This window comes from Ornithorhynchus anatinus, chromosome 5 (genome assembly GCF_004115215.2).
Source record: "Ornithorhynchus anatinus isolate Pmale09 chromosome 5, mOrnAna1.pri.v4, whole genome shotgun sequence".
Classification (NCBI taxonomy): Eukaryota; Metazoa; Chordata; class Mammalia; order Monotremata; family Ornithorhynchidae; genus Ornithorhynchus; species Ornithorhynchus anatinus.
Window position 1 is genome coordinate 1,430,842 of NC_041732.1, and position 138,357 is coordinate 1,569,198.

At 55.7% G+C, this 138,357-nt stretch overlaps 5 protein-coding genes and 1 long non-coding RNA gene across 8 annotated transcripts in view; 3 read left to right on the forward strand and 3 right to left on the reverse strand.

The window, feature by feature from the left end:
• Positions 1 to 20,165: 20,165 nt before the first annotated feature.
• On the reverse strand, positions 20,166 to 56,173 carry SAE1 (SUMO1 activating enzyme subunit 1). Of its 2 annotated transcripts, XM_029065304.2 has the most exons (9): positions 55,951 to 56,168; positions 45,026 to 45,137; positions 41,264 to 41,437; positions 38,234 to 38,376; positions 36,877 to 36,976; positions 31,870 to 31,975; positions 25,098 to 25,242; positions 23,291 to 23,360; positions 20,166 to 21,108 (listed from the first exon to the last, which is right to left on the reverse strand). In XM_029065304.2, exons 1-9 carry the CDS (start codon positions 56,043 to 56,045, stop codon positions 21,016 to 21,018), a joined length of 1,038 nt encoding a protein of 345 aa, XP_028921137.1. In that variant the 5' UTR covers positions 56,046 to 56,168; the 3' UTR covers positions 20,166 to 21,015. The 2 variants fall into 2 exon arrangements, with proteins under 2 accessions (XP_028921137.1, XP_028921138.1); XM_029065305.2 differs by lacking the exons at positions 23,291 to 23,360; positions 25,098 to 25,242 and having other exon boundaries at positions 55,951 to 56,173.
• A 7,767-nt stretch (positions 56,174 to 63,940) lies between these two features.
• ZC3H4 (zinc finger CCCH-type containing 4) lies at positions 63,941 to 85,447 on the forward strand. Its single transcript, XM_029065192.2, has 14 exons — positions 63,941 to 64,530; positions 72,752 to 72,974; positions 73,554 to 73,664; positions 74,571 to 74,796; positions 75,132 to 75,289; positions 75,659 to 75,755; positions 75,883 to 76,016; positions 76,441 to 76,554; positions 77,603 to 77,714; positions 77,838 to 77,947; positions 78,780 to 79,126; positions 79,729 to 80,117; positions 80,947 to 81,204; positions 81,911 to 85,447. The coding sequence occupies exons 1-14, from the start codon at positions 64,397 to 64,399 to the stop codon at positions 83,350 to 83,352; spliced, it is 3,855 nt and encodes a 1,284-aa protein (XP_028921025.1). The 5' UTR covers positions 63,941 to 64,396; the 3' UTR covers positions 83,353 to 85,447.
• Positions 85,448 to 92,828: 7,381 nt separating this feature from the next.
• PPP1R14A (protein phosphatase 1 regulatory inhibitor subunit 14A) lies at positions 92,829 to 103,507 on the reverse strand. Of its 2 annotated transcripts, XM_029065338.2 has the most exons (4): positions 103,255 to 103,507; positions 98,470 to 98,550; positions 94,553 to 94,585; positions 92,829 to 93,234 (listed from the first exon to the last, which is right to left on the reverse strand). In XM_029065338.2, exons 1-4 carry the CDS (start codon positions 103,456 to 103,458, stop codon positions 93,124 to 93,126), a joined length of 429 nt encoding a protein of 142 aa, XP_028921171.1. In that variant the 5' UTR covers positions 103,459 to 103,507; the 3' UTR covers positions 92,829 to 93,123. The 2 variants fall into 2 exon arrangements, with proteins under 2 accessions (XP_028921171.1, XP_039768235.1); XM_039912301.1 differs by lacking the exon at positions 94,553 to 94,585.
• A 6,314-nt stretch (positions 103,508 to 109,821) lies between these two features.
• SPINT2 (serine peptidase inhibitor, Kunitz type 2) lies at positions 109,822 to 121,993 on the forward strand. The gene is made up of 7 exons (XM_029065314.1): positions 109,822 to 110,170; positions 116,925 to 117,095; positions 118,121 to 118,180; positions 118,754 to 118,810; positions 119,175 to 119,336; positions 120,148 to 120,198; positions 121,451 to 121,993. Exons 1-7 carry the CDS (start codon positions 110,044 to 110,046, stop codon positions 121,615 to 121,617), a joined length of 795 nt encoding a protein of 264 aa, XP_028921147.1. The 5' UTR covers positions 109,822 to 110,043; the 3' UTR covers positions 121,618 to 121,993.
• Positions 121,994 to 124,716: 2,723 nt separating this feature from the next.
• Positions 124,717 to 130,670, forward strand: LOC120638406. Its single transcript, XR_005660054.1, has 3 exons — positions 124,717 to 125,690; positions 129,891 to 129,956; positions 130,197 to 130,670. It is a non-coding gene; the product is annotated as an uncharacterized LOC120638406 (long non-coding RNA).
• A 274-nt stretch (positions 130,671 to 130,944) lies between these two features.
• YIF1B (Yip1 interacting factor homolog B, membrane trafficking protein) overlaps positions 130,945 to 138,357 on the reverse strand; it is an 8,033-nt gene continuing 620 nt past the window's right edge. Inside the window, exons 2-8 of the mRNA XM_029065312.2 lie at positions 134,405 to 134,631; positions 134,076 to 134,180; positions 133,718 to 133,796; positions 132,624 to 132,681; positions 132,101 to 132,256; positions 131,882 to 131,975; positions 130,945 to 131,432 (exon numbers count right to left, since the gene is read on the reverse strand). Coding sequence (XP_028921145.1) covers positions 131,277 to 131,432; positions 131,882 to 131,975; positions 132,101 to 132,256; positions 132,624 to 132,681; positions 133,718 to 133,796; positions 134,076 to 134,180; positions 134,405 to 134,631 — 875 coding nt within the window. The 3' untranslated portion in view covers positions 130,945 to 131,276. The remainder of the gene's footprint in view (positions 131,433 to 131,881; positions 131,976 to 132,100; positions 132,257 to 132,623; positions 132,682 to 133,717; positions 133,797 to 134,075; positions 134,181 to 134,404; positions 134,632 to 138,357) is intronic.

Sequence of the window (138,357 nt, forward strand, 5' to 3'; positions counted from 1 at the left end):
CGACGGCGCCCAGCCTCCAGCCGCCCCCCGGCGTGTTCATGCCCCCGGGGTAAGCGCCCCCGTCCCCGACGCCCTCCCCCTCCGCCGGCGCCGCACATGGTGTTTGTTGTGGTGCCGCCGCTCCCGCCCCCGGGGAGGGAACCGAGCCGGCTCCGGGCTCCCGAAACCCGCCCAGCCTTCCCTCCGCTCTCCCGCCGAGGCTTCGTCCCGGGGGTGGCGGGCAGGGCGCCCGGAGGGGGCCCCCGGTGTCCCCGGCCGCCCCTCACCCCCGCCCCTCGGGGTCGCCCTCCCGGACGGCGGGGTGTCCCTCGTCCCGGCGGCCGGGGAGTCTGCGGGGGCTCGGCCCCGCGGGGAGCGCGCACAGGTGCCGCCGCCGCCGCCGCCGTTCGCCGCCGCCGCCGCCGCCGCCGCCGCCTGGGTTTGTTTACAAACAATGGAGCGCCGCGCTCCGTGGCGCCACCTGGCGGCGGGAAAGCGGCCTGCAGCCCATTGTGCGGGGGCTCTTTTCCTCCCCCCCCCGCACCTCTCACCCCTCCACCTTCCAGTCCTGCACTGCCCTCTTGCCTCCATCCCCCTCCTCCCCATCCTCAGAGGGAGGGGGGGGTCTCCCTAAGGCGAGGGGAGATGTGCCGCACTGTCCGCTGACCGCCCCCTCCCTGTGTCTCTCTCCCCCCCCCCCCAGGTTGCCCTCGGTGCCATGGCCAGAGCCCTGCAGGACGGAAACCCCCCGGAGCCTGTAGACGGGATGCCCGTCGAGGGGCTCCGCTCCTTCCCCCTGGCCCGCCTGGTGCCCTCCGCCGTGTCCTGCGGCCTCTGCGAGCCCGGCCTGGCCCTGGCCTCCTGCCCCTCGCCCACCTCCCCCCTGGGCCCGGGACCCCCGGCCCCCCCCGGGGGCGGCCCGCCCTCCCTCCTCGCCCCCACTCTCGGCCCGACTTTCTTCTGCGGCCAGCAGCCGGACAGACGGGCCAGCGCCCGCTGGGCACTGCCGGACAACGCCAGGAGCCGGAGCGCGGCCACCTACGGTGAGTGTCCTTGGGGGGGGTCACCAGGGCCAGTGGGGTGACCGCTGTGTCTCTTTGGGGGTCTCTCAGAATCTCCCACTATCCCTGGATCTGAGAGAGGTGTGTGTGTTTGAGAGGGTGTGTGTGTGTGTTTATGTGAGAGTGCGACTATGTGTGGGAGCAAATCTTCCTCGTCTCTATGTGGGAGCAAATCTCCCCCATCTCTCAATCTGTCTCAGAGTCTCTGAGAATCTCCCAACATCTCTGGATCTGAGAGATGTGTGTGTTTATGTGAGAGTGCGAGTGTGTGTGTGAGCAAATCTTCCTCGCCTCTCTGTGGACTCCAGTCCCTCAGTCTGTCTCCGCGTCTCCGAGACTCTCCCAGTATCTCTGGATCTGAGAGATGTGTGTGTGTGTTTATGTGAGAGCGCGAGTATGTGTGTGAGCAAATCTTCCTCGCCTCACTGTGGACCCCCGTCTCTCAATCTGTCTCAGTGTCTCCGAGAATCTCCCAGTATCTCTGGATCTGAGAGATGTGTGTGTGTGAGGGTGTGTGTGTGTGTTTATGTGAGAGCGCGAGTATGTGTGTGAGCAAATCTTCCTCGCCTCTCTGTGGACCCCCGTCTCTCAATGTGTCTCTGAGAATCTCCCAATATCTCCGGATCAGAGAGATGTGCGTGCATATGGGTGTGTGTGTTTATGTGAGAGTGCGAGTATGTGTGAGAGAAAATCTTCCTCGCCTCCCTGTGGACCCAGTCTCTCAATCTGTCTCAGTGTCTCTGTGCGTCTCTCCCCCTCCTTCCCTCTCCCTCCCTCGGGCAGCCGAGGGGCTCACCGACTCCCTCCGAGCCAAGACGCCCCCCAGCCCAGTCCTGCCTCCTTTCCCAGCCTCGATGTCCCCCTCGGCGAAAGCGGTCTCCCTGACCCCGAAGTGGAGAGCGGGTAGAGGTCATCTTCTCCCCCCCTCCCCCGACCCCAGGGCCTCCAGACGGACTCCCCCTTGTCCTGCCAGAGGTCCAGAGAAGGGGCCGTCCCCTCCCCTCCCCTCCCCTGGAGCTCGCTCCGCAGCCCCCGGCGAGGTTGCGGCCGCCGTCTAGCCTCCATCCCTCCAGCTGGAGCGCCAGCCCCGCCCCCTCCTAGCGCGTCCGCAGTGTCCGTCCCTTCCCTTCCCTTCCCTTCCCTTCCCTTCCCTTCCCTTCCCTTCCCTCCCCTCCCCTCCCCCGCCCTCCGGCCCCAGCGGGCCGGCGCCAGGAGGGCCGAGGGGCCCCACCGGTCATTTGTGTGTCCGGGCCGGTCCCCTCTTCCCTCCCGGCCGAGCCCCGAGCCGGGCCTGACCTGACCCCGACCGCCCGGAGGAGGGGTTGGGGGGCGGGGGGCGGCAGGGGCCTGATGGATTCGGCCCCCCTCCTTCTCACCCCCTCGCCCCCCGGCTCCCCCCGCCGCTCATTTGCATGTGTTTTGCATCTCATTTGTGTATCCGGACCCCTCCAGCCGCCCCCGGACCCCCGGACAGCAGCGGGGGGAGTCTTGGAGCCGCGAAGTCCCCGGGGGCCGGAGGGCCGCCGGCCCGACGGCGGAGGGGTTAAAGGTCCTTTGGTCGGCGGGGCTTTTAACCCCTCCTTGCCCGCCTAAGGACCCCCATCCCCCCCCTTCCCCTCCCCCTCCCCGCTGCCGGGGGGCACTTAGCCCCGGGAGGAGTCCGAGGTGGGGCAGTCCCTGGCCAGGGGAGGGGAGGGGAGGGGGGCAGCCGCCCTCTGGGGCTTGGGGGAGCCCTGTCTGCCCCTCTCCCCGCTCCGGGGGATGGGAATTGTTCTCTGATTTCCTGTTGACGGCTCAGCCTCCCTATCACACTTGTATCCTGTCCCAGGCCTCTCGGCCGGGAGCCAGAAGCGGTGGGGTGTCGTGGGGGGGGGGAGGGGCGGGGGGGCAGGGGCAGGCGGACAGTCACACTCACACACACAAACACGTACACCCACACAGCCCAGAGCTCGGGGGAGCCGAGAGGATCCTGCTCTGGGGATGCTCGACCTGTGAAGGAGCAGCTTTTCCTGGTATTCACCCAGCTTTCGCTTGCAGCCGGAGGGATGGAGGGTAGACTAGATCCCTTCTTCACTCAAAGATATTGGAAGAAAGTGGGGAGATGGCAGCCGTCTGTTTAGGAGGGGTCCAATAGGCTTGAGGCGGGGGATGCCCTAGATGACCCCTCAGGGCCCTTTCCCGTCTTGCGATTCAGGGGTTTCCAAGGGATTATCATTATTAATAATAATAACATTTTATTAGGCACTTACTGTGTGCCGAGCACTCTACTGAGTGCTGGGATAGCTACAAGATAATCAGATCAAATACAGTCTAAGGAGGAGGGGGGGACAGGTTTTGCAATTCCCCTGTTACAGATAGGGAAACTGAGGCACAGAGGAGATAAGTGACTTGTCACCCAGTGGGCAAGTGGCAGAGCCGGGTTTAGAACCCAGGTCTTTTTACTCCCCGTCCCGTGCCCTCTCCATTAGGCCGCTTCTCAATTAGGAGCTGTTGCCTTTGAGTGCCCAGTGAGGGGCCGGCGTGAGCCACGCCCCTCTAACCCCTCCCTTTTCTCCCTTCCCCAGGGCCCCGAGTGGGAGCTAGGGAACCTGGCAACTTGAATGCCCCTGGGCTTTCAAGAAAGCGGATGGCAAGCCAAAGGGAAACCGGGCAGTGGGTTGAATGAGAAGCACACTTCTCTCTGCTTTCTCTCCTTGGGAGTGCTCGAGCAGTGGTATTTATTGAGCACCACCGTCAGTCGGTCGTATTTATGGAGTGCTTACTGTGTGCACAGCATGCTAATAAGCACTGGGGAGGATGCACTAGAAGGGAAAGACAAGTCTTCTGCCCTTGAGAAGGTGGTGGTGGAGGAGGAGTAACAGCACTTACTCTGTGCTTTTACTGCGTGCAGAGCACTGCACTGAGCGTTGAGAAAGAATTCATGGGTGGAAAGTAGACGTGGTCGCTGGCTCTGGGAGGCTCTGGATCCGCACCTAAAGAGGGGGAGGGTGACAGACACATAAGGAGCTCGCTGTCAATCAATCAAACACTCAGTGGTATTAATTGAGCCGTCTAGCTCAGCGTGGGTTTGAACCTTCTCCCCAGGAGCCGGCCGGTAGAGGAAGGGGTCCCGGGAGTAGGGGGGGCCTGTCCCCTCAGCCCTAGGTGGGCAGAGCGTCCACCCTCCGGCCACTTTGGCCCATCCCTTGACCCCCGTCCCTCTGCCCTGCAGGTTCTCGGCCCCAGCAGGACGGTGGGTCTCAGGGGGAGGACCAGGAGGATCCGGAGGACCCGGAGGACCCGGAGGGCCAGGCGGTGGCGGCGGTGGCGGCGGCGGGGCAGGCGGAGCGGCAGCTGCTGGCCTCCCCGGGGCCCGGGAGTCCCGTCGGGCCGGGCCGGGAGGCCTCGCTGGCCAACGGGCACCCCCGGGTGGGCGGACGGTGGGAGCTGGAGGAGCAGCGGGACCGCGAGATTGGGGCCCGGCTCCAGAGGATGGGGGACAACTTCAACGAGCTCTGCCGGAGACGGGTGAGTCAGCCGGGGGCAGCCGGCGGGGCCGCGGGGGGAAGGTGAGAGGGACTAGCGCTAGACTGCCCCGGAAGCCTGCCTGGATGTCAGACTGGCTCAACACCGGCTGGTGGGTTGCCCAGACGGCCCAGATGGTCTCCACATCCCGGAGGCCTCCGGCCGCGAGGTCCCGGGTAGGAGGAGACCGGGCTGGGATGCCAACCCCGAGTCCCACCCCCCTCCCAGCGATGGGGCAGGGGGCGGGACGGGTGGCGGGCTGATGGATGCAGCCGTGTGGGTGATCGCGCTTAGAAATGTTCCAGCACCCCTCCCCGGCCCCCCCACCTCCTCATCGCTTCTCTGGGGTTAATGAGGGCATAGTCTGCTCCCCCCGGCCCCGACGGCCTTGCTCTCCCTGGGCGGGGCCGAGACCCCACGGAAACCTGGGGAGGGGGCCGGCGGCCAGGGCCCGTCGAGGTCCGGTCTCCGGGGTCCGTGGCCGGGCCGGGCAGGGCGCTCACCCGGCCGGCCGGCGACCCGTCGCGTCGGCCGGGCTGCGTGCCAGATGAGCAGCGGCTGCCGTTGCCAGCAGCGGTCTGGGCCGGAGGGGCGCGGGGGTGAATCGAGGACAGAGCGGGCGGCGGCGCGGGGCCGGGAACTCCGGCCCGTTTATCCACGGGCCTCCATAGGTGGGGTGGCGACCGGGGCCGGAAGCGGGTCTCGCGCCCTCCCCCCGGCCCCCGGGCCCGGTGATTGGTGCATGTGGGCGCCCCGGAGGGTCTCGCCGGGCTAGGCGGATGGGCGGGCTGCCACCAAACCTGGGGCACCTCCTTCCCGCCACTCCCGGGGTAGATCCGGGGCCGTGCGACAAGGGCACGGGGAAGGGACCGTGGCCTCGTGGATGGAGCCCGGGCCTGGGGGTCAAAAGCACCTGTATCCTTACCCCAGCTCTACCCCTTGCCTGCCGTGTGAACTTGGGCAAAACCCGCTTCACTCCTCTGCGCCTTGGTTCCCTCGCCTATAAAATGGGGGCTAAGGCTGTGGACCCCATGAGGGACAGGGACTGCATCCAACCCAATTTGCTTGTATCCACCCCAGCGTGTAGTACAGTGCCTGGCACGGAGTAAGCGCTCAACAAATGCCACGGTGATCGTCGGTCTTACGATCGTGGGGTGCTGCCGTGGTTCTCCAAACCGCCCTCCCCGACATCCCGCCTCCCCAGCCCCGGCGGCTCCGGCCCGGGCTGTGGGCTCGGCGGGGAGGTGGCCGGGGGCGGTGGCCGGGGCCGGTTGTGGGAGGAGGGGGAGGCGGGGAGGGCCGCGCTGCGCTCTGCTCTGCTGTGCTCGGCTCGGCTCGGCGCGGGGAGTGAGGCTGGCGGCTGCTAGCTCGGCGGCTTATATATCCCGGTCTATTTATAGCCCATGAGTCAGCAGCAGAAGCAGCAGCAGAAGCAGCAGCAGCAGCTGCTCGCTCGCGTGCCCGCCTGCCCGTCCGTCCGCCCCGCAACGTCCCCCGCTGCCGCCACCGCCGCCGTGGGCGCGCTCGGCTCAGCTTCCCCAAACAGACGAGGCAGGAGGCCGGGCTTGCCGCCGGGCCCCGTCCCCTCCCACCCCCAGCCCCCCTCTCTGCGCCCCACCCCACCCCAGAGGCACTGTGAAGCGGCCCCCCTGGGGATGCCCGTCCCCCCGGAGAGCTCCCGGGGGGCAGGATCGCAGTCAGTCAGGTGGATTTAATAATGATAATTATGGTATTTGTTAAACACTTACTACGCGCCATGCACTGGTATTTATTGAGCGCTTACAGTAACTGTGAAATCCCAGTCCAGATCCCTGGGTGGTGGAGACTCCTCCCTGCCCCTTCCCCCACCCTCCACCCCCCAGTCCTCAAGTGTATCAAACGATCTATCCGTCACTGTATTTTTTTAGACCTTACTGTGAACCTGCCCCCAGGGGTGCCTGTCCCTAATAATAGTAATAATAATAATTAATATATGTGCCTGGCACTGTACTAAGCACTGGAGTGGATACAAGCAGATTGGGTTGGATGCCGTCCCGGTCCCACATGGGGCTCCCAGTCTCAATCCCCATTTTACAGATGAGGTAACTGAGGCAAAGAAGTGAAGTGACTTGCCCAAGTCCACACAGCAGGCAAGCGGTGGAGCTTCTGACTCTCGGACCCATGCTCTGTCCACTAGGCCACACTGCTTCTGCTGCTACTTCATGCTTCTGATAATAATAATGGTATTTGTTAAGCACTTACTATGTGCTGAGCGCTGTTTGGAGTCTATGGGGAGGGGGAGGGGGTGGGATCGCAGACCGTCAGTCAATCGATAGTATTTATTGAGTGCTTACTGTGTGCAGAGCACTGTACTAAGCGCTGGGGAGAGTACAATAGAACAGTAAACAGACACATTCCCTGCCCGCAACAGGCTTACAGTCTAGAGGGGGAGACAGACATGAATATGAATGAATTAATGAATTAATTACAGATATGTACGGAAGTGCTGTAGGGCTGGGAGAAGGGGATGAATAAAGGGAACCAGTTAAGGTGTTGCAGAAGGGAATGGAGAAGAGGAAAGGCGGGCTTAGTCAGGGCAGGCCTCTTGGAGGAGATGCGCTTTCAGTAAGCCTTTGAAGGGGTGGGAGAGTCATTGTTTATCTGATAGGAGAAGGGAGGGCGTTCCAGACCAGAGGCAGGACGTGGGCGAGAGGTTGGTGGTGGCGACAGTTCAGTTTACTGTGTGCTGTCCAGATCCCTGGGGCAGGAGGCTCGTCCCTGCCCCTTCCCCCCACCCCCACCCCCCAGCTCTCTAGGGCATCAAACAATCAATCCAACAGTGGTATTTATTGAGGGCCTACTCTGTGCAGAGCACTGAACTAAGCTCTTTTCCACACTGAAAAGTCGGCCACCCACCCGGCGGCCGGGGGCTGCCAGAGTGGGGAAATGCTGGAGAGGCAGGGGATGGGGATGGAACCAGGCTGAGCCCCACCCCCCCGATCTGAGCCCCACCCCCAGTCCCCTGACGTCGGAGGGACCAGTAGCCCCAGACACTTGGGGGCCAGAAAGCCGGCCCCTGGCTCTTGCCCCAGCTCTTGCCCATTTCTGGGAGTGGGGAGGAGGCTCAGCCTTAGAGGGAAGCACACAGTGTTACATTGTTCTATTATCCTCCCTCAAGTGCTCAGTACGGTGCTGTGCACACAGTAAGCGCTCAATACATACAATTGATTGATTGATTGTCCAGAAGGGCCCTTGGGCGAATCAACCGTCCATCCCACTGCCTCTGGACAGTATAGCGTGGCTCAGTGGAAAGAGCCCGGGCTTGGGAGACAGAGGTCATGGGTTCGAATCCCGGCTCTGCCACTTGTCAGCTGTGTGACTGTGGGCAAGTCACTTCACTTCTCTGGGCCTCAGTTACCTCATCTGTAAAATGGGGGTGAAGACTGCGAACCTCACATGGGACAACCTGCTTACGCTGTATCTACCCCAGCGCTTAGAACAGTGCTCTGCACATAGTAAGCGCTTAACAAATACCAACATTATTATTACTGAACCTGGCCTAGCCCAGGCAAAGAGGGTTCAAAGTCCCCCCAAAACAAAGCTTCCATCCCCGTGAGCCCCAACCCGTTGTCCGGGAAGTCCTTACAGTCCAGTCCTCATCCCTCCTGCTGCACTTCCAGCGTGTTCCCTCACACTTGTCTCTCCCAGGTGATGGAGGAGGGCAGGATCCCCCCGCCACCCTCTCCGAGACCCTGTCACCCGTTGGCTGTCCCAGCCCACCCACTCCACCCTTCCTGTCCCCCGTAGTGGAGCCCTGCAGGGTCCCAGGCCTTTCGAGGACGTTGGCCGGTGCTAACGGTGACCCACTCTAAACTAGCCCCGGGGGTCGGGGGCTCTCGTGGAGGCGACTGCCTGGAACCCGTGGCTAATGTGGGTTTTCGTTCTCCGTCCCCGCAGAGGCGAGAGGCATGGCAGCAGCGGGGGCCGCTGTGGGGCCCTTTCTACCACTTGATCTCCGAGCTCCTGGCCGTGTTCCACCCCCACCGGGGCGCCCCGCTCCCCGAGCCAGACCCCAACTAGGACCAAGCCGAGCGGCGCCCACGCCCGCCGAGGGGTCGCCGCCAAGGGGCCGCGACCGGGACCCAGGCCCTTCCGCGGGCCGGAAGGGCGCGACTCATCGGAGGCCCGGTCGCCCCCGCCCCATCGCCGCCGATCCTGAGCCCCAAGCAGGCTTCCGGCATAGAGGACCCCACGTCGCCCCGTTCCCGGGATTCTGGCCGGCCGGCGGAGGCCCGAGGACCGGCGCGTGCGTGGAAAGGGAAAGAACGAGGCCCTCGGCGTCCGGGGCCCCGAAATCTGGGGGAAGAGACCCCCGGGGGCCAGTCTGGAGGGGCTCCGTTCTCACCTCAGCCCCGGGGAACCAGAGAGCCAGTGCTCCCTCCCGGCCCTTTGCCGGTGACGTCCGCCGGCAGAGTCGGGGGCCGGAGCCGGCTCCGCGGTGACGCCTCTGGCGGAGGGCAAACAGACTCCCCGCCCGCGCCCACGTGAACTGAGCCGAGCGTAGCGTCTCCGACCCCGGTGACGGGGCGGGGGGGTGCTGAGATGGGCCGTCGGGCCCCCCGCCCTTCCTCCGGCCAGGGCTAGCGGGGCGGGGCCGCAGAAGGGAGCGCGTCCCTCGAGGAAACCAAAGACCCGCCGTCTGCCCAGAGCCACCTGGGAGCCGCGAGGGCGTCAGCGCCGGAGCCTCCCCAGGCCCTTGGCGCCCACACCGCGGCCCGCCTCTCCGCCCCGCGGCCCGCCGGGAGTCCGGAACGACGAGGAGCCTGCAAACCACTAGGAGGGGCCCGGCGGGCCTGGAGCCGGGCCGGGGAGGACACTTGTCTGTACACTGTGGACCCCGTCCCCCGCCCCCTCTCCCCCCGTCCCTCTGTCCCGTCTCGTCTCGCGGCAGGTCACTGCCGTACCATTCGTCTCCTGGGCACCGGGTGGGGGGCAGGGGGGTGTGGTCGGGGGAGGGGGGTCAAACCATTTGCATTGTCGATGTAGCTCACATTCGCACGGGGGCCACTGGGTGTGGCCCGGGGAGAGTCGGATCCCTGGGAGAACGGAAGTCGTTGGGGAGGGGGTGGGCGGGTGGGGACGTCGGGGGCACAGCGGGGACCCAGAGCCCTCTCGGGGGAGGGGCCGCCAGCCTGAGGCTGGGGGAGCCTGGGTCTCTCCGAGAGTTGGAGCCACTCATTTCTGAGTCTTCCCACAAGCTGCCGGGGCAAGAGTCAGGGAGGGACGGGGCGGGGGGAGGCGGAGGCAGCCTGTAAATATTGTACATTCTGAACTGTAGATACTGGGATGAAATTTCTGTACATGTTTGGTTAATTTTTTTGTACATGATTTTTGTATGTTTCATTTTCAATAAAACCTGAAGGCAGCAGTTGGCCGTTCTCCTTTGCCACCGCAGCGGGGCGAGTGGGCCGGGACACGTCTAGGCCCGAGCCGAGGGGCGCCCGCCGGCAGCCGACCTGGCCGGCCGACCGTGCCGGCTGCTGTTTCGTCCGCGGCCTGTACGGTCCGAGTCCTCCTGGGCCCGGGAAGCGGGGGAGGGCCCGGGGTCAGCGGGAGAATCGGCGTGGCCTAGTGGTGGAAAGAGCCCGGGCCTGGGAGTCAGAAAGACCCGGGTTCTAATCCTGACCCCGCCACTTGTCTGCTGCGTGACCTTGGGCAAGTCTTTTCACTTCTCTACGCCTCAGTGACCTCATCTGTAAAATGGGGGTTGAGACCGTGAGCCCCATGTTGGACAGGGACTATGTCCAACCCAAATTTGCTTGTACCCACCCCGGCGCTTAGTACAGTACCTGGCACAAAGTAAGCCCTTAACAAATACTACAATTATAATTATTATTATTACTGTACCAGGCACATGGTAAGCGCTTAACAAATACCTCCATTATTACTGTGATCCCGGGGCAGGACAGGGCTTGATCCCCAGGGGCACTCGGACCACTCTGGCCCAAAGAAAAAGGCACTGGCTCCAGAACCTATATAGGAGCCGGAAGCCCAGAAAGACTGCCCTGCAATGCCCCGTCTGTTTTAGGACAGCCAGGCTCGGCGCACTAGGGAGGCTGATAATATTAGTGCTTAGTACAGTGCTCTTCACAGAGTAAGCACTCAAAAAATACCATCGATTGAGTTCAGCTTCAGTCCCAGAAAGGGGAGAGACCACCAGGCCCTTTGCCCACCCCAGTCTACCCCTTCCTTAGTTCTTGGTCTGACAAAGTCCCCTCTCCCCCTTTCATTCCTTTTCCCATTAATCTTAGGTGTCCAGCGTAATAATCATTGCAGAACTTGTTAAGCGCTTACTATCATCAGTGACATTCATAGAGCGCTTACTGTGTGCCAAGCACTGCGCTAAGCACTTGGGAAAGTACAGTACAATAGAGTTGGTAGACACATTCCCTGCCCATGAGCTTACACTCTAGAGGGAGAGACAAAAATTAATATAAATAAATAATTTACAATATATAATTTATAGATATGTGCCTAAGTGCTTATGTGAGACGCAGGGTGACCTAGTGGAAGGAGCACAAGCCCCCGAGTCAGAGGATCTGGGTTCTAATCCCGGCTCTGTCTACCGTGTGACCTTTGGCAAGTCATTTAACTTCTCTGTGGACCGTGTCCAATCTGATTATCTTTTATCTACCCTAGTACTTAGTATAGGACCTGGCATGTAGTAAGTGCTTGACAGATACCACTTAAAAAAAGTGCCTGGGTACCAAGCACTGTACTAAACACTGGGGTAGAGACGAGATTAAACAGGTCGAACACAGTCCCTATCCCACATGGGGCTCACAACCTAAGGGAGAGGGAGAATAGATATTTTAACCCCATTTTACAGGTGAGGAAACTGAGCCACAGAGAAGTTAAGCGACACATCAGGCAAGTGGTAGAGTCAGGATTAGAACCTAGGTCCTTCAACTCCTAGACCCCTACTCCTTCTTCTAGGCCACACTGCTGGGGATCCGGAAAAGGGGAGGAAATCTTGATCCTGCTTCTTGGGGTCAAGGGGGTGGGGTTGGTCCCTGGGCACCCCAGATTTCCTCTCTCCACCTGCAGGTGATCCTTCTGCCAGCAGCCAACCCCCCCGAGTCCTAGCCAGGACCTTGCTTTCCCCTTCTCCAGAGCACTTGGGGCACCTCCAGCCTCCCAGCAAAGGGGAGACACCAAGATGGGAGGCAGAAAAACCCTTTTTGGCATCACATCGCCTTCCCCTGGCCCCTTGTTCCCCAAGCCATGTTCTAACTAAGCCCATGCTTCTTGGCCATTCCTCAGGCCGAAAGAGGAAGAGGCTGGGCCGGGGCTGGATGGACTCTGGGAACCACCTGCATTCTCCCAAGCACTCAGTAATAATAATAATAGTAATAATGTTGCTATTTGTTAAGTGCTTACTATGTGCAGAGCACTGTTCTAAGTGCTGGGGCAGATACAGGGTAATTAGGTTGTTCCACGTGAGGCTCACAGTTAATCCCCATTTTCCAGATGAGGTAACTGAGGCACAGAGAAGTGAAGTGACTTGCCCGCAGTCACACAGCTGACAAGTGGCAGAGCCGGGATTCGAACCCATGACCTCTGACTCCCAAGCCTCTTTCCACTGAGCCACACCACTTAGTACAGTCCTCTGCACACAGTGAGCACTCAGTAAATGCGATTGATGTGGCCTAGTGGAAGGAAGACCTTCTTGGGAGTCAGATGACCTGGTTTCTAATTCCAGCTCTGCCACTTGCCTGCTGCGTGACCACGGGGCACGTCACTTAGCTGCTCTGTGCCTCAGTTTCCTAATCTGTAAAATGGGTATTCAATTCCCTTCTAAAACTGTGGCCCCTACCTATAAGGGTCAGGATCTGGGTCCGAATTGATTGACGGGGGTCTGACTGACCGACAGGAAGGAGGAGGAGCAGGTGAGCCGGGATTCGCTCAGGATGGATCCCGGCAAGGTGGTAGGGTGGGAGGGCAGAATCGGCCCGGTGCCCCGCCTTGCCCGGGGACCTGGATTTGGTCCCGCCATGAGGGCTGCCTCTTGGAGCTCAGCGCCAGTCTTGACTCAGCTCTTGCAGGCCCTTGGCCAGGCCACGTGGAGCCAGAGGGAGGGAGAACTGTGGTGGTGCCAGTATTCATGCCCGCCTGCCGGTTCCTTGCCAGGCCTCTCCAAGCAGAGGATCTGGGCTCTGGAAGGCCCCTCCCGAGTCTCAAACGCTCATTTTCCTGGTCAGGGGAGGGGGTTGGAGGAAGACGGGGACGAGCCTTTGGCCTCAAGAAGCGTAGGGGTCAACGGCTGGGCTGGCAGAGGACAGAAAAGTCCCCACCCAATCTGCATTCTCCATTCCTGGAGAGAAACGGGAAACCAGAGCCCTCTAGGTTGCCAGGGAAGACTTTTTTTTTTTATGCTATTCGTTAAGCGCTTACTATGAGTCTGGCATTCATTCATTCATTCATTCAATCGTATTTACTGAGGGCTTACTGTGTGCAGAGCACTGTTCTAAGCGCTAGGAATGTACAATTCGGCAACAGAGACAATCCCTGCCCAACAACGGACTCACAGTCTAAAAGGGGGCAGCGCTTAACAAATTCCACAGTTATTATTACAACTGTGGACCCTGTATGGCACAGGGTCTGTGTGCAACTTATTTTGTATCTGCTTCGCAATGTTTGGAACATAGTAAGTGGTTAACAACTGCCGTAGTTATTATTTAACGGGATCGCTAAGTCTCTTCCTTTACAGCACTGCCTGCAGGCAAGTGGCGGGGGGGGGGGGGGGGGGGGTGTTTGGTATGTGTGTGAGTGTGTGTTGTGTGTAACCAACATTATTATTGTTATTATTATTATTATCGTTATCCGAGGCTTCTCACAGTCCCTCCGGCGGGGCCCGGTGCGGGCCGGGGGGTGGGGGTCCAGGGCTCAGGGCGGCCCACCCGCCCTGCAATTCCGCCGCAGCGTTGCGGAGCTAGTTGTTTCACGCCTTTGATTACTCGCCTCCCTTCCGGCGGAGATGCTAACGAGCGGTGAAGCCGCCTCGCCTGAGCCAAGAGGGGAAGAGAAGGGAGCCGAGGGGGTGGGGGAGGACCAGGGGAGGGGGCCGGGAGGGGTCAGGCACAAACCACCATCGAGGGCGGCCCCAGAACCCCCTGAATAATAATAATAGCATTTGTTAAACGCTTACTACGTGTCAAGCACTGTTCTAAGCACTGGGGTAAATACAAGGTAATCAGGTTGCCCCATGTGGGGCTCCCAGTCTTAATCTCCCTTGTACAGATGGGGGAACTGAGGCACAGAGAAGCTAAGTGACTTGCCCAACGTTACACATCTGAAAAGTGGCGGAGCCGGGATTAGAACCCACAACCTCTGACTCCTAAACCCGGGCTCTTTCCACTGAGCCACGTGGCTTCTCATGAGCAAGTTATGTGCAATCGATCAATCGATGCTATTTATTGAGTGCTGACTATGAAAGAATAATTGTGGTATTTGTTAAGCACTTACTATATACCAGGCACTGTTCTAAGCGCCGGGGTGGATACAAGCAAATCAGGTTGGACATAGTCCCTGTCCCACTTGGGGCTCACAATCTTAATTCCCATTTTCCAGATGAGGTAACTGAGGCTCAGAGAAGGAAAGTGACTTGTCCAAGGTCACACAGCAGGCGAGTGGTGGAGCTGAGGTTAGAATTCAGGGCCTTCTGACTTCCCCACTCTATCCGCTAAGGTTCGCGGCTTCTCTGCAGAGCACTGAAGTAAGCGCATAGGAGAGTACGATGTAACAGAAGGAGCAGATGCGTTCTTTGCCCGTAACAAGAAGCAGCGTGGTGTAATGCAGAGAGCACAGTCCTGGCAGTCTGATCTCTGCTTCGCCACTTGTCTGCTGTGTGACCTTGAGCTAGTCATTTGACTTTTCTGTGCCTCACTTTCCTCAACTGTAAAATAGGGAAACCTGTTCTCCCTCCTACTTAGACTGTGAGTCTCATGTGGGACAGGGTCTATGTCCAACCCGATTACTTTGCATCTGTGCCAGCGCTTAGAACAGTGTCCGGCGCTTAGTAAGCGTTTAATAGATACCTTTTTTGAAAAAACCCGAAAAACAGAACAAAAGCCAATCCTCCAGTCTAGAGGGACGTTCCCCCAGCTGGGCTGAGGTGGGGCTGCGGGACACAGCAGGTGAGGTCGGTCGGGGTTTCCCGCGACAATCCCAGCTGCGGTTTCCCCTCCGTTTTGTTTGCCGGAAAGTCCGTGAGCACTATTGAAAACTCTGAGGGCGGGCGTGGTTGGATTTCCTCCGGAGAGCCCAGCCTGGTGCTCAAAGCCACCTGAGGACCCGTAAGCTGGAGCCTGGCTTTCATTAGGCTGGGACCAGTTGCCGCCATCCGGAAGGCAAGCGGGCAAATAATAATATAATAATAAGCATTATTATGGTATTTGTTAAGCGCTTACTATGTGCCAAGCACTGTTCTAAGCACTGGAGTAGATACAAGATAATTGGGTTGGACACAGTGCCCGTTCCACACAGGGCTCACAGTCTTAATCTCCATTTTACAGATGAGGGAACTGAGGCACAGAGAAGTTAAGTGACTTGCCCTAGGTTACACGGCAGACAGGTGGCAGAGCCGGGATTAGAACCCATGACCTTCTGACTCCCAGGCCCATGCTTGATCCACTAGGCCATGCTGCTGGAACCCGGGGTGGAGGCAGAGAGCTGTGGACAGGGAATGAACTAAGATTCATTCATTCAATCATTTATTGAGCGCTTACTGTGTGCAGAGCACTGTACTAAGTGCTTGGGAGAGTACGATATAACAGTAAACAAATACATTCCCTGCCCACAAGAAGCTTACAGTCTGGAGGGATTCCCTCCCTAGCTCTGCTAGTAGCAAGGAGCAGTGAAGAGTGTTTGCTCTTAGGGAATGGAGATATCTTTCAGTCGCTGGATCATTTCCAACTGCTCTTTTTCCAAGAAGTAGAGTAGCCCAGTGGTTAGAGCACGGGCCTAGGAGTCAGAAGGACCTAGGTGCTAATCCAGGCTTTGTCACTCGTCTGCTGTGTGACCTTGGGCAAGTCACTTCACTTCTCTGGGCCTCAGGTACTTCATTTGTAAAATGGGGATGAAGGCTGTTAGCCCCAGGTGGGACAGGGACTGTGTCCAACCTGATTGGCCTGTGTCTAGCCCAGAGATTAGTAGAGTGCCTGGCACATAGTAAGCACTTTGAAAATACCATAAAACAAACAAACTAACAACAAAAAAAGACCATCCCAGGGGGACCAGGCCCACGTGGCCCTCTGGGGTCCTGTGGGTGGCTTTAGGGTACAGAGTCCCTGCCCATCAGTGACCAGAAAGGGGCCAAGTGGCTGCCCCAGTCCAGCTCCCAGCCTAGACCCTTCCCAGGCCTGAGACTAAATGCCTCTGAGAGGGTCTATTTTTACAGGGATTCAACTAATCACGTCCTAGGGTTAAAAATAGGGAACTTCCACCCCACTGTCAGGAGAGGCAGAGCAGGGAGACAGAGATAGGCAGAGAGAGGGAGAGGAGGGAGAGGAAAGAGGGAAGAGGGAAGGGAGGGAGATCCAGGGCCAGCGCTGTTGGATGAAGAGGAGGGGGCAGATCCTGGAAATGCAGCAGAAATCCCCAAAGGAATTTAGTGTGGACTGAACTGGAGAGTTGAAAGAAAAGGAGGAATCAAGGATAATGTCGAGGTTGCAGGTTTGGGAGACCGGGAGGGAGGATGCCTGTTTTGAAGTCTGCCTTGTCTGTTAGAATATAAACCCTTTAGTAGGCAGGAGGGGGAAAAAAAAAAGCTGTTCAGTCCAGTGCTCTCCAGTGCTCTCTATCCAAATATTTCAGCTTCCAGCTGGAGATTCCATTAGCAGTGCTATGCTCTGACTCCTTCACCTATGACCCCTCCTCCATGGTCTCTCTCTGGGCTGGAACGCCCTCCCTCTTTATATTCAACAGATGATCACTCCCCCCACCTTCAAAGCTGTAACAAAAGCACATCTCTTCCAAGAGGCCTTCCCTGATTAGCCCCTCATTTCCTCTTCTCCCACTCCCTTCTGAGTGGCCATTGCACTTAGATTTGCACCCTTTATTCGCTCATCCCTCAGCCCCACAGCCCTGAGGTATAGATCCATAATTAATTTATATTAATGTCTCTCCTGTAGACTGTAAGCTCACCGTGGGCAGGGAATGTGTCTGTTGATTGTTAGATTGTACTCTCCCAAGTGCTTAGTGCCAGGCTTTGCACACAGTAAACTCTCAATAAATGAGATTAAATTAATGAATCTCCCCCTCTAGACTCTAAGCCTGTTGCAAGGGGAGAACCTGTCTAACAACTGTTGTACTGTACTCTCCCAAGCGCTTAGAACAGGCCTCTACACACAGAGTAAATGCTCAATAAATACAATTGATGACTGATGGCCACAAGGCCGGCTGCCACCTCCCCCTCCGTGGTGGCATCGGAAGAGAGTAATCTGCAGCCTTCTTCCAGACAGCCAGTTTACCAGGAGCCTGGACCGGAGAGCCCCTGGTAGCTGCGTGGCACCTCTCTAAGGTGGGCAGGACCTGGCTGAGAAGATGCTCTCTGGCTCCCTTTGGGCCCGAAGCCTGGCTCTCTGGCTGAACAGCCACAGCGCCAATGGAAACCCACACCGCTAAATGAAACCAGGTGAAATTTGAGAGTCCCAGGTGGGGGGAGCCTGGGGATGGGATGGCCCCCCTTTGTTCTCTACCCTCTGCGGACCAGAAACGTTTCTGGCCACATGGCCCCAGGCGGCGATGCGGTTAATAGCTCCAGGCCTGCAGGGGACCAAGTGAGCAGCGCTGGCAGCGGTGAGCTGACACGGGTGGAGATTGTCTAATACTTGTACATTACGTTTGCCTAGCCAGCTAGAGGGGAAGTTCTTGTGGACAGTGATCAGTCCAAGCAGTAGGAGCTCAACTGTCCAAGTGGCTTGGGGTCGTGAACCCAGCAGGAAATGCCCAGGAGGGACAGCCCTTACTCGAATGCCATGCACTGAGGAGGAAACGGTGAGCACTCACTTCTCCCCGCCAGTCTGCTCTTGGGAGGAACCGGACAGTTGGACAGTTGGGAGAGAGTCGCTGTCGATTTTACAACGGGCTGGGGCTGTCGCTCCTCCTGACAACATCCCCCTCTCACCCAGTACTCTCTCCCTTCAGGCTTCAAGAGGGTGTTTGCTGGTGGCAGTTAAGAAGCACAGTCTCTGTGTTGGAAGGAATATTTGGTCTAGGCCAGGCTGAATGGTATGTTAGGGAAACATTTACATAAAAACCTCGAAAAACAGATCTAAAGTAGCGTGCCTGTGAATTTCGCCATCCGTCTGTGAGCAGTCCAGACTGCAAGGCTGGGCCACCGTGCCACGACAGTTGTCCCAAAATAGCTCCCTGGTCTTTACGGGACCCAACGGGACGAGCCCCGGCCACCAACAGGCCCGCTTTTTTTAAAATGGTATTCGTTAAGTGTTTACTATGAGTCAAGCACTGTTCTAAGTGCAGGGGTCTTCAAATGTTGTCGAGTCATTTCCGACTCATAGCGACTCCATGGACACATCCTCTTCAGAACATCCCATCTTCTGCCTTAAAGTCTTTATGGTATACGGAGCCAGAGAGTTTTCTTCGAAGGCACACGATTAGGTCAGACAGAGTCCCTGTCCCACGTGGGGCTCAATCTAAGTAAGAAGGAGAACAGGTAATTAATCCCCATTTTACAGTTGAGAAATTGAGATTCAGAGAAGTGATTTGCCCAAGGTCATACAGCAGACAAGTGGCAGAGTCAGGATTAGAACCCAGGCTCTCCGTACTCCCAGGCACGGGCTCTTTTCACTAGGCCACCCTGCTTCTCCCACACAGGGGTCAGGTCCCCACCAAGAGCCAGCTGGGGAGGGATGGGGAGTGAGGTTAGCGGTAGGTCTTGCTCTCACGGCCAACAGGAATCATTCATTCATTCGTGTTTATTGAGTACCTACTGTGTGCAGAGCACTGTAACAAGCGCTTGGGAGGGTACAATATAACAACTTCCCTGCCCACAACGAGTTTAGACTCGAGCAGGAGCTTACAATCTAGAGGGGGAATCGCTCGGCAGGGCCACCGGGCAGGCATCTGTGCCTATCAGATGATGTGATTGCAAACCCTTAGGACCTGAGCTGGCCACCTGTCAGAGGCAAAAGTCAGGCAGACTGCAAATGGGTTAATGGTTGGGGAGAGAAGTAAAAATGGGGGGCACACAATCGGGGCCTGACGTAGGAATCAGCTTGAGCTAGTGGAAAGAGCATGGGCCTGGGAGTTAGAGGACCTGAGTCCTAATCCCAACTCTCACTTACCTGCTGTGTGACCTTGGGCAACTCAGTTAACTTCTTTGTGCCTCAGTTACCACATCTGGAAAATGGAGATTGACAGTGAGCCCCAAATCGGTCATGGACTGTGTCCATCTTAACCTGTATCTAGTCCAGCACTTAGTACAGTGTCAGGCACATAGTGAGCGCTAAACAGTTACCATTAAAAGAAAATTAAGTCATTTGCTTCCTGGATGAGAGCAAAAGTAAGAGGTAGGATCAATAATAAGGGAAGCCAGGCCACTGAGTCAGACTCACTCCAATCTGTTGTGGCTTGGGCAGGATTGGCCAACCACCCCAACCTCCCCTCTAGTGACCTATAGACACCCTACTGTGACTTGCTCCAGACCCCTCTTGAAATTGTTAACTTTCAACACCATCCTTGGTAGCCAATTGAACACAATCATTACCCATACTGTGAAGACATTTGTGAGCTCCTGGAGGTCTGCCTGCAATCGCTTCTTCTAAAAATTGTGGTATTTGTTAAGCGGTTACTATGTGCCAAGCACTCTACTAAGCCCTGAGGTAGACACAAGATAATCAGATCCCATACGGGGCTCACAGTTTAAGCAGGAAGAAGAGGCACTGAATCCCCATTTTGCAGATGAGAGAACTGAGGCAGAGAAGTGGATTTGCTCAAGATCACATAGCAGAAAATTGGTGGAGATGGGACCCAGGTCCTCTGACTTTCAGGCCCATTCTAGCTCAAGTAAACTGTCTCCAGGGAATAAAGCAGCGCTCTGCACCCTGATTCCTTCATGTGCTTCCTTTTCTTCTCCACAAAACTGAGCCTCTTGTTTTTTTGATAGACACTTAACTACTTAAGAGAAGCAGCATGGCTCAGTGAAAAGAGCACAGGCTTGGGAGTCGAGGATGTGGGTTCTAATCCTGGCTCCGCCACTTGTCTCCTGCGTGCCCTTGGGCAAGCCACCTAACTTCTCTGTGCCTCAGTTACCTCATCTGTAAAATGGGGATTAAGACTGTGAGCCCCACGTGTGACAACCTTATTACCTTGTGTTCCCCAGTGTTTAGAACAGTGCTCGGCACATAGTAAGTGCTTAACAAGTACCATAATTATTATTACCTAAATAGCTACATCCGCAAGCCAGCCAGGCCCCGCAGCAATGGGGAAGACCGCCAACCAGCACAGTCATTCGGATTGCACCTGGATCCCGAAGAGGTCACGTCAGTGTCTGTAACCCCCAGTGTTTCTCAGGGCTGGCTTGATCATTTGGTGTCGGCAGGAAAGGAAATGGGCAAGGCAGAAAAAACAACTTCACTTTTATTCCTTAAGGGACCCGTGGAGAACAAACAGGAACCCGACAGCTGCTGTTCTCGGACACCAGAGGACAGAGGGCACAACGACTCCGTAGACAACCATGCCAGTGAGGGTGCCTGGGCTGCAGGACTCACAGTAGGAGTGTGTATCAACAGGGGCTGACGTTCTCCTCCACCACGCTCTTCGTGAGACTTCAGACAACTGGGTCGCAGCCTCAGTCTCCGTGAGCTTCCTGACTGGACAAGACGGCCTGGGCGCTGGCTCCCCGGGCCCAAGGCAGGAAACCCTGGGTAATCTGGAGACTCCCGACAGTGCCCTGTGCCAGGGGTCCGGATTCTAAAACTAACTGCCGCTGGAAAACTCAAATTTCCTTCCGCAGTGCTTCTTCCGGCCCCTCATCCACTGCCCGGCAGTGGCACTCCTGTCCTTCACCATAGTGGGGACGAAGTAGGCAGTAGACGATGGATGGCAGGGGAACTCGACGGGTTCTTTGCAGTGAGCTGCATTTTGGGGGGCTTGGGAAGGACTGGGGACTTGATGACAGCAAACAGTCAGAAACTGTGCCTGGGTTAGAACCCTCAAGGCTTCTGGACCCACATTCTGAAAGGCCTGCAAGGGGCAGTGGTAGTAATGGGTGAGAGAGAGAAAGAGAGGGAGAATGAGAATTTGTGTGTGTGTGTGTGTGTGTGTGTGTGGGTATGTGTTTGGGGACGACGACGGGATGAGACTGGGAAGCAGGTCTCCACTGGCACGTCTTCCTCTTCTCCCGAATCCCAGCAGAGGGAGGGGAAGCTGACACCAGAGTCTCCCGGCTGTGGCGCTCCCTGCCCTGAGGTCACTTTGGACCCAGGCATTCGACGATTCCACTGCCCCGGATGCCATCGAAAAAGAAGAAGTTGGTGTGCGGTGGGTCTCTCTGAGACAGGGCCTGTGGAGGGATTTGGAAGGACACGTTCGGTGTTGGGTTTAAAAGGACAAAATGGAGCTGAGCTGAGACCCTCCCCTAAACTCCCTATCACCCCAAAGGCAGATCAGGGCAGCCTGAGAGGACTCATTAGCTGCTCGTCACCAAGGCCCGAGTAGCTCTACACCCCAAAAGTTCCTAGGGCCAGGCCGAGGGCACTCTCTGCTCCATGGTGCCAGGGCCGGTCAGGACAGCAGCCGAAGCCGGCCGCAGACGGCATTTTGATGATGGTCCAGAAGAATGTGCTGGCCTCGGGAGGATCAGAGTGGGCTGGAGGGAGGAGGGGGACCAAACCCCAACACTCAAATTACCCCCCTTCCCCTCCCCTCAGCTAAGCCCCCTTTCCCTCTGCTCCTCCCCCTCCCCCCTCAGCACTGTGCTCATTTGTATCTATTTTTATTACCCTATTTATTTTGTTAATGAGGTGTCCATCCCCTTGATTCTATTAATCGTGATTATGTTGTCTTGTTTTTGTCCGTCTGTTTCCCCCCCATTAGACTGTAAGCCCGTCATTGGGCAGGGATGGTCTCTGTTGCCAAATTGTACATTCCAAGCACTTAGTACAGTGCTCTGCACATAGTAAGTGCTCAATAAATACTATTGAATGAATGAATGAACGAAATTCAGCAGGCAGCGGTCACATAAGGGATCCGGTAATCGCCTCTAGGAAGTACTGGGTTCCAGAGAGCTGCAGGCGCTCTGCCCCCAGCCAGCAACCCCTCCTGCACACATCCCGGAGGCGATTCCCAGCCTGTCTGTGCCATGTCCTGGGCCCAAACTGGGATCCCTCTGGCCCCTAGAGGTTCCCTGATAATGGCGCACTACCCCAGCACCCCGCCTGCAGCCTGTCCTTGGTCTTTCTCCGGTGGGCTGGAACCCAACAGGTGGCCTGGATCCCCACAGGTGGCCCCTGGGCCCGTTAGCAGCAGCCTGAGAAACTGACTGGGTCATTGGCTTCCCGGTGACCTCAAATCGGCTTCTCAAGGGACTGTCTCTACCGCTGTTGGCAGAGGCAGGGCTGGGGGTCTTTTTGCTAGCAGGCGAGATTTACTGGAATAATTGTTTGTAGGGGCAGTCTGCTTCGCTACCCCTCCACCATCCCCAACATCCACCACCCGCCCATCCTCCTCTCAACAGCCTACCGGGAGCTCCCCATACACCCAGACCAAGAATGTGGACTGCTCCGGCTCTCCAGGGTAAACAGACACAAGAGTCTGCCGGCAGCTGTCCCGATCCGGGAGGAGGGGGACGGGTGTGCAGGGGTAGAAAGTTGAGCAGGAGGGGAGGGGAGGAGGGAAGGGTGGCAGCTGGTTCAGAAGGACTGAGGTCTGGCCAGTCCTTAATCACCCTGGCCATTGTAAACCTAAGGCCTCCAAGCTAACCAAGGTGGAGGCCAGGGTGAAACAGCCATCGGGGCGGGGCAGGGGTTGGGGGGAGTAGATATATGATGAGGGCAGGGACAGGACTGAGCACGCGCCCTGGGAGTGGTATTGGTGCCAAAAGGGGAGCCCCGAGATCTGGTGGAGAATGAGAAGAAGCCTTGGCACCCACTCCCTTCCTGGGAAGCAGAGGGTATTGGGTCCAGTGGAGAACACAGTTTGCTGCCAATCTCAGACGGGGCAGCAGGGAGGCTCCCACCTTGTCTTGCCCTCTGGCAGATCACACCACGGGGACTTCAGGGATCATCGTGCCCGCTGGGGAAACAAGGGTCAAGGGGTAAAAGAAAGCGGTCGCACAGCCCGACTCCTCTGGTGTGGGAAAGGGCCGAAAGGAGGTGAGTTCCCTTGCTCTCAGGGGCACTGGGAGCTGTGCCAAACAGGGGAACCACAAAGCACCCTTCAGGGCTCAAGCCAGATGATTAGAGAGTGCACGGAAGGAAGGGGTAGGTCAAAAAGGGGGAGCCCGAAAATTAAGTGGGTCCTGGCAGGATGGCTCAGTCGGATGAATCCAAATCGCCCAATTTGTGGTTCAAGTTAAATTCATATTCTCTTTCTCTCCCTCTTCCCCTCTCTCCATTTGTAGGGGAGGCAGTAACAACCAGCTATCAGGTCTCTTTGCCCACTGTGGCCAGATTGATTTCTCCACAGACTGACTCTCCCGGGAGGCGGTAGGGACAAGTACAGAGATCCGGACGACAAGAAATTACCTTGACGACTTCCTGACCCAACACTCCGCCAACAACGGCACACACTGGAGCCATCTCAGAGAGGCAGCAGCTGAAATGTGAGGGTGGGGGGGGGTAGGGGGAAGGGAGAGAAGAAGGGAGCAGCGTCAGGAACGGAAATGTTGGTGAGCCCTGGCGAGGGCGGCGGCACGAGACTCACCTGTACTCCCTGAGAATTCTCCCTGAGGATTCCTCTGCCCACGGGCCAATCCGTGGGGTCTGGGGGAGGAAACCCTATATATGGCCTCCCTAAAAATATGGCCCCCTAAGTATCAGCTGGTCCGGGGGCTCCCTGCGGGGAAAAGGCCCCGGTCACATTCTCGTGATTCTCCCCTGCGCAGATGAGCGGCGGATTCTGAATGCGCCGCCCGAACAAATGCGGGGTGCAGGCCTGTGTCAACATGCAGGCGGGCCGGGGGTGCGTGGGGGTAGCATTTCTCCACTGAAACCAATACCCGGAGGTGAGAAATTGTGCTTTCTGCCCACACGAGACCCGCTCCATGGGTTGGCTCGAGTGACCCGATGGTCAAAGAAGCGATGGCCAAACTAACTCTCTTCCCCCTTCAAAGCCCTACTGAGAGCTCACCTCCTCCAAGAGACCTTCCCAGACTTAGCTACCACTTTTCCCTCTGCTCCTCCTCTGCCCTCTGCTCCCTTCACCTCCCCTCAGCTAAGCCCCCTTTCCCACTGCTCCTCCCCCTCCCCCCTCAGCACTGTGCTCATTTGTATATATTTTTATTACCCTATTTATTTTGTTAATGAGGTATCCATCCCCTTGATTCTATTTACCAAGACTATGTTGTCTTGTTTCTGTCCGTCTGTCTCCCCTGGTTAGACTGTGAGCCCGTCACTGGGCAGGGATTGTCTCTATCTGTTGCCGAATTGTACATTCCAAGCGCTTAGTACACTGCTCTGCACATAGTAAGTGCTCAATAAATACTATTGAATGAATGATCTCCCACCCCTCCGTGCGGGGGTGGTCCTCAGGCCGAAAAGGATCTCCCCAAAGAGAGCAGCCCACCAGCCTGCTACCCATAAAGCTCTCGTAACCAGAGCAGGGGCCGGGGGCCACCCAATCCCTGGCTCCAAGGAGCTGTGAACACGGCAGTCCCCAGGCAACCAGGCCTAGCCCGGCCTCGTTGCCCGACACCACTAATGGGGAGGGGGAGGAAGGGCAACTGGCAAAGGGGAGTGGTCCCGGGGCCTTGGCCCGTCAGCACCACTAACCCACTGAGGTAGGGGAAGAGCCATCGGGAAGCGGCTGAGCCATCGGGAAGCGGCTGAATGCCTTGCAGGGGGAAAAAGAGTGAATGAGTGGCACTGGTGACAGCCTAGAAAGATGATAATCGCTTTAGTGAGGAGGTGGGAGTTAGGAGGGAAGGGAGGGAAAATAGTTCGGAGAAAGTGCCCAGTGACCAAGCCCCTCAAGTCACCCCGGGAAGAGTCAGGGCCACCCACCACATATAATAGGTTCAGTTGCCACGTGACCCAAAGCCTCAGGTGGGCAGTCAGTTCACCCGGCCCCTGGCAACAAAGGCACTTCCTGGACCTCTGAACATGAAAACTTCCTCAGGCAAATGAACCACTGAGGCAAACCCCTGCAGGGAACGCGCCTTGCCCCTCCCCCCCGGCCCTCAACCCAGCTCCGAAGGCCCTCTGGAGGCAAAGACCGCCTCGCCAGGACTCCCGTTGCTCTGCAGACAGTGCCTCCCCACCCCGGCCCCACACACATTCCTCTCCCCCGCGATCTCCACCCCCTCTTCCCCGCACCGGTCACCCTGACACTGACCTGGGAAAGTCATCAGGGAGCACATCCGGGCTGACTCCGAGGGACTCGAGCAAATCATTCCGGATCTGGAGCAACAGCTCCGAATCTTCCCCGGAGGTGTCCGACTGGGGGTCTCTCCCCTTATCCGTACGGAATTTCAGGAGCACTGGCAATGGAAGAGAAAAGACCGTGAGGTACTTCTATTACTAATTATTATTATTACTAGAAGGAAGAGATTTCTGGAAAAAGCAAAGAAACGCACGACAAATCAAGAGTGTACGAAACCACTCCAGCACAAAAGGGGTCTTTCACAGCCCACCCTCCCCCCTGCCCCAACAGGACTCCGCGGCACCCCACACCCTCCCCTCCGCAGGTCCCAGCTCAAGGGACAATCAGCCAGCAGCACCCCTCGATACCCATGACGGGGTTGGAATCAAGCACCCCTTTACTTCCTGGCCACCCAAGAATCCAGAAAGAGGGAGAGAGGCTATCGGTATTTAAGGGGCACCCATCGTGTGTTAGACACTGTGCTAAGCACTTGGGAAAGTGGCTCAGAACTTTGAAACACGTTCCCTGACCACGTGAGGGCAAGGCACAAAAAGGGGGATAGAAGGAAGAGACGCACAGACACAAGGAGACAGGGAGAAGTGAAGAAGAGAAGGCCAAGACGGGGAGAAGGGAAGATAAAATTAGAAGAGGAATAGGAGAAGCGAGTTATTCTGATTAGGCTAGGGAGGAGGACGAAAGGATAGAAACAGAACCACGAAGGCAGAGGAGCAGAGACTGGATCGGGAGGAAACGGGGGAGCAGAGAGAGGGAAATCAATCAACAGTATTCCCTAAGCACTTTCTGTGTGCTAAGCATGGTCCTTAGCACTTGGGAGAATACAGTAGCATTGGTAGTCATGGTCTCGAGGAACCATTCTGGGTCTAGGAAGGTCTTTCAGGTAGCGGTGCCAGGTGAAAATCTTATTCTTTAATAGTTCTTGGTGAAATCAGAGGAGCCGGAAAGCCAAAGGGGAGGCCCCGGTGGTGGGGGTGTAAATCTGTTGTGATTGGCAGTGCGCTACTCCTGGACCACCACCTGACATGGTGACTTCACCCCCGGCCTCCCTGGCTTCTCGAACAGAACGACACAGATGTTGCTGCAGCTCCTTCTCCCCTCCCCTCACCTACGGTAGCCCCGGGGCACAAAACAAGCCCCCTCCCCTGCAGATGTGCAGAGGCAAAGCAAGGAACGCTGGTCGAGGCATGCTGCTCTCTTCGTCGGAGTGCCCTGTTCTCGAGCGGAACCGACTCGCCAGAGCAGCGGTCCCCCGAGAACCCCCACCTCATATTTTGGAGCTCCCGTCAGAGCCCCGTGACCCCTCCCGCGGCCCACCGGCTCGGCTTTCCCACTCAGGGGACAGGCTGGTCACATGCTCTGGCTAAATACGCCGCACGCCGCGGGAGATGGGGCTGGACAGGTCGGCCAGCTGCCGATCTTCACAGACAGCCCACCGGAGATGGGAGGAAGATAGGACCCGGTCGCAGCGGCTGGGGGCGATGTTTATCTGGGCCTCCTGCCCACCGCTGGTGCCGTCTGCCCAGCCGATAATAGCCGGGCAGGCGAGCTGGCACCGTCCAGATACCTCGGTGACCACATCTGAAGGAGTCTTGGGGCCTCTGGGAAAGGAGCCAGCTGGGCCCCCTTTCACTCAGGAAGGCAAACAGGAGCTGCATTTTTCACCCTTCACAAAGTCAGCCCTTCACAGTGAGCGCAAGGTCTGCGGAGGGGAAAACACATCCATTTCACAGACCGTCAGCACCCCCTACCCCAGTCAGGGATGCTGGTGTGTTCTTGTTTATTAACTTTTGTTCCATTTCCTTCCCCCTCACGCGAATGCACACACATGCACGCATGCACATACACACACACACGGCCACCACTGAGTCGGGTGCTTCTGGCAAGAGCTCCTCCCCGACCGTTTACAGATAAAGCGGCTCAGTTAAACCAGACCGTTTTCAATTGTAAAAAGCTGCTCTGCCAGCCGCCAACTGACCAAGGCTCGTCGGAGAACATGCGCACCTTTCCAAGAAAGAATCGGTGCCCGGTGCGCTCCAAGGCAAGAGGGGTGGGGCGGGAGAAGGTGGCACAGAGCTCTTGAGGTTTCCCCACAGTCCTCTCCTCAGGGGGCAGTCCCTCCCTACAAATGGTGGCCGACAAAGCCACTGAGATATCAGGCCTGCGGGCAGTAGGCCAACTACCCGGGAGCCCTCTATTCCCAAGAGTGGCCACCTCCTACAGAGCCCACTGATCAGGAACAGTTAGCCCCACGCCCAACGTTGACTCATTTCTACCTAGAGCCACTACTGTCCGTCAGTTAAGGCAGACTAGAATGTGACCGATTTAAGCCAGGTTGCCTGCTGCTTCCGGAAGGTAGAGGCAACCACCTCGGCCCTGCCGTGGGTGGGAATGGGAACGCCAGCTGATGTCTTCAGAAGCGTTTCCTGTTAGGCCTGCGGCTCGGACACAGGCCAAAGCCGTGGGCCGGGCAAGCAGGGGAAGGTACTGGGAGGCGGAACCGGAGAGGTGCAAGACCAGGCTCTCGGACTCGAGCAACTCTTGGGAGGGGACCCTGGGGTGGGAGAATTTCCTTCTGCTGCAGCGGAGGTGACCAGAGCCAGTGAAAGGGCCGGGACTGATTTGGCTGGTGTGGCGGACAGCCCTGAGGCAGCATGACGAGGGTCCGTCTTGGGGTGAGCGGGGCCCATGTCAACTTTCCCACAACTTGAAAAACAGTGACTGTACCAGTGCCCAGGGAAGGGGATAGATGGCCAGCTGGAGGAGTGACTGTGATGGCAACTTTAAGGCAAACCTTCTCTAGAATGGCCGTCGGTGCCATCCACTCCTGGGTCAGGGACGGTTCTCCCATTTGCATCTAATCCTGCCTGTCCCAAGAAAACCCCTGGGGGGGCCTCAGTGTCCAGTGAGGGTGGATGGCGTGCAGCCTGGCCCTCGGGTTGCCCCTGTTTCTACCACCGCAGACCTGCGCCCGACGGTCAGCAGCCCGCCTCCGGCCGACTGGACCGCCATGGCGCTCCAGACTGGGTGCCCCCCCTCGGCTGGCAGGTGTCACACACCCACAACGATCTTGTTGACACAAGGAGCACCCGTCCCTGCTCATTATCGTGGTCTGCCATCTTTGCTCTTTTCCCCTCTCTATTTGGCTGTGACTTCTTCCTTTCTGAATGACTGCGGTCTCTGGGGGCAGCCTGGCTTCTCCACCAGCCAATCCCACACTGCCACAGCTTTCTGATAAGGCAGCGGCACAGAAGCCGCTACTTTGAACAAGGTATTTTTAAACATTCGTGGTCACGATGGCTTCAGATCAACAACTGCTCAGCGACCCCATTATCTGAAGCTGTTTCCCCGATTGGATGGCCGTCACCACCAGGCACCGGACAGCAAAACATTCTCACTTTTACGTCACTACATCCTCGCCAGGTTGTGCGGAAAAAAAAAAAAGAAGAAGAAGAAGAAAAAAAAGGAAGTTCAGTGGCTCGATTCTCCACAGTGGCTCGACTCTCCCGGGCGTCGGCTTCTCTGGCCACTGCGCCGGAAAGTTGGAGGTGACGGTTCCCGATTCCTGCTGCCCGGCCGGGCCGAGGGGGCCAGGTGCTGAGGTTGGCTTCGTGGGGGATGGGCCGGCCCCGTGCATCCCCTTCTCTTCTCTCCCACTCCCCGATCTGAGCCGAGGGGCCCTCAAATGCGGATAAGGAGTCCGGATACTCATCTGGCCCCCTGGGAATTACTGGGATTCCAAATCCCAGTGGGCCGCAGAGAAAGGGTGGAGTTAGGTTCTGCCCCCCCTCAACATTGGCCCTGTTTTCTCTAAGTCTATGTCTCCCTATACTCTGAGCGCCTCTCCAGACTGTAAGCTTTTTGTGGGCAGGAACGTGTCTGCTCATAGTTATACTGTACTTTCCCGAGTGCTTAGTCCAGTGCCTTGCACCCGATAGTTACCCAATAAATACGACTGATTGGACCAGACCCTGGCCAGGCTGAACCGGCGAGGCCACATGCCCGTCTGGCTTCCGATGTGCTTGGCCATCAGTCTCGTCCCCGAGATCACACCGGCCTGGGCAGCGAAAGTGTTGGGTGAGAGGTCTGAAAGGGGACGTGCTCCTCTGTCCGGCCTGCAAGGCTGTCATGAGAAGCCAGAAGGGACCTACTGGAGAAACTACCAAGGGTGGCCGAGAACGAGGGGGCTGAGTCTGAGCATTGGTCTTCCAGGAAGTTCCCACACATCTAGTCGCTGCCCCCACCCCTCATCCAAGCCAACGGGACACTGGTCCTTCCCGGGAAAAGGCCGAAGGCTCCCTGTGCCGGGAGTAGGCCTGGTGTTATTGTTCACTCCGGTAAGAGAACGCGGGTTCCATACTAGACCTGGTATTTTTAGCACTCCTGTTATGATAAACTTACGGTAACCTCAAAAAGAACAAATCAAAGTCAGCTTTCTGCCACAGGAAACCAGCACACGCTCGCTGTTTTGCAACGTGCCACGGGAGAAGAGAAGAAGAGAAGGCTCGAGAGCCTTTGGACACAGATGGCCGGGCACAATCTAGAGATAATGGAAAAATGCAGCCGGAAGCGTTCAGCTTCTCCCTGTCTAGCCAGAGGCCTGAAGTGTAAACTGGAAAATTTCACAACCCCAAGCAGGCAGGTCAACACGCACCCCTGCTACTCTTGGGGCGGCGTGGCACGAGATGCTGAACTCCCGATGGGTGGTAAGAAGAGCCCACCTCTTGAGATCTGTTTCGCCATTCCTTCCCCACTGGAAACGCTGGTTCTTGGAACGGTCCAGGAGCCTTTCAAGCACCCCTAATCCGCTCCGGGGTGACCTCTGCAGAGCTCTCCTCCCATCACCTCTGAAGTCCCCAGAGCTCAGGCTGACCCAATCACGTGAATGTCATTGTCAATCGCCTCCCTAAACCTCCATCACTCCCTCAAAACCACTCCAGCTTCCTCCAGCTGCCCCGCTGCCTCTGAAGGGGAGATCCCCCCTCCCCCTAACACCTCTTCTATAGCTCCAACCCCTCTCCCTCTGTTTCTGCCCTTATTCCCTATCAACCTTCTAAAAATCACTTGTTCCTACTCCCCTCCCCAATAGTCGTCTTCCATCTCTCACTCTGCAACAATTCTTTCCCTTCTGCCTTCACACATGCACCCCAGCATGAAAAAAGCACCCCCCTTTTAGTGGTATTTGCTAAGCGCTTATTATGTGCCAGATACTGTATTAAACGCTGAGGTAGGTACACAATAACCAGTTTTGACTCAGTCCCTGTTCCACACTGGGCTCGCAGTCTTAATCCCCATTTTACAGATGAGCCAACTAAAGCACAGAGAAATTAAGTGACTTGTCCAATCAAGTGGCAGAGCCCATAATCTAACTCCTCCAGCTATGGCCTTATTTTCCAGTTCCCATTCCTAGAAAGGGCCATATACCTCCTCTGCCTTCATCGCCCCTCCACCAATTCTCTTCTCAAGTTTAGCTGCAGTCTGGCTTTGGACCTTTCACGCCACTGAGATTGTTCTCTCCAAGGTCACTAAATGACCTCCTTATAGCCAAGTCAAAAACTGCTTCCAATCAATCAATCAATGGTATTTGATGGCAGAGCACTGTATTAAGCACTTGAGAGAGTACAATACGAAAGAGATGCACTCCCTGCCCCCAAAGAGCCATTTTCAGCATCCTCTTTGATCTCTCTCTTGCTTTCGGAGGGTTGGAATACTCCCTCCTCCCCCAAACAGCAACAGGACTCGGTTTTGCCGGCCCACCAGACAGCCCCTGGTTCTGTGGGGGCTTGCTAGAGTGGCCACCACATTTTCCCCCATTTCAGGAACAGCTTGCCCTGCTCAAAGTCAATCTGCATCCCGTTCAACTAACGGAGGCCACGGGAATGCCTAGAGCTATGCCAGTCCAAAGGCCAGAAAAATCGCAGCTGTTCTGGAGCACCAGCCCCAGGACACCGAGTGATCCTTGGGAGACCCTGGGGCTGGTGCTTCGACAAAGCCTCGTCTCCCCTCAGATGGACACCGGCCAAACGGGGAGTGCAAGACACATTTACGGCCCAGTGACGAGAAGGAAAAATACCACCGAGCAAAATAAAACGCCCCTTCCAGCAAAGAAATGGTACAGTCGCCGTGGGCACAGTAGGGCTCAAGGTCACGGTTTGGGGTTGGAGCAGAGTGGTGAAACAAAGGCAAAGTAGCAATGGCTCACGAAGACAGGTCTCAGGGGAGGCCAGGGCGCAATCCTGGTTTCGTTTTCTGCGGGCCCTTACTTCTTTGATGCTAATTCCTCCTGCCAGGGCTCTCCCTGGGTCCCGACCTGACAACCCCCGCCCTCCAGATCCAGTGGCTATAAGGCAGTGCATCCCATTGTTCAAGGGACACCCCTCCCTCCCTCCTCCCCACCCATCCCCACCCAGGGCAACGCTCAGCCGCCCTTCTAACATTTGGGCCCTGACTCCTTTCTTCAGCAAACAAGTCAACATCCAGATAAACTGGGCTCAACCCTCACCCTAACCGCAGGCCCTGGGGCAGGGTTCTCTCAGCCTTGCCCCTTGCCTGCTGCAGGAGGCCACTGTCGTAGATGGGCACTGGCAGCCAGCCCTAGGCCAGCCAGACTGGGCACCACGAGAGCCGGTGGGAATTCTGACTCCGGTGGGGAGTGAGCGCCAGCAGCACCAGTGGCACGGCACGCTCCCCAAGCTCACTTCCGTGACAGGAGCTCGATCCTTGGCCCTACCTTGAAGCAGAAAATAATCGGAAGTGGTCCGCTTCAGCAGGCTCTTTGCTTTGTCACTGCTCCAATCCACCTCCAGAGCCTCCTTTAACGGGCAGAAGACCACTTTCTGTGGAACAAGAGTTTAAAGAGTAATATAGAATGCATCAAATCTCTGAGCTGGCTTCACATCCAACAAAGCCACAGTCCTTTAAAATTCATCCCAGTAATAATCATCCCCTCCTCTGGCTCCTTCTCCTCCCCGGCCCCCAACGTAAACACTAGGCATCGGTGCTCAGTTGGTCAGTCAGTCAGTCGGTCAATCGTATTTATTGAGCACTTACTGTGTGCACAGCACTGTACTAAGCGCTTGGGAGAGTACAACAATAAAGTCTAGAGACCCAGAACACAGTACTAGGCACCAAGCATGGGATAAAGAAGTCAAAGACACAGTCCCTGTCCTCAAGGAGCCACCGCTCCTGGGATTCATTTCAGGCTGGGAGGTTGGCTTGGCCTCACATCTTGGAGAAGTATCATGGGCTAGTAGATAAATCCCACATCTGGTAGTCAGAAGGACGCAGGTTCTATTCTTGGCTCTACCACTTGTCTGCTGTGTGACCCTGGGCATGTCACTTCATTTCTCTGTGTCTCAGTTACTTCATCCGTAAAATGGGAAGTAAAACTGGTAGCCCCACGTGGAACAGGGACTGTGTTCAACCATATTAACTTGATTCTATCCCGGTGCTTGATAGAGTGCCCTGCATACGTAAACACTTAATACAATTAATATATTACTATTATCGCTATTATTATTATCTGGTTGGGCCACCAGGACTTGAATGTCTGTGGATAAATTTCTTTTTTGGGTCTCGGTCTTTTCACCCTGGAAACAGCGATAATGCCAATCCCATACTTTGCAGGAATGCTTGAAGGCTGTGCATAAAATGGACTTCAGCTTTTTAACTGACCAACTGATTCAATCAATGGTATTTACTGGGCAGCTACGCTACTGGTAAACCAGTGAGAAGCAGCGTGGCTTGATGAAAATAGCCCAGGCCTGGGAATCAGAAGACCTGGGTTCTAATCCCAGCTGCAACACTGCCTGCTGGGTGACCTTAGGCAAGTCTTCCTGTGATCGGGTGCAGTCAATCATCAAGGTTCAGCTGTGCTGGACAGTTCAAAGGACCCCAACCTAACCCCTCGGCAGTTCTGAGGGCCGGTACACGTGTGGAGAAGCACCTGCAGGTCTGCTCGGGCAGCAGCAAGATGGATTAAGTAAATGAAATTCTCAAACTGCCCTGAACGACATTAAACAGAGATGGTTTCCGCCTCCTCCTCCCTGCAATCTTCACTGGTTTCAGCACTTGGCAAACACAGCAATGGGTGGGACGTGTCCCAAAGCTGGGCCCAGGCTGTTTGACCTCACGGGACCACCTGCCCAGGGCAGGAAGGCCGTCTCGTTCTCCGTCTGATGGATCGTAAAGTGGAAGCCAGAGAACAGGCCGGGCTGCCAGCGGGCTGCTCGGGGCACACGGCCAGCCCGGAGAGAGGATGGACCTCTGCCAGACTTCCTGGGCAGCCATTTGCCAAAGGCACTGGGGGGCTAGGGGTGGGAGAACCACCCAAAACCACACAGGAGAGAAAGCGGCTACTTGAGAGAATCTCCCTGGTGGCTACTCGTCCCCCACCCAATGGTTTCACAAGTAATTCTTAGAATAAAAGGTATCCGCAGTTGTCTGAAATTTGATTTGGATGATCCCACTCCAGAGCTCAAAATTGTTATTTTTCCTAACACATGGCCCTCAGTTCTGATCTTCCTCATCCGGGGCTGGTGACAGGGACTAAGGAATGAAAATCACTCTGAAATGGACCATGAGATAGAGATTGGCGATTCAAGAGGATACTCAAACAGTGAGACGAGACAAGGAGGGCAGTGCTGGGGTGGATGGGGGACTCTGGGAAAACCAGGAAGAGGGGGCCCCCCGAGGGAGTTGCAGCCAGCATGTCTTACTGGCACCGGAGCGAGTGAAGGCTTCCCGGAGGCTGCTAGCCAAGGGTCAGGCCCTCCTGACTAGGGAAGATTAATGACTGAGGGCAGGGGCTGAACCTGGGCCTGACTGGCAGTTGCGGCTGCCAACTGGGACAAAGCAGGTTGGGAGCAGGAAAGCTGCCCAAGTTAAGAAACCCCTTCGGCTTCTAGGTTTCTGCTTGGTCAAGATGTATGCGATGTCTGTGGGGCGAGGGGGGAGCGCGGAGAGGGGAGAAGAGAAGGTGGAGGGACATGGCCTAGTGGACAGAGCAGACCTGGGAGTTAGAAGAACCTGGGTTCTAATCGTGGCTCTGCCACTTGCCTGCTGTGTGACCTCGGGCGAATCACTTCACGCAGTGATCTGTAAAATAGGGATTAAGACTGTGAGCTCCATGTGGGACAGGGACTGTGCAGAACCTGATGAACTTGTATCTACCTGAGTGCTTAGTACAGGGCCTGGCCTAGAGTAAGCACTTAACGCATACCTTTAAAAAAAAAAAGGAGGGAAAGTCCCAGGAAATTGGCTCTGGGGAAGCCAGGTAAAGGGCGATGGGCACTCAAGGAATTCAGCCGATCCAATGAAAGTTGAACACTGCACGTCAGGTTGTATCAGGGAATAGAGATATTTCTGCAGGCCCTTAGGGATAAAGGCGGGCTAGACTCAGAGGCAAGGCATCTTTCGCTGCTCTACCGAGCTCAAAGAGTTCACCCTCTTCTACCCACACCAAATCCTCATCTGTACGAAGTCAAGTAGAAAGTACCAATTTCCTGGAAAGGAGCAGCCTGGGGGGTGTCTGTCTGAGGGCCCGGGATGGAAAGTTGCAATTCTTCCCCCTTGTTGGGAGCTCAGAAGCAGAGATCAGACAGTCTTCCGGTTCGCTACAGCCCCGAGTCGGAGGGAGATGACCACGGGCTTGAATGAGAGCAGCCAGAGGCGCAGGTAAGGCCCCCTTTTACCATGTCTGAGCGGAAAGGCTTGTTTTGATGGAACGGGCCGCTGGCCCCGGCAGCCAAATCAGAAGGCTCAAAGCCCTGGAAAAGCACTCCCTGCCCCGCTTTCCCGCTGGGCTTACAGCCACAGTCTGTATTTCTCATTTCTGTGCCCTAAGCAACATCAAGGACACATCAAGGAAGGCAGGAAGTGGCTGGTCTCCATTAAAGGGCCGCTGATCAAACGGCTCTGACGGCAGTTCCATAAGGCGGCGCCTCCGATGCCGATCTGGTAGAGGGGCAGGCTCGTAAAAGAAGCGGCAGCCAGCGGCGGCAGGGCAGTCCTCCTCCTCGTCGGGGGCGGGAGTGGAGATGTGGGGAGACAAGGCTTTGGAATGCTGGTCATTAGGAACAGGAACGCGTTGAATGCATCCTAACCCTAGCCAACGAGGATCGGACTTCCCGGGGGGTGGGGGGAACCGTCCAAGCCAAGCAGCTGACTAACAACGTCAGCTGCAGAATATTTTGATACCTTCAAGTCCTGCCCCATGGAGGAAGAAGCTTCCTGAAACAGTCCACAGAGGGCAGGCTGGAAGGATGGGTCAGAGAGGGCGCAGAGGCCGCTCACTGACGGGTCTGCCCGGGTGGGGGTGGGGGAGGTGCCGTCTGCGTTCCGCTCATAGTGAGATACAGTAGAGCAGACCCCAGAAGGGGATTTCCAGATCGGTTCTCTGCAGCCAGCCAGCCAGCCCACCAGGCAACCCACCTTCCCCCGCAGCACTAGCACAAACTACTCCAACTTTCAACTTCCAACTGGGAGCTGCTCATACAAAGCTGGGAACTCCAAGTATTTCAATGTGAAAGACCCGACAATCCCAGAATGCCCCCAAGGCATAAAACCCTTCACACCAAGGCCAAGTGTCATGCTTACAAGAGGGGGTGATTTATAAACTGACAGCACCAACAATACAGCTTTTCTACTCTCCTGTTGGTTACTAATTCCCCTCCAAAAAAACTCTCCCAGCCATTCAAATAGGGCCTGGCTGCTGAGGGGGGTGGGGGAGAAGGGAAGGAGGAAGAGGAGGAGAAGGTGGGAGAGAGACCAAGCTCTGGCCCCACTGCAAACAAGTTAGCTTGATAATTAAGACAATTTGAATAGAGGGTAAAATACAACTTGGCAGGGCAATTTCCTTGAAGGCTGATTTCCTACCACAACTTCTGACTATCCCAACCCACACCCAATAAGATGCGGTGAGCAAATTTGGCCCTTTGGCTTTGGCAGAAATGCTCGTGGTCCTTCTCCAGAAACTTCCTGCGACTTTGGATGTGGTCACCTGTCATTCTTCCTGCTCCACATCACTTCTCAGGCACCTTTCCCCGACCCCAGGATGCTATTCCCCCCTCCACCCTGGGCCCAGCCCCACCTCTCAGAACCTTTGTTATCTTGCTCCTGCCTGCTCCCCCTCAGTCTGTCCCCTCTGACATCGACAGCCTCCTTGGATGTTTATAAGGTCCACCCCTCCTTTAGATCTGAGCCCCAGAGAGGGAGCAGCTTGGTTTTCTGCACGCTCCCTAGCCCGCCAAGAACAGTGGGGGATTTCCCCTCATGTCCCCTCAAAGGCGACCCAAGTACCCCTAAACAGCTTCTTGGAGGAGACGGTATATGCCATTCAAGCTTTTCTTCATCAAACTTCCTTTGGGGTTTTTCCCCCGAAGGTGATTACACATAAAAAGAGAAATAAAAAAAAGTAAGAACAAAAAAGAACAGAGTAGAGCCTCCTCCCCCGGGCCCCAGGCTCTCCCCCTTTAAGTTACAATGGGCTAAGCTGGTGGGGTCCAGCGCAAAGACCCGAGCCCTTCCTCCTATTTGGTAAATTCCCTTCGACTCTCAGCACTCAAGACACTGATAAACATGATAGCAGCAGCAGCAGCAGCAGCCACCACCGCCGCCTAGCACCTCTGCTCAGAAAGACAGAACGTTTTAGATGTGGCATACTACACGCCCAGCCAGCTATTTTTAGGTGTCGACTGTGGAAAGACATGGTTTGCACCTTCCAGGCTAGAACACGTACCCTTTTTACCATTGTTGTCTCAGTCGAATCCATCTTGGCTTTTTTGGTGTCCGGTCCGTCTTCCACACCTTGGCCAGCTTTGGTGACTTTGGTTTTCTCCCTGAAAAGAGCCACGAACAGAGGCATCACTGCCACCTGACTACCCACAGCCCCGTTGGAATCAGGCTTCTCAGATATTTCCCAGCTAGGTGGGCTTTCCATGGGGAGGAAAAAATGCGAGGAGAGCCACGGCTTTTCAAACAATATGCACTCCCCAGGCTTACCCGGCAGTCCTCGGGATCACCATAAAACCCAAATAATCGAACAGCCTTCCCGGAGGGGTGGATGTCGCCCTGATAGGCACCAACAGTAAGCCTAATTGATAAAATGAACTTTGCCCCCAGGAAGCTTCTATTCTCAGATACAAATTTGCTTTCCCCCCCCATTCCAGGTTTCCAACCCATGAGCCCTGCCTCTCTCCTTTATAATCATAATAAAAAATTATGGTACTTGTTAAGCCCTTACTACATGCCAGCCGCTGGGGCAGATACATGTTAATCAGATTGGAAAGTCTCTGTCCCACATGGACACTCTTATCCTCATTGTACAGATGAGGTGACTGAGGCCCAGAGAAGTGACGTGACTTGCCTAAGGCCACACAGCAGACAAGTGGCGGAGCTGGAATTAGAACCCAGGTCCTTCTGACTCCCAGGCTCGTGCTCTGTCCACTACGCCTCATTGCTTCTCCAGAACCAAAAGAGCTGCTGCCCACAACACGTCTGCATACTGTAGGCTCCAGACTGTAAATTCACTGTGGGCAGGGAATGTCACTGTTTATTGTTGTACTGTACTTTCTCCAAGTGCTTAGTACAGTGCTCTGCATATAGTAAGCACTCAATAAATACGATTGAACGGACTGAATGAATGGTCAGAACAGGGCTCTCGAACCCACGCTGCATAGACTGTCTCGGGGCGCTCAGGCCCCGGTGGATCCCACTGCGGTTTACCTGGAGGCATTACCAAAAGTAGGGGTGGGACAGAGACTGGGACCCCTTTAATCCAAAGGAGAAAGGGGCGGCCTTGAATCCCAAACGGCGTATGTTCAAATGCATGTTGTGCTATCTTATTCAGCTGTACCGACCGTCACCTATCTAGCCAGCCACCGTTTGGTGCAAATGCTCCCGAAATCTTGGGAGGGCAGGCCTGGAACCCTGCTTCATGGCAGCCTGGGTTGGGTGCTGAACGTCCCCCGAGCCGAGCCGGCAGGTGCGCTTTACTGAACCCTCTACGGCCGCAGCCGGGGGTTTCCGAAGGAACACGCAGCCACTCCCGCCGTCCAGGCTGTTGGTTCTGGGGACAACTCCCAAAGCACACTTACTCCACAAATTCGTGCTCTCCAAGATTGGCGAACATGTATCCGTGGTAGCCAAACACGTCTCCGGCAAAGAACTTGATGCTATTTTTGTGGCAGATTTGGTCAATCTTAATCAGGACATCCCTGGAGCAGCACGTCAGACAGACCTGTGAAAACCAGAGAGGCAGAGAAAGAGAGAGGGAGAGAGACAAATAATCATAATAATAGTTGTAATATTTGTTAAGTGTCAGGCACTGTACCAAACACTGGGGTAGACAGAGGATAATCGGGCCGCGCACAGTCTCTGCCCCACGTGGAGCTCACAGTCTTCATCCCCGTTTTACAGATGATATAACTGAGACAAAGAGAAGTTAAGTGGAAAGAGCATGGGCTTGGGAGTCTGAGGTCATGGGTTCGAATCCCGGCTCTGCCACTTGTCAGCTGTGTGACTCTGGGCAAGTCACTTAATTTCTCTGTGCCTCAGTTACCTCATCTGTAAAATGGGGATTAAGACTGTGAGCCTCATGTGGGACAACCTGATTAGCCTGTATCTACCCCAGCGCTTAGAACAGGGCTCTGCACATAGTAAGCGCTTAACAAATACCAACATTAAGTAACTTGCTAAAGATCATTTCATTCATTCATTCATTCAATCATATTTATTGAGCGCTTCCTGTGTGCGGAGCCCTGTACTAAGCACTTGGGAGGTACAATTCAGCAACAAATAGAGACAATCCCTGCCCACAACGGGTTCACAGTCTAGAAGGGGGGAAAGAGACATCAAAACAAATAAAGAGGCATCAGTAGCATTATAAATAAGCAGAATTATAGATATATACACATCATTAATAAAAATAAATATAACTACAATCATAAATATGTACATAGATACACAAGTGCTGAAGGGCAGGGGGTAGAGCAAAGGAAGTGGGTCGGGGCAATGGGGAGGGGAGGTGGAGGAGAGGAAAAGGGGGGCTTAGTTTAGGAAGGCCTCCTGGAGGAAGTGAGCTTTCACTAGGGCTTTGAAAGGGGGAAGTGTGCTAGTTTGGCGGATTTGAGGAGTGAGGGCAATCCAGGCCAGAAGTAGGATGTGGACCAGGGGTCGACGGCGGGCGAGGCGAGAATGAGGCACATTGAGGTCAGTGCTAGAGAAGCGGAGTGTGCGAGTTGGGATGTAGAAGGAGAGAAGGTCACGCAGCAGACAAGTGATGGAACTGGGATTAGAACCCAGGTCCTTCTGACTCCCAGGCCCAAGCTCTTTCCACTAGGCCATGCGGGTGTGAGCCCTATGGCAGCCAGCAAACCCAGGGATGGTGCTCCCATTTCTCTTCAGGGACTGTGGCCCCAGGTGGGTAGGAAGCTCATTCCAAACTGGTACCATGAGTTCCCAAGGTATCCGAAGGGACCAGGACTAAGGGAAGAAAAGCTGTAGGTTTTCACACGGAGGAAGTGGGCAACAAATTAGCTCAACGCTCCTGGCCCATTCCAATAAAATCCCGTCGATTCCCAAGAGTGAAAGCGTACGGAAATTGCTAGGTGGCCCGCGGACCAACCAACGGGGCGAGTGAAGCCCGCTGTGGAGACCTTTTGCTTGGAGCCAAGGAAAATGTCTGTCGACAGTTTAGCCATTATTTCCAAGTCTTGTGTCCCCCCAGTTGCTACCTCCCTTTCCCAGAAACCTGGACAACTCTCAGACACAAACCACGCCAGTGCCGAACGTTATTTTCCTGACCAAAAGGGTCAGGAGTTGAACATTCCAAAACCTGCATTTTCACCTTCTGATGGTGAAAATTTCAGTCAAGGTAAACAAGTCTTGATGTGATTATTTTCCATACATTCTGGTGTGAAACTTTATCTGCCTTAAAAGACAATAGAAAAGGTTACAGACCAAGTGACCTCCCATTCAGACTCAGACAATGCGGGGCAGCGATTCCATACTCTTCCCCTGGGGCTCCTGGGCTGGATTACTCAAAATTGAGGTGTCAGGCACGTCTTAGTTTTAAATTCTTAGACACCTTTTTAATTCCCCGACACTGTTACTCAGGGCAACATTAAGAGGTAGTGGAAAAAAAGGTTGAACTTCCTTCCTCCACATGCTTCCATGAGATCTGGGAGGGGAAGGCAGGCTTATTCCTATTTATTTCCTCCTCTTGACTTTCTCCCCTGACCTGAGCCCGCTCTCGAGAGTTCTGCAGTGAAAATGGAAGATTCCCAGTTTGGCACAGCAGAAGACGGCCAACACTGAGGAGGGCCAATTCAAAAGTCACGAAGCCAAAAGAGAAAGACTAGCAATTATGGAAAACAAAGACCGGATGGATAGATGAGGTGAAGAGAAGATAGGAGTTATCTGGGCTACTGCCTGGTGGGAGAGGGATGCCACAAGCCCAAGGCCAGAAACCAGGCCCGCTGCTGCGCACAACACATCTGCATACTGTACACAATACAGCGGTAGCAACGGGACTCCTGGACACAACTCAAGAGAGAATCCCCCACGGATTTCTGCCTGTGACAGACATGCAGTTTGGGAATGAGGAGGCGGGCTCAGGAGTGCAGGGGAAAAGGTCGCGTCAGGCTGCCAGCGGAGGGAACGGAGAGAGGAGAGGGAACCGATCCAAAAAGGTCTCTGGGATTCCTTCTGAGGAGCAGTGTGGTTTCAGGATGGGTTGATCCTGGGAGTGCACAGGACCCGGATTCGCTCCGCTGGCCAAAGCTGAGCAAAGCCCGCAAGGGTAGCAGGAGAAATCGCTCAAGTCCGACACCTACTCCCCTCCGAAAAGTCAGTCCACATTTGTTGACGACGAAAGATTCAAAGACGGCACAGACTTCCCGGGCCGTATTCACAGAGAGGTCGGGGGGTGGTTCAGCCTAGTTGGAAAAATTCAAACTCCATGCGATCTGGAGCAGCTTGTCAATGAGTCAGACCTGAGGGCTTCTACAAGGCCCTCAATAGCCCGGACCCTGCAGTGGGCAGGGCACGCACCCACTCAGTGCCCCCACCCTGCACCACTTCTGCTGGCAACGGAAAATGGACGTTCAATTCGCTGGGCTACGTACCGCGTCGAACTGGGTGAAGAAGGTTTCGGGCTTATTTTCTAGGAGATCGGTGTCCACCTTCACATCCACCATTGGGTTGAGGTTCTGGGCTCGTTCCAGAGAGGCTTCCGCCCGATTGCGACCAGAGGATCCGGTGGGAATCAAGAATTGTGCTCCAGTGTCTTCCGGTGTCACCTACGAGGGAAATCAGAGGAGATAAATAAATCATGACCAGAAGCTGGTTTTTTGCGGTATAGCTGCAAACAACTGAAGTCCAGCTCCAGGAGGCAACCCATCAACCGTATTTGCTGAGTGCTTATAATCTGCAGAGCCCTGTTCAAAGCGCTTGGGAGTATACAACAGAATTAGCAGACATTCCCTGCCCATAACGAGTTTACAGTCTAGAGGAGGAGACAGGCATTAAATCGAATATGTAATGTACATAAGTACTGCGAGGTTGAGGTGAATATCAAATGTCCAAAAGTCAGAGATCCTAGAGGCGCAAAAGGGAGAGCGAGCCGTGAAAAATACGACTTAATCAAGGAACGACTCGTGAGGTAGGCATAAGCTTAATAATGCAATATTGCGCTTTTCACGGGGAAGCGTGCGTGATTCTCTGTGGGTGCTGTAGCACAACCCACAAACAGTTCAGTTTTGAAATTTGCTTCCCAATCTCTTCATTCACTACAGATTAATAGAGCACTGGCTCCCCCATGTGTCCAAACCGATGCCTGGAGTCCTGGAGAAGAAAAAATCGTCTGCCTCTGCCGTGATCATTAACGGAGAAGCGGCCTGGCCTAGCGGAAAGAGCACGGGCCTCCGAGTCAGAGGTTCTCAGTTCCAATCCCCACTCCGTCACTGGCCTGCTGTGTAATCTTGGGAAGGTCACTTCTTTAGAGAAGCAGTGTGGCTCAGTGGAAAGAACCCGGGCTTGGGAGTCAGAGGTTGTGGGTTGTAATCCCGGCTCCGCTGCATGCCAGCTGTGTGACTTTGGGCAAGTCACCTCACTTCTCTGGGTCTCGGTTACCTCATCTGGAAAATGGGGATGAAAACTGTGAAGCCCCCCGTGGGACAACCTGATCACCTTGAATCCCCCCAGCGCTTAGAACAGTGCCCTGCCCATAGTAAGTGCTTAACAAATACCACCATTATTATTATTATTCTCCAGGTTTCGGTCTCCTCAATGGCAAAAAGGAGATTTGGTACCTGTTCTCCCTCCCTCCTTGGACTGTGAGTCTGGACAAGGAATGTGTCTGATCTGATGATCTTGTATCTACTCCAAGGCGTAGCACAGTGCTTGGCACATAGTAAGCGCCTAAAAAATACCATTATCAGCATCATCATCAACTGGTATGGGCAGCTGTGGAGTGAAATGGCTCAGTAACAATTCACAGAAATAACTAGGAGCTTTCCACAGACCTTCCCCGAAGGGGCCCACTGCATCCCGGTGATGTGGAGCCCCTGTAGGGTCCCCTCTATTTTGCCTGCAGTACTACAGGAGCAGCAAACAGCTTCCCACCTCCACTCCCATGCTGAGTCCCATCTAGAGAATCCCATGCTCACTGACCACCGAGTTTCTTTGCGGCCTTGTCTCCCTCGAGTGGGAGAAAGGAAACGTGGAGGTGAAGAGGTCAGAGGCCCTGGGGAGGCTGCAGTCCCAACTCCTCCTCTCTGAGACAAAGGCAGGTGGCCTGGCCCTGGCCGTGGCCCAGGGCTCTCTGCCTGGTCTGACTGGACAGAGAGGGAGGCAGCAAAAAGCGGGGGGGGGGGGGGGGTGGTGTGGGCAGGGACAGAAACCTCTGGTGATGTCACCACCACCACCCCTTGTCCAGACCAGCGTCTCCCCAGATTCCACAACAGTTTTAGCAAGAAGCCGCACTCTGCCTTTCACAACCTTTGGTAGGGTTTAGAAACCAAGGCCTGCTGACTGACCTAGCAAAAATTCTGAAGATTCCCATACCCCAAATAATAATAATAATGGTGCTGGTTAAGCACTTACTATGTGCCAAGCACTGTTTTAAGCGCTGGGGTAGATACGAGTCAGTGGGTTGGACACAGTCCCTGTCCCACATGGGGCTCACACTCTTAATCTCCATTTTACAAATGAGGGAACTGAGGCCCAGGGAGGTTAAGTAACTTGCCCAAGGTCACGCACGAGACACATGGAAGAGCCGGGATTAGAATCCAGGTCTTTCTGACTACGGGGCCCATGCTCTTCTCAGCTAGACTGTAAGTTCGTTGTGGGCAAGAAATGTCACTGTTTATTGTTGTATTGTGCTTTCCCAAGTGCTCAGTACAGTGCTCTGCCAACAGTAAGACTGAATTAATGAATGAAACAGAGACACATATACATACACTCTCTATTGCAGAGCTACCTGTTTACTTATCTTAACTTTCTCTTGTCCTGTTGGCTCAGCTAATCATTTTTGCTTGATGGAACCCAGTAGACCGTGAGCCCCAGGAGGGCAGGGTCCCATGTCTAAACTGTTTATTTGTTGCATCTAACAAAGAGCTTGGCATTAATAATTGCAGTACTTGTTCAGCTCTTACTATGCGACAAGCACTGTACTATGCAGTGAGAGACAGACACAAGGTAATCAGGTCAGAAGCAGTTCCTGTCCCACATGAGGCTCACAGTCTAGACGGGAGGGAGGACTGCGATTTAATCCCAATTTTGAAGATGAGGAAACAGAGGTACAGAGAAGTTAACTGATTTGTCCAAGAGGTTTGGCTGGTTTTAAGTCTGTTCTGCCCTCAGCTGACACATCATCAATACCATCGTCACCAGCCAGCCAGCTAACCCTAACAGTGATATATATTTGGTCCCATTTACAGAGACCAAACCTCTTTCCCTGAAATGTGACCAGAGGGGTAGAAATGGCTTGGGGAAGGTCCCAGAGGAGGTGGAATTTGGGATTTCAGGATTCTAGGAGGCTTTGGAGGCTGGGTGGGCTGTGGTCTGGCAGATTTGGGTGGGTGGGGGAGAGAGAGGGAGAGTGGCAGAGAGGGGAGAGGAAGGAGCAATGGGAGAGAGAAGGGAGAGGACTAGAGCCAAGTCCAGTTAGCAGAGCCTGAGGGGAGGGAAGAGTGCAAGTTGGAGTGTTGCAGGAGAAGAAAGCGAATATGTAGACTGGGGAGAGTTGCTGGGCAGCCAGGAACCACGTCCCACCTTCTTCCCATTTTCCCCTTCTCTACCTCCAGACTCCTCCCTTCCTCATGTCCGAGAATTTCCAGCTCAAAGCCTTAGAAAATCCAATCAAGTCAAGAAACATTTTAAATAAAAGACACATGGCTCAAGCAACTTCTGGTGACTGAGTTTTGTGGAGACGCTGCTAAGTCTGACGGGCCACCTTTCTCTTTGTCACTAAGCATGAATATGGGTGAATAAATGAAAATACTTTAACTGAAAAAGCAAGCCAAAGACCAGGCTGGGGTCCAGTCCAAAGACACAACTTTCTCTCCGCAGGTCACCATCAGAGGTGCTTCAGAGACTCAACTGTGGATTCCCAGCTGGACATTACGCCTGTTGCAGACGGTCACACCCGAATGTACGCACAATATAAAAGAGCAATAAGAAAATTTTTGAATACACCGGGGCACAGGGGAAGACAGGAATTGATTAGTAAAAACCCCTTGGGGCCCGAGGATAGAAGCGGAGCCAAGATAGGGGATGCCGAGGATGATGCCAGCTCACTTCAGAGAACTCTGTCTCTCCATTGAGGATCGAGGCTAGGGTACCACCCCACCCCCAAACCCTGCAAAACTCCCCTGAATGGTGCTCACCTGCTGATGATCCAACATGGTCAGCCCTTTAACGCCTGCCAAGATGAGATTCTTGGCCACTTCTGCCCCAAGTCCTTTCATGCCAACAAGGAGCACCCGGGAGGCCCGCAACCTACAATGAAGCCATCATCAGTCAGGACTAGGCAGGCAACAGTGCATCAAGAGAGTATTACAGACAAACTGGTATAGCCAGGGACTCCAGCCACCACAAAACAGACCAGTGTTTCCCCGCCCTAAGCCCGAGAGTCACATGGAGAACTGTGTTAGGGAACAGACCAGTCTGATGGAAGGCAGGAATGAATGCCCAGGAGGTTTCATCCTTTAGAAGAGCCTTATTTGTGTGGCAGATTAGTAACAGACAGATGATTAAATTCACAACCGGGGTGAGCAAGCTATTATCTCGGCAAGCCGGTCTCACCTCTTTGGGCAAACCTCGCAGGAGTTAGTGGCAAAAAGGGTGAAGTTTTGCCCTTGCGCCAAAGGTTGGCTGGAAGGCAGAGGGGAGCCACCATGGACCTGGCCAGAGAACTCAATCACCCACCAGTCAGTCAGTTGTATTTACTGAGAGCTTACTGTGTGCACAGCACTGTACTAAGCACTTGGGAGAGTACAACAGAACAATATAACAGAAACATTCCCTGCCCAAAATGAGCTTGCAGTCCGGAGGGGGAGACAGACATTAATATACATAAATTTCATATATGGACATAAGTACTGTGGGGCGGGGGGGAAAAATAGGGGAGCCGGCAGTGAATGAAGGGAGCAAGTCAGGGTGACGCAGAAGGGAGTGGGAGAAGAGGAAATGAGGCCTTAGTTAGGGAAGATCTCTAGGAGATGTGCCTTCGATAAGGCTTTGAAGGTGGGGAGAGTAACCGTCTGTCGGATATGAGGAGGGAGGGTGTTCCAGGCCAGAGGCAGATCATGGATGAGAGGGTAGTGACAAGACAGATGAGACTGAGGTATGGTGAGAACGTTAGTCCCTTACGACCACACTGGAGTTTTGAATCAATCAATCAGTACCATTTATCGAGCACTGAGTGCAAAACAATGAACTAGGTACTAGGGAAAGGAGAGTGCAGTTAGTAGATACAATCCCTACCCTCAAGGAGTTTACAACCAACTGTGCTGGATGCATATCTTCTGATATACGCACCACCTCAGCCAACCAGGTACTGCTTAGACAAGGAGCTTACCATTTGAGAGGGGAGACAGCCACTTAAATGATTTGCAAATGGGGGATAAAAGAGTAGATGACCTATGAATTGAAGCGCAACAGGGGTTGTGGGAGCACAGGTGTCTAGGTGGGGCCCTTTTCTCATTATGGAGGCCTTCCATAGAAGGCAGTGTGGTTTAGTGGAGAGAGCATAGGGCTGGAAGCCAGGAGGCCCAAGTTCTAGTCCCAGCTCCTTGGTGACTGCTGGATGGCCTTAAATAATAATAATAATAATAATAATAATAATAATAATAATAATGTTGGTATTTGTTAAGCGCTTACTGTGTGCAGAGCACTGTTCTAAGCGCTGGGGTAGACACAGGGGAATCAGGTTGTCCCACATGGGGCTCAAAGTCTTAATCCCCATTTTACAAATGAGGTAACTGAGGCACAGAGAAGTGAAGTGACTTGCCCACAGTGACACAGTTAACAAGTGGCAGAGCTGGGATTCGAACCCATGACCTCTGACTCCCAAGCCCGGGCTCTTTCCACTGAGCCACACTGCCTTAAATCCCTTAACTGCCTCATCTACAGAATGGAGATAAAACACCCACTGTCCCTCCCTCTCAGACTGTGAAGTCCATGTGGGACAGCGACTGTATCTGATCTGATTATCCTGCACCCACCCTAGCAGTGGACACGTTGCCTGGCATATAGTGAGCACTGGTTAAATACCACCATCATCATCCTCATCACATCCTCTGTATGAAGTCTTTCTAGAAGGCTCGGGGATAGCCATCCCTGAGCTCAATCCAAGTTTTCCAGAAAAGCAGCGTGGTGTAGTGGACAGAGCAAGGGCCTAGGAGTCAGAAGGTCACGGGTTCTAATCCTGACTCTGCTGCTGTGTGACTTTGGGCAAGTCACTCCACTTCCCTGTACCTCAGTTACCTCATCTGGAAAATGGGGATTGTGACTGTGAGCCCCCAGTGCTCTGCACAGAGTAAGCGCTCAATAGATACAACTGAATAAATATGGGACGGGGACTGGGACCAAACTCAATTTGCCTGTATCCACCCCAGCGCTTAGTACAGTGCCTGGCACATAGTAGGTACTTAACAAATACCATCATTTTTATTATTATTCCAGAGCCAGGTGATGTTGATGTGGAGGGGGGAGAGGGGAAAGGACACATTCCAGAATACGGAAAGGTGAAGAAGCACTGACACATCTAGTTTGCTGAGAAAGAACACTGCCCAGCGCTTAGAACAGTGCGTGGCACATAGTAAGCACTTAAATACCATCACTATTAATGAGAGCCTCAAGAGGGTAAAAAGACCTGGTTTGGGGGCAAATTCAAGAACCTACCTTTAAGGGCCCAATCTCCTGACAGACTAAATCCCTGGTTGAAACCTTACCGAGATGCATGTTTGCAGATTCCCCCAGTACTTTCCCAAATCATCCAAAGTAATTAGCAAATAGGAGGTGTGCCTCTTTTCATACAAGCACCCCTGTCTGTCTCCCCACCATCTCTAGACTGTAAGATTGTTGTGGGCAGGGAAATGTGCCTGTCTATTGCTGTACTGTACTCTCTCAGGTGCTTAGTACAGTGCGCTTAGTCTGCACACAATAAATATAATTAAATGAATAAAGAGGTGCAAACTCACTCACTGAAAGTGACAGTGTGAGGGTTACTATGCCTGTCTAAAACACCAGAGGCTCGAATGTTCCCCAAAACCCCATGAACACAAGCCCATGTTGGAATCCCGAAGAGACAGCTTGAGAAGCATCAACAGGTAAGAGAAACAGCAACATCTGTGCCAAAGGATGGCCCACAAGGCTCTGGGTGCCAGAGGCGGGATCAATGGAACCCACAGGTTTGGACCAAGAAGGACTGGGGTGAAAGGCAGCCTCCTGCCACACAGGTTCTTGAGGAGAGAAGTAGGGTGGTCCAGTGGATAGAACACAGATTGGGAGTCAGAGGATCTGAGTTCTAAGCTCGGCTTTGCCACCTGTCTGCTTTGTAATCTTGGGCAAATCACTTCACTTCTCTGAGCCTCAGTCCCCTCATCTGTAAACTAGGGAATAAGATTATGAGCTCCATGTGGGCAAGGGACTGGGTCCAATCTGATTATTTTGTATCTACTCCAATCCTTAGTAGAGTGCCTGACACAGTAAATGCTTAAATACAATTAAAAAAACAACTACAAAAAAACCAGGCCTGGGAGCCAGAGGACCTGGATGCTAATTCAGTTTCACTTGTGTCTGCTGTGTGACCTTGAACAAGTCACTTAACTTCTCTGGGCACCTGTTACTTCACCTGTAAAATGGGATTTACGACTATAAGCCCCATGTGGGACATGGGTTGATTAGCTTGTACCTGCTCCAGTGCTTTGTACAGTGTCTGGAACAGAGTGAGCACTTAAGACACACCATTTCTTTTTTTTTTTTTTTTTAAAAAAAAAGAGGGTGCTCTCATTCTCTTTATAGGGAACTTCATCCAAAATGGCTCTAGGTACAGATTTAATCAAGCTAAAAGGAGCATGGAGAAGGGCACTTCAAACAATCAGCCAGACAGTGCAATCTCCCATGAGGAGAGATTGAAATGATTATGGCTTTCTGGCCTGGAAAGATGAAGGCTGAAAGGAGACACGCTCAAGGTCCACATAATTATGACCGAGGCAGCAGGTGGGTGAACCCAGGATTACAATTTATCAAATAACAAGTAAATAATGATAATATCTACTAAGTCTATACTATATGCTAAGTGGGGGGGGGGGAGGTGGATGCAAAAATCAGATCAGAAACACAGGGCTCACAGCCACGGAGAGAGTGAGAACAGGTATCGTATCCACAGAGGCAACAAAAACATAGAGCGGTTAAGTTCTGAGTCAAGGTCTCACAGCAGGTTTTTTGAATTTCAGTCCCAGGCTCTCTCCACTAGACCACACTGTCTTCCCCAGAAATCCTTCCCACTGCCAAAACAGAACTAGAGAACACTCAATGAGGTTTGAAGGTCACAGAGTCAAGACAAGGAAAAGCTAATGGAGTAAATGCGAGGAGGTTATTATCATGCTGTCCTTCCCAATCTTAGATATACCCCTATTGGAGTGAAAGGCAGAGATGTGGAAAGGCACACATGAAACTATAAGGGAATCAATCAATCAATTGTATTTAATGAGCACTTACGGTGTGCAGAGCAAGCTCTTGGGAGAGTACAATAAAACGGAATTGGTAGACACATTCCCTAACCACAAGTTTACAGTCTACAGGGGGAGACAGACATTGATATAAATTATAGATGGGCTAATTCTGTTGTATTGCACTCTCCTCAGCGCTTAGTGCAGTGCTCTGCACATAGTTGGCACTCAATAAATACTATTGATTAATTGATGTGCATAAATGCTGTGGGGCTGAAGGTAGCGTGAATAAAGGGTGTAAATCCACGTGCAAGGGTGATGCAGGAGGGAGTGGGAGAGGAGAAACTGAGGGTTTAGACAGGAAAGGCCTTTTGGAGATGTGCTTTAAATAAGACTTTGAAAGTGAGGAGAGTGATCATCTGTTGGATATGAAGAGGGAGGGCGTTCCAGGCCAGAGGCAGGATGTGGGTGACAGGGCAGCAGCAGCGAGATAGGTAAAATTGAGATACGAGGAAGAGGCTGGCATCAGTGGCTGGCATCAGTGGAGCGAAATGTGTGGGTGGGTTGTAGTAGTAAATTGGAGAGGTAAGGCAGGAGGGAGCAAGATGATTGAGTGCTTTAAAGGTGGATGGGCAAACACTGGGGAAACATGGCCTGAATGTTTTTGTAGAAAAATGACCCTGGCGAAAGAGTGAAGTATGGACTGGAGTGGGGAGAGGCAAGAGGCAAGGGAAGTCAGCGAAGGAGATGAGGCAGTAATCAATACCAACATTATTATTACCATTAATCAAGGCGAGATAGGCTAAGAGCTTGGATTAATTAGGTAGCAGTTTGGAAGGAGAGGAATGGGTGGATTTTAGCAAAATTGTGAAGGCTGAATTATTCAGGATTTGGTGTCAGATCGACTATGTGGACTGAGTGGGAGAGATGAGCCATAGAAAACGCCAAAGTTAAGGGGTCGTGAGAAAAGGAGGGTGGTGGGGCCAACTACTGTGATGGGAAAGTCAGCTGGTTTGAGTGGGAATATGAGGACAAGTTAAGTTTGAAGTGCTGGTGGAACATCCAACTACAGATGTCTTGAAAGAGGAGAAAGGATGAGACTGCAGAGAATATTAGTAATAATAATAACAACAGTATTTAAGCACTTACTATGTGTCAAACACTGGGGCAGATACAAATTCATCAGGTCCCATAGGGGGCTGAATAGGAGCCCTCTTTTACAGTTGAGGAAACAGGCTCAGAGAAATCACCCAAGATCACACAGAAAACAAGCTGGGATTAGAACTCAGGTCCTCTGACTCCCAGGCCTGGGCTCTTTCCACTAGGTTACACTATTTCCCTAGGAAGAGAAGGAGAGAGATCAGGGCTGGAAATGAAGATTTGGGAATCATCTGCATAGAGATAGTAGTTGAAGCCATGGGAACAAATGAGTTGTCCGAGGAAGTGGGTGTAGGTGGAGAATAGAAGGGGACCCAGGATTGAGTCTTGAGGGGCTCCCACAGTTAGGGGGTGGGAGGCAGAGGAGGAGCCTGCAAAAGAGGAGACTGAGAACGAGTTGCCAAAGAGGTAAGAGACCCTCTCCATCCATACTGCTACCACGTAAATCAGCGTGGCTCAGTGGAAAGAGCCCGGGCTTGGGAGTCAGAGGTCATGGGTTCTAATCCCGCCTCCACCACCTGTCAGCTGTGTGACTTTGGGCATGTCACCTCACTTCTCTGGGCCTCAGTTCCCTCATCTGGAAAATGGGGATTAAGCCTGTGAGCCCCACGTGGGACAACCTGATCACCTTGTATCCGTGCCCCCCTACCCACCGAGTGATTAGAACAGTGCTTTGCCCATAGTAAGCATTTAACAAATATCATTATTATTATTATTGTTATTAATAAATACAATCACTCATCCTGCCTGGATCACTGCATCAATCTCCCTGCTGAACTCCCGGTCTTCTGTCTCTCCCCACTCCAGTCCATTCTTCATTCTGCTGCCCGGATCATTTTTCTATAAAAACGTTCTGGACACGTCACCCCGCTCCTCAAAAAACTCCCGTGGTTACCCATCCACCTCTGAATCAAACAAAAATTCCTCTCCATTGGCTTTAAAGCACTCCATCACCTTGCCTGCACCTACCTCATCTCACTTCTCTCCTTCTACAACCCACCCTGCACACTTCGCTCCTCTAGTGTTAACCTTCTTACTGGGCCTCGCTCTCGCCTGTCTCACCACCAACCCCTCGCCCACGTCCTGCCTCTGGCCTGAAGCACCCTCCCTCCTCTAATCTCAGAGACAACCACTCTCCACCGCTTCAAAGCCTTATTGAAGGCACATCTCCTCCAAGACGCCCTCCCAGGCTAAGCTCTACTTTTCCTCATCTCCCACTCCCTGTGTCGCTCTGACTCACTCCCTTTGCTCTTCCCCCTCCAAGCCCCAAAGCACTTATGTACATATCTGTAATTTTATTTATCCCTTTGCTCTCTCCCGTCTCCCAGCCCCAAAGCACTTATGTACATATCTGTAATTTTATTTACTTGTACTGATGTTTCCCCTACTCTGGACGGTGAATTCACTGTAGGCAGAGAATGTCACTGTTTATAGTTGTATTGCACTTTCCCAAGCGCTTAGTACAATGCTCTGCACACAGTAAGTGCTCAATAAATACATCCAAATGAACGAATGACAGTTTGGGTGAAACCAAGGTTGGTTAACGTTTCCAGGAGAAGGGGGTGGTCGACAGTGTGAAGCAGCTGAGTGGTCAAAGAGGATTAAGATGGAATATAGTCTGCTGTATTTGGCAAGCACAGCACTGGTGACCTTTGAGAGGGCAGTTTTTGTGGAGTGAGGGGGGGAGGAAGCCAGATTGAAGGGGGTCAAGGAGAGACTGAAAGAGAGGCAGGGGGTGTGGACAATCCAGTTAAGGAGTTTGGAGAAGAATGGGAGATGGGGCAATACCTGGAGGGAGCTGAGGGGTCAATGGTGGGTTGGTTTGTTTTTTTTAGGATAGGGGAGACATGAGCATGTTTGAAAGCAGAGGGGAAGAAGCCACTGGGGAGTGAACAGTTGAAGATGGCAGCAAGGGAAGGGGCAAGCGCTTTGATAAGGTGTGAAGGGATGGGTTTGGAGGCTCAGGTGGAGGGGTGGATTTTGAAAGGAGACAGGAGGGAGATCTCCTCTTGAGATACTGCCGGGAATGAAGGAGGGCAGGAGAAGAGGGATGGGCAACCACTGGAGATTTTTGAGGAATGGGGAGTTAGCAGAGCCTTGTCCTTTTCCTCTGCCTTCATGATTTGTAAGTCACCTTGAGTTCTGCTGCCCCATTAGATTGTAAGCCCCTTGTGGGCAGGGGATAGTCTGTGGATTTTGCTTTTTTTAAATGGTATTTGTTAAATGCTTCCTATGTGCCAGGCACTGTACTAAGTGCTGGAATAGATACAAGATCATTATTTTGGACACAGTCTCTGTCCCACGTGGGGCTTCCAATCTTAATCCCCAATTTACAGATGAGGCAACTGAGACCCAGAGACATTAAGTGACTAGGCAAGGTCACCCAGAGACATTAAGTGACTAGGCAAGGTCATCCAGCAGACAAGTGGCGGAGCTGGAATTAGACCCATTCTAATGACCACGCTGCTTCTATTATACTATCAAGCGCCTACTATAGTGCTTCTTGTTGAATACATACCATAAACTGAAGACAAAAACTTCCGTAAATTCTGTTTCCCCAGTACATATACATAAACCAATAACACTAAGAGGCCACCTGGCCTAGTGGAAAGAGCATAACCTGGTCGACCTGGGTTCTAAATCCTGACTTTGCCACTTGGTTGCCATAAAACTTGGGGCAAATCACTTTACGACTCGGTGCCTCAGTTTCCCCATCTGCAAAATGAGGATCAAATACCTGGTCTCCCTTCTGTCTAGACTGTTAGCCCCACGAGAGACCTTGTATCTACCCCAGTGCTTAGAACAGTGCTTGTCATACAGTAAGCACTTAAACACTGCTAAAGTAGAATCATCTTCAATCACAGCAGTACACTTCACGTTCCAGCAGCGTACTACGACTTATTGCTCAAATTGCCCTAAAAGCCAGAATTCTGGTATAGGATTTTAAAAGTAAAAATTTGGCATCCTCAGATACTTATTAAGTACTCTCAACTACATAATGAGGTACAAGGCCTTGTGCTTGGGAGAGCACAATAGAAGGCATTGTTCTCTGCCCCTGGGTTTACAATCTAATAGAGAAGATGAGGAAAATTACCTACAAACAGTGGAAAGGAGAAGACACAGATATTACTAGCAAAGGCCCTTTTATGTCTACGGAACTCGCCTAAGCACTCAGAGCCTTTCATAGAGGCTCAGTCGCTGCCCTCAAAGAACTTAAGAGCTAAAATCCAATTGATTGACGAAAATATACAAGAGAGCAGGATCAATTATTCAAGATGGACACAGCGAGACAAAAAACAATAACAAGAGTGTGGTGTTTCACTGGATCTGGACCACCTGTACTCTCTCTCCCCCAGTTCCCTTCCACCCACCGCGAGCAGAGTCCTCTCCTCCGAACTAAGTGTTGGAGGTCCAGGCTTCACCCCCAACTCACTGGATGACCCAAAGCATGGCACAAATACTCTGTGTTTCAGGTTCTCCGTGACCAAGGGGTTCGGCCGCCGGCCCATGGGAGGAAGGGGTAGACCAGGAGGTGACCTCGAGACATTTCTGCAAATCCCGGCTCTGCCACTTGTCAGCTGTGTGACTGTGGGCAAGTCACTTCACTTTTCTGTGCCTCAGTTACCTCATCTGTAAAATGGGGATTAACTGTGAGCCTCACGTGGGACAACCTGATTACCCTGTAATCTACCCCAGTGCTTAGAACAGTGCTCTGCACATAGTAAGTGCTTGACAAATACCAACATTATTATTATTAATCTATAATTGTAAGCTCCCTGGGGCAGGGAGGGTGTCCACCATCTCCTTTGTGCTGTACTCTCCCTACAGCAGCGTTCTGCACATAGTAAGCGCTCGATAAATACCACTGATTGACACAGCAGTCTTGATTGACATCCCGTGAAGGGGAGAGCGCTGCCCTATGAGTTTGGAAGAGTCCAGTGGAGCCCTGCCTGCTCTCGTGTGAGTTCGTCCTGGCGGGTCACCCCTAACCGGGGTCACTGTCCGAGTGTCGCGACCCTCTCCTCATTTAGTACCTCCCCCGGGGTTGGCATCATCATCAATGGTATTCACTGCACGCTTACTACGTGCAGTGCACCGTACTGAGCGCTTGAGAGAGTACAATAGACTGTAAGCTCCTTGTGAGCAGGTAAGGTGTCTGTTATATTGTTCTACGGGACTCTCCCAAGCGCTCAGTACGGTGCCCTGCACGCAGTAAGCGCTCAATAAATACGACTGACTGCAAGCTCGTTGTGGGCAGGGGATGTGCCTGTTTATTGCTGCACTGTACTCGCCCAAGCGCTTAGTGCAATGCTCCGCACGCAGTAAATATGACTGCAAGCTGGTTGTGGGCAGGGGATGTTCCTCTTTGTTGCATTGTACTCTCCCAAGTGCTTAGCGTAGTGCTCTGCACGCAGTAAGTGCTCAATAAATACAACTGCCTGCAAGCTGGTGGTGGGCAGGGGATGTGACTCTCTATTGTTACCTTGTACTCTCCCAAGCGCTTAGTGCAGTGCCCTGCACGCAGTAGGCGCTCAATAAATACGACTGCCTGCAAGCTGATGGTGGGCAGGGGGTGTACCTTTTTATTGTTGCCTTGTACTCGCCCAAGCGCTTAGTGCAGTGCCCTGCACGCAGTAGGTGCTCAATAAATACGACTGCCTGCAAGCTGGTGGTGGGCAGGGGATGTGCCTCTCTATTGTTACCTTGTACTCGCCCAAGCGCTTAGTGCAGTGCCCTGCACGCAGTAGGCACTCAATAAATACGACTGCCTGCAAGCTGATGGTGGGCAGGGGGTGTACCTTTTTATTGTTGCCTTGTACTCGCCCAAGCGCTTAGTGCAGTGCCCTGCACGCAGTAGGTGCTCAATAAATACGACTGCCTGCAAGCTGGTGGTGGGCAGGGGATGTGCCTCTCTATTGTTACCTTGTACTCGCCCAAGCGCTTAGTGCAGTGCCCTGCACGCAGTAGGCGCTCAATAAATACGACTGCCTGCAAGCTGATGGTGGGCAGGGGGTGTGCCTTTTTATTGTTGCCTTGTACTCGCCCAAGCGCTTAGTGCAGTGCCCTGCACGCAGTAGGCGCTCAATAAATACGACTGCCTGCAAGCTGGCGGTGGGCAGGGGGTGTGCCTCTTTACTGTTGCCTTGTACTCGCCGAAGCGCCTAGTGCAGTGCTCCGCACGCAGGAAGCGCTCACTAAATAGGGCCGCCTGCACCACGAGGGAATTGTCAGCCAGGCTCGGGGCCCAGAAGGGGGTTCTTCCAGCGCTGAGGGGGGAGGCCGCTCCGGCCTGCCCGGGCCCGTCGGGAGGCAGGGGCGCGCTCCCTGCTAACAGGGAGGCTACTAATAATAATAATGTTGGTATGGAGTACAGTGTCCGGCTGACAGTAGGCGCTGAGTGAGTAGGCGGGCGGGCGGGCGGGCGGGCGGGGTCGGGGCAGGCCTGAGGGCGGGCGGGGGCTGGGGGGGGCCGTTACCGTTTCTGCGCCTCCAGCCCCCAGAGGCGGATCTGCCGGTCGTACTGCGCCGCCTCCTCCTCGCTGATGCCGCCGACCTCTTCCTTCTCCACCATGGCGGCGGCGGCGGCGGCGGCGGCGGCGGGGCGGCGGGCTCGCTCTTTCCCGCCCCCTCAGCGTCTCCTCAGCTTCTCCTCACGGGCGCCTCAGCGGCCCGCGCGCCGGCCGCCTCAGACAACCGTCACCTCCCCGGCGGGCGGGCGGGCGCGCGCACGCACGCCCGCGCACGCCGGCGCCCTCGCCCGGAAGGCGCGCGGGGCGGCGCCCGCCACCCTCGTCACGTGCTACGGGCGCCCGACGACGCCGTCGGGCTGAGGGGATCCGGGACCCTTCATTCATTCATAATAATAATAATAATAATAATAATGTTGGTATTTGTTAAGCGCTTACTCTGTGCAGAGCACTGTTCTAAGCTCTGGGGGAGATACAGGGTCATCAGGGGGTCCCAAGTGGGGCTCACAGTCTCCATCCCCATTTTCCAGATGAGGGAACTGAGGCCCAGAGAAGTGAAGTGACTCGCCCACAGTCACACAGCTGACAAGTGGCAGAGCCGGGATTCGAACCCATGACCTCTGACTCCCAAACCCGCGCTCTTTCCACTGAGTTATGCTGCTTCATTCATTCATTCATATTTATGGAGCACTTACTATGTGCTGAGCGCTCTATAAATGAATTCATTCATTCATTAATGAATTCATTCATTCATGAGTTCATTCATGAATTAATGGATGAATTCAATCATTCATCCATCCATAATAATAAGAATAATGTCAGCATTTGTTAACCACTTAGGTGCCAAGCGCTGTTCTAATAATGATGGTTGTATTTGTTAAGCGCTTACTATGTGCAGAGCACTATTCGAAGCGCTGGGGGAGATACAGGGTCATCAGGTTGTCCCACGTGAGGCTCACAGTCTTCAGCCCCATTTTACAGATGAGGTCACTGAGGCACAGAGAAGTGAAGTGACTTGCCCCCGGTCACACAGCTGACAAGGGGCGGAGCCAGGATTCGAACCCATGACCTCTGACTCCCAAGCTCGGGCTCTTGCCATTGAGCCACACTGCTTCTCTGTGCCTCAGTTACCTCATCTGTAAAATGGGGATTAAGACTGGGAGCCCCATGTGGGGCAACCTGATGACCTTGTATCTACCCCACTGTTTAGAATAGTGCTCGGCATGTAGTAAGCGCTTAACAAATGCCATTATTATTATTATCATTATTAGATCACGGGCCTGGGTGTCAGAAGGTCATGGGTTCTAAACCCAGATCTGCTACTTGTCTGCAGTGTGACCTTGGGCAAGTCACTTCACTTCCCTGGGCCTCACTTACCTCGTCTGTAAAATGGGGAGCGAGGCCGTGAATCTCATGTGGGGCAGGGACTGTGTCCAACCGGATTTGCTTGGATCCATTCCAGCACATGGTAAGGGCTCAACAAATACCATAATTATTATTTTCAATGCTTGCTACAGTGCCTCACACATAGTAAGTGCTTAAATTGACAGACATGGACATAAGTGTTGTGGGGCTGGGGGGGGGATGAATACAGGGAATAAGTCAGGGTGATGCAGAGGGAAAAGAGGAGAGGAGGGCTTAATCAGGGAAGGCCTCTTGGAGATGTGCCTTCAATAAGGCTTTGAAGGGGGGAGAGTGATTAATTAATTAATTAATTAATTAATTAAATCATTTTTATTTAGTGCTTACTGTGTGCAGAGCACTGTACTAAGGGCTTGGGAGAATATAACAACCAACAGACACATTCCTGCCCACAACGAAGTCACAGTCTAGAAGGGGAGACAGACATTAATATAAATAAATATATAAATTACAAAGTAAATAACTAAATTACAAATTGTCTGTGGGATAAGAGGAGAGAGGGCGTTCCAGGTCAGAGGCAGGACATGGGTGAGGGGTTGGCGGACGAGATTGAGGAACGGTGAGAAGGTTAGCATTAGAGGAACTCCGCTGACTTTCACAATGAGATCAGGCTGTGCGGTCTCTTCCTTAACTCCCGCCATTAAAAGTTATGACACAGGGCGTAGATCCAACCCCACAGTACTTGTGAACATAGCTTTAAATGATTTAAATTATTTACTCATATTAAGGTCTGTCTCCCTCTCTAGACTGTAAGCTCATTATGAGCAGGGTACATGTCTACTAATTCTGTCATACTCTCCCCAGCGCTTAGTACAGTGCTCTGCCCATTGTAAGTGCTCAATAAATATGATTGATTGGGAAGTTTTTTTACTCCGCTGTTGACCTCTCTTCCCTTTAGAGAGGGCAGGGTCCCCAGTCTATTATTAGTATTTATTGAATGCTTACTCTGTGCAGAGCACTGTACTAAGCGGTTGTGAGCACCCCCGCCCAAGGTTGAGGCCTGTGCATTCTTTCCCAGAACTTACTACAGTGCTTCGCAAAGCATGGACTGCATTCTCCCAGGGGTGTAGTTCAATATCCTGCTTTTACACTGTATTAAGCCCCTGGGACAGTTCAATTCCGAGTTAGAATGGACCTGGGAGTCAGAAGATCCGGGTCCGAAACTTCTCTGTTATGTGACCTCGGGCATGGTCCTTGATTTCTCTATGTCTCAGTTGCCTCAACTGTAAAATGGGAATTAAATATCAGCTCTCCTTCCTCCAAGCGGGACAGGGACTGTGACCTAATTAAACATGTACCCACCCCAGCGCTAGAACAGTCTTTGACACACTGTGAGTGCTTAACAAATACCATTAAGGAGAAAGAAAGAAATGCAAACTCAGTCAATCATATTTATTAAATGCTTACTATGTACAGAGCACTCTACTAAGCATTTCGGAGAATACAACAGAATCAACAGTTACGTTCCCTGGCCCAAATGGGTTTACGTCTAGAGGGGAGGCAGACATTGGTATGGTTAAGTGATAGCTAATAAATAATTTGAAGATCAGTACGTAAGTGCTGTGGGGTTGGGGGTAGGGTGAATATCAAATGCCCAAAGGTCACAGTTTACTGTGGGCTAAATACTGGGGGTAGATGCAAGATAATCAGACCAGATAGAGTCCCAATTCCACAGGAATTCATAGTCTCAGAGGGAGGGAGAAAAGGTATTTTCCATTTTGCAGACTAGGAAACTATAGAGTGCAAAGAAGGTAAATGACACACAAAGTCACACAGTATGCAGGTGGCAGAAGTGAAACCTGAACCCAGGACAGTGCTCTGCACATAGTAAGCGCTCAATACATACTATTGAATGACTCCAATTCCCAGTCCTGGTGACTTCCTTCAAGCCATAGTTAATTTTGATGTCATCTCCCCTTCAATCAATCATATGTACTGAACACTTACTCTGTGCAGAGCACTGTACTAAGCGGTTGGGAGAGTACAATATAACAGAGTTAGTAGACATGTTCCCTGCCTACAAGGTGCTTACCAACTACAAATACCATAAAAAAAATTGACTGCTGCGTGCAGGACACTGAACTAAACACTTGGAAGACTACAGTAAATTGGTGTTCACGATTTTGGCCATCTAGATTGTATGATTCTTGAGGGCCTAGATCGTGAACACCAATTTACTGTAGTTTTCCAAGGGCTTAGTTCAGTGTTCTGCACGCAGTAAAGAGTCAATTTTTTTTATGGTATTTAAGTACTTACTATGTGCCGGTCACTGTACTAAGCACTGAGGTAGATACAAGGTTGTCAGGTTGGACAGTACAGTTCTCTGCACACAGTAATCGCTCAATAAATACAATTGAATGGATGAATTAATGACAGAGTCCCTGTCCCGCACTCACAGTCTTAATCCCCATTTTACAGATGAGGTCACTGAGGCACAGAGAAGTTAAGTGACTTGCCCAAGGCCCCACAGCAGATAGTGGTGGAGCCGGGATTAGAACGTCCGACTCCCAGGTCCATGCCCTATCCACTAGGCCACACTGCTGCCCCATTAGTCAATTAAAATTATTGATTGATAGGCGGTACTCAGTAAAGTGTGGCTTGACTGATGGTCCATTTACCCAGCCCAATTCTCTGCCTCATTGTTCCTCTCCTTTCGAGCATCTCTCCCTTCTGTCTACACGCGAGGGCACAGTCTCTTGACCTGGCCAAAATACAGAAGATGGGGAAAGCAAAACCACAGTCCCTTTAAACCTTTGAGGACCAAAGCTCTGTTGAGAAAATCTGAGATTTTTGTACCAGACATTTGGAGCATTCCTCAGAAGAAAAGGACAAAGACCCTGCCTCCCACCCTTATTTTTCATTTGTGACCCTTCCTAACATTTCAGTATTTCTGCATCTCTTTCCTGTTTTAGAGCCGAAGCATTGCGCACGGTTAAAGTGAGGAAGACGCGCTCCTCTGGCATTTTCTTTCGCAATAGTAATGATAGTGTACACTGTGCCATCCATACACTTTCACTCAGTACCCCTGTGCCCCGGGGAATGGCACTGCAAGAGCCTTTTGGGGAGAACGGATGCAGTCTGTGGGCACAGAAGAGAATATCTCTGATACCTAGACAGCAGCAGGCCCATTGGGCCCTCACCCACTTGGTAAATCATCGTCAAGTTTGGCACCAGTATTTCAATAAGGGTTGGGGGGGTCCTTTCCACCAACATTTAGAATTGGGAGAGAGGGGCTTATAGCCTGTGTAAACTTCTTGTGGGCAGGAAATGTGTCTGCTTATTTTTATATTGTACTCTCCCAAGCACTTAGTACAGTACTCTGCACACAGTAAAGCGCTTAATAAATATAATTTGAATGAATGAATGAAAGTTAACAGTAGGATTCTGGGCAGACCTGTGAATGGGGAGGAGCTAAAATTCTGTTACTTTAGCAGCCATCTTCTGCAAGTCTTGTACTTATTGCTGTCCTTGTCTTCTGTTTTCGCATAGTTTTTATTTGTATTTCCTTAGGTATCTGTTGCCTGCCCCTTCCCCTTTCTTGCAGGGAGTGGGGAGAATGTAATCTATCCTTTTTGCACCCAGTAGGGGCCCGATTAATACTACTGAATGTTTTCATTTACTTATGTATATTAACGTCTGTCTTCCCCTCTAGACTGTGAGCTCATCGTGGGCAGGGAATGTGTCTGATGTTATACTGTACTCTTCCAAGTGCTTAGTACACTGCTTTGCACGCAGTAAGCACTCACTAAATCCGATTAATAATACAATTGAATGAGCCCAATGTGAGCAGGGATTGTCTCTATCGCTGAATTGTACTTTCCAAGCGCTTAGCATTATTGTTAATAATAAGAGAAGATAATAATAATGAGAAGCAGCGTGGCTCAGTGGAAAGAGCACGGGCTTTGGAGTCAGAGGTCATGAGCTTGAATCCCAGCTCTGCCACTTGTCAGCTGTGTGACTGTGGGCAAGTCACTTAACTTCTCTGTGCCTCAGTTACCTCATCTGTAAATTGGGGATTAAGACTGTGAACCCCACGTGGGACAACCTGATTCCCCTGTGTCTACCCCAGCGCTTAGAACAGTGCTCGGCACATAGTAAGCGCTTAACAAATACCAACATTATTATTAATAATGTGTTCTCTGCACAGAGTAAATGCTCAGTAAATCCTGGCTCTGCCACTTGTCTGCTGTGTGACCTTGGGCAAGTCACTTCATTTCTCTGGGCCTCAGGTACCTCATTCATTGGTATTTATTGAGTGCTGTGTGCAGAGCACTGTACTAAGCGCTTGGAAAGTACAATTCAGCAACAAATCTGTAAAATGGGGTGTGAGACTGTGAGCCCCATGTGGGACAGGGACTGTGTCCAACCCGATCCGCTTGTATCCACCCCAGCACTTAGTACAGTAGAGAAGTAGCATGGGCTTGGGAGTCAGAGGTCATGGGTTCTAATCCCAGGTCCGCCATTTGTCAGCTGTGTGACTTCAGGCAAGTCACTTCACTTCTCTGGGTCTCAGTTCCTCTTCTGTAAAATGGGGATTAAGTCTATGAGCCCCAAGTGGGACAACCTGATCACCTGGTATCCCCCCAGCGCTTAGAACAATGCTTGGCACATAGTTAAGCGCTTAACCAATACCATCATTATCACAGTGTCTGGCACATAGTTAAGCACTTAATGATAATAATGTTGGTATTTGTTTAAGCACTTACTATGCGCCAAGCACTGTTCTAAGTGCTGGGGTAGATACAAGGTAATCTGGTTTTCCCATGTAGGGCTCACAGTTTTCATCCCCATTTTACAGATGAGGCAACTGAGGCACAGAGAAGTTAAGTGACTTACCCAAACTCACACAGCTGACAAGTGGCAGAGCTGGGATTAGAACCCAAGACCTCTGACTCCTAAACCCAAGCTCTTTCCATTAAGCCATGCTGCTTCTCATAACCAATACCATCATTATTATCATTATTATTACAGTGCCTGGCACATAGTTAAGCACTTAACCAATACCATCATTATTAACATTAATAATAATAATAAAAAATGGTATTTATTAAGCGCTTACCATGTGCTGAGCACTGTTCTAAGCGCTGGGGTAGATACAGGGTAATCAGGTTGTCCCACATGGGCTCACAATTTTTAATCCTCATTTTTACAGATGAGGTAACTGAGGCCCAGAAAAGGAAGTGACTTGACCAAGGTCACACAGAAGACAAGTGGCGGAGCAGGCATTAGAACCCATGACCTCTGACTCCTAAGCCTGGGCTCTTTCCACATAACCAGTACCCCTATTATCATGACAGTGCCTGGCACATAGTTGAGCGCTTAACCAATACTGTCGTAATTGTCATTATCATGACAGTGCCTGGCACATAGTTGAGCGCTTAACCGATACCGTCATTATTTCCACTGAGAAGTAGCATGGCTCAGTGGAAAGAGCCCAGCCTTGGGAGTCAGAGGTCATGGGTTCGAATCCCGGCTCGGCCACTTGTCAGCTGGGTGACTTTAGGCAAGTCACTTAACTTCTCGGTGCCTCAGTTACCTCATCTGTAAAATGGGGAATAAGACTGTGAGCCCCACGTGGGACAACCTGATTCCCTTGTGTCTAGCCCAGCGCTTAGAACAGTGCTCGGCACATAGTAAGTGTTTAACAAATACCAAAATTATTATTATTATCATGGGTTCTAATCCCGGCTCTGCCACTTGTCAGCTGTGTGAATGTGGGCAAGTCACTTCGCTTCTCTGGGCCTCAGTGACCTCATCTGTCAAATGGGGATTAACTGTGAGCCTCACGTGGGACAACCTGATTACCCTGTATCTCCCCCAGCGCTTAGAACAGTGCTCTGCACATAGTAAGCGCTTAACAAATACCAACATTATTATTATTATTACAGTGCCTGGCACATAGCTGAGTGCTTAATACCGTCGTTATCATCATTATCTTTACAGTGCCTGGCACATAGTTGAGCGCTTAACCAATACTATCATTATTATCATTATCTTTACAGTGCCTGGCACAGAGTTGAGCACTTAACCAATACTGTCATTATCATTATCTTTACAGTGCCCAGCACAGAGTTGAGCGCTTAACCAATATCGTCGTTATTAGATTATCTTTACAGTGCCTAGCACATAGTTGAGCGCTTAACCAATACCGTCATTATTATCACTCTCTTTACAGCGCCTGGCAGAGTTGAGCGCTTAACCAATACCATTATAATAATAATAAAAACTGCGATTGCGGCCGTCGGAGGCTGAGCCACCCTTCCCGCCCCGTCGAAGAGCGGCGTTGGCGCGTCCCCGCCGCGTGACGTCACGCCGGGGGACCCCCGAAGTCTTCCGGGCCCGCCCCCGCACCACGTGACCCGGCGCTCGCCGCGCGCTCGGACGCCTTCGGCTCCCTCCGGCGGGCAGTCGAGGGGAGCTCGGCTCTTTCCGGGAGGCTTCGGCTCTTTCCGCGAGAGTTCGGGCGTCTCCGGGCGCGCCCCCCCCCCAACGTAACCACGCCGGCGCCGCCCCCGCCCCTTTCCGAGCGGCCGAGTTGGCCGCTTCGGCCGCCGCCATTTTGTGTGAATTACTGACTGCGGCGAGGCCGGGCGGCAGGGACTCGGGGGGGGGAGGGGGAAGAGAGTCCGCCCGTCCACCCGCCTCCGCTTCTCTCTCTCTTTCTCCCTCTCTCTTTCTCTGTCTCTCTCTTCCCCGCCCCCTGGCCCGAGCGATACACATCCAACACCCACCAGTGTCTTCCCCGCTCCCTTCCCCGTGCTCCGCCGCCCGCCCCGTCCCGTCGCTCGCTCCCTCGCTTGTTCCCGCCCCGGCCCCAATGAGGGTCCGGGGGGCCTGAGCCTCCCCGCGGGGCCCGCCGCGTGCGGGCCGGTGTGCGGGGGTGGGAAAGCCCCCCGAAGCCCCCCCCCACCAAAGCAGGCCCCCCTCCACGCGGGTGGTGCGTGACCGGCGGGGAGGGGGGGGGAGAGAGGGACCGTCCCTCCGGCTCCCCCCCCCAGCACCCAAACGCCCGACCGGGGGTGAGCGGGCCCCCATGGAGAGCGCCCCGCCGCCGCCGCCCTCTCCGTCCCCGCCGCCCTCCGGCCACGACCCCGGCGGCAGCAGCGGCCGGCTCGGCCCGGCGGGGCCCCACCACCTCCTCCACCGCCTCCTGCTCCCTGACGAAAGGTCGAGTAACCGGGGCCGGGGGAGGGAGAGGGGCGGGGGGTCGGTCCGGCCGCGTCCGTCCGTCCTGGGGGGGGGGGGGGGGGGGGCCGACGGAGAGCGCCAGCCAGCGCGCGGGAAGGCAGGCGCGCGCGCGAGGCCGGGGAGGCCGGGGCGCGCGCCAACGCGCAGGCGCGCCGGGTGGGGGGGGGGGGGAAAGCCGTCGTCGTCGCCGCCGCCGCCATGTTGCTTGGGGCGGAGGCGGCGGCGGGCGGGCTGGGGCTGTTGGGCGCCATGCTGAGGGGAAGGTGAGGCTGGGGGGGCCCGCCGCGGGGCGGGGGGGCACGGGGGTGCGGGCCCGGGGGAGGGGACGCCCGCCGTCGCGCCTCCGACGGCGCCCGAGGCGAAGGAGGGCCGCGGGCCCGGGGGCGGGACGGCCAGGGGGCAGCGTGGGGGGGGGGGGGGGACGACCAACAGCCCCCCGTCAGGAAGGACAGGCCAGATGAGGCCCCCGCTCTGCCCCACACCCCCTCCGCCTCCTCCGCACTCCCGCGTGGAAGGATGCCACTCCACCCAGCGGACTACCCAGCCGGGCCTCCGCCTCTCCACAGGTACCCCCGTTTTCCCACAGGAAGCGACTTAAGCCACGGACACCAGGTGAAGAGCCCGTGCCTTCAAAAGAACCCTCCCCCCCCCCCCAAAATCAGTCAAACCCCAATAACCACCGAGGCGGCCATTTGGCGAGCCCTTCTGGCAGGAGAAGGGGCAGCATTGGAAGGAGTTGGTGCCCCGAACGAGGAAGTCAGCAGCAGCAGAACGTATTGATTAGGCCAGACTTTTCCCCCCTCCAGGGCACATTTCCGAAAGCTCCTTTCCGTGCAGCGTGGCTCAGTGCGAAGGGCTTGGGAGGCAGAGGTCATGGGTTCGAATCCCGACGCTGCCACTCAGCTGCGGGCCAGGCACTTCTCTGGGCCTCAGTTCCCTCATCTGTAAAATGGGGATTAACTGTGAGCCTCACGGGAGACACCCTGATGACCCTGTATCTATCCCAGCGCTTAGAACAGTGCACATAGCGCTTAACCAACCCCAACATTATTAATATGCGCTTTTCCGCCTCCGAGGAGCCCTTTTAGGTCAGAAGTGTATGTCACGCAAAGGGTTGGGATGGTAAGTAGTTTGGTGTTTTTTTTTTAAAAAAAAACGTAAGTAATTATATTTACACCCCTCCGATGTCCCCTGGCTTACTTCCTCCTCACCCAAAGTCCAAAGGTCCACCACTGTGGTTGGAAGAGAAAGAAAGAAAGAAAAAGCCATTCTGTTCGGACCCCATCCGTAAAGATCTCTTTGGATGCCTGGCCCTCCTAAGCCAGCTCCTCCTCCGGACGGGTCAGTTTTCTAATTCGGGTTGTGCTTTACTCTTAAACTTCCCCAAAGGAATGTCTACCGTAATATTCTCAAAGTGTATGTGGCAACAGTCTGCGTAAAAAGACGGGGTTTGAGCCGTCGGTTCCTCCCGGACCTAAGTATCCGTGGCTTTACCTGCAAGCCTTCGTCTGCGGAAACTGCATCAGTGTGCAAGTTCGTTCAGAAAACTCTCCCCTTCCTCGGCCCCTTTGCCCTCCTCCCCCCTCCCCGGCCCCGATAAAAAAAAAAAAAAAGGATGTTGCAGAATTTCAATGCACGTCTAATGTCCAACTCAAGTGAAACCCATTGCGGTTGAAGTAGATCAAAATCCCACACGTGTTTTCTACGGTGTCGTACGGCGTTTCAGTTGATGCTTGGTGAAGTTTAAACCGGGCAAGTAATGATTTGGAAAAGTAATGTCGAAGCACGAAAAATCAGTTGAAACCCAAAGGAAAAAAAATCCCTCTTTCCTACCTGTGTTTTCACTGCATCGTTGTTAAGCACACGCATTACTGTGAAAAGTCCATTTAAATGTCTCACACGCTATCCCAGATTGGTTCCCGGTGGATTTAACCCTCTCCCTAGCCCACCCTCCCAAGTAAACTGCTGTGCTCTCCCGGTACAAGAAAAGCATCCACGAAACACGAATCTTCACCTAGTCGTTTTACAAGCCTGAGTTCCTTTGAAAAAGTCACACACACCAAAACACATGTTGAAAGTTCTTCGTTTCTCCTTTCGGCCCCTCCTGTCGCCTTCAGGTACCAATGACATGTACGTGATTATCAGAGGAAACTCACCTGTTTCAGAAATAGCGTACACAACCCCTGCCCCCTCCCCCAAAGTGGAATGAACTTGGCCACTGTTGTCTTGTCTTCCCTGGGCGATTGCTTCAAGGAATTTTGTCCTCCATAACTTGAGCGTGTGGTGGAATCGTTGGGCTGTCTGTGTGGCCTAGCTCAATCCAGTCAAAGCACAGAGTGACCACATGATACTATGACCTTACGGTAGCATCCCAAGGAAAAAGCAACCCTCCCCGCAACTCCCCCCCAAAATACACAAAACAACCCTGCTGAGCACACAACCCCTTCTCCTCCCTTGCCCCTGCAGTTCCAAGAAATGCCTAGTTCCAAGGGAATCTGATTGTTTCCTTTTGAAGTGTTTCCACCTAGCAGAAGAACATCCCAAACTGAAGTCCAGGGCCTGAGAGGTGGGGTTGGAGTATTCCAGTCAGGGTCAGGGCAAGAAACCTTATTTGGGGGGCAGTGATGCCATGCTCTCTCGGTCTGGGGTGATGGGTCCAAGACCAACAATGCAGCGGTCCATGTGTCTTCCCATCGCTCCCGCGGTTTTCCGTGGCTACCGTCAAGCCCCGTACCTTTCCCTCTCCACCGTAGTCAATCCATTAGTCGAACAGTGGTGTTTATTGAGTGCTTACTGTGTGCAGAGTACTCTACTAAGTGCTTGGAAGGCTCTGTTTCAGTTAAGACAGCATCATAACCCCAGGAAGGCCAAAAACAGTCCCGAGCGGCTTATCGAGCACACTCTTTAGTTCCGTAAGTTCTGTTTTGACTGTGGGGGTCCTGAATGGAGGTCACCGGGTTGTAGGCTGAGTCGGTGCCTCCGACACAGAGGAGTCAGCCCCTACTCCCTGAGCCTGAATTTTCAAAAAATGGAAAAGAGTGAGTTTTTTTTCCCTGTTTAAATTTTGCCCCCAAGGTGCTGGGGCATTTTTATTTATTTTGAAATTACCGATGCTCAAAAAGATAACCCACTTGGGCCATGTCGGAAAGGGAACCGCCAAGGCTTGTTGTCCTTGACGCTCCTTCGGTCAGTCGATGTTTATTGAGCATCTCTTGTGTGCAGCACACTGTTCTAAGCGCTTGGTCCTCTTTCTAAAGCAGCAGGTAGCAGTCTCTACAAGTTTTAATTGATCAGAGGTTCCTGGAGGGGAGACCAGCTGTGGGGGTGGGGAGCTAAGTGGGTTCCAGTCTCACTTCTGGTGAGGCCAGAGAGGGCTGAGTCAGTTTCCCATCTTGCCAGGCTGGGCTTGAGCATTTGGTCCACGGGGTTAACCCGGCCGGACGCTCAGACTAGCGGAGGCTGGTTGCCCCTGGTCAGGAGCTTGCTGCACAGCCATCCTTGCTTCCCGGTCTTACCCCGAGGCTGACCTTAGATTTGGTGGTGGTCTCAGCTGTGGAAAACTTAAGCGGCCCCTCTCGTGTGGCAAGCATCCATGGGGACTTGGGGCTCAGAGGAGCAGGGAGCACTAGGTTAAGAGCAAAGGCAGTGAAAAGTTAAGGTTCTAAGTTGAAGAGCCCCAAGGCTACCGGGTGGTGAACCTGGGAATATAAATTTGGCCTTCCCAGGATCAATTCTTCGAGCCAGAGAAAAGCCCATCCTGGGCCCCCTGGTCTGGGAGACCAGGCCGTAGCCGTGTTTTGCTAACAACTGGTCAAGGCCGCCCTGCTCCAAGTCCACCGAAGCCCAGATCAGCAAATTAATTGGACTTGAGGCCAAGCGTGGGGTGTTTTCTACATGATTTCCCTGCGCCAGTTTGCCAGTGAAGACTGGGCCCCGGGGAGCAAATGTTGAGGACAGATCGTCACCGCCATACCCTGTGAACTCAGATAGATGGTTGAAGGGTTATGTTGGCCAGGGTTGGAGGCCAATTTGAGGCAGAAAATTGGGCACCAGAAGTGAATGGAAGTTGGTCTTCACAGATCGAGTCCTGTGGAACAGTCACTCCCTTTGCCAGGCGTTGGGCCGGAACGCCTGGGAGTTTGCTCTCCAAGGGTTTACTTAGGGAGGGCAGTTTCTTCCATGGCCACGAAGGCCGGAGTGACTGCGATTTTGTCTACCCGGGCCCAGTTTAGCCGGGCAAGCCGGAGCGACCGGGAGTTTGTCTTCACAGATTCAGTTGAACCGGGCAGGTAGACCAGAGCGACTGAGTGTTTGTCTTTAGTTCAGCACAGCAGTGCAGAGTGAACAGGAGGTTGTCTTCAGTCCCTTAAGCGAGCAGGCCAGAGCGACCGGTAGTTTATTGTCAGTTCAGCCGGATAGGCAGGCTGGAGTGACCAAGAAGCTGCTCTCCCAGGTCCAGGTCCGTGATAGCCACTGACTGCCTTTGCCTGGCTTCGGGCCGGTGTTGGGAGGGGGTGGTCGAGCTTGCCGCCTACCCGATCAGGGTTGGGGGGCCTTGCCCCGTCTCTGGCTGCTCTCTTCCTCCCCCGAGACCCGGAGAGCACCTTGGTTGCTTTGCAGGGGGAAGCGCCTACTCACTGAAACATTGAGGCAGATCCGGGCTGGTGGATGTAGCCCCCTCTCCTTGCCATCCTCCTCTCCCCATTCGCTTCACCTGGGAGTGGTTTTCAGCAGGCCCATTTTGACAGGGAGCGGGGAATCTTCTGTTTGGTGCGGTCCTCGTAAATTACGGGAGTGAGGGGAGGTGTTGGACGGGGGGGATTCCTCGTTTGGGATTACGGGAGTCTTCCCCGACCTCGCTCTGTGCTGTGAGCTGAGCCTTTCTCGCTGTCTGCAGGACAGTCTCAGCAGCCTGTCATCAGTTTTGTCCCTTGAGGCTTGGTCATACTATTTCAATAATTCTTGGAAATTATGTGGAAAACCCCATTTAGTGGTCTCACAGTTGGTGCCGTGTAGTGTTTATTCCCTGCATCCTGCCCCCAGGAGTCCCACTCCTGGGTTGGAGCGTAAGTCAATCAGTGGTATTTATCATTCATTCAATAGTATTTATTGAGCGCTTACTATGTGCAGAGCACTGGACTAAGCACTTGGAATGAACAAGTCGGCAACAGATACAGACAGTCCCTGCCGTTTGACGGGTTTACGGTCTAATCGGGGGAGACTGACAGACGAGAACGATGGCGATAAATCGAGTCGAGGGGAAGAACATCTCGTAAAAACAATGGCGACTAAATAGAATCGAGGCGATGTCCATTTCATTAACAAAATAAATAGGGTGATGAAAATATATACAGTTGAGCAGACGAGTACAGTGCTGAGGGGATGGGAAGGTAGAGGGGGAGGAGCAGAGGGAAATGGGGGGAAAAGAGGGTTAAGCTGCGGAGAGGTGAAGGGGGGTGGTAGAGGGAGAAGGGGAGCTCAGTCTGGGAAGGCCTCTTGGAGGAGGTGAGTTTTAAGTAGGGTTTTGAAGAGGGGAAGAGAATTAGTTTGGTGGAGGTGAGGAGGGAGGGCATTCCAGGACCGCGGGAGGATGTGGCCCAGGGGTCGACCGCTTACTTGGTGAAGAACACTGTTTTAAGTGCTTGGGAGGAGTACAACAGAGTTGGTAGACACGATCCCTGCCCCCAAGAAGCTTAGATTCCAGAGGGGCTTCCCTTTCTTCTCCGCTCAGGCAGTACAGGGGGTCCCAGTCCTCTCTAACCAGACCGAATAGGTCTGCCCTCTTTCCCTCTTCTCTCTCACCCCAGGCAAGGAGAGTGATGTAATAATAATAATCAATTCTAGTATTCGTTAAGCACTCTGTGCCACACACTGTACTAAGCACCGGAGCAGATGCAAGCAAATCGGGTTGGACACAGTCCCTGTCCCAAATGGGGCTCTCGGTCTTAATCCCCATTTTCCAGATGAGGTAACTGAGGCACAGAGGAGTGAAGTGATTGTCCAAAGCCACGCAGCAAATAAGTGGCAGAGCCGGGATTAGAACCCCTAACTTCTCCCTCCCAGGGCAGTATTCTATCCGCTACGCCGTGCTGCTGCTTCAAAAGAGTAGGGCCTGGTGGCGGTGGTCGGGGATCCCAGCTCCGCAGCAGGAGCTCAGGGCAGCCCTCAGTTGTTGAGGGATTGCGGGAGCAGGGCGCCGTGGACTCCCCGAGGGCTTGGGTCACGTGACTCCTGTGCCATTTCCCACACTTAATTAGCAAGAGCTGTGCCACAAGCAATGTCAAAGGAAAGCAGCCTCTCCGGAGCCTCATGAAATGGTATACCTGACCGGCCGGCTGGCACTCGTTTTCCTCTGGGCCCGAATGGACCCTTGTGTGGGAAGTCTCACTCAGCAGCACTGGGCCTCGGGTCCCAAAGGAGAATTAAGAGCCCAGCCCTGAGTGCCAGGGTAGCGGCGTGGCCTAGTAAGTAGAGCCTGGGCCTGGGAGCCAAAAGGACCTGGGCTCTAATCCCAGTTTTGCCACTGGTCTGCTGTGTGACCTCAGACAAGCCACTTAACTGCTTTGTGCCTCAGTTACCTCACCTGCAAAATGGGGATTAAGACTGAAAGCCTCATGTGGAAAGAGGACTGTGTCCAACCTGATTTGCTTTCATCCACCCCAACGCTTAATACAGGGCTTGTCACATAGTAAGCACCTACCAAGTGCCATTATTATTATTATTGTTGTTGTTACAATTAATAATAATAATTAGAGAAACAGCGTGGTTCAGTGGAAAGAGCCCGGGCTTGGGAGTCGGAGGTCATGGGTTCAAATTCCGGCTCTACCGCTTGTCAGCTGGGTGACTTTGGGCAAGTCACTTAACTTCTCTTTGCCTCAGTTACCTCATCCGTAAAATGGGGATTAAGACTGTGAGCCCCACTGGGGCAACCTGATCCCCTTCTATCCTCCCCAGCACTTAGAACAGTGCTTTGCACATAAGTGTTTAACAGATGCCATTATTATTATTATTATTTAGGGTAGCTGAGCTCTTAGCCCAACTTCACCATTTGCTTTCTCTGTGACCTTGGGCAAATCCCACCTTCTCCATGCCTCAGTTTCCTCATCCGTGAAAAGGGGATTTAATACCTGTTGTCCTACTTGGAACTGTGAGCCCCTGGTGGGAGAGGGACTGAATCTGACCTGATTATTTTATATGAAGCCCAGTGTTTAGTACAGTGCTTGGCACATAGAACGCGCATAACAAATGCCACAATTATTATTACTGTTATCATTAATAGTAGGGGCACCAGGAAAGTGCACTCCAGCGCACTCTACTCCCAAGCTTCCAACACGCTGTCTGAAACACCCCCGCCTCACCCCTCCCTGCACTGCCCGAAGAGCAGAACAGCACCGGTCAGCCGGCCTGGCCGGTAGATAGTGTGAAGAAGGGGCCCGGCCCCTGACAGTAGGGAACTCCCAAACAAATGCACCGGTCTACTTCTGTTTTTTTTCAATTCGCCGGTTTTCCCCAGCAAAACCTAGAGACCTCCTAGCCTGGTGTCTGTCCAGATTTGCCAGGAAGCAAGCATCTGCCTTTGACTAGTGCCGTGCCAGACCCTTTGGACGTTAACCACGGCGGGGCAGACAGGCGTGTTGGCTAGCAGGACTGGCGAGGGGCTGTGAGTGAGTCTCCCTGGAGATCAGAGGACTGGGTTGGAGTTGAACGGCAGGAGGGTGGCTGGCAGAGGGGGTGTCAGAATCCAAGAGCATGGAGGAAGTGGGTCGGGAGGCTCTGTAGGGTGAGATGACAGGAGGGAGTAGAGCTGAGGGGAATTCTGGATAGAGCAGGAGAAATAGTGACTGGTGCGGGGGCTGTGCTTGGGCTGGTCTGGGTGGGGCAGGGGACCCAAGGCCCGGGAGCATCGCCTCCATCTTTCTCCCCCAGACAACCAGCCTGGATGATCCGGGAGTTCGGGGGGCTCTGTCATCAGTCTAGGCAGAGGCCACAGGCCACCCCAAGAGTCTGGAAGCAATGGGAGGCTCGGGGCGGCAGGCTCGTGCCGGGTCGTGTGACTCCTAGCCAAAGGATGCTCCTCCGGACGCCACCCTCCTGAACGGGCCTCTCCCGTGGCTCCGCAATGGCCTGGCCCGGGAGCCGGGGAGGAAGGGGATTTGGAGATGGATGCCAGCGTCCACTCGTCTGTCCACTTGGTCCCTAGGGAGGATGGAGAGTTGGAGGAAGGGGAGCTGGAGGACGATGGGGCCGAGGAGCCCCAGACCACTGCCTCAGGGGGACATGAAAGGAGCCGCAAGGACAAGGGGGAGAAGCACCCAAGCGACTCGGATGAGGAGAAGGCCCACAGGAGGATGAAGCGGAAGCGGCGGAAAGAACGGGAGAAAGAGAAGAGACGAGCAAAGAAGAAGAGAAAATCCAAACACAAGGTAATCCGAGGATCCCTCCCCAGAGTCGCCTCCCCATGCTCCCTTGTATTAGCCAGTTCCCTCTGCCACTGGCTAGCTGGTCACCTGGCTCAAGAGTCCCCCTGCAGCTCCTGATCTCCGATCCTCCCTGCCTTGGGCCTTCTGCCTGGTGGGCTTATTGTTCTGTGGTACTCTCCCAAGTGCTTAGTCCAGTGCTCTGCACACAGTAAGCACTCAGTAAATACAATCGACTGACTGCTGCAGTCCTCACCTGCGGAAGAGTGCCCTGTAGCCTTGGGGCTGACCTGGACGGGAACCCCTGTGGTGCTGTCAGAAGGCTGGGTCCAGACCAGCTCAGCCCTGGACTGGATCGGGGAAGCCCTCGAGGGTTTAATTCTTCTTCTCCTGAGTGGGTTTCGCTCCGGCATCCCCCAGTACTCTTTGAGGAGGGCAGTTTGAACTTCCGGTCTCCCTCTGGCCATTTGAGGGACCGCCTTCCCACCCCATCCCATTCTTAGCGAGAGCTGGCGGCCCCCCCGGATTCCGTTCCACGGCCTGGCAGCCGATGCCGCCCCCTCACCCCCTGACGTTCTTCCCCAGCGCCACGCGTCGTCGAGTGACGACTTCTCGGACTTCAGCGAAGACTCTGATTTCAGCCCAGCGGAGAAGGGGCACCGGAAGTACAGGGAGTACAGCCCCCAGTATTCTTCTGTAAGTGCGCACCCCAAACCCCTCCGGGCTCCAGTCCTCAGCGCGCGCGCCAAGCCTCTCGGTGCCATGGGGCGAGGAGGCTCATGCCCGGCACCCCTTGTAGCTGTGTGCCGGTGGGTCTGGGGTGGGGAATGGAAATGGCTAGGAGTTGTGAGCACGGGTGAGTGTGGATCGCTTTCCAGCGGGGAGAGGAGGATCAGGAGGCCCCAGGGCAGGGTGGGGGTGGGTGACACCTGGACCGGCCCCTGTGGAATTCAGCTGTTCTGGATAAGTGGGTGTCAGGCCCGGTCTTACTTGTCTTAGAGCTCAAGTGGGCGGGAGCTGTCTGCCCGCCTACCTGCCCTTGGGAGCTGGCCCTCAGTCCAGGGTTTTATCCCGATGAAAGTGCTGGCCGAGGGAGTGACTTCCACATTACCTGTTCCTGGACGCCGGGGCCGCCCAGGTGTCCCTCCTTTTCCTCCTGCCCCCAAGAAAAGTCCTTCTCCTGCAGTGAGGGCTGTCCATCCACTCTCCCGCTCACCCTTTCTGCCCCAGGAGAAGCCCCCATTCTTGCAACCCCTCACCCCCAGCCCCACAGAGGCCAGCTGGCAGAGGGTCACAGGAGGGCGGCCCACCCACCCGCCGAGGAGTCCGTCCTCTAGGGGGTCCTGACCGAGGCAGAGCACCAGGGGCCGTGCGCTGGCCCGAGGTGGCTGTGCCTCAGTTTGCTGCCGGCCAGGACGCTTCTCTGTGGAAGGCACTCAGAGGCGGCGGCCTGCGGCCGACTCCCGGCTTCCCGTCGCCAGTCTCTCTGCGGGTGCCCAGGTGGGGTTCCTCTTGGGCAGGAGCCGGGGCTCGCACCGCCTCTCAGCTTGGCTCTGGGCCAGGGCCCTGACGAGGCCACGTCTCTGTCTGCCCTTCCTACAGTCCCACCAGCAGTACCCGTCCTCTCACAATGCCCCGCTGCCCAAGAAGAGCTACTCGAAAATGGACAGCAAGAGCTACCCCATATATGAGGACTACCCCAGTGAGCCTTTCGCAGAATACGACGGTGAAGGGGAGGACGAGGAACTGGCCAAGGAGGACTACGATGACTTCGCCAAAGAGCTGAACCAGTACCGGCGAGCCAAAGAGGGCAGCAGCCGGGGCCGAGGTAGGACCGCGGGCGTGATTGCGAGACCGCTCCCACATACACGCCCCCTCGGGTTCCATCTGTGTGGGCCCCTGGAGGCGGCTGGCTGCTTACCCTTCCGCCCACCGGGCCACCCGAGAGCTGGCCGCCGGGTCCTTTGGCCAGCTGAAGGCACGTGGGTCCCGTCTGGCCGATCCCATGAGTTCAGCTGGATTTCCACTGCTCTCTAGGAGGGGTCTGGGTTCCCAGAGAGGCCTCGGCTTCCCCTGGAACGACCGCCTTTCCCCACGTTCCCGCAGCCCTGTCCCAGGCAGACCCCTTCTGCCCCGCGAAAGATCCGGTCGTGTGTCTTACAGGTGGCCGAGGCCGTGGAAGGGGCTACCGGGGGAGCCGAGGAAGCCGAGGAGGGTCCCGGGGCCGAGGGATGGGCCGAGGCGGCCGCGGCAGGGGGCGGGGGTCCCTGGGCGGAGACCACCCCGAAGACGAAGAGGACATGTATGAGGAAGAGATGGAGGCAAGGCGCAACGTTGGGGAGACCGGGGAGGAGGCTGGGGGACAGTCACAAAACCGGGACCTCTGGGGGGAGGGATCCTGAGGTCGTGGGAAGCGTGGCAGGGTTGCAGAAGTCCGGGGTAGGGGTGGAGGTGCAGCGGGCATCAGTCCCCAGGGAGAGCAGGAACTCTGGGCCCGGGGCAGGAAAAGCAAGTGGATCTAGGGCTACCGTCCTCTCCCGGGGAGGCCCCGCACCCACGGCTCATCTGGTCACTCCGGGAGCGTCGGGAGGGGCTGCCGCTTTGTTGCCCACCAAGGACGGCAGCCAGTGGTCCGTCCTGTCCCCGAGGCCTCCCCTAACCAGCCAAGGCCCCGCCTCCCCTCTGTGCAGTTCGGAGACAACGAGGAGCCCATGGGAGATGAGGAGTACGATGACTACTCTAAAGAGCTGAACCAGTACCGGCGGTCCAAGGAGGGCCGGGGGCGAGGTACGGGGCGAGGTACGGGGCTCGGGACCCGCGGGCGGAGGCCGGTGCTGAGGGCTGTGTCAGGGCATCTATCCGCCGGCGCCGATGAGTGTTTCACTGTGGGCGCGTGCGCCTTTGTGTCCCCTAGGGTTAAGCCGAGGCCGGGGCCGGGGCTCGAGGGGCCGAGGGAAAGGCCTGGGGAGAGGCCGGGGCCGCGGCGGGGGCCGCGGCATGAACAAAGGCGGCATGGATGACGACGATTACTATGACGACGACATGGGCGTGAGTGTAATTGGGCGTGTGGAGCGCATGGAAGGGCCTTGTGGACCACCCTCTCCACCCCCCAACCCTTTACCCTCGCCACAGGCGCTAGCTGATTCTGGAACCCCCGTGCTGCCCGCACCCGGCTGATGGGAACAGCTGGAGCCGTCCCCGGCGTCGTCTTCCCTCTCCGGGAGGGCCCGTTCCCCGGACCGTCCTCCCACTATAGGGACTCTTCCCCAACCAGAATGACTGAGTCCAGCTGGCCAACCCGTGCAGCCTGATGGCATCTCCCATCATCCCCAACACCCCCTCCCGTCGCCCCGCTGCCTTGGGAAGGATCCTGCGGCCTCCTCCTGACACCCAACCCCTCCGACCGCCCCCAGCACCCAAACCCAACTCACCTCTCGGGCCTGTTTCAGATAAACACTTGTGCTACCCGCAGGACGGCGGCGGAGGTGGGAGCTATCGGAGGAACGACCACGACAAGCCTCACCAGCAGGCGGACAAGAAGGGCAAAGTCATCTGCAAGTACTTTGTGGAGGGCCGCTGCACCTGGGTAGGTGCCCCGAAGGAAGAGTCTTTGGAAGGGAGGCAGGAAACAGAGGAAAGCGGGAAATGGGAACGAGGAAGACGGGGAATGGGGAAAGGGAGTGACTTGGTTGAGGCCCGGCTTTCCAGAGGGACACAGACACTGAGAGGTGGCCCGCCAGGCCCCAGTCTTCATTCAGTCGTATTTATTGAGCGCTTACTATGTGCAGAGCACTATACTAAGCGCTTGGAACTTACAATTCGGCAACAGATAGAGACAATCCCTGTCCAATGATGGGCTCACGATCTTAACAGGGGAGACAGACAGCAGAGCAAAACAGAACAAAAGAAAAACAAGACAGTATCATCAAGATAAATAGGTTCAAGGAGATATGCACCTCATTAGCAGAATAAATAGGGTAATAAGTAATATATGCAAATGAGCACAGTGCTGAGGGGAAGGAAGGGGAAAGTAGCAGAGGGGGGGCGGGAGGGGGAGCAGAGAGAAAGTGTTCTTTCCCCTTCAACTCCAGAGAGGCAAAGAACCCAGTCTGGAGCCGTGTGGCCGGTGGCTTGGTTGCGGGGAGGGTCCCGTAGGGGTCAGTTTCACTCCCTGAGCATAACGTGAGCCCTGTTGGGAGTTGCTGTGGCTTGGCCTGGCTGGGGCCCAGGGGCCGTGTGTGCTGGGGTGGGAAGGCAGGGACTTCCACAGTCCCACCCCACCAGGAAGCCGGGTGACCTTGTAGCTGCGCACAGTTCTGGGGAATGGGCAGGTTGGATATTCCCTCCCCACAAGGACCCCTGGGAGGGCCGGGGTACTGGAGCCTTCCAGAACGCGCAGCTGTCGATCCCGTGTGACAACCCCCCACTCCCACCGAAGGCCGTGGGGATCGTGAGTTCTTGCCGACGGGTCCGGTCTTCCTCCTGGAGAGAGCCAAGCTTGACGGGCGTATCCCTGCCCCTCCACCCTCATACATGGTGGCTCTCTCTCTCTCTGCCCTCATGCCCCCTCCCACCCCTGCACCACACCCTCCTCACCGCCGCCCCCTAAAATGCTGGTTTTTGGTGCCCCTCAGGGAGAACACTGTAACTTCAGCCACGACATCGAGCTGCCAAAGAAGCGGGAGCTGTGCAAGTTTTACATCACTGGCTTCTGTGCCAGGGCCGAAAACTGCCCATACATGCATGATATCCTTTCACGTCCTGGGCCCCGAGGACTGGTGGGGAGGTCAGAGAGGAGCCAGAAGAGGGGACGGGCCCGACGGTCACCCACCCTCTTGGAGTCGTGTCTGTGCCTTAACCCCCCGGCACGTGACTTTCCCTGCAAACTGTTCCACACCACGGGCAACTGCATAAATGGGGACGACTGCATGTTCTCCCACGAACCCCTGACGGAGGAGACCCAGGAGCTCCTGGACAAGGTGGGCCGGGCAAGGATGTAGAGCGCTTGGGAGGAGGGGAAGGGGGAGCGCTCTGGCACTGTGCGGTAGGTGCCACCCAGCTTATTCTCTCTCCTGTGCAATCCCTACACCTCTGACTTTCCCGGGTGAGGGCACCTTCAGGGCTCTGGCCACTGGAGGACCTGGACCCTCCCTTTACCAGAGCCAGCTGGCAGGCACAGGGGTGGACACAGAGACGCATCTCCCGACGCCAGCACTGGGGCCGCTGGGCCCTGGCATCTCCTTGAGTTCTCAGCTTTGCCGCTGCCATGGTGTGGGGGGGGATGGGCCTCGTGGGAAGCAGTTAATCAGTGGTAATTATTGAGCACTTCCTGGGTTCAGAGCACTGTGCTAAGCACTCGAGAGAATGCAGCCCAACAGAGTTGGTAGACACGGTCCCTATCCACATGGAGCTCAGAGTGCAGAAAAGAGTCTACGAAACCTGTGGCTGAGTGGAAAGAGCACGGACTTGGGAGTCAGAGGTCGTGGGTTCTAATCCCAGCCTCGCCACGTGTCAGCTGTGTGACCTTGGGCAAGTCACTTCTCTGGGCCTCAGTTACCTCATCTGTAAAAGGGGGATTAAGACTGAGCCCCATGTGGAACAACCTGATGACCGTGTATCTACCCCAGCGCCCAGAACAGTGCTTGAGTAAGCGCTTAACAAAAGCCAACATTATTATTATTGTCATTCCTTCCCTGACCTGGGTGATCTGTAGCAGGAGAGCTGTAGCCGGGAAGGTGGGTTTGCGGGGGAACGGCCCCACGTACCGCCGCCGTCACCCCCGTGCAACCCCTGTCCCTCTGGCCCCTGCAGATGCTAGCCGACGACGCCGAAGCCGGGGCAGAAGACGAGAAGGAGGTCGAGGAGCTGAAGAAACAAGGCATCAACCCCCTCCCCAAACCTCCCCCTGGCGTGGGTCTCCTGCCGACACCGCCCCGCCCTCCTGTGCCCGCAGCTCCCACGTCCCCCAACGGCAGGCCCCTGCCCGGGGGCCCCCCGCCCCCGCCTCCGCCGCCGCCGCCCGGCCCGCCGCAGATGCCACCGCCCCCACACGAGCCGCTGTCCCCGCAGCAGCAGGACATGTACAACAAGAAGATCCCATCTCTCTTCGAGATTGTCGTGCAGCCCACCAGGCAGCTGGCCGAGAAGCTGGGCGTGCGGTGAGTCCTGACGGTGGGCCGGGCGTGATCCGGTCCTGGGACCAAAGTTGGATGCTTGTCTGGTGGTCCTGGGTGGGGTGGAGACTCTGGGGCAGGAGGGGAGAGCTCTGGCCCCACACCCCTGCTGTGGATACGCCCTGCCCGGCTGTTCCCCTGGTCCCCACTGGGTTCCCTGACCCTGCCCTGCTGCCCTTCCCCTGAGAAGGAGGGAGGGAGGGGTAAAGCCGGGCTCCCTCCTGCCGATCTGTGGGGACGAGTGACGCATGTCCTGGGGTGACCCAGGTGTGCCACCGTGGTTTGCAGGGCTTCTAAGTGCCACAGCCCGGGGGCAACTCTGGTTCGAAAAGGCAGGGTGTGGTCCCGGGGGGCCTGGGCTGGAGCCCGAGGAGAGGGTGCACCCATGGGGTGACCCCAGCTGAGCCACTTCACCTCTCTGGGACTCAGACTGTAGAAACCGATGAGATCCCCCAGCCCCCCGACCCACCGTCAGCCCCCTATTTCACAGAGAGCTGAGTTGGGAGGAGGAGCGTGGGGAGTAACCGGGCAGGGTGGGCGGCGAGGAGGTGAAGGAATCGTGGTTGACTGTCTGTGTTCTCCCTCAGGCATCCCGGCGCCCAGGCTCCCCGCTTCCCCGGTCCCGGGGGGCCTTCTGGGCCAATGGGGCCTGGGCCAAACGCAGGTCCTGGGCCCATGCACCCGGACATGCATCCGGACATGCATCCGGATATGCATCCGGACATGCACCCGGACATGCACCCGGACATGCACCCGGACATGCACCCGGACATGCACCCAGACATGCCGATGGGTCCTGGCATGAACCCCGGCCCCCCCATGGGCCCCGGGGGCCCCCCGATGATGCCCTACGGACCCGGGGACTCCCCCCACTCAGGAATGATGCCTCCCATCCAGCCTGCGCAGAATTTCTATGAGAACTTCTACCAACAGCAAGAGGGCATCGACATGGACCACGGCATGGTGGGGGGTGCAGGTAGGCCGGGCAGGGGCACCTTTTAACGGCCGGGATACCCCGGCACCTGTCAGGCTCCCATAGCTTCAGACTGGGAGAAGGTGGTGGTAGGGGCTTAGGCCAGGTGGGTGGCTCTGGGTTTTATGCATCACTGCGGGTAGCGTGTGAGCACAGGTGGTCGACAGCTCTGGGCCCTGCACTGTGGTACGCGCCACCCTGTGTCCCCTGAGACGCGTCTCCTGTCGTCTCGTCCGGACGCTGCAGTGGTCACGGTGGTCAGCCCCCCCACCTTTGGGCAGTCAGGGAGTGGAGGAGGCCCAGACTCTCTTTTGGATTCCCCATTGCCGCCTCAGCAAGGCAAAGAATTTGGGTTGCTTGTTTGTACCTATTTCACGGAGGAAAAAACCAAGTTGCAGAGAGGTCACAGAGGCAGAACTCCCTTTTTCCTCACCTGCCTCCCTCCCTACCCCACATCAATCAGCCAATTCATCCATCTACCAGTAGTACTTAAGTTTTTACGTCTGCAGCAGTCCGAACCGAAGTGCTTGGGAGAGTGTGGAAGAGTTAGTAGACATGATCCCTGCCCTCAAGGAGCTTCCAGTTTAGCATGGGGAAACAGACCCTAAAACCAGTTACAACCCCAGGAGAAGGAATAGATTGTACAGATTGGTGATGGGGTTGGGGAGGACGGGGGCACCTCATGAGGGAAGGTGTGAGGGCTTTTGCCCTGAGGGAAGTGAAAGTCCTGAGTGATGGGAGGGGAGAGCAGAGGGTGGGAGGTGGCAGGTCTCTTGAGGTGACCCCGGCTAGCCGGCTGCCACGGAAGAGTCACGGCGCGCGACTCCTCCAGTTTCAGGGGACTATGGCCATTATGAAGAGATGCAGGACGAGGGGAGGGAGCACGTCTTCCCGGACCCGCCGCTGGAGCCCGACGACATGCCCGAGGGAGGACCGGCCGCGATGCCCAAACCGGCGGGCGGCATCCCCGACTTCCTGCCGTCCGCCCAGAGGGCCCTGTACCTGCGCATCCAGCAGAAGCAGCAGGAGGAGGAGGAGCGGGCCCGGAGGCTGGCCGAGAGCAACAAGCAGGAGCGGGACAACGAGGAAGGCGAGTACGCTGTCTGTCACAGCCCCACAGCAGCCCGCTCCGGGGTGGTGGAGAGGTGGATGCTCGCTGCAGACTACCAGGGGTCACTACGATGGTAGCGAGGGCTCTGTCCGGATTGGGCAAGCCGGCTGCGGCCTGCCAGGGCGTGGCCCAGCAGATAGAGTGCAGGCCTGGGAGTCAGAAGGACCTGGGTTCTAATCCTGGCTCTGCCACTTGTCTGCTGTGTGACCTTGGTTAAGTCGCTTTACTACTGTCTGCCGCAGCAACCCCAGCTGTAAAACAGGGATTAAGGCTGTGAGCCCCATGTGGGACAGGGACTGTGGCCAACCCGATTCGGCTGTAACCGCCCCAGTGCTTAGTATGGTCTCTGGCACATAGTAAGTGTTTAAGAAATGCCACAGTTATTATTATTATTATATGAGCTCTTCTCCCCCACCTTCAGGCTTCCCCCGCCCCAACTGCCACCCTCCTCCTCCCTTACTTCCAGGCCCTGGGCTCCCCTCAAAGCCGTGTTCCCTTCGCCCCCCCCTTGCCCCTCCCCGCAAGGCTCCTCAACCCTTTCGACCTCACCTGTGTCCCTGTCCTGGTCCGGTTGCCTGCACTCCCTTCATCTGCCTAAAGGCCCTCCCCCAACACCCGTCCCACCCTGATGCCCTCTCCCCTCGCCCCCTCTTATGCCCGTGTCTCTGCTGCCGCTCTCCTCCAGGCGACACGGGCAACTGGTACTCCAGCGACGAGGACGAGGACGGCGGCAGCAGCGTCTCCTCCATCCTGAAGACCCTGCGACAGCAGTCGTCCAGCAGGGCCCAGCCGGGCAGCGGGGAGCTGGGAGGCAGCCCGGGCCCGGCATCTGCCGTGGGAGACCCCCGCTTGCAGAAGGGGGGCCTGCCCCCGGGCAGGCCCGCCGACCCCCGCCTCTCCAGGGACCCCCGGCTCTCCCGTGGCGGCGTTGACTGCCCGGGGGACACGGGCCCCATGGACCCCCGGCTTGCCCGCCACGCTCCCTCCGCCCCCCGGCCCGAGCCCGCCGCGGCCCCACCCGCCGCAGCGGCCCTGGGCCCCGACGAGGAGGAAGGGGAGCGGGCGCTGAGGGAGAAGCCGGTGCCCATCCCCCTGGACGCCCTGCCCGGCCACCCGCAGCGTGACCCACGCTCCCAGCTGCAGCAGTTCAGTCACATCAAGAAGGCCGTGACGCTGGGCAAGCCCAGCTTCTCCCGGACGGTGCTGTGGAGCCCCGAGGACCTCATCCCCCTGCCCATCCCCAAGCAGGAGGCCGCCCCCGGGAGCGCCCTCGACCCCAGGCTCAACCGGGCTCCCCCCGCTGCCGCCCCCGGGCCTTCCGACCCCCGGCAACGCGGGGCGGCCCCCACGGGGGCCCCGGAGGCCGGCACCTCCCTGCCCGACTTCGAGCTGCTGTCTCGGATCCTCAAGACGGTGAACGCATCCGGCCCCTCGGCCCCCGGCCCCCCGGGCCCCGGCGACAAGCCGAGTGACCCCCGCACCCGCAAGGCCCCCGCCGACCCCCGGCTCCAGAAGCCGGCGGACGCGGCCTCCCGGGCCCCGGTGCCGGCCCCGGCCGGCGAGGCCCCCGCCCCCGCCATCGCCCCCTACGACCCCCGCCTGCTGACCGCCGGTGGGGTGGGCAAGGGTGGCGGCCAGAGCAGCGTGCTCAGTGGCATCAGCCTATACGACCCCAGGACCCCCGGCCTGGGCAGCAAGGCGGCTGCGGAGCCCCCCGCCGAGGGAAGCGGCCCCCCGCCCAAGGCCCCAGATGGCAGCGCCAAGAGCAGCGCCAAGCCCAAGGAGCCACCGTTCGTCCGCAGGTCAGCCCTGGACCAGCCAGAGGCCGAGAAGCCGGGCCCCGACTCGGCCACCGACCGCTACAACAGTTACAACAGGCCACGCCCCAAGGCCTCCGCCGCCTCCGCCGCAGGCACACCGCCCTCCACCCAGGAGGCCACCCCGCAGCCCGGCGTGCACAGCCTGCCCGTGCCCACCCTTTTCGGTCCCGTGAAGCAGGCCGCCAAGCCCGGCCCCGGAAGCCCATTCGCGGGCAATAGCCCCGCGCAGGAGGGCGAGCAGGACGCTGCTTCTCTGAAAGAGGTTTTTAAAGGCTTCGACCCCACCGCGTCCCCGTTCTGCCAGTAGCGTGACTAGGCACTTGGGTCTTCCGTGCCCACCAGGGCGGGGTTGGGAGCGGGCTGGGGGCTCCGGGCCACCCGGGCTGTTTTTAAATCCGCACAACTCGCAGGTTCTGACCCGCCTGAGGATGAAGGCCCTCGGTGCCCGGCAGCCTCGTCCCAGAATCCCCTCGTCCCATGCCCAGACACCGTGTGGGTTTCCGATTTTTGTAGCCCAGCCTTCTGCCGCCTCGTGGCTGTGGGGGGGGACCCCGCCTCCTCCCTCCCCAGTCCGGTCAGCTCCTCCGGGCTCATCCCGGAGGGTCGGAGCTGAGGGCTTCCGTCGGAGCAGCCGTAGGAGCCGTTGGGCAGTGGAAGTCATCCGTCCGTCCACCCCCCGGGCCCATGGCTGTGTTGTTAAGGGTGGGGGGGACGGGAGAAGTATTGGGCTGGGTGGGGGAGAGGAGGGTCGAGGAGGGGGGCGCGGGGCGGGACAGCAGAGACCCCACCCCGGGGAATACGGGTCTGTGGACCAGGCGGAGGCGCTGGCAGCTTCCCTGTCTGCTTCCTTTGCTTTCTTGGTTTTTCTCCTGTCAGTATTATGGCAGTATTAGGGCAGCATTGCAGCCGTTCCGTTCCCCCCCTCCTTCCCTCCCATGCCCAGTCCCCTCTCTCTCTTCCCCTCCCTCCCGAAGACCAGTAGGAGCACTTCCAAGCCATGATGCACTGCACTGCCTGATGGGGGGAGCCCTTCCCCCAACTTGGCCCACCCGTCACGGGGGCTGGCCGGGGGTTGCGGCAAGGGGTGTTGGAGCACAAGGACGTGGTAACCGGACCCGGGAGCCGGGGCTTTGGGCCTGGTCCTCCACCCCCCACCCTCCCTACTGCCCCCCAACCCGTCCCGGTGCCCCTGAGGGCCCCGCGGCCGCCCAAGGCACTCTTGTCTCGCTTCGGTTTTGGGCTTTCCCTCTTCCTCCTCCACTTAGGGGCTTGGGTTGGCTGTGCCCGCCCCGCCTTAGCCAAGGATGTGGGGGGGTGCTGGCCCTTGGTGGCATCACTATGAAATGGGCATGGAACCTAGAGGGGCACGAGGAGTTGGGTGGCTGGAGCCCTCCACCCCCTCCTCCTCCCCGCGGCGCCCCGACCCCTCTGCAGAAACGGGCAAGATCCAGCCTGTGCGGGTTGGTCCGAGTGCCCCGGGCCCGTGCCCCTGCTTGGAGAGGGTGCCGGTGTCGCCCTGGCACTCTGATTCTTTTCTGGTTTTTTTTTTAAATGCCTTCCCACCCCCATGCCTCTTTTTTATGTTTCTGTCCCTTCTACTTGAGAATAATGTTGAAACTTCCTCACTGCAGGTTCCCTGGAGTCCTGGGCCTGCCGACTTTTGGCTCCTTTCCCCCTGCCCCGCGGCCACAGCTGCGTCTGTGGGTGGTCCCTGAGCCCGTCCGTCCTTTGGGTCACGTTCCCCCACCCCAGCTGGCCGGGGGTCATGGGGACAGGACCCGAGGGGGACGGGCGCACGGTCCGTTTTGTTTTTTAAGATAAAAAATCATTCGTTCAATTTTTCCGATCCCCGGCAGAAGTTCGGGGCTAAGGGCTAAAGGCCATACTCGGGCGTTTGCTGGCATAACTGCAGGAGATTGCGGGAGGGTTGGCTGTGGTCCCGTTAGCTTTTTTTTTTTTGTAAAAAAGATAATTTTTTAAAAAAGAAAAAAAAACCCATGAGCAAAGTAAGTGGTGGCGGAGCCGGCACCCCGTGGGACCCCAGCTATCGCCCCCCGCCCCCTCTTGCCCTTACCCTCTAGGCCAGCGCTTTTAAAAGTAATGGTTCCAGAACCACAACTGTAATAAAAGTGTAAATACTATTTCAGAGTTGAAGTTGATGATGCAAATATGTATATACTGTATTGTATTTTTACGATGATTTGTTGCATGGCTTTCCTTTACACGGCGCCCCTCCCTCCCGGCTGTTTTTTGTTTGTTTTTTGGGGTTTTGTTTTTTTTTTTTTTTTGGTAACCCACGTCTTCCAAAAAAAAAAAAATTTTCATTTGCATTTCTCCTGTGGTCTCTTCGATCTACGATAATTGTATTACTGCCATTAAAGATCGCGGTTATTTTAAAGTGCCCGATTCTGTTGGCTCTGCTGTGGGGAACCCTCTCCAGAGTTTGCCTGGCCAGGACCCCCAATCTGGGGGCAGGGGGCAGGTGAAGACGTGACTTGGAGTGGTTTGGGGAGGGCCGGCTGCTGAGGGGTGGGATTCAGGCAGGAGGGGCGGAGGAGGGCAGGGATGCGAGGTCATTCATTCAATAGTATTTATTGAGCGCTTACTATGTGCAGAGCACTGTACTAAGCGCTTGGAATGAACAAGTCGGCAACAGATAGAGACAGTCCCTGCCGTTTGACGGGCTTACAGTCTAATCGGGGGAGACGGACAGACAAGAACAATGGCAATAAATAGAGTCAAGGGGAAGAACATCTCGTAAAAACAGTGGCAACTAAATAGAATCAAGAAATAGAATCAAGGTTGGAGACAGTCGGTCGGTTGTATTTATTGAGTGCTCACTCTGTGCAGAGTACTGTACTAAGCGCTTGGGAGAGTACAGTAGAACAATCAACAAACACTTTCCCTGCCCACAACTAGCTTAGAGTCCAGAGGGGGAGACAGACATGGAAGGTCGGAGGGGAGTGTGAGGATTTAGCACCTGAAGATGAAAACTGATTTGGAGGAGGAAGAAGAATCTCTCGAATAAATAGAAAATTGAGGATTGGAAAGGTGGGGAAGAGTGTTTAAGCTTCATGGCTGTGGGCAGGGAACGTGTATACCACCTCTGTTGTATTGTGTTCCCCTAGGGGTATACTAAGGGAGGAGCGGCGGGGATTAGTTCATTCAGTAGTATCTGTTGAGCGCTTACTATGTGCAGAGCACTGTACTAAGTGCTTGGAATGGACAGTTCAGCAACGGATAGAGACAATCCCTGGAAACAGCACGGACTTGGGAGTCGGAGGTCACAGGTTCTAATCCCAGCCCCGCCGCTTAGCTGTGTGACTGTGCAAGTCGCTTGGCTTCTCTGTGCCTCAGGTATCTCATCTGGAAAAGGGGGATGAAGACGGGTAGCCCCACAGGGGACAACCTGATGACCTCGCATTTCCCCCAGTGCTTAGAACAGTGCTTGGCACATAGTAAGCGCTTAAATACCATCATAATAATTATCATACTACACTGCCCTGCTCACAGTAAGCACTCAGAAAGTATTGATGATAAGGGGAGTCCTGTCTCCCACCGGGACCAGAGGGCTGTCAACTGACTTTGCGATGGCAGCTGTGCATCTGCAGGTGAGAGTACAGGTGCCTCCCCCCTAACCCCGTCCCCCCACCCACGTCCACCCCCAGTCCACCCCCACTTACGTCCACCCCAGTCCACCTCCCAGGCCCTGTCCCAGCCAATTCCCTGAAAGGCCGCATTGCTCAGCCCACGGGGGGGCCCGGCCAGATCCCAAGCTGGGGTCCCCCACCCCAGAAGGATTGGACGGGGGCCGGGCCATGCTCCGGAGACCCAGACCCCAGTTGGCCCACACCTCTGCTGGCCTGGGCCTCCTGGGGATGAGATTCCGATGGGTTTTTTTCATTCGGTTTTCGGTTTTTCTCTTGTTTTTTATGGTATTTGTTAAGTGCTTACTATTTGACAGACTTTAAAGTGTGGGGTAGGTACCAGATAATCACGGGCTTTGGATTGAAAGGCCATGGGTTCTAATCCCCACTCCACCACTTGGCTGCTGTGTGGCTTTGGGCAAGTCACTTAACTTCCCTGTGCCTCAGTTACCCCATCTGTAAAATGGGGGTTAAAACTGAGTCCCACGTGGGACAACCTGATGACCTTGTATCTCCCCCAGCGCTTAGAACAGTGCTTTACACATAGTAAGTGCTCAACAAATGCCATCATTATTATAATCAGATTGAACCTAACCCATATAATAATAATGTTAGTATTTGTTAACTGCTCACTATGTGCCAAGCACTGTTCTAAGCACTGGGGTAGATACAGGGAAATCAGGTTGTCCCACATGGGGCTCACAGTCTTAATCCCCGTTTTACAGATGAGTTAACTGAGGCACGGAGAGGTTAAGGGACTTGCCCAAGTTAACAGCAGACAAATAGCAGAGCGGGGAATTAGAATCCAGATCCTTACGACTCCCAGCCCTGTGCTTTAGCTATTAGGCCACAGTGCTTCTCTACTGATACGTGGGTGGGGCTCATGGATGGTATGGGAGAGCACACTCCACCCAGCCTCTTCAGTTCACTGGGAGGGCACTAATTCATTCAGTTGTATTAAGCACTTACTGTGTGCGGAGCACTGTACCATGTCCCTCCCAAAGTCAGGGGGAAGGGAGGCATCTCCGTTTTCTGTCTGCCAAAAGTGTTCACTGAGTGGGACCTTATGCCAAGCATCATAATCAATGGTATTATATATATATATTATATAATTTGTATTATATATAATGATATATCGGTTTATATATATATTTCTAGATAGGTGCATAAGTGCATATGTGAGAAGCAGCTTGGCCTGGTGGATGGAGCACGGGCCCAGGAGCCAGAAGGACCTGGGTTCTAATCCCGTCTCTGCCACTTGTCTGCTGTGTAACCTTGAGCAAACCACAACTTCTCTGGGCCTCAGTTCCCTCATCTGTAAAATAGGGATTAAGATGGTGAACTGTGGGACAGGAACTGTGTCCAACCCAATTATCTTTTATCTACCCCAGTGTTTAGAACAGTGCCTGGTAAATGGTCAGTACTTAACAAATACCTCAATCATCATCATTACTATTATTATTTATGATCTTCCCCACCACATAGTACAGTGCCTGGCACACAGTAAGTGCTTAACAAATACTATTTTATTGTTATTAGTAATAATAAAAAACTAAGCTCTTGACTCCTCCCAACTCACGTGGCTCTTATGTACATCTTATAAATGCTCTACTACTTCCTCCTATCTGTAATTTATCAGCCCCTGTTATCAACAGCCTGGAGTCCCCGGGGGGTCGACAGGGAGCCGACTGGGGAGCCTAAGGAACAGAACCAGAAAGAGTCGAAAGTCCTCAGGGCACTCATGGCTTCACCATCTCTGGAAAAACCTGTTGCTGAAAGGATTCTTCCCCGCATTGACGCTGTGCTCGGTGCCCAGGGTGCCCCTGGGGCTCTTCAGGCCAGCGGAGAGGGGCATGGGAATCCTCAAGCCCGGGCAGTAGGGCTGGGCAGTGGGCAGGCTCCGTCTGGGTAATCCTCAGGCCCTGCCCACTGCTATATTTATGACTCTGATCCTCTTAGTGCTGAGAGGAGATTAGGGGGCACACCCAGAGACTGGAGAGCCAAGGGCCAGGACCATCCTGCTTGGGCAGGAGGCCTGGGTTGGTGGGGAGAGTGCTGGGTACACTCCCCAATCTGGCAGGGACCAGCACCATTGGGATGCCTGGCCATGGGATGGCTCCCCTCCACGGGCCTGGGTATCCGGGCACCTGGTCAACTGCCCCCTCTATAAAGCTGGCCTGGAGTACAGTGGTCCCACCCCTAGGTACAGGAGGAGTAAGGTCACCTGGGAACGGCTGGACCTCTGCGGATCTGGAGACAGAGTCAGGCTCCAGATTTCAGGGTCCAGGCTCCTGGTTCCTCTCATCAAAGCCCTACTGAGAGCTCACCTCCTCCAAGAGGCCTTCCCAGACTGAGCTTCCCCTTTTCCCTCTGCTCCCTCCCCCTCCCCCCCTTCACCTCCCCTCAGCTAAGCCCCCTTTCCTTCTGCTCCTCCCCCTCAGCCCTGTGCTCATTTGTATTTATTTTCATTACCCTATTCTGTTAATGAGGTGTCCATCCCCTTGATTCTATTTATCGTGATTATGTTGTTTTTGTCTGTCTCCCCCGATTAGACTGTAAGCCCATCATTGGGCAGGGATTGTCTCTATCTGTTGCCGAATTGTACATTCCAAGCGCTTAGTACAGTGCTCTGCACATAGTAAGCTCTCAGTAAATACTATTGAATGAATGAATGAATGGTGTTGGGGGAGGGGGTGTTCTGGAAATCAAGGAGGTTCCAGGTCTGAGAGCTTGGGAGTTGTGAGAGGGGAGATTCTAACCCTTTGGGAGAGTATTTGGGGGGCTGCACAGTGGGCCAGTATCTGGGGTAGAGAGGGCTGGGAGTGGGACACCCGGGCCCCTTAGGGGGCCATCTGGGACCCCGAATGCTACCCCCGGCCACCAGCACTCCCACACTGCAGCCTCTGGGGAGAAAGGGTAAGAATTAAGGGGGAAAAATGAAGCCAGAGGTCACCTTCCATCTTGAGCCCGCTTGTGGATTTCTGAGCCTTATTGCAGGGGGGAAGTAGGGTTTTTTTCCAGCGCAATTTCAGGGTGAGGGGGGAGTAGGTCTGTCCCCGTGTTTCCAGCAGAAGGGAGGCAGCCGGCACCGTCTCTGGAGGGAGGGGGACGGGAGTGACGTTGGAGCTCGGCTGATCCCGCTGACCCTTCCCGGGGCTACGGAGGGGCAGGCGGTGGAAGGACGGACAAGAGAGGGTGAGAGTGACCAGACCAGGCTCCTGAGCACCTCTCCCACACTGGGGCCCTGCCTGGAAGCCCCCATCCTGCCACTTGGTGAGTCCTTGCCCTCCCAAGGGCGGGCGAGGAGGGTTAAAGCAGAAGTGGGATCAGGGGGTGAGGGGGCATGGCCCCTTGAGTATGTACAGCGTGTGTGCATCTATTTAATGTCTGTGCCCTTAAATAATATGGTGTCCGTATGCACGTGTAATGTGTGTGTCCTTGGATAGAACTGTGTAAGTGTCCCGTCTGTGTGTTCAGATTATGTGTATGTGTTCTGGGAAAGGTAGCGGGTTTTAGGTAGCGTGGTCAAGTAGTACCTAGAGCAAGGGCCTGGGACTCAGAGGACCTGGGTTCTAATTCTGGCTCCACCACTTGTCTGTTGTGTGACCTTGGGCAAGTCTATGCATTTCTCTGTGCCTCAGTTACCTCAAGACTGTGAGTCCCATATGGGACAGGGACTGTGTTCAACCCAATTCGCTTGTATCACCTGAAAGGTTAGTACGGTGCCTGGCACATAGTAATTGCTTAAAAAAGTCCACAGTTATTATTATTGTTATTATTTGGGTCTCAGTCTGTTAGTGTGTATCTACGGAGGGCTGTGTGTTTGTGTTTGTGTCTAAGGGTGTTGACATTGCCAGGGTTCATCTAGGCGAGGGAGTCAGCACTCCTCAATCCGGATGGGCCTGCTTTGTAACAGGAAGGTTGGATGACACCAATCAGGCTGGAGCAGCGTGGTCTAGTAGATAGAACCCGACCTGGGAGTCAGAATGACCTGGGTTCTAAGTCCCGGCTCCACCACTCATCTACTTGGGGGACCATGGGCAAGTCACTTCACTTCTCTAGGCCTCAGTTCCCTCACCTATAAAATGGGGATTAAGACTGTGAGCCCCATGTGGGACACGGACTATGTCCAATCTGGTAGGCTTGTATTCATTCAATCATATTTATTGAGCGCTTACTGTGTGCAGAGCACTGCACTGAGTGCTTAAAAATGGTGTCTGTTAAGCGCTTACTATGTATGAAGCACTGTTCTAAGCACTTGGGGGGAATACAAGGTGATCAGGTTGTCCCAGGTGGGGCTCACAGTCTTAATCCCCATTTTACAGGTGAGGTCACTGAGGCACAGAGAAGTTAAATGACTTGCCCAAAGTCACAGAGCTGACAAGCGGCGGAGCTGGGATTAGAACCCGTGACCTCTGACTCCCAGGCCTGTGCTCTTTCCACTGAGCCACGCTGCTTCTCTAGCCCAGGCCTTTCTACATTACCTGGCACATGGAAAGTGCTTAACAAATATTTAAAAAAATATGAAAGCCTCTAGAGGGAGCTTTCCCCTGGTCTCCCAGATCCACCAGACAATAATATTAGTAGTAATAATAATAATAGCATTTGTTAAGTGCTTACACTGTGCTAAGCATTGTTCTAAGCACCGGGGTAGATACAAATTGGACAGTCCCTGTCCACATGGGGCTCACACTCTTAATCCCCATTTTACAGCTGAGGTAACCAAGGCCCAGAGAAGTTAAGTGGCTTGCCCAAAGTCACACCGCAGACATTGGGGCAGCAGGAATTAGATCTCGGGTGTTCCTTAGTCCCAGACCTGGGGCTCTAGCCACTAAACCACGTTGCTTCCACCCTGGACATCACCCGGGGGATGGAGGGCCCCCAGCGTAATAATAATAACAATAATGATGATGGCATTTAAGCGCTTACTATGTACCAAGCATTGTTCTAAGCACGGGAGGGATACAAGGTGATCAGGTTGTCCCACAATGGGGCTCACAGGCTTCATCCCCATTTTCTAGATGAGGTCAGTGAGGCCCAGAGAAGTGACTGGCCCCAAATCACATGGATGACAAGTGGCAGAGGTGGGATTAATAATAATAATAATGTTTGTATTTAAGCACTTCCTATGTGCAGAGCACTGCTCTAAGCGCTGGGGTAGATACAGGGTCATCAGGTTCTCCCACGTGAGGCCCGACCGCCCTTCTGCGCATGCGCGCTCGCCCCCTCCCCTTGTCCTGGCCCCCCGCGGCGCCCTCTGCTGGCGCCTCCGAGAACAACAGGTAGTCGGGTGCCCAGCGGCCTGCGGATTGTACTTGCGGCCGCCTCCTCCTCCTCCTCCTTCTTCTTCCTCCTCCTCCTCGGCAGGGCAGGACCGGATTTCGGGAGGGGGGGGCGGGCACCATCCAGGGGCAGGACCCAACCGTCCCGACCTCCAGGCCGAACCCAGGAGTCCCTCCCGCCCCTCCCCGGGCGATGGAGGCTCCCCTCCCCTCCGGGCAGTGCCCAGCGGGCACCGTGCCCACCGGCCCGGGAGCCTTGATTTCCCTGGCAGCCCCGCTGGGCCTCCTTGGGCCGGAGGTGGGCCGGCTCCTCCCGCTCTCCGCGTCGCTGTTTTTCCCTTATTTGGCCGTGGGGACGGCGGCGGGGACGAGAAGGGCCGGGGCCTGGACGGCGGCCGCAGGCCGGCCTCTTTCTAGGCGGCGCGACCCCTCCCCTGCTCGGGCACCGGGGGGGGCGGAGGGCAGGGCTCGGGGTGGGTCGGGAACGAGCCCGGGAGCCGCTCGGGACGGCGACGGTCAGGTCACGACGGCTCGGGCGGGGGCCGTCCGGCCCGTTCCCACGCTCCCGCCGGCACGGATGACCTCCTTCCCCCGCCTTCGGCCGTCCAGCGGAGGACACCGCCCCCTCCCCCAGACCTAAAAATAAACCGGGCGGTAGGACGCCCTGGACCCCGCCACCCCCCTCCACCCCCGCCTCATCTTCTCCGGGGGCCGGACCCGGGGCCTGCAGCAGCAAGGGTGGACGCTCCACGAAGATCTTCGGGGCCGAAGGCAGGGGGATGACCAAGATGACCTGGAGGTGGGGTGGGGGGAGGCGCCGAGGTAACGGTTAACCCCACTCCCAAGCGAAGGGATGGAGAGAACAGAAGATCGCTTTTTAAAATAAACAAAAACATCTACACATTCCCGAGAGGGCCCGGGATGGGGGGCGGGGAGGGGGGATGTATCCCCAGGGTGGCAAACGAATATTAATTTAGCAGGGCCCGAGAAGGGGAGAGGTTACTAAGGAGGGGAGGAGAAGGGCAGTTGTCTCCCCGGATCCTTGGGAAGAGAGTCGGGAGGTCTGCCCGGCTCGGAAGCGGGGGCCGGGCCGGGCCGGGGGGTCCAGGGGCGGCAGTCCGGCCCGGTCCGGCTCGGCCCGGCTCGGTGCTACACGGGGCTGAGGCGCCCCCCGCCCGAATCCTGGGCCGGGCTGATCCGGCGCAGAGCCGGCTGCTTGTGGAGGCCCCGCAACTTCAGTAGCAGCTCCCGGGTGAAGTCCTGCAAGGGTGAGGGGTAGAGGGTGGAGGTAAGATCATAGTAATAATAATCATGATGATCGTGGTATTTTGTAAGTGCTTACTATGTGGCAAGCACTGTTCTGAGCCCTGGGGGAGTTACAGGGTAATCAGATTGTCCCACATGGGGCTCACAGTCTTAATCCCCAGTTTACGGATGAGGTAACTGAGGCACAGAGAAGTTAAGTAACCTGCCTGGTCACACAGCAGACAAATGGAGCCGGGATTAGAACCCACGACCTCTGACTCCTAAGCCTACGCTCTTTCCACTGAGCCACGCTGCTTCTCTAATTATGGTATAATAAATACGGTATTTGTTTAAGGGCTTACTATGTGCCAGGCACTGTACTAGGAGCTAGGATGGATACAAGCAAGGCGGGTCGGAGACGGTCCCTGTCCCACGTGGGGCTCACAGTCTCGATCCCCATTGTACAGAGGAGGGAACTGAGGCCCAGAGCAGAGAAGTGGCTTGTCCGAGGTCACACAGCAGACAAGCGGCGGAGATGGGATGGCACGGAGTTCACAGCTCTCCCCTCGTCTCCTCTCCACCATCCCTTCCCCCTTTGCCGGACCCTCCCCATCCCCCCTCAGCGAATGGGTCTTGGGTCCAGGGACTCGATCGGAATCAGCCCCACGCCCCTCCTTAATGCCCTCTGACCCCTCTCCCCAAACCAAAGCCTGGGGGAAGGAAGCAGAGAGAGATGGGGGTGGGGGTGGAGAGAGAGACAGTCAGAGGCTGAACCCAGAGACAATGAGAGATGGAGACTGCGAACCAAGAGACAATGAAAAGATTTTGGGAGCTCCAGAGACAATCAGATATGGAGAGAGACTGGGAGCTCATGAGAGACAGAGAGATATTGCAAAGCGCAGAGCCGGTCAAAGACAGGAGGAAGGGGGGCTAAGGCCTGGTGGATGTTTTTCCCTTTTAAAGTCGCTCCGCCGGGAGGCGAGAGGTGATGGCAGCGAGCTGCTGGGAGGAGGGGAGGGCAGCCCCTGGGCCGGCGGCCCCCAGCTAATGAAGAGGCGTCTTGGCCCCGAAGCCTCCCCTCCCTCCCCCCTCAATAGCAGCTTCCAGGAAAGAACGGGAACTGCGGGGGTGGGAAGGGAGGGGGGGACACGCAGGGCAAGGGAAGAGGTGGGAGGGGAGAAGGTGAGAGGGTCGGGGGAAGAGGGGAGGGGACTCAGGAGCCCAGGACCTCGACTACTCACGCTGGGAAGCACCCTGCCCCAGTGCCCAGACAAGTTTGGGAGCCTGGAGCAGGGAGGGGCCAGGATTTAGTGGGAACACAATGGGCCCTTACCTCAGTGGGGTTCTTGCAGGCCTGAAGAAGTCCCTGAAAGTACACATGACCCCAAAAAATTGTTAAAAAGAAACCCAAGTCCTCCCACCGTGACTCCCTCCCTCCTTCCCTGACGTCCAGGCCCTCTTTAGCTCTCTCGCCCCCACACACATACATACACACACACACACAAACACATATACACACGGTCAGTTCCTGTCTCCCCCTCTAATAAAAATAAATGTGGTATTCGTTAAATGCTTCCTCTGTGCCAGGCGCTATACTAAACCTGGGGTGAATCCAAGCAAATCAGATTGGATACAGTTCCTGTCTCACATAAGGCCCACAGCCTTCATCACAGTCTTAATCACAGTTTTAATTAGTTTTAATTAGACTCTAGATTGCAAGCACCTTGTGGGCAGGGATGGAATCTACCTACACTGTTGTATTATACTCACCAAGAACTTAGTACAGTGCTCTGCCCACAGGAAGTGCTCAGTAAATACCATTGATTGATGGATTGATTGACCAACTGTTACCGCCCGGGCCCAACCCAAGACAAACCTCTCTACTAGTTAACCCCGGGGGCAGGTGGAGAGCCAAGAGTCCCCGTTCCAGGGGCAGGAGCCTGGATCCCCAACAGCACTTATAATAATAATTATGATATTTGTTAAGCACCTACTATGTACAGGGCACTGTATTAAACTCCAGGGTGGATACATGCGAATCGAGCTGAACACAGTCCCTGTCCCTCATGGGGCTCACACTCAATCTCCATTTTACAGATGAGGTAACTGAGGCCCAGAGAAGTTTAGTACTTGCCCAAGGCCACACAGCAGACAAGTGGCATAGCCGGGATTAGAACCCATGGCCTTCTGACTCCCAGGCCTTTGCTCTATCCTCTATGCCAGGCTGCTTATGTCCATATCTGTAATTTGATTTAATTATATTAATGTCTGTCTCCTCCTTTAGACTGTAAGCTCATTGTGGGCAAGGAATCTATCTCATATTGCTATATTGTACTCTCCCAAGTACTTAGTACAGTGCTCTGCACACAGTGCTCAATAAATATGATTGACTCAATGACTGATGGATGCACTGATACCTGGATCCCCTGAACTCGAGACCAGACAGGGTCAGGGCCTCTGTCTTATCGCCACCCCCACAGGACTTCGGTCAGCCTGCACCAGGCTGGACAGGGGGTGGGCCCCACAGAGTCGCAGTATGGCGTAGTGGACAGGCCTGGGAATATGAGGTCATGGGTTCTAAACCCGGCTCTGCCACAAGTCTGCTGTGTGACCTTGGGCAACACTTTTCACTTCTCTGTGTCTCAGTTACCTCATCTGTAAAAGGGGGATTAAAACTGTGAGCCCCATGTTGGTCAGGGACTGTATCCAACCCAATTTGCTTGTACTCACCCCAGTGCTTAGTGCAGTGCCTGGCATATAGTAAGTGCTTAACGAATACCATAATTATAATTATTATTAATTAAGGATTGATGCTGCTGCGGCACCAGTGGAGTCCTGGATGAGACATGCTAGGGGCAGGGCAGAGAGCCGGCGTCCTTGATTTCCCCCTGGTTTGGGGACTGGGGTCCCAACCCTCAATCCAGGGCCTAGTGGATAGAGCGGGGGCCCAGAAGTCAGAAGGGCCCGGGTTTTAATCCTGGCTCCGCCGCTTGTCTTCTGTGTGATCTTGGGCAAGTCACTTAATTTCTCTCTGTTTCTGTTGCCTCATCTGTAAAATGGGGATTACGACTGGGAGCCCTATGTGGTACAGGGACTTTGTCCAACCTGATTTGCTTGTATCCACCACAATGCTTAGTAGTGCCTGGCACATAGTAAGCACTTAACAAATACCATTTTATTATTATTAGCTTGTACCTACCCCAGGGCTTAGAACAGGGCTTAGAGAAGCAGCGTGGCTCAGTGGAAAGAGCACGGGATTTGGAGTCAGGGCTCATGAGTTCGAATCCCAGCTCTGCCACTTGTCGGCTGTGTGACTGTGGGGAAGTCACTTAACTTCTCTGTGCCTCAGTTCCCTCATCTGTAAAATGGGGATTAAGACTGTGAGCCCCACGTGGGACAACCTGATTCCCCTATGTCTACCCCAGCGCTTAGAACAGTGCTTGGCACATAGTAAGCGCTTAACAAATACCAACATTATTATTATTATTAACAGTGCTTGACACATAGTAAGTGCTCAACAAATGCCATTATTATTATTATTATTGGCTTGTATCTACCCCAGCACTTAATAATAATAATAATAATAATGTTGGTATTTGTTAAGCGCTTACTGTGTGCCGAGCACTGTTCTAAGCGCTGGGGTAGACACAGGGGAATCAGGTTGTCCCACGTGGGGCTCACAGTCTTCATCCCCATTTTACAGATGAGGTAACTGAGGCACCGAGAAGTTAAGTGACTTGCCCAAAGTCACACAGCTGACAAATGGCCGAGCCGGGATTCGAACCCATGACCTCTGACTCCAAAGCCCGTGCTCTTTCCACTGAGCCATGCTGCTTCTCTAAAGTGCTTGACACATAGTAAGTGCTTAACAAATACTATTATAATTATTATTAGTGCTGCTGAACAGGGTCAGGAAGACCCCCACATGGGATCTTTCTGGCCAACTAGCTTTTCAGAACTGACACTTCTGCCCCAGAACTCACAATAAGGCATGGTCATATGAGCCACGGCAGCATGAGACATAGAGGCTAGTCTTGAGGAAGAACTTCCTACAGGACAGAGGCGAATTGGGGATGAGGGCAACTGGGATGGCTCAGTCTGTAGAGATCTTTTTGGAGAGGAAAGGAGAGCTTCCTCCTCCCCCCAGACTGAGGGAAACCCTGCTGAGGCAGAGGGAGGGTTGTGAAGGCCAGAGACAAACCTAGGGGTGCATTGGACATGGAGGCCATTGCCCCTGAAACAGGCAACCCAACCCCCACTTTAGAGAAGGAAACTGAGTCTCAGAGACACTAAGGACCAGTATGGAAAGAACATGGGCCTGGGAGTCAGCGGACCTGGGTTCTAATCCCATTCCACCAAGTACCTGTTGTGGGACTTCGGGCAAATCGCTTAACTTCCCTATGCCTGCGGTTCCTCATCTGTAAAATGGGGATTCAATGGCTGTGGTCCCTCACCTTAGATTGGGAGCCCCATGCGGGACAGAGACTGTATTTGACCTGTTGACCTCATACCTTCCACTGAATTTAGTAGAGTGGTTGGCACAGTGTTTAACAAATACCACGTGTCTGTAATTTATTTGTTTATATGAATGTCTGTGTCCCCCTCTAAACTGCAAGCTCCTAGGGGGCAGTCAGTCAATCAGTCAATCGTATTTATTGAACACTTACCATGTGCAGAGCTCAGTACTAAGCGCTTGGAAGAGTACAATATAGCAGTAAACAGATGCAGGAAATATGTTCATCAGCTGTGTTGTATAATAAAGAAGCAACATGGTCTAATGGATAGAGCATGGGCCTGGGAATCAGATGGACCTGGGTTCTAATCCTGGCTCCACCTCTTGTCTGCTGTGTGACCTTGGCCAAGTCACTCACTTCTCTGGATCTCAGTTACCTCATCTGTGAAACTGGGACAGAGACTGTGAGTCCCACCTGGGACAGAGACTGCATCCATCCTGATAACCTTGTATCTACCCCAGCGCTTAGAGGCAAATAGTAAGCACTTAACAAATACCATCATTATCATCATACTGTACCAAGCTCTTAGTACAGTGCTCTGCACACAATAAGTCCTCAATAAATACCGTTAATGGACCACCCAAAGGTCACACAACACAGGGAACCCAGGTCTCCTGCTTTAGATTCCATCTCCCACGTCCCCTAAGCCCTCCACCCTGTCCCTCTAACCCTCCTCCCCCATCCTCTGCAGCCCCCTCAGTTCAGCCCAGGAGTCCTTCTGTACAGCTGCCTTCACCTGTATTTTCCGACCTCGCTCCTCCTCGTTCTCCATTTCCAGCAGTTCATCGATGTTCACTTCTTCGGGCATGTCCCCTTCCTGGGGGTGACAGGGAGGAGACGTGGTTCAGAAGGAGGGAATGGGCTGTGCGGCCCCCAGACCCAAAAGGCCGGGCTGGGGCTCCCTCCCTGCCTCCCTCGAGTCCAAGAGGAGACAGCCTGTTCAGGGAGGGAGGGAGGGAGGGCTCCCCCCCCCCGACCCCGTGCCTGCCCCCCCTCCCCGCCCCCACCAGCTGGCCGACTCGGTCTCCCGTGAGGAGCCAAGCAGAGATGGCAGTACCAGCTGCGGACCCAGGCCGGGCTCGGCTCGGCTCGGCCCGGCAAAGGGTGGGGGTGGGGTGAGGTTAGGAGCTTTCCGAGGGTGGGCCCCAACCCCCACCCTCACCCCACCTCTATTCCCACCCCCAGACTAGGAGGATGTGGAGCAGGACACGGAGGGAGGATGCCAAGTCGAACTCAGCTCTCTTCCATTCATTCATTCAATCATTCAATAGTATTTATTGAGCGCTTACTACGTGCAGAGCACTATACTAAGTGCTTGGAATGTACAATTCGGCAACAGATAGAGACAATCCCTGCCCAGTGACGGGCTCGCAATCTAATTGGGGGAGACAGACGGACAAAAATAAGACAACATAATCAAAATAAATAGAATCTAGGGGATGTACACCTCATTAACAAAATAAATAGGGTAATAAATAATATATACAAATGAGCACAGTGCTGAGGGGAGGGGAAGGAGGAGGGGAGGAGCAGAGGGAAAGGGGGTTTAGCTGAGGGGAGGTGAAGGGGGGAAGGGGAAGGAGCAGAGGGCAGAGGGGGAACAGAGGGAAAAGGGGTAGCTCAGTCTGGGACGGCCTCTTGGAGAAGGTGAGCTCTCAGTAGGGTTTTTAGAGGGGAAGAGAGTTAGTTTGGCGGAGTGGAGGAGGGAGGGCATTGTCGACGGCGGGATAGGCGTGAATGGGGGAACAGCCTTGATTTCTCCCCACGACCTGGGACCCTCGCCCCCTCCCCATCTTCTCAGCCTCCACCTCTCCCTCTCCCCTGGCCACTACTCAGACTTTTGACCCGCCCCCACCCCAGCCCCCTGGATCCGGATTCTGACTGTCTTCGTGGGCCCACCGGCTGTATGCCTCAGTTTCCCCAGGGGAGACTGGGGGCCCATCCGCCCCTCGGGGCGCTCCGGGTCCCACTAGTCGGGGGTCCAGAGAGGCAGGGGTCTCCCCTGGGCGGAGAGGGGAGGAGGGGCCGAGAAGGTCCCCCCGACCCCCCCAGCCCCCCGGCCCGGGCTCCAGGCCTCCCGGGATCGCCTTCACAAAGGCCCATCTGCTCAGGGCCGCCGGGGCCCGGGGGCGAGGGGGACCAGATGGGGAGGGCAGGGAAGGGTGTGAGCAGCAGATGGGGGCTCGGGGGTGGGGGGAGGGGGACAAGGAGGCAGGGAGGGGCCCAGCCTCGCCCCAACCCCCCATCCCCGGCTCGGACACGGGCTGTCGTCGAGCCCCCCGAGCTGAGCGCCGAGTGGCCCTGGTTGGGGCGGAATCCAGGGGGTCGGGAGGCAGGGTCCCGCCTGCCTGCCCCGCAGTCCCGAAGGCCGAGGCGGTGCGGGGTGCGGGGGCCAGAGCGCGGGTCCCTGTCCTTTCTTGGAAAAGTCTGGGCAGCTGGAGCGGCGGGGGAGGGGTGGGGGGGTGGGAAGGAGGGTGGGAGGGAGGGAAGGAGGGATGGAAGGTCTCCCTGGCTTCCCCCTCCTCCATCCCCTCCCCTATTTCCGGGGCCTGGGAAGGGACCGGACCGGACTGGGGGGCGGGGGGAGAGACCCTCTGGTTCCCGGGCCCCTGTCCGGCCTCCTCGGCGGGGCAGGGGGCGGTCCTAGGCCTCGCCCCTCTCCCTGGCTGCCAGCCCCCTTCCTCTCCCACTCGGGCCTCGAATGCTGTGTGGCTCCGGGGAGCCCCACCCTCTCTGATTCCTCTCTGACCCCCCCGTCTACCTTGCGGTGTTGGGGAATGAGAGGTGGGGCAGATTGCTGGCTTCACCCGGTGTGGGGGGAGGGCCTCGTTGGAAGGAAGAAAGATGAATGTTTATTCCAGAGAGGAATCCATTCCCCGCAGGGCTCCGCTATTAATCCCTTAACCCTCGCGGCCCCCTGGAAACCGTCTGGAGAGGAAGGGAATCCGGGCCCGGGGTGTCAACGAGCCTAGGGTGGGGAAGGAAGGACAGGTAGAAGAAGACGAATGACAACGATAACAATAATAACATTTGTTAAGCGCTTACTATGCGCCAAGCACTGTGCTAAACGTTGGGGGGGTGAAGTAGTAGTAATAATAATAATAATGTTGGTATTTGTTAAGCGCTTACTACGTGCAGAGCACTGTTCTAAGCGCTGGAGTAGATAGAGGGGAATGAGGTTGTCCCACGTGAGGCTCTCAGTCTTCATCCCCATTTTACAGATGAGGGAACTGAGGCACAGAGAAGTGAAGTACAGTAGGATCAGCTCAGACCTAGTGTTAGGGGCAGGGAGCGGCGGAGAAGGAAGGGCAGAGACCTTAGCCGCCTCCCCAGGGATACCGGGGTGGAGAGAGGGTCTCTCTAGGCTGTGAGCTGGTTGTGGGCAGGGATTGTCACTGTTCATTGTTGTGTTGTTCTTTGCCAAGCGCTTAGTACAGTGCTTTGCAAACAGTAAGCGCTTAATAGGACTGAATGAACGAATGGGGAGCAGGGAGCCAGGGCCTCCCTCCCCAACCCACCTCTACCCTTCCCCCTTGTACGGGGTGCGGGTGCTGGCACGAGGTGACTGGCAGGCCTTAATGATAATAATAATGGTGGTATTTGTTAAGCGCTTACTATGTGCAAAGCACTGTTCTAAGCGCTGGGAGGGGAAGCACCAAAGAACACCACTCTGCCAGTCCTAGAGACGAGGACCGGCTTGGGTCACTCTGGCGAGGCCCTGGACCCGGAGCCCAGTGGGGCCGCAGGGCTTGGGTGGGAGAGGGTGGCATCAGGCCTGGAATGACCGGCACATTGCAGTGTCCACCACCACCGTGCAGGGTGGGACAGAGGCTGGGGTTGGAACAGGGGCAGAAGATGGGCTGGGGGGGCACTAGGGGTATCAGTTGGAAGGAGAGAAGCAGTGTGGTGTAGTGGATAGATCACGGGCCTGGGAGTCAGAAGGTCATGGCTTCTAAGCAGCGTGGCTCGGTGGAAAGAGCCCGGGCTGGGGAGTCAGAGGTCGTGGGTTCTAATCCTGGATCCGCCACTTGTCTGCTGTGTGACTTGGGCAAGTCACTTAACTTCTCTGGGCCTCAGTTCCCTCATCTGCAAAAATGGGGATTAAAAAATGTGAGCCCCACGTGGGACAATCCGAGTATCCTGTATCTACCCCAGTGATTAGAACAATGCTCTGCACATAGTAAGCGCTTAACAAATACCATAATTAATGATTATTAATCCTGGCTCTGCCACTTGTCTGCTGGGTGGCCTCACCCTGTGCAGAGCACTTGCATTATAACAGACACATTCCCTGACCACAACGTGCTTTCAGTCTAAGGGGGGAGACAGACATCAATATAAATAAATACAATGGCAGATATGGACATACGTGCTGTGGTGCTGGGAGAGGGGATAAATAAAGGGAGCAAGTCAGGGCAATGCAGAAGAGGGAGAAGAGGAAAAGAAGACTTAGTAGTAAACTGTAAACTCACTGTGAGCAGGGAACTTGTCTACCAACTCTACTGTATTTTTCCAAGTGCTTAGTACTGAGCACACAATAAGCTCTCAACAAATATGATTGATTGATGTGCACAAGGGTGTTTACATGGGTGTACAATATACTTGCGTACATGCACACGATTGTGAGTGCGTGTGAGCGCGTGTGAATGTATCAGTGTGGGCGGATGTTACTATCTCTGCCCATGTCTCCCTTCACGTCTTGTAGGGCCTTGGAGCAGGGTCAGGGAGGCAGCGGAGGTAAAGAATTCCCGGGGGTGCTGGGGTCAGAGGGTGCTGGGCCCGTCTGAGCTGGTGGCTGTCTTGGGGCCGGGGGAGGGCATATCTTGTGGGAAATGAAGGGGGCCCCCAGTCCCCAACTCTAGTCTCCAGGTTCCACCCCTCTTCAGGTCCCATCTCCAGCCCCCAGACCCCATCCCTGACTGCAGCCCCCAGACCCCACCCCTAACTCTAGCCCCCAGGCCCTAGACTCCACCTCCCACTCTAGCTCCCAGACCCCATCTCCAACTCCAGACCCCAGACCCCACCCCTAATTCCAACACCCAAACCCCAGATCCCATCCGCAACTCTATCCCCCAGACCCTAGACCCCACCCCGGGACTCTAGGTCCCAGATCCCACCCCCAACTCTAGCCCCCAGACCCCACCCCTAATTCTAGCCTCCAGACCCCACCCCCAACTCTACACCCCAGCACCCAGCCTTAACCCCTACAGCGCCGGGCACTTAACAAATACCATTATTATTACCTGCAGCTCGCCCCGACTGGCTCGTACCCTCAGCCCCCACTTAATCCAACCACCATCCCAACTAGGGAGAAGGGCGCTGGGGAGGTGGTTGGGGGCGGAGGTCTTTCCCGTGCCTTCGCCACTTCGAGTTTGAAGCCAAGGAGATGCCAATCATATGCCAACGAGGACCTCTAGCTTTGAAGCCCACCTCTTAGGTCCTAAGAGGTCCGGGTCCTCCCTGTGCCTTGCCCTCGGATCCCCGACGCCTCCCAGCCCCCCGGACTTCGGCACCCCCTCACCCAGCCCCGGTAGAGCTCCTCCAGTCTCCCGTCGATCCACTTTTCCACGTCGAGGCGCCGCTGCAGCTCCCGCCGGTCGTATTTGACGGTGACCCGGGCTTGGCGCTTCTGCAGGCCGGCCCCCGGGCCCGGTCCGGCCCCTCCCCCGATCCCCCGACTCCGGCCCGGGGAGTGAAGCTTGCTCAGCACCCGCTTGCCCGCCATCCCGCCCGTCGGCTCGCTCGGTGGCTCGGTCCGTCCGCCCCGTCCCGGTAGGAACGGGGGACCGGCCGCCGGGGCCTGCTCTTATAGAGGGGGGAGGGGGCGGAGCCCCGGAGGGAGGAGATAACGGAAAGATGGGGAGGAGGAGGAGGGGGGGAGAGGAAGGAGGGAGGGGGAGGTGGTGGACGAGGAGATGGAGATGTGGAGGAGGTGGATTAGGATTGGGAGGGACAGGGAAGGCCTTCCCAGCCGTGACCCAGGGGTCCTGAATCCCAGCCCTCCCTTTCCCCCAACCTCAGGCTTGTCCTTCCCCTGCAGGATGGATGTGTGTGAGGGGGCGTCAAGAGAATTGAATGTGGGTGGGTGGGTTATTCTCCCCCAGTATTAGCCCTCCCCAAGCCCCACCCTTGACTCGTGGGGCTGGGGACCCCCCGCATTTCCTAGAAACCGTCTGAGGCATCGCGGGGCCCCCCTTCCACAATCTCCTTCCCCCAGCGCTTCCCCTGCCTCTCTCTGGCCCTGCCCGCCCCCTGAAGCAGTTGCCGATTGAGGGGCCGGGCCGTTTCCGCTGCAGGATGTCCAGCGGGAAGAAGTCAGACAATAAAACTGTTCTTTTGGGCTCTCCCAAACGCTTAGTACAGTGCTCTGCACACAGTACACACAGTGTGGGCGTGGGAAGCAGCGTGGCCTAGTGATTAGGGCACGGGCTGGGAGTCAGAAGGACCTATTTATATTAAAGTCTGTCTCCCGCTCTAGACTATACACTCGTTCTGGGCGGGGAATGTGTCTATTGCTGTATTCTACTCTCCCCAGCGCTTAGTACAGTGCTCTGCACACAGTAAGCACTCAGCAAATATGATTGACTGTGAGCCCCTCTAGACTGTAAGATCGTTGTGGGCAGGGAATGTATCTGTTTATTGTTGTATTTTACTCTCCCGAGCGCTTAGTACAGTGCTCCACACCCAGTAGGCGCTCAATACGTATGATTGAATGAATGACTGACTGACCCAGGTTCTAATACCGACTTTGACACTTTTCTGCTGTCTGATTTTGGGCAAGTGCCTCGGTTTTCTCATCTGTAAAATGGGGATTGAGACTGTGAGCCCCAAGTGGAACAGCGACTGCGTCCAACCCGATTTGCTTTTGTCCACCCCAGCGTTCAGTACAGTTCCTTCTACTTGCTTTGTTTTGTTGTCTATCTCCCCCTTCTAGACTGTCAGCCCGTTGTTGGGTAGGGATTGCCTCTATCTGTTGCCGAATTATATTTTCCAAGCGCTTAGTACAGTGCTCTGCACACAGTAACTGCTCAATAAATACGATTGAATGAATGAATATCAATAATTCTATTTATATTGATGCTATTGATGCCTGTTTACTTGTTTTGATGTTTGACGTTGAGCCTCTGAGCCCGTTGTTGGTCAGGGATTGCCTCTATCTGTTGCCGAATTGTACATTCCAAGCGCTTAGTACAGTGCTCTGCACACGGTAAGCCCTCAATAAATACGATTGAATGAATGAATGTCTCCCCCCATTTAGACTGTGAGCCCATTGTGGGCAGGGACTGTCTCTATTGCTGAATTGTACTTTCCGAGTGCTTAGTACAGTGCTCTACACACAGTAAGCGCTCAATAAATATGATTGAATGGACATAGTCAATGCTTAACAAATACCGTAATTATTATTATTACTTCTACTCTGCGCGAGCTCTCTACCGCCCTCAGCTGGCGCATGGACTACGTGCCACGTAATCCACCCGGCCTCTCCGACCTCCTCCCGTTAGCTCCCCCCTCTTCACTTGACTACTTTTTGGACGCCTCCCCCGGGACCTAATTCCCCTGTCCCATTAGTTGCCATTGTTTTTACGAGATGTTCTTCCCCTTGACTCTATTTATTGCCATTGTTCTTGTCTGTCTGTCTCCCCCGATTAGACTGTAAACCCGTCAAACGGCAGGGACTGTATCTGTTGCCGACTTGTTCATTCCAAGCGCTTAATACAGTGCTCTGCACATAGTAAGCGCTCAGTAAATACTATTGAATGAATGAATGAATGAATGTCCCCACGCGAGCTTGTTCCCTCGACCCCTCCCTGGACCACCAGAGAGTTTCTTGGGCCGGGAAAACAGACACCCCGTGAGGAGGCAGGAACAGCTTGAGAAGCAGCATGGCCTAGTGGATAATAATAAATGTTGGTATTTGTTAAGTGCTTACTATGTGCCAAGCACTGTTCTAAGCGCTGGGGTAGATACAATAATAATAATAATGTTGGTATTTGTTAAGCGCTTACTAGGTGCCGAGCACTGTTCTAAGCGCTGGGGTGGACATAGGGGAATCAGGTTGTCCCCCGTGGGGCTCACAGTCTTAATCCCCATTTTACAGATGAGGGAACTGAGGCACAGAGAAGTGAAGTGACTTGCCCACAGTCACACAGCCGACAAGTGGCAGAGCTGGGATTCGAACTCATGAGCCCTGACTCCAAAGCCCGTGCTCTTTCTACTGAGCCACGCTGCTTCAAGGTAATCGGTAATCGGGTTGTCCCACATGGGGCTCATAGACTTTATCCCCATTTTCCAGATGAGGTAACTGAAGCACAGAGAAATTAAGGGACTTGCCCAAAGTCACACAGCTGGTAAGTGGCGGAGGTGGGATGAGAATCCTCCACCCCTGACTCTCAAGCCCGGGCTCTTTCCACTAAGCCTCACTAATGTCAGTCTCCCCCTCTAGACTGTGAGCTCGTTGTGGGCAGGGAATGTGTCTGATGTTATAGTGTCCTCTCCCAAGTGCTTAGTATAGTGCTTTGCACACAGTAAGCACTCAATAAATACGATTATTATTCATAATAAGAAGAACTCTTCCAAACGCTCAGTTGAGTGCTCTGCCCACAGCAAATGCACAATAATACGATTGATTGATTAGAGGATTCTTAAAGGGACCATCCAAGGGACCTACTTTGCCCGTTCATTCAATAGTATTTATTGAGGGCTTACTCTGTGCAGAGCACTGTACTAAGCACTTGGATTGTACAATCCGGCAACAGAGACCATCCCTGCCCAGTGACGGACTCACAGCCTAAACGAGACTCATATTCATTCAACAGTATTTATTGAGCGCTTGCTATGTGCAGAGCACTGTACTAAGCGCTTGGAATGGACAAATCGGTAACAAATCATATGAGACAAGGACCATGACCGACCTAGTTAAGTTGTACCTGCCCCAGCGCTTAGAACAGTGTTGGACACAGATAATGAGAACAGACTAATCGCTCAGCAAATACCCTAAAAAGGACCTTTACAGGACACGAAGGGCCCGCTGAGAGGGGAGAGAGGGAACTGGGGCGAGGCCAGGATGAAAAAATTGGGGCACAGGAGGGTGTGTCCCCAGGCAGGGCCCACGGAGGGGGGGGGGGGGTGAGGTCGAGTGTTTATCACCTCCAACCGGGCCCCCGCCCCAATTTCGACTTTGACCCGGGCGTCCCCCTGTCCCCGGTCCCCTGGATCCCATCATCTCCCGCCGCGCCGGGACTCACGCACCTGGTCACACTCACCCAAACACACTGACTCACTCAGAGACACACAGAGAGAGAAACACTCTGCTTCACACGCCCACACCCGGAAACACGCTCGTTTGTTTACACACCATACACACACACACACAGACTCATCCATTCATTCATTCATCCATTCATTCATTCTTCCAAGCCCTCCTGAGAGCTCACCTCCTCCAGGAGGCCTTCCCAGACCGACCCCTCCCCTTCCCTCCGCCCCTCCTCCCCTCCCCATCCCCCTCCTCCCTCCCTCTGCTCCACCCCCTTCCCCTCCCCACAGTACTTGTGCATATCTGCACATATTTTTTACTCTATTTATTTTATGAATGATGTGTGTATATCTATGATTCTATTTATCTTGATGGTATTGACGCCAGACTACTTGTTTAGACTGAGCTCCCCTTTCCCTCTGGCTCCTCCCGCCCCCTGCTCTTCCCCCTTCCCCTCCCCTCAGCACTGTGCTTATTTGTATATATTACTTATTACCCTATTTATTTTGCTAATGAGGTGTATATCTCCTTGATTCTATTTATCTTGATGTTGCCTTGTTTTTGTTTTGCTTTGCCGTCTGTCTCCCCCGTTTAGACTGTGAGCCCGTCATTGGGCAGGGATGGTCTCTGTTGCCGAATTGTACATTCCAAGAGCTTAGTACAGTGCTCTGCACACGGTAAGCGCTCAATCAATACGATTGAATGAATGAATGAAGAGCCGGAGCTTGGAAGTCAGAGGTCATGGGTTTGAATTCCGGCTCTGCCGCCTGTCAGCTGTGTGACTTTGGGCAGGTCACTTCACTTCTCTAGGCCTCAGTGACCTCATCTGTAAAACGGGGATGAAGACTGTGAGCCTCACGTGGGACCATCTGATGACCTTGTATCTACCCCGGCGCTTAGAACAGTGTTTGGCACATAGTAAGTGTGTAACAAATACCAACATTATTATTATTATTCTCTGGGCCTCAGTGACCTCATCTGTAAAACGGGGATGAAGACTGTGATCCCCACGTGGGACCACCTGATGACCTTGTATCTATTCCAGCGCTTAGAACAGTGCTTGGCACATAATAAGCGCTTAGCAAATACCAACATTATTATTATTATTATTCTCTGGGCCTCAGTGACCTCATCTGTAAAACGGGGATGAAGACTGTGAGCCTCACGTGGGACCACCTGATGACCTTGTATCTCCCCCAGCGCTTAGAACAGTGCTTGGCACACAGTAAGCACTTAACAAATAACAACATTATCATCACATAGTAAGCGCTCAATAAATACTATTGAAAGAATGAATGAATTTTATTTATCTGGATGGTATTGACGGCTGACTACTTGTTTTGTGGTCTGTCTCCCCCCTTCTAGACCGTGAGCCCGTTGTGGGGCAGGGATGGACCCCGTCTGTTGCCCCATTGTCCATCCCAAGCGCTTAGTACAGCGCTCTGCACCCAGTAAGCGCTCACTAAATACGACTGAATGAGTGAATGAATGAGTGAATGAATGAATGAATGAATGAATGAATGAATGAATGACTGGAGGACGCTGCGCACCGTAAGGCCGACAAATATATGATTGTATGAAGGAGGCGGGGACCGGGAAGGGGGCGGGGCCAAGGGGCACGAGGGAGGAGAAAGGGGCGGGGACAAAGGGCGCGAGGGAGAGGGGCGGGCCAATTGTCTTGAGGGGAGAAAGGGGCGGGGCCAATCGGAGCGAGGGATGGGGAAATGGGGCGGGGCCAAGGGGCGCGAGGGAGGAGAATGGGGCGGGGCCCAGGGGCGCGAGGGAGGGGGAAAGGGCGGGGGCAGAGCGCGCGCGAGAAAGAGCGAGGGGCGGGGCCACGGGGAGCGAGGGAGGAGGGAAGGGGCGGGGTTAAGGTGCGCGAAGGAGGGGGGAAGGGGCGGGGTGAAGGGGCGCGAGGGAGGGGGAAGGGGCGGGGTGAAGGGGCGCGAAGGAGGGGGGAAGGGGCGGGGTGAAGGGGCGCGAGGGAGGGGAAGGGGCGGGGTTAAGGTGAGCGAGGGGGGAAGGGCGGGGCCAGAGCGCGCGAGAGAAAGAGCGAGGGGCGGGGCCACGGGGCGCGAAGGAGGAGGGAAGGGGCGGGGTGAAGGTGAGCGAAGGAGGGGGAAGGGGCGGGGTGAAGGTGCGCGAGGGAGGGGAAGGGGCGGGGTTAAGGTGAGCGAGGGGGGAAGGGCGGGGCCAGAGCGCGCGAGAGAAAGAGCGAGGGGCGGGGCCACGGGGCGCGAAGGAGGAGGGAAGGGGCGGGGTGAAGGTGAGCGAAGGAGGGGGGAAGGGGCGGGGTGAAGGTGCGCGAGGGAGGGGGGAAGGGGCGGGGTGAAGGTGCGCGAGGGAGGGGAAGGGGCGGGGTTAAGGTGAGCGAGGGGGGAAGGGCGGGGCCAGAGCGCGCGAGAGAAAGAGCGAGGGGCGGGGCCACGGGGCGCGAAGGAGGAGGGAAGGGGCGGGGTGAAGGTGCGCGAAGGAGGGGGGAAGGGGCGGGGTGAAGGTGCTCGAAGGAGGGGGAGAAGGGGCGGGGGGAAGGTGCGCGAGGGGGGGGGAGGGCGGGGCCAGAGCTGGCGAGAGGAAGAGCGAGGGGCGGGGCCACGGGGCGCGAGGAAGGGGGGAAAGGGGCGGGGCTCAGGTGCGCGAGGGAGGCGGGGAAAAGGGCGGGGCTCAGGTGCGCGAGGGCGGGTCTGGTGTCGGGAGGGGGGCCGGCGGACGTCCACAGTCACGCGCGCCCTGACGCACGCCCTCCCGCCCTGACGCACGTCGTTCCGTCCGTCCGTGTCCAGCGGCCGAGGAGGAGGAGAAGGCGGCGGCGGCGGCGGCGGCGGCGGCGGCGGCGGCGGCGGCGGGGCGCGAGGAGCGGGGGCGGGGGAGGCGGAGGAGGAGGTTGAGGAGGACGGTTGGTCCTGGAGGGGTTCGAGCGGTGCCGGTGGTTCCCCACCTGAGCGCGGGCCCGTCGGGCCGCGCCGCACCGCCCCGCACCGCCCCGCACCGCCCCACCGCCGCCAGCCCAGCGCCCTCCGCCCCGGCAGCCCCACCCGCACGGCCGCAAGGACGGCCATGGGGTCGCCTCCGCCCCTCTTGGCCCTGCTGGGGCTGGGGCTGGGGCTCGGCCTGTTGCTGCTGAGCGGAGCCCGGGCGGCCGAAGAGGACTCGCGGGACGGAGGGGAACGGCAGCCCTGGCAGGGTGAGCTGCGGGGCCGGGGGAGGGGAGGGGAGAGGGCGGGAGGAGGGGGCCGGGGGCACTGTTGAGAAGGAGGGGGGGCGTTGGGGAAGTATACAGAAGGGGGAGGGGCTGGGGCTGGAGGGGAGCGGGGGGGGGGCTAGGGGGAGTATAGAGAAGGAGAGGGGCTGGGGGGAGAGGGGAGGGGGCTGGGGGGAGTGTTGGGGGAGGGGGCTAAGTGGAGCGTTGAGAGAGGGCAGGGGGCTGCGGGGAGTGTTAAAAGGAGAGGGCTGGGGGAGTGGGAGGGGAGAGGGGCCTGGGGGAGTGTTGAGAGGGGAGGGGGCTAAGGGGAGTGTTGAGAGGGGAGGGGGCTAAGGGGAGTGTTGGGAGAGGGGAGGGGGCTAAGGGGAGTGTTGGGAGAGGGGAGGGGGCTAAGGAGAGTGTTGGGAGAGGGGAAGGGGCTGGAGGAGTTTTGGGGGAGTGTTGGGGGGAGGGTCTGGGGGAGAGGTAGAAGCGGGGAAGGGAAGGAGGAGAGCGACCCGAGGGGGCTGGGGAAGCAACGGGGAGCCGTAGGAGGGGGCCAAGGAGAAACGTTGGAAGGGGACGGACTGCCCTGGCTGGGGGCATGGGGAGCCGTGCGAAGGGGCCGGGGGTGAGAAGGGGGTTGGGGGAGCCGAGAAAGGGGGTGGGTGGCAGGGGGCTGAGCGGGAGTATTGGGCCTTTCCAAATGGATCATTTCAGCCCCAGCACAGTCCTGGTGGTCCCGTCGCAGTGGCCCTTGGGCGGGCCCAGAAAGAAGCCTTAAGGTCCAGTGGGGCATCCGGCAGTGGAAAAATTCAGCTTAGGGCAAAGGGCTAGCAGAAAACATTGTAGTCGGCCCGGTGCTGTTTTGCAGTTTCCTCAGGCCAGGAGGACCCAAGGCCCAAGTTACAGAGTCCCCTTGTTACCTTGGGAAGGAGGAGCAGGGGGATGGGGGAAGGAGGAGGGTGAGAAGGGGTGGGAGAGGATCAAAGAAGCCATCTCGCAAGAAAGTGGAGGAGCCTTTGCTTGGGAGGAAGTAGGTCGTTTAAGAAGAGTGTCTTTGCTTGGCAGATCCTTTAAATCCCTTGCCACCCTCTTGTTTTGGGATGGAGGAAAATCGCCCCTAGTTTGGGATGGGTTGGTATTGAGGTCAGCCCTCCCTGCCTCTGGGCTTCTGAGGGAGAGTTGCTAGGAGTGGTGCTGAGCGGATAGCCCTTCCGTTGCCTGATCCTGCTTAAATCGTTCCTGGCTGGGGTCAGAAGGCCTGGAGAAGTTGCTGCTTCTGCGCTCTAGGTCTGAGGGTGGGATTTATTTGTATTGCTATCTGTCTTTCCGCTTCTAGGCTGGAAGATCGTTGTGGGCAGGAAATGTGTCTGTTTACTGTTGTGCTTTCCCAAGTGCTTAGTACGGTGCTCTGCACACAGTAGGCGCTCAAAAAATATGATTGAATGAATGAAAGGTTCCATCTCTGGCTTCAAATGATGTTGCTGGCCCACAGAGTTGCGCTTGTGGGTGCGTCTGTGCAGTTCCCCCGAGGACGGGGGTTTTGGAGAGCCCAGGGGATGGTCAGCGTTAACTGCCCTCTCCAGGCCCTTCCAAGGCTAACTTATCTTTGCCAACCTCTCTCATTTTGAAGGAGTCTTGGTAAGGTGGAGCTCACGGGAGAGCTGCAGGCCTGACTTTTGAGAGGGTTTTCACCCATCGGACTGGCAAGCCTTATTTCGGCCAGTCAGTCGTATTTATTGAGTGCTCACTGAATGCAGAACATAGTACTAAGTGGAACGATGTAACTGACACATTCCCTGCCCACAGCGGACTTACGGTCTGGAGTGGGAGACATTAATATAAATAAATAAATGACAGATATGAACATAAGTGCTGCGGGGCTGGGAAGGGGGGATGAATAAAGGGAGCAAGTTAGGGTGTCGCAGAGGGGGGTTGAAGAAAAAGAAGAGGGGGTGTAGTCAGCGAAGGCCTCTTGGAGGGGATGTGCCTTCGATAAGGTTTTGAAAGGAGGGAGAGTCATTACCTGTAATTTCAGGGCCGCTGCCCCGGGGGTGGGGGTGGTGTGGACAGGGAATGTTTCTGTTATGTTGTTCTCTTGTACTCTCCTGGCGTTCAATACAATGCTCAGCACTCCTTAAGCTCTCAATAACTACGATTGACTGACTGACTACCTGTACAGTCGGCCTCAGTGGGCGAGCTTCAACACCCGGGTCTGCGGGCAGAAAGAATCAGGCAAGCCAAGTGGTCCAAACTCTTCAGCTCCTGATCTGAGGAGACCGGAACGATCCGGGAAACCCAATTCCGATGGGCTCGGCAAGGTCACCTTCCCCTCCTTCCCTGTCCCCTGCCCCGCCTCCCAGGCCCCAAGCTCCAGGAAGTCAGTTCGGTGGCGGACAGGGGTGGTTCCAAAATGGAGGCTCAGGAGCCAGAGGAGCCCCGGGCCACGTGCAGGGCCTCGAACAATAGAGCGCTCCGTGGCCAGCTGGGTCAGTTCCCTTTTAGGTGCCTCTCCACCCCCTCCCTCTGCTCCACACAAAACCCTGCGACGTGGCTTTGAGTCCTGCTCCAAGGACACGCCGGCAGGGGATGGGGACATAAGCTCTTCCGCTGGCCAGTCTGGGTTGAGGGTGAAAGGACGAGTGATATATGTGTAGGGATCGGGTCGGACCCAGTCCCTGTCTTATTCGTTCATTCAGTCGTATTTGTTGAGCGCTTACTGTGTGCAGAGCACTTTGCTGAGCGCTTGGGAGGGTACAATAGAACAGTAAACACACACATTCCCTGCCCGAAAGGAGCTCACAGACTAGAGGGGGTGACAGACTTCTATATAAATAAATTACAGAGAGGGATGTGAGTGCTGTGGGGCTGGAAGAGGGGATGAATCAAGGGAGCAGGTCAGGGTGACACAGAAGGGAGTGGAAGAAGGGGAAAGGGGGAGGGAGAGGAGATATAAAATGCCCATTTTACAGGCGAGGAAACAGGCACAGAGAAGGTGAGGGAAGGGACTCCCCACCCCATGGTCTTCCCACTAGCCACGCTGCCGGGGTGTTAGGTTCTTGGTGGATTCAGGCCCCCGGATTAGTCCTTGGCTAGCGGCAAGAACTGAGAGATGAGGGATCGCCCATTTCGGAGAGGGGGTTACCGGCATAGGGAAGACATCCAGGCGGCCTGGCGTTTTGGCTCTGGAATTGAACAAGGGGCGAGTGGGCACGTGGAGCCAGGATGCGAACGGCCCCCCAGGACCGAGCCACCCTGTCTTCTGCTCCCGCGGAGCTTGCCCCGGCCTGGTGGGTGAGCATCTGGCAGTGAGTGTGGGCTTCAGGATTGGAGGGTGGAAGCTTGGAAACAGGGGGGGCCCTAGTGAGAGCCGCCTCCACCTGAAGACTAGGAAGTGTCCAGGACGGACTTCCTGCCGGCTGCCCGCTGAGTGGGCTGGCAATGCCCTGTCAGATCAGGATGGTGAGAGCACAGCTTCTCCTGCCTCCGCCTCCTTGTATCCGGCCCTCCTGGGAGACTGGAAAAGCAGCGGGGCCCAGTGGATAGAGCCCGGGCCTGGGAAATCAGAGGGACCCGAGTTCTAATCCCCACTCCTCCACTTGTGTGCTGTGACCTTGGGCGCGTCACATTCCTTTTCTGTTCCTCGGTCACCACATCTTTAAGATGGAGATGAAGACTGCGAGCCCCATGGGGCCGTGTCAAACCTGGTTAGCTTGAATCTACCCCACTAGGCCATGCTGCTTCTCCCAGCGTGATTTCATTAACTTGGGGGCTTGTGTCGATGGCCAAGGACTTAGTTTTGATGGGAAGGCCTCGGGCCAGAACTAAGGAACGAGAAGGCCGGGATTGTGTCTGCTGACTCCATCTTACTGTTTGCTCCAGGTGGTAGGATGGTGCCCCCATGCCCAGTAAACCTCAGGAAATGCCCCAATTAATTGAAGAGCCCGGGAATCCCTTCCCATTCGAGGCACGGAAATATCAGTAACACTTCATTCACTAGGCTTTCCCCGGTGAAGCCCTCTTTTCCCCGTCCTTCTCTCCCTTCCACATTGACTGTGAACTTGGATCCATGACCCTTGGACAGTTGATATTTGCCCCACCCCAACGCCATAGCACTTAGGTACATATCTTTAAATTGTATTTTATAAATTACTTATTTGCTCATTTAAATATCTATCTCCCCCTCGTGATGCGTAAGCTCATCGTGGGCAGGGGATGTGTTTATTGTTGTACTGTACACTCCCAAGCAGTTAGTACAGTTCACTGCACACAGTAAGCACTCAATAAATACCACTGGATGGATTGATTGATTAATTGATGGGGGGTGGATTCTTGCTGAAGGCGGCCACGCTCTGTGGTGGCGGAGGTCTCCTGCCGAAATCACTGGACGGGCCTCAGTCTGGTCACTCAGACCTGGGACGGAGACCCATCGGGTAGAGTTGTTTCTAGTGCCTAGGGCCGGCATGGCCCGCTCTGACCCTCTTGTCTCTGCCCAGCATGGCCACACCGGGGCATGGGGCACAGTGAGCCGGTAGGCAAGCAGAGGTGTAGCCCACTGCCAAGTGCCCGCAAAGGTCCTTGCCAAGCGGGAGCCACGGGCAGCCAAAATGACCACGGGTAGTCGCCAGGAGAGCCGCCACGGTCTTCGTCGCCCATGTTCGACCGCTGTTTTGGGGATTCCTGCCGGGCACATCCACCTTGTGGAACACCCTAAGGGATCTTTCCAGTCGGACTCCGTCCCAGCTGATGACCCAGCCACAGCAGGTATTCTCCTGCTCTGTGTGAGAAAGAGAGGGAGAGAGTGACGGAGACTATTACCAGATGTGCTTTCAGAGATCAATGGCTCCCCGGCTTCCAGCTCCAAATAGGGCAAGGCCCAGGACCACACAGTTCCCTTGGCCCGGAGCCACGGTGTGACCGGGACAGCAACCATCTGTCCGTCCATCCACTGATCTGCCCATCACCTATCTGTGCTGCACTTCCTTCCTGGGCAGGACACTTTGTGAGGCCCCGAGGAGAGGACAGGAGATGCTCTAGAAGTCTCAGTTATTGCCCACGAGGAATTTACACTCCAGCCGGAGAGACGGGCCTGGTAATATGCGACCCAGAGGAAGAAAGTACTTAGATAGCCAAGTTTGGAGAGCTGTCTGGACAACAGGCAGTGTATGAGAATATTGAGACGGTGACAGCGAGGAGGAGTCTGGACTGGGTGGCTTCTGGAGGAGGGGGCTTTGTAGCTGGGGAGAGCTGAGGACTGACGGGTTTGGTGGGGCAGTGATTCTGGGAGGAAGCAAGGCAGACGGCTGCCGGGCTTGGCCACTTTGTCCCGCTGGCCACGGCGAGTGGACAGTAAATGGGGGTTAAGAGTTTCTGCTCCTCAGCACCATCTTTCAGGATTGGGGGTGCCCATGGTGAGTGGGACGTGTTAACTCAGCCACGAGAACCTCGTCTCTCCTCCTCTGTCCCTTGGTGAGCACAGGGAAATTTGGAATAATAAATCAATCTGCAGTGAAAGTGGGTAATAATGGTAATTAGAAGAACTGTGGTATTCGTCAAATGCTTACTATGTGCCAGGTACTGTACTGTGCGCTGGGGTTGATACAAGCAAATCGGGTTGGACACTGTCCCTGTCCCACGTGGGGCTCACAGTCTCAATCCCCATTTTGCAGATGGGGCACAGAAAAGTGAAGTGACTTCCCCAAGGTCACACAGCAGACAAGTGGCGGAGCTGGGATTAGAACCCATGACCTCTTGGCTCCCTGGCCCGTGCTCTATCCACTATGAGTTGCAGGTGTAAGAGCAGATGTGGCTGCTGTCCTGGGAGTCTCCTCCTCCTTCTCCCTCCCCAGCCGCCTGGCGCTCTCTGGGCCATCTAACAAGGGGCCAGGTAACCCGGCTTGGAGCTGACACTGGTCCAGCGACCTCCATCTTGTCAGTCCTGCCTGGCCCACAGGGCACCGGTGGTTCTGTGGTGGCAGAGAGTGGCCACCGGGAAAGTACCAGGCAGGGAAGCCTCCACTCCTCCCATAACTCATGCTTCTGCTTCCTGGAGTGGCCTCCATCCACCCCTCGTTCCCACCCACCTCCAAGTCTAGCTGGGAATTTCTGCTTCCTGGAGTGGCGTCCATCCTCCCTCCATTCCCCGCCCTGACAAGTCTGGCTGGGAATGTGGGGACCCTGGCTCATGGAGGGGGCAGTAGCTAGGTTGGGGAATGGCTTTCAGTCCCGGGAAGGTCAGGAAGCTGGGGCACCGTTCCGATTGCTAGGTGGCCCTGCCCTTCAGCATAAGGGCGGGGGGGTGGGGTGTGCACAGGTGCATGTGTGCATGTGATGCAGAAATGTATAAGAGATAGTGCATAGGTGATGCAGAGTGGGGGGGAGAAAAGGGCGAGGAAATGAGGATTTAGTCAGGTAAGGCCTCAGAGGAGATACGATTGGAGTAAGACTTTGAAGGCGGGGAGAGCGGCGGTCTGTCGGATGTGAAGGGGGAGGGTGTTCCAGGCCAGAGGGAGGACATGTGCAAGGATCGATGGCAAGATAGATAAGACTCCAGCGAGAAGGTCGTTGACAGAGGAGCGAACCGGGCGGGCCGGCTCGGGGCAGAAGGTCAGAGAGGTGAGGTAGGAGGGGCCGAGCCTCTCGAGGGTCTTAGAGTGGACGGTGAGGAGTGTACGTTTGATGCGGAGCTGTCGGGGAGTCCGCCGGGACTGGTGGGCAGTGGGAGGCACTGACGGGCCCCTCCCGTCTGTTTCAGACAAGTGCTCGGGGCTGAAGGTGGTGGGCCGCTGCCGGGCCTCCATGCCGCGGTGGTGGTACAACTCCACCGCACAGATCTGCCAGCCCTTCATCTACGGGGGCTGCGGCGGTAATGACAACAACTTCCTGACCCAGGATGGCTGCCTCCAAGCCTGCACTGGACCGTCAGGTGAGGCAGGGGCCCCGTCCCTGAGGGTCTGCAGAGGGGGCCGCCCCCTTTCCTGACCTGAGCAAACAAGCCGCCGTGGCCGGTAGCCCCGCACACCGGAGCTCCTGGCCAGCTGCTTCCTCCGTCTCTCCACTCCCAAGCCCCCAGCCTGGCTAGCGGGGAGTGGGTGGGACTGGGGGTTTGTTCCCCCTCCTCCTTTCCACAAATTCTGAGCAGCTCCTCCCTCTTGGGGGGCGGGGGGTTGGCCGGCGACCCCTCCCTCGCCAGGCTGTTCGGCCGGGTCCCGATGGCTGGGGGCGGAGTGGTTGTGTTTGTGCCGGGATGAGCCCTGGCCGGACCCGTTGCCCCGGAAATTCCGGTGTCCCGTGAGCGAGGCGGGCCTGGTGCTGTCCCCTGCAGCGGGACCCGGACACACAGAGAGTCCCTCCTTCCCTCTGCCCAAGGAAAGGGTCAAACTTAGTTGACCACGGTGCCCACCACCGTGTCTAGTTGGGGGTCATTCTGGCCTTTGGTTCACGCCCAGACCCCAAGGTCTTCAGTCCAGGGCTCGTGAGTGCCCCCGTCCCCCTTCTGGAGGGCGTGGGGGGAGGGAAGGAGAGAGGAGCGGAAATCCGACGCTCGATGACAGACCTGATGGCTCAGGGGCAGGTGGGCAGCAGAAACCTGCTAGAAGGAAGGCTGGATGTCCTCGCTCTCTGAGCCCCCATGGTCCATCCAGTCTTCCTGCGGCCTTGCCTCTCCGAGAGGCAGTTTGGGCGGGCCATCCGAGGGCGGTCCGGCCTCCCGGCTGGTGGGGGCAACGACCCGGTGAGAGACGTGGGCCCTGGTCGCCGAGGGCCTGTCCTCTCTGGAAACGCCCCAGCTGTAAGGCGGGAGGCTCCTGGGGATGCGGGACGGGAGGGCCCGCGTTCTGCGATGGCGGCGTCTCCCACCGAAAATGACAAATGGCCCCAGTCTGGTCACACAGACCTTGGGATCGAGACCCTCGCGGTGGAGTTAACTCCAGCGCTTGGGTCCCTGGCTAGACAACTCCAGTGACGGCTCAAGCGCCAGCCACAGAAGAGGCGAACCAGCTGCCGGCGGAGGTAGGACCCTGACCCGGCCTCTCACTCTATAGGGCTGGGCACCGGGTACACCTGGCATCGCGCCTCCCAGGAGCGCTTGGGAGCAAACAGCAGAGGCAAGATCTTGTTGTGGGCAGGGAATGTCTCCTTTATTGTTCTATTTTCCTCTCCCGAGTGCTCAGTACAATGCCCTGCACCCAGTAAGCGCTCAATAAATATGGTTGACTGAAAGCAGCAGCCTTGGCTTGAGCAGGGGCAGGCGGTTGCTCCCACTCCCAGGACCCTGGATGCGGGCCTGCCCAGCTGGAAGATCTCAGCTGTAACTGCCGGGGTTGTCTCTGGGGAATGTTTCCCCAGCAGCCCCCCCTTTGCGGCCGTGGCGCTGAGGTCCTGCAGGCCCACACGTGTCAACGCGCGTGCTGGCCAAGATGCCGTCCAGTTGAGGGCGTCCCTCTGAGCCCCGGGTTGACGGGAGGGTCCTCGGCCACCTCCGTGCGTCCCCCCGACACCCCTGAACCCACCAACACCGTCCCGTGAGCCGCCTGGCCCCAGCCCGCCCTTGTGGGCGGGCTGACTGTCTGCTGCCAGTTTCAGGTCCCGGAGCCGTCCAGAGGAATGGAGAATTGGACAAAGACCCCTTCAACTATGATGGTAACTCTCTGTCTCTGTCCCCTCCCCGCACCTCTCCCTCTGATTCTCTGTATGGGTCTCCCACCCCCGGGTATTGAATTCGTTGGCCTCGCCGGTGAGCGCGTTACTGGCAGCGTCACCCAGGACCTTCCTAGGGCGCAGTGCCTGGACCGAAGCCGCTCCGGGTGTCCGCCCGTTCCCCAGCCACGTTGGCCAGCCACCTTCTGGAAGGGCTTCTCATCTGGGCTGTTGCCGTTCCGGACCCGGGCCCTCACGCCCTCGAGGCAGGGAGGTGGGAGGCCGAGGGAGCCTTTTTTGGCAAGCGGCCGCCGAGCAGCCGGCCCCGAGCCCCAGCCGCCCATCGATGGTTTCTTTGGCTCCTCAGACCACTGCGCGGCCAGTGCGATGACAGGACCCTGCCGGGCTGCCTTCCCCCGCTGGTACTTCGATGCCCAGAAGGACGCCTGCGTGTCTTTCATCTATGGGGGCTGCCGGGGGAACAGGAACAATTACCTGACCCAGCGCGACTGCATGGCCTCATGCCACGGTGAGGGCAGAGCACGCTGCCCCGGGGGTGGGAGCGAAGGGGCACCAGGCTGCGGGGCCGGAAATGCAAGGGAACTAGACGGGGGGACAGGAGGAGAGGGGCATCGGGCTGGAGGGTGGGAGCAGAGGGGCTGTAGCAGGGAGGGAGCAGAGGATCACCAGGTTGGGGGAAGGGGGCAGAGGGCACTGGGTTAGGGGGGAAGGGAGTGGGGAGGGTGCTGGACTGTAGGGGCGGGAGCAGAGGGGCACCAGACTGGGAGGCAGGAGCGGAGGTGTACCGGGCTAGGGGGATGAGAATGGAGAGAACCGAGCTGGGGGGAAGCGGAGGGGTGCACTGGCCGGGGCTGGGGGGAGGGGAGAGGGGGCACCGGGCTAGAGGGGCAGAAGCACAGGGGTGCCAGATTTATGGGGGGATGGGAGCAAAGGGGCGCCAGTCAACAGGAGGCATGGGGTTGGGGGGGAAAGAGAGCAGAGGAGTACACTGGATTTAAGGGATGCTGTGGCAGAGGGGGTGGGGGGCGGGGGGGTTGGGGTGGCAGTTGGGGGCACTGGGCCTGTAGGGGCTGTGGAATCGCAGCCCCTGTGCTAAGCTAGACCCCCCACCCCACTCTTGTTCTCTGCCTGTGGAGAAGCCCCGGGATAGGGAGAGGGGAGGGAGAGGAGGTCAGCCCCGCGGTCAGCCCTGAACATTCCAGCCCAGGAACATCCTTTTAGGGCCTCAGCCCCAGGGGCCCAGGGAGACACAGAATGGTCTCCCTGTGCTCGGGGCGCCTGTCACCACCGGCTCTTTCATGGCTGCTTCCTTGTCCCAGGAAAAAATACCTCCAGCCTGCCTTCCCCTGGCAACCTGCCCTCCAGCAAAGGTAAATGACTTCTTCCTTCCTAATATGGGGTGGTTCTGGGGAGAGGAAGGGCCTTACTGGGGAAGCAGCGTGGCTCAGTGGAAAGAGCCCGGGCTTCGGAGTCAGAGGTCATGGGTTCGACTCCCGGATCTGCCACTTGTCATTCATTCATTCATTCAATAGTATTTATTGAGTGTTGTCAGGTGTGTGACTGTGGGCAAGTCACTTAACTTCTCTGTGCCTCAGTTCCCTCATCTGTAAAATGGGGATTAACTGTGACCCTCACGTTGGACAACCTGATTACCCTGTATCTACCCCAGCGCTTAGAACAGTGCTCTGCACATAGTAAGCGCTTAACAAACACCAATATTATTATTATTATCACCGCACCCTCCCTCCCCACACCATTCCCCCATCCCCTTGCCCTCCCTTCCCTGTTCTCTTTGTCCTCGCCTCCCATTCCATTACCATATTTTCCTCCCTCTTGTCCCCTTTCATCCTCCCTGCATCCTATCGCCCCCTCCACCCCCCACTCATTTTCCTTGCCCTCCCCACCCCCCTCATCTCCTCATCCTTTGTTCCCAGCAGCCAAGTGGGTCAGTCACGCCTGGGCCCGGGCGCCTGCTCAGGGCTCTGGCTGGGACGATTCTCTGCCGCCCAGGCCGTTCCGACCCTATGTGGTGTCGGGGGAGCCAAGGGTGGGAAATGAGGCGGGCAGAGAGCTGGGCTTCCCAGGGAGGGGCAGGGCCTCCGGGGAAGCACCAGCCGTTGTAGAGCTGTGGCTGAGTGGGAGCTGCCCTGGACAGACTCTCCGCTACAGCCTCCCGTCCTGCCCGAGGCCCCAGGGGGTGGCCTGCCGACATCCGGGGGAGTGTTGGTGAGACGGGAGGAAGGGTAACACCTCCAGGGGCTGAACCAGCCCTCTCTTTGAGTAGGGGGACTCGGATCCGGGCCGGAACGTCGGGCCCGGGCTACCCGTGACCCGTCAGGGCAGCGGCGATGGCCCAAAGGACCGGTGTAACCGGTTCGGGCCTGCCAGGTGGCAACTGCCCCAGGCCCCCAGCGCCAGGCCTGACTCCAGGGACGACGGGAGGGAGCAGAAGGGTCCGCGGCGGCCCCCGGGAGGCCCAGGCGGAAGCCGCTGCCGCCACCACCTGTAGGCCCGGCAAGCTCCTCCTTGCGGTGCCCGGCCCCGGCCGTGGGCCCGGCTGGCGCCGGAGGGTTGGGGGTGAGGGCCCCTCCCCTCGGCTGAGCGGGTCTGCTCTGTCCCCAGCGGCGGTGTTGGCGGTGGTGCTGGCCGGGATGGCGGCCGCCCTGCTGGGCGTGATGGTGGTCGTGTTCGTCCGGATGGCCCGCGGGGCCCAGAGCGGAGCGTTTGACACCATCTGGACCCCGGTGGACGACAAGGAGTACCTGGTCAAGAACGCTTATACTCTGTGATCAGGCCACCCTCCCACCCGCCCATCCCCATCTTCTGTCCCTCCCTCCATCCCCCATTTTGTTTTGAGCCCGAAGGGGTCCGGGCGGGGCCCCCGGGGGCGAGAGAGGGAGCTATATAGAGAGCCTGGGTTTTTTAGTGTGACTGTTGGTTTTTGTTATTTTTGATCCCTGGAGGAGGTGAATGTGGTGGTGAATCAGTTCAGCCAGCAGAGGAGAGGGAGGGGTGGGTGGCTGCCCCTCCTTGCTCTCGAATCCTGGGGTGGGGCTGTGCTTGGCAGAGCTCATGTCCTTCTTCCCAGACGGAGCCAGCGTTAGCTTTTGCACGCTGCGGAAATTCAATAAAGTGCCTTCTCTGTGACCACAGGTCCTTCTAGTACTGCTGGTCTCTCTCTCTTTTTTTTTTTTGTCATATGTATTAAGCGCTACGTGCTAGGCGGAACAGGTTGGAAACAGTCCCCACAAGTCTCAATCCCCATTTTACAGATGAGGTAACTGAGGCACAGAGAAGTTAAATGACTTTCGTTCAGTCGTATTTACTGAGCGCTTTCTGTGGGCAGAGCACTGTACTAAGCGCTTGGGAGAATAGAATACAACAATAAACTTAGACGTTCCCTGCCCACAACGAGCTTCGTCTAGAGGGACGAGTTTAGAGTCTACACTTGCCCAAGGTAAAACAGGAGACAAGTGGAATTAGAACCCAGGTCCTTCTGACTCCCTGAGCCGCGTTCTAACCGTTAGGCAACACTGCTTCTCTGACCCTCTCGCGGCTATACGGGGGCCTCGGGGGACTGGCCCTCTCCTGCTCTCCACTTCCCCGACAATTACTACAGGCCCTAGTCTGGCCTTGTCCCCTCTTCCCCCACAGTCACGTGAGGCCCGAAGGCGGTATGATGGGCTGTGGCCATCATGGTGGCAAGATGCAGAAGTGGTTCCGGACTGGTGGCCCGTGGGGTGACAGCGGAGCAGTTCTGGGAAGGCTGTTAGGTGCCCAACTGGCCCCACTGTCCCTCCGGCCGGTGGAGCCGGGAAGTGCTCCCGGCCTCTGATCCCAGGTTCGGCCCTCACCCCCTCATCCTGGGAGTCGCGGTCTTCCTCTCTGATTCTCCCTCCCACCCCCCAGCCTCTCCTATTCCTGGCAGCCTGCGGGAGGCTCGCTGTCTCTGCTCCGTGGGTAGTGGGCAAGGCTGGCAGGCTCCCAGCACAGCTCGCCTCACCCCCAGGGCTAGGCTCTGCTAGCAGTCCTGGAGATGCACCCCCAAAACTGGGAGTCCTGCCCTCGCTCTGCCTGTCTCTATGAGGCTGCAGCCCTTTTCCTGCCCCCCAGCCCCTACTCACCCAAGACCCCAAGGGCGGTTGGTCCTGGTGCTTGCTCCTGCCTTGGTGGATCTGACCCGCTCGTGCCCGCTCGGAGCTATTCTTGTTGGGCACAGTCTGGTGCCAGGGGGCGGAGGAGCTTGAGGTGGGGGCTTGAGCGGTGTTGCGTGAGCTCAGCGCCGGGGGCGGTCGCCGGGGTCCAGCCGTTGAGGTCCAAGCTTGCCGTTAGTGTGCTTAGACTGGGAGCCCCCCGGGGAGGACCCCGTGGTGTCCAAGCCGGTGCCACCCTCCTATGAGCCCAGCGCCTGGCAGTGGGCAAGCTGCACCCCACAGTTATGAATCGGGGAGTTGGCTTGGGCCTCAACGGGCCAGACCATGGGGGAGAGAAGGCAGCCAAGGTCTGATGGCACCCTGGCCGCCCCGGGGGGAACAGTGCGGGCAACGGTGCCCAACGGGCTCAGCCAGGGTACAGCGGTGCGGGAGGAGCCCCTGGAAAGGTGGGGTGCCACATGGGGCCTGAGGGGGGCAGGTGTGACCTCTACGCAGCAAGGCTAAGATGCATCTGCAGTTCCCCAGTCCCGCTTCTGCAGAGTGAGGGAGCCCTGGGGGCCTGGTCTTGGGTGGGAGATGAGGCTGTTCTGAACCACTTTTTCCCCCAGCGTGGACAGAGGTGTCCAAGAAAGGACACCCCTGGAGAGCGTACAGGCGCGCTGACCGGGAGTCGGGCCTCCGTGACCAATGTTGTGGCCGGAGGGCTTCGGGGGGTGCCGCAGCGGCAGGGGCAGTCATCCCCCCGGCCATTCTGCCACCCGCCCCATGCCCAAGGGAAAGTTCAGGGCTGGTGCTGCTCCTGCCTCGACCCGCGGCCGTGCCAACCTGATGACGTGGGTGTCGCCACTCGGATCGGTGGCAGCGGGGCGAGGGCGAGTCTGGACCGGACGGCGCCGCCGCAACAAACCCGGCGGGCATGGGGCCGGGCTGCGGGCCGAAGGGCGAGACACCCGAACCCCCGGCCCCCCGGCCGCAGGGACTGTCCGGGGCTCCGACGCCAAGCGCCCGCTGGGTGAGATGAGGACAAGACGGGTTCCTGGCGGGTCTCGTCCCTGCTCCTTTCACCCCCTTCACGTTGGAAACCGAAACGTGGACCCTGGAGCGGCTGCCCTTCACCCCTGGGCCTCAAACCCTCCTCCTCCTCCTCCAGGAAGCCTGCCCGGATTGTCCAGGGGTAAGAAGCGGATTCCCGGCCCCCAACCCGTCTCACCCCTTGGCCGAAAGGGGTGATGGGGAGGGTCTCCCTGCTTACCCCGGGGTGGGGGCAAAAGTCAGGTCCCGCCCTCCCTGATCCGACCGGTCAGACCGGTTCTCTGGGCCAGGCCGGGCTGTGCCGGGCCACCTGGGTGAGTCACCGCCTGGCTGAGTCAGCCGTGTCTGCTCCGGGAGGGGACAGACACCCCCCACCCAGACTCCCGCCATCCCCCATCCCCCACTGCCACCCTGCACTCCTGGAATGGAGAACGCCGGGGGCGAGGCCAGGGCAGGGGAGGGGTCCTCAGGGTCCAGCCTGGGCTTCTTCCCCCAGAGAGCTGGGAGACAGAGAAGCGGCATGGCGTAGCGGATGGAGCCCGGGCCTGGGAGTCAGAAAGTCACGGGTTCTAATCCCTGCTGCTGCTGGTGACCTTGGGCAAGTCACTTCGCTTCTCTGGGCCTCGGTGACCTCTTCTGTAAAATGGGGAGTGAGACCGTGAGCCCCGTGAGACCGTGTCCAACCGATTTGCTTGTATCCACCCCAGTGCTTAGTATAGTGCCTGGCACCCAGTAAGCACTTAACAAATTCCACAATTATTATGATGATGAGGCAATTCTCTCTGCCCCGTGTACCCGTGCTTGTTCAGGGCAGGTTGCCCGGTCCCAAGGGGCCCAGGGTCTTTCCATTTGGTCTACGGCCTGGGGTTCCGCCACCACCGCCCCATCTCCTCATGCAGCCGGTGCCTCTGGGAGAGCAGGTGGAAGTGAAAAGATGTGGGGCAGAGACACCAGGCCCCTCCTGCCTCCTCCTCCTCCTCCCTCCTTGTGCCATCTTTCCCTTTCTGGAGGCAGAACGGGGCCCACTGGGTAAGGATGGGCACCCCGCCCACCGGCCAGCCCGCCTCATCCCCTAGCGCTGGGCGGCACCCCGTGCAGTGCCGTCTCCTGGCCCTGACTCCCGCCCGCCATGGATTTCGATCTGGCAGCAGGTAAGCTCTCGGTGGGGTAGGCTCAGGCGGGCCCCTCTCAGCTCCCTTCCCCCTCCGCCAGGCAGGGAGCTGAGGCCACCCCAGGCCCACACCCCCTCCCTGTCGTCCTGGGGGAGAGGGTGGGAGGGCCGGGAGGGCCGATCCCAGGATTGTGGATGGAGGGGGTGGGAGGTTCTGGTCTCTTCCCCTAACTAGGTGGGCCCTGCAGCAGGAGGGAGTTAGGCGAGACCCCAAGGAAGAGGGTGGCTCATTCTAGCTGTAGCTGCCTCATCCGCAGAGCCTCTGGTGCTGGGCTAGGGCGGAGGAGGCCGGGGCGTGACTTGTCCTCCATGGGTTGAGACCCCCACTGCCCGCCACAGTTGTAGACGCCCCTCCCTACACTGAGCCCAGCCTTCCGCACCCACGCCTGGCACCCTCAGCTTAGTTCCAGCTAATCGTTGCGTTCTCTCCTGGACAGCGGTGGGGCCTGACCCAAGGAAGGAGGAAGACAGCCACAAGCCGGGGGAGCCCAACACCCAGGCCAAAGTAAGAGCCGCCCCTCCACGGCCTCCCACAGGGTCTAGCGGGAGGGTAGGTCACAGTGACTGGGTCATCCCATCTGGGATTGATTTCAAATTTTCTTCTCCCCTGAGTTTTAACTCCTCGATGGCAGGGATGATATCTGGGAAGCAGCATGGCCTAGTGGGAATGGGGCTGGCAGTCAGAGGACCTGGGTTCTAATCCCCGCTCTATTTGTCTGCCTCATCTCCTTGGCCAGTCACTTCTCTGTGCCTCAGTTTGTAAAAGGGGGATTTGATACCTGTTCTCCCTCCTATTTAAAACTGTGAACCCCAGGTGGGACAGGGACTGTGTCCTACCAGATTATTAACCTAGTGCTTAATATAGTGTTTGGCAAATAGTAAGCATGTAACAAATGCCACAGTAAACATTATTGTTAATAATAATGGTGTTGGTTAAGCGATTACTATGTGCTAAGCACTGTACTAAGTGCTAGGGTACAGAAAAGCAAATGGAGTTGTACACAGTCCCAGGCCCACATGGGGCTCACAGTCTCAATCCCCATTTTACAGATGAGGTAACGGAGGCACAGACAAGTTAAGTGACTTGCCCCAGGTCACACAGCAGACAAGCGGCAGAGCCGGGATTAGAACCCCGGCACTGTAGGCTCAACGTGTCCAAAACCAAACTCATTTTCCTTCTCAAATCCTCTCCCATCCCTATTGAGACCAACACCATTCTTCCCATCTCCCAAACCCACAACATTGGCATTAGTCTCCTCTCTTTCAGCCCATCACCAAATCCTGTCAGTTCTTCCTCCCCTTCTCGAGTCAGCCCCTCCAAGCTGCTGTCTCCCTGCTCCCAGCCCTTGTCATATTTCAGCTCAATTACTGCATCAGCTGCCTCCCAGACCCCCTGCCTCAGTCTCGCCCCTCTCACTCCACTCTGCTGCCCAGGTCGTTTTTCTAAAACATTGCCCGTCTCCCCGCTCCACACGGATCTCCAATGGTCGCCCATTTCACTTCACATCAAGCAGAAATTCCTGACCGTTGGCTTTTAGGCATTCAGCTCTCTCCACCCCACCACTATCCTCGCTTCTCTCCCACTACACCCCAGCTCACACACTCCACTCAAGTCAACCTACTCGCCAGGCCTCATTTTCATCTCTCACCATGTTCTTAACTCATGGCCTCCCTGCCTTGATCTTCCTCCCCCTTCAAATCTGGCCGACCACAGCTCTCCCTCTCCAAGGCTCTTCCGAAACCACATCTCCTCATCAACCTTTCCTCTCCTCACCCTATTTCATTCAATCATAATTATTTAGCGCTTACTGTGTGCAGAGCACTGTACTAAGGCCTTGGGAAAATACAACAGTAAACAGACACATTTCCTGCCCAAAGTGAGCTCACAGTCTGGGGGGTTGGGGGAGACAGTCATTAATATAAATAAATGACAGATATGGTCCTAAGTGCTGTGGGGCTGGAAAGGGGGATGAGCAAAAAGAGCAATCGAGGGCAATGAAGAAGCGAGTGGGAGGTAAGGAAAGGGGGCATTAGGGAAGGCCAGCTGAGTGAGATAATAATATTGGTATTTGCTAAGCGCTTACTATGTGCAGAGCACTGTTCTAAGCGCTGGGGTAGATACAGGGTCATCAGGTTGTCCCACATGAGGCTCACAGTTAATCCCCATTTTACAGATGAGGTAACTGAGGCACAGAGAAGTTAAATGACTTGCCCACCGTCACACAGCTGACAAGTGGCAGAGCCGGGAGTCGAACCCATGACCTCTGACTCCGAAGCCCAGGCTCTTTCCACTGAGCCACGCTGCTTCCCCATAATGTTGGTATTTGTTAAGCGCTTACTATAAGTATTTCTCCATCACTTAAGCGCTTGGTGTTTCCTGCCCCCTCCACTAACCTACAGGACTTCTATATATGATAAGAGCTTGGGCCTGGGAGTCAAAGAACCTGGGGTTCTAATCAATTCTGCCAATTAGTTGCTATGCGACCATGGGCAAGTCACTTAACTTCTCTGGCCTCAGTTTCCTCAACTGTAAAAGGGGGATTCAATACCTGTTCTCCCTCCTACTTAGACCATGTGCCCCTTGCAGGACAGGGACCGTGTCCGACCTAATTAACTTGTACCTACCCCAGCACTTAGAACAGTGGTGGACACATAGTAAGCACTTAACAAATACCACATATACTGCTTCTCTCCCGTGCTAGATTGTAAACTCCCTGAAGGCGGGGATTGTATCTACCATCCACCTCCACATCAAACAGAAACTCCTCACTATTGGCTTTGAAATACTCAATTACCTTGTCCCCCCTCCTGGCTCACCTCGCTACTCTCCTACTATAACACAGCCTGGACACTTTGCTCCTCTAAGGCCAACCAACTGACCTTACCTCGATCTCATCTATCTCACAGTCAGCCTCTCACCCACATCCTTCCTCTGGCCTGGAACACCCTCCCTTTTTGTGGCCTGATCCAGCCCACGCACTTCGCTCCTCTAACGCTAACCCTCTTTCGTGCTAACTTCAGTCTCGTCTATCTCGCCGTGGACCTCTCTCCCTCCCACGTCCTGCCTCTGGCCTGGAACGCCCTCCCTCTTCAGATCCAACCAACAATTACTCTCCCCACCTTCAAAGCCCTATTGAAGGCTCATCTCCTTCCTTTCCTCTTCTCCCACTCCCTTCTGCATCACCTGGACTTGCTCTCTTTATTCATCACCTCCACCCCCAGAGGACTTAGGTACACAACTGTAATTTTATTTATTTATATTAATGTCTGTCTCCCCCTCTCGACTGTAAGCTCTCTGTGGGCAGGGAATGTGACTGTTATATATACTCTCAATTGCTTAGAACAGTGCTTTGCACACAGTAAGCCCTCAATAATGACTGACTAGCTGACAATTACTCTCCCCACCTTCAAAGCCTTATTGCAGGCACAGCTTCTCCAAGAGTCCTTCCCTAAGCCCTCATTTCCTCCTCCACTCCCTCTGGATCGCCCTTGCACTCGGATTTGTTCCCTTGATTCACTCCTCCCTCAGCCCCACAGCACTTCTGTGCCTAATTTATTTACATTAATATCTGTCTCCCCCTGTAGACTATAAGCTGTGGGCAGGGAACGTGCCCACCAACTCTGTTACAGAGCTGTACTCTCCCAAAAACACAGTACGGTGCTCTGCACACAGTAAGTGCTCAATAAATATGATTGAATGAACAATCACTCTCCTGCCCCTTCAAAGCCCTACTGAAGGCACATCTCCTCCAAGAGGCCTTATCAGACTAAGCCCCCCTTTTCCTCAGCTCCCCCCACTTCTGCAGCACGACTCGCTCCCTTTCCTCTTCCCCCACCCCCCGGTCCCCACCCCACATCACCTATGTATATATCTATAGTTCCATTTATTTAGATTGATGGCTGCTTACGTGTTTTGATGTCCGTCTCCCCGGCTGTAGACTGAACTTGTTGTGGGCAGGGAATTCATTCACTCAGTCATATTAATTGAGCGCTTACTATGTGCAGAGCACTGGACTAAGCGGTTGGAATGGACAATTTGGCAAAAGAGAGAGATAATCCCTGCCCAATGACAGGGAATGTCACTGTGCGGTGTTGTATGAAGCAGCATGGCTCAGTGGAAAGAGCCCGGGCTTGGGAGTCAGAGGTCATGGGTTCTAATCCTGACTCTGCCACTTGTCAGCTGTGTGACTTTGGGCAGGTTACTTAACTTCTCTGGGCCTCAGTTACTTCATCTGTAAAATGGGAATTAAGACTGTGAGTCCCATGTGGAACAACCTTATCACCTTGTATCTCCCCCAGCGCTTAGAACAGTGCTTTGCACATAGTAAGCGCTTAACAAATACCACCCTTATTTCCCAAGGGCTCAGTACAGTGCTCTGCACCCAGGAAGTGCTCAGTAAATAATAATAATAATGTTGGTATTTGTTAAGCACTTACTATGTGCAGAGCACTGTTCTAAGCGCTGGGGCAGATACAGGGTCATCGGGTTGTCCCACGTGAGGCTCACAGTTAATCCCCCATTTTCCAGATGAGGTCACTGAGGCCCAGAGAAGTGAAGCGCCTTGCCCACAGTCACCCAGCTGACAAGTGGCCGAGCCGGAATTCGAACCCATGACCTCTGCCTCCCAAGCCCGGGCTCTTTCCACTGCGCCACGCCGCTTCTCAAATACGGTGGAAGGAAGGAACAGCTCTTCTCTTGGCCCAGGTTGGCTCCGGGGACAGCTCAGAAAGCAGGAGCAGCAGCAGCAGCGATGCAGAGGCGGCCGGGAAGGTAACTCCCCAGCGCCCCCTGCTGTAAAGGGGTCAAGCATGCAGTGAGGGCCCCCCTTCTGCCCTCCCTAGGCCGACCGGGCCTCCCCTCTGGGGTTGGGGGTCTGCCCAGACCACCCCCCACAACCCCTCTCCCGGGTTGGGGAGGATGACACAGACCCCCACCCCCCCGCCCCGGGGATGCAGCACCTGCGTGGCTAGGCTGGGCCGGGAGGGGCCCACCATTCTCCCCTCTGCTCAGGACCACCAGCCCAAGGGCAAGCAGCCTCCCAAGGTGAAGAAGCCCAAAGGGAAGAAGGACAAGAAGAAGAAGAAGGCAGAGAGGGAAAAATCGCCCTGACCTCCCTTGCCTCTTCGACTGCCCCATGCCGATCGTGCCACCGCAGAGGCTGTGACTTTGTGTGAGCCCGTTGTTGGGCAGGGATTGTCTCTATCTGTTGCCAAATTGTACACTCCAAGCGCTTAGGACAGTGCTCTGCACATAGTAAGTGCTCAAATACTATTGAGTGAACGAATGGATATAAGCCTTGGGACTCCAGACTTGGATTTGCCCATGTACTTAGTACTGTGCCCAGGCCATAGGACTGACAGCTTGGGGGGCGGGGAGAGGGGAAGGAGGGGTCTGTGTTCAAGTAGACTGTCGGCTCGTTATAGGCAGGGAATGTATCTGCTAATGCGGTTCAGTTGCACTCTCCCAAGCGCTCGGTACGGTGGTCTGCACATGATAAGCACTCAATAAATAACATCGATTGACTGACTGCTAAGTTGTTGCCCCCCAGGTCTGGGCAGTGGGCCCCGAGCTGAGTCAGGGAGGTCTTCTCCCAAGGCCTTCTGCATTGCCTACTCCTGGCACGCAGGCCTGTTTCTCCTCCACCTGGTGCCCTCCCCGCCCCCCCACCCGCGTCACCCACACAAGACATACAGGACCAGTTGCGTCTGCTGCTCCCAGTGTCTCGCGCACCACCTCCACCCAACAGAGAGACCCCGGCGGCTGGGCCCGGTGGTGTTTATTTCTCCCGAGGACATGGAGGGGAGACACCACGGTTTCCGCGTAGGGCCCGGGCTCCAGGTTCCAGGCTGTGCAGTTGTGAGCCGAGCACCTCTGGGTGGGGGAGCGGACGGCCGAGGGCACCCCGGGCCGGCTGCCGAGCTCCAAGCAGCCGGGAGCCCCACCGGTGCCACTTCCTATGGCGAGTTTCCCCCGTGGGCCGGGTGGTCCCAGACGGAGGAGGGGATAAGGGACGGGAGGGGGGTCCAGTTGGGAGTCCAGGGAGTGCATGCGGGAGGGGGCCGGGGCCCCCCCACGGTCCAGGGTGGCCCGTCAGCGGACCAGGTGGAAGGTGAGCCAGTACATGGAGAGGGGCTGGACGGCTGCGATGGCCATGGTGAGGTACATGCGCAGCTGGTTGCGGGCCCCGCGTACCAGCACCCCCTCGGCCGCCGCCTCCGACAGGATCTTCAGCCGCAGGGTCCGGATCTGGGTGCGGGGGAGGGAGGAATGCTCAGTGAGGTGCTCCCCCCGGGGTCTGGGCGGGTGGAACTCGGAGATGACGCGGGGTCCCCCGGGAGCCGGAGAGGGGAGAGGATGCTGGTCTGCAGGCCTCAAGGGGGGAAGTGAACCCAACGAAGGGAGAGGGGAGAAAAAAATGGCCAGAATCTGCTCTGCCCTCGGAAACGCCAGCGGCCCGGGTGCCAACGGCCCAGGCCCAACAGTTGCCAGCCCTCCGGCCGCGTACCCTGGCCCATCTGAGCTCTGTTGAGGACCGGTCCGGGACTGCAGAGGCAGAGGAGTAGCAGGTACCAGAGTTGGGGGCTTGGAGTGGCTCAGGGAGAGGGTGAGGGGTCCCAGGAAAGTAGCACGAGGATGAGCCCCCCCCGGACCCGCGACCCGAGTTCGGCCCGTAGAAGTCGCCAGCCCCGACTCACCGTGAAGACGAAGATGGCCACGCAGCACCAGCTCAGGACGAGGTAGTAGCCCACCTTCCCGAAGAGCAGGCCGGTCACCACGCCGCCGATCATCCTGAGGGAGGCCACCCAGCCCCGCGGTCAGAGCCGGCCACCGCCCTCCACGGAGGCCTCCCCCCAGGCAGTCCCCCCGGCCCCCGGGGAGCCCCGGGCCAGGGCGGGAGGGGAGCCCGGACTCACCCCACATATTTGTACCCCGAGAAGGCGAGCAGGTCGATGGTGGTGAGGTCGGTGTTGACCGTGACCAAGTAGAGGCTAAGCAGGATGGCCAGGACCTCGACGATGAGCCAGGCCAGGGCCGAGCTGGCCTGCAGGCCCAGGGCGTCGGGGGAAAACCTGGGGGATCAGACCAGGGGAGGGGAGTGGAGAACAGAGGCTCAGGACCCCGTCAGCACTATTATATTTCCCGAGGGAGCAGGGGCCGTTCTCCAACCCGGACGGGCCCCTGGCTGTGCACGGACAGGACGCAGATGGCCCTCACTTGTGCCCCCGCCCCAAATGGATATGCTCGGCCCTAAACCGGGGACAAGGCCCGGGCTGCACAGCTCGTGGGAAGCTAGAGTCTGGTCTCGACTTGGTCGAGGGTCCCCCCCTAAACCCAGCCGCCCGGGACCCCAGTTTTCCCCAGCTTCTCCTCGCTCCTCCGACTGGGGCCTGGGGTTCACCTCCACCGGCCCTGCCGGTCCTGCGACCGCGGCCTCACCTGTCCTGGGTCCCCAGCGCTAGGCCTGCCACAAGGATGTAGGTGATGAAGGCCATGGCTGCAGGGAGAAGACAGAGCTGGTCAGAGATGGATAGACGGAGAGGGACCTCCCTTCTCCCCTCAACCCCTCCTCCTTCCCTCCCGGAGAATCCCCAGCCTCCTCCCGTCGGTGTCATGTGTCCCCACACTAGGCGTTGGGCAGTTGGTAAAGCCCTGGGCTCCAGGGCTGCAGCCAGAACTCCTTGGGGCAAAATGCAAAATGAGAAGCAGCGTGGCTAGCCGACAGAGGAAGGGTTTGGGAGTCAGAGGACCTGGATTCTAATCCCAACTCTGCCACTTGTCTATTGTGCAACCTTCATTCAGTGGTTATTTATTGAGCGCTTACTGTGTGCAAAGCACCGTACTAAGCACTTGACAGAGTACAACATGACAATCAACAGCCCCACCGGGCAAGTAACTTAACTTCTCTGTGCCTCAGTTGCCTCATCAGTAAAATGAGGAATAATACTCTGAGTACCATGTGGGGACATGATTAGCTTGTAATAATGTTGGTATTTGTTAAGCGCTTACTATGTGCAAAGCACTGTTCTACGCGCTGGGGGGGATACAAGGTCATCAGGTTGTCCCACGTGGGGCTCACAGACTTCATCCCCATTTGACAGATGAGGTAACTGAGGCCCAGAGAAGTAAAGTGACTTGCCCAAAGTCACACAGCTGGCAAGCGGCAGAGGCGGGGTTTGAACCCATGACCTCCAACTCCCAAGCCCAGGCTCTTTCCACTGAGCCACGCTGCTTAGTACAGTGCCTGGCACAGAGTAAGCGCTTAACAAATACCAATTAAAAAACCAACAAAACAAAAATAAAACTCGAGCAGAGAGTGAGGGTCTGGTTTTGACTGGGTCGCCGGTCCCACCCAAACACAGCCGCCCGGGACCCCAGCTCTCCCCAGCTTCACCTTGCTCCATCCGGGGCCCGGGGTTTCCCCCAACAAGCCCTGCCGGACACCCCGAGAAGCAGTACAGGGTCGTTCGAGGAGGCAGCAGGGAGAGGGGGGTGACCCACCCGCTCCCCACCCGCACCGGTCTTCACCACACCTGGGATGTAGAGATCTGGGGCGTTGATATCGAAGCGCGGGGCCACTGGGGTGTCCTGCTGGTACTGCACCTCCCAGTCCTGCGGAAATCAATCGACTGTATATCTTGCACGCTTTCCGTGTGCAGAGCACGCAGAGCACTGGACTAAGTGCTTGGGAGAGTAAAACACAACAATATAACAGACACACTCCCTGCCCACAACGAGCTTAAGGTCTAGAGAGAGAAGTCCGTGACGGTGAGACCCCGCGGGCCGGGCCGGTGCCCCCGCCACCCGTAACCTCCCCGCAGACCAGCAAGCACCAAGCCAACCGGGACCCCCGGGGCCAAGCAGGCTGTCAGGGGCAGGGGCGCGTCTGACCTGGTGCATGTAGGGGAACACCAGGAGGCCCAGCTTCTTCCCCACGTACACCGTGTCCACAGCAAAGTAGTACTTGAGCTTGTTGACGGGGATGAAGCGGTTGATCTGGCAGGGGTTAGGGAGAGACGGAACATCAGTGGGGGATTTCCAGTGATTTAGGTGATGATCCCACTTGCCTCCCGCCCCTCCCTTCAGAGACCTGCGGGGTCTGGGGGGAAGGTCAGAGGGCAAGAAGAAGGGTGGGGGAAATGCCAGGGGTTTAAAAGGGCCTGACCGGAGGCTCAGACCTGAGGGCTGAAGAGTGGGAAAGGGGGCCGGGAAACACTCACATTCTTGTCCACGATCTCCTTGCCCTGGCTGGCCAGGCTGCTCCCGTAGGCCACGGCGAAGTTGGACATGGGCTCGGAGAGGAAGGCCTGCGGGGGTGAGGCGTAGCCCGCACCCGGGGGCGGGGGGCGGGCCGGGAAACCCCGGCCCTGGCCGGAGCTGGTGTCATCAAAGAGCTGGTGGGGGTCCCCCAGGCCGGGGCTGGAGGCTGGCAGGCGTCTCTTGGAAGCTACAGACATGGGAGGGGAGAGGAGGAGGAGGAGGAGGACAAAGGAGAGGAGTCCAGCTTCAAACCTGGTCACCTGGAGCTTCCCTGATGCCCTACCCCAGACCTCCACATCCACTCTGTCCGCTCTCACACTTCAGACCTGGCCCCTCAACTCTCCGCCCCGCGAGAATCTCCCGTCGCCACTCCTTCACCAGCATCCCATTTAGACTGTGAGCCCATCCCTGGGCAGGGATTGTCTCCATCTGTTGCCAAATTGTCCATTCCAAGCGCTTAGTACAGTGCTGTGCACACAGTAAGTGCTCAGTAAATACTACTGAATGAATGAATGAATAGTAGAGAAGCGGCTCTCCGTCCAAACGGCTACTCTGCTAATCCATTCATTTACCTTAACCCGCCCTCACTACTAGAGAAGCAGTATGGCGTAGTGGATGGAGCACGGGCCTGGGAGTCAGGAGATCATGGGTTCTAATCCCGGCTCGGTCACTTGCCTGCTGTGCGACCTTGGGCAAGTCACTTCACCTCTCTGGGCCTCAGTTCCCTCATCTGTAAAATGGGGATTGAGACTGTGAGCCCCACATGGGATGGGGACTGTGTCCAACCCGATTTGCTTATATCTACCCCAGCGCCTAGTACAGTGCCTGGCGCATAGTAAGCACTTTACAAATGCTATAATTATTATTTTTATTATTACCACACCTGACTCCTTGCTGACCTCCCTGCCTCCTGACTCTCCTCTCTACAATCCACACGTCACTCTGCTGTCAGGATCATTTTTCTAAAAGACTCGCTGTTAGACGTCTTCCCACCCCTGAAGAACCTCCAGTAGCTGCTCATCCACCTCCACATCAAAGAGGAACTCCTAACCACTGGCGTTAAAGCAGTCAATCAACTCGACCCCTTCTACATCACCTTACTGATCTACTACAGCCCAGCCTGCACACTTCACTTCCCTAGTGTCAGCTTGCTCAACGTACCCCGATCTCTTCTGTATCGTCACTGACCCCTTCACCACATCCTCCCTCTGGCCTGGAACTCCCTCCCCCTTCCGTAAATGTCACACCGCCATTTCCCTCCCTTCAAAGCCTAATTCAGGTCATCTCTCTTCCAAGAACACTTCCCCAATTAAGCTGTTTCTCCAATTCCCTCTTCTCCCTTCTGCGTCATCCACGCCCTTGGATCTGTACCCTTTGAGCACTTGATATTCACCCTGCTCTCAGGCCCATAGTACTTGTGTACATATCCCTAATCTATTCATAATAATAACAGTAACAATAATAATGATGATGATAGTATTTAAGCGCTTACTATGTGCCAGGCACTGTACTAAACACTGCAGTGGTTTCAAAGCTCTCCATCACCTTGCCCCTTCTTTCCTCACCCCTCTTCTCTCCTTCTACATCGCAGCCTGCACACTCCGCTCCTCTGGTGCCGCTCACCTTCTCATTGTGCCTCGATCTCGCCTGTCCCGCCATTGACCCCCGGCCCACTACCTACCTCTGGCCTGGAACGCCCTCCTCCCTCAAATCCGACAATCATTCTTCCCCCCTTCAAAACCCTCCTGAAGGCACATCTCCTCCAAGTGGCCTTCCTAGATTAAACCCCCCATTTCCTCAGCTCCCCCTCCCTTCCGCGTCACCTCGACTCGCTCCCTTTGCCCTTCCCCCTCGCCCCAAAGCATTTATGTATATATGTAAATATCTATAATTCTATTTATACTGATGCAGGTTTACTTGTTTTGATGTGTATATATCTATAATTCTGTTTATATTGATGCCTTACTTATTTTGATGTCCCCTCCCCAGACTATAAATCCGGTGTGGGCAGGGATTGTCTCTCTATTGCTAAACTGTACTTTCCAAGTGCTTAGTAGAGTGCTCTGCACATAATAAGCGCTCAATAAATACGACTGAATTAATGAACGAGTGAAAGTTAGACAAAGTCCCTGTCCCATGTGGGGCTCACAGTCTTAATCCTCATTTTACATATGAGGTAACTGAGGCACAGAGAAGTGACTTGCCCAAAGTCACCCAGCGGGGAAGTAGCAGAGCCGAGATTAGAACCCATGACCTTCTGACTCCCAGACCCATGTCCTATCCATTAAGCCATTCTGCTTCTCATAAACTGTGAGTCCGTTGTTGGGCAGGGATTGTCTCTGCTAATTGTACTTTCCAAGCGCTTAGTACAGGACTCTGCACACAGTAAGCGCTCAATAAATTTGACTGAATGAGTGAATGATTAATTTGCATCCGTCTCCCCCTCTAGACAGTAAAGTCATTCATTCGTTCAATCATATTTGTTGAGCGCTGTGTGCAGAGCACTGTACGAAGCGCTTGGGAGAGTACACTGTCATTATAAACTGATTCATTCCCTGCCCAGAACGAGTTTATGGTCCTTCTCCCTCTTGGCCACGACCGGTCCCGTTGAGGGCAGGGAACGTGTCTACCAACTCTGTTGTACTGGACTCTCCCAGGCGGTTAGTACAGTGCTCTGCCCATAGTATATGGTCTATATGTACCACTGATGTTTTGCAATCTGTCTCCCCCTTTTAGACTTGTGAGTCCGTTGTTAGGCAGGGATTGTCTCTGTTGCCGAACTGTACATTCCAAGTGCTTAGTACTGTGCTCTACACACAGTAAGTGCTCAATAAATAATAATAATGTTGGTATTTGTTAAGCGCTTACTATGTGCCAAGCACTGTTTTAAGTACTGGGGTTGATACAAGGTAATCAGGTTGTCTCACGTGGGGCTCACAGTCTTCATTCCCATTTTAGAGATGAGGTAACTGAGGCACAGAGAAGTGAAGTGACTTGCTCAAAGTCACACGCTGAGAAGCGGCATGGCTTAGTGGAAAGAGCCCAGGCTTGGGAGTCAGAGGTCATGGGTTCTAATCCCAGCTCTGCCACTTATCAGCTGTGACTTTGAGCAAGTCACTTCACATCTCTGCGCCTCAGTTCCCCCATCTGTAAAATGGGAATGAAGTCCGTGAGCCCCAAGTGGGACAACCTGATGACCTTGTATCTACCCCAGCGCTTAGAACAGTGCTTGGCAGATAGTAAGCGTTTAATACCAACATTATTATTATTCTCTGCGCCCCAGTTACCTCATCTGTAAAATGGGGATGAAGACCATGAGCCCGATGTGGGACAACCTGATGACCCTGTATCAACCCCAGCGCTTAGAACAGTGCTCTGTACATAGTAAGCGCTTAACAAATACTCTTATTATTATTATTAGCAGCGTGGCTCAGCGGAATGAGCCCGGGCTTGAGAGTCAGAGGTCATGGGTTCTAATCCTGACTCCACTTAGCTGTGTGGATTTGGGCAAGCCACTTCACTTCTATGTGCCTCAGTTCCCTCATCTGTAAAGTGGGGGTGAAGATGGTGTCCCCCAGGTGGGACAACCTAATTCTCTTGTATCTCCCCCAGTGCTTAGAACGGTGCTTGGCACATAGTAAGCGCTTCCCAAATACCAACATTATTAAGTGGTGGAAGCGGGATTAGAACCCACGGCCTCCGACTCCCAAGCCCCTGCTCTTGCCACCAAGAGGGGCAGCGGGTCTCAGCGGAAAGAGCACAGGCTGGGGACTCAGCGGTCATGGGTTCTAATTCCAGCTCCGCCACTTGTCAGCTGTGCGACCGTGGGCGAGTCTCTTCACTGGGCCTCAGTTCCCTCCACTGGAAAATGGGGATGAAGGCTGTGAGCCCCACGCGGGACAGCCTGATCACC

What these genes read in the sequence shown, in the direction of transcription:
- ZC3H4 (XM_029065192.2), top strand. Translation starts at nt 64,397, where the DNA reads ATGGAGAGCGCCCCGCCGCCGCCGCCCTCTCCGTCCCCGCCGCCCTCC. An exon ending in CTCCTGCTCCCTGACGAAAG is followed by an intron (nt 64,531 to 72,751) that starts GTCGAGTAACCG and finishes CTTGGTCCCTAG; the next exon opens with GGAGGATGGAGAGTTGGAGG. An exon ending in TGGAGGGCCGCTGCACCTGG is followed by an intron (nt 76,555 to 77,602) that starts GTAGGTGCCCCG and finishes GGTGCCCCTCAG; the next exon opens with GGAGAACACTGTAACTTCAG.
- SPINT2 (XM_029065314.1), top strand. Translation starts at nt 110,044, where the DNA reads ATGGGGTCGCCTCCGCCCCTCTTGGCCCTGCTGGGGCTGGGGCTGGGG. An exon ending in AGCCTGCACTGGACCGTCAG is followed by an intron (nt 117,096 to 118,120) that starts GTGAGGCAGGGG and finishes GTCCCTGGCTAG; the next exon opens with ACAACTCCAGTGACGGCTCA. An exon ending in AGACCCCTTCAACTATGATG is followed by an intron (nt 118,811 to 119,174) that starts GTAACTCTCTGT and finishes TTGGCTCCTCAG; the next exon opens with ACCACTGCGCGGCCAGTGCG.
- SAE1 (XM_029065305.2), bottom strand. Translation starts at nt 56,045, where the DNA reads ATGGTGGAGAAGGAAGAGGTCGGCGGCATCAGCGAGGAGGAGGCGGCG. An exon ending in AGACAACAATGGTAAAAAGG is followed by an intron (nt 31,976 to 36,876) that starts GTACGTGTTCTA and finishes CTTGTTCCACAG; the next exon opens with AAAGTGGTCTTCTGCCCGTT. An exon ending in CGATTATTTTCTGCTTCAAG is followed by an intron (nt 21,109 to 31,869) that starts GTAGGGCCAAGG and finishes ATCCCTCCACAG; the next exon opens with GCCCTGTCTCAGAGAGACCC.
- PPP1R14A (XM_029065338.2), bottom strand. Translation starts at nt 103,458, where the DNA reads ATGGCGGGCAAGCGGGTGCTGAGCAAGCTTCACTCCCCGGGCCGGAGT. An exon ending in AGGAGCTCTACCGGGGCTGG is followed by an intron (nt 98,551 to 103,254) that starts GTGAGGGGGTGC and finishes TGTCACCCCCAG; the next exon opens with GAAGGGGACATGCCCGAAGA. An exon ending in AGCGAGGTCGGAAAATACAG is followed by an intron (nt 94,586 to 98,469) that starts GTGAAGGCAGCT and finishes GTGTACTTTCAG; the next exon opens with GGACTTCTTCAGGCCTGCAA.